Source organism: Cajanus cajan, chromosome 4 (assembly GCF_000230855.2).
Source record: "Cajanus cajan strain Asha chromosome 4, NIPB_CcT2T_4, whole genome shotgun sequence".
Lineage (NCBI taxonomy): Eukaryota > Viridiplantae > Streptophyta > Magnoliopsida > Fabales > Fabaceae > Cajanus > Cajanus cajan.
In genome coordinates, this window is record NC_138520.1 from 74,294,532 (window position 1) to 74,438,710 (window position 144,179).

General features: G+C 34.1%; 8 protein-coding genes and 3 long non-coding RNA genes across 14 annotated transcripts; 5 read left to right on the top strand and 6 right to left on the bottom strand.

Moving 5' to 3' along the window:
* Positions 1-7,667: 7,667 nt before the first annotated feature.
* On the bottom strand, positions 7,668-8,096 carry LOC145957522 (uncharacterized). The gene has a single exon (XM_083073795.1). It carries the CDS (start codon positions 8,094-8,096, stop codon positions 7,668-7,670), a length of 429 nt encoding a protein of 142 aa, XP_082929921.1.
* An 8,655-nt stretch (positions 8,097-16,751) lies between these two features.
* LOC145957523 (uncharacterized) lies at positions 16,752-17,861 on the top strand. Its single transcript, XM_083073796.1, has one exon. The coding sequence runs from the start codon at positions 16,752-16,754 to the stop codon at positions 17,859-17,861; it is 1,110 nt and encodes a 369-aa protein (XP_082929922.1).
* Positions 17,862-31,326: 13,465 nt separating this feature from the next.
* On the top strand, positions 31,327-32,094 carry LOC109789287 (mini zinc finger protein 2). Of its 2 annotated transcripts, none has more exons than XM_020348202.2 (2): positions 31,327-31,428; positions 31,563-32,094. In XM_020348202.2, exon 2 carries the CDS (start codon positions 31,598-31,600, stop codon positions 31,898-31,900), a length of 303 nt encoding a protein of 100 aa, XP_020203791.1. In that variant the 5' UTR covers positions 31,327-31,428; positions 31,563-31,597; the 3' UTR covers positions 31,901-32,094. The 2 variants fall into 2 exon arrangements, with proteins under 2 accessions (XP_020203791.1, XP_020203792.1); XM_020348203.1 differs by having other exon boundaries at positions 31,416-31,432.
* A 2,210-nt stretch (positions 32,095-34,304) lies between these two features.
* LOC145956963 (uncharacterized) lies at positions 34,305-35,709 on the bottom strand. Its single transcript, XR_014433394.1, has 2 exons — positions 35,515-35,709; positions 34,305-34,537 (listed from the first exon to the last, which is right to left on the bottom strand). It is a non-coding gene; the product is annotated as an uncharacterized LOC145956963 (long non-coding RNA).
* A 28,070-nt stretch (positions 35,710-63,779) lies between these two features.
* LOC145956964 (uncharacterized) lies at positions 63,780-65,886 on the bottom strand. Its single transcript, XR_014433395.1, has 2 exons — positions 65,390-65,886; positions 63,780-63,983 (listed from the first exon to the last, which is right to left on the bottom strand). It is a non-coding gene; the product is annotated as an uncharacterized LOC145956964 (long non-coding RNA).
* Positions 65,887-72,541: 6,655 nt separating this feature from the next.
* On the bottom strand, positions 72,542-74,075 carry LOC109789283 (zinc-finger homeodomain protein 8). The gene has a single exon (XM_083073051.1). It carries the CDS (start codon positions 73,721-73,723, stop codon positions 72,737-72,739), a length of 987 nt encoding a protein of 328 aa, XP_082929177.1. The 5' UTR covers positions 73,724-74,075; the 3' UTR covers positions 72,542-72,736.
* Positions 74,076-89,027: 14,952 nt separating this feature from the next.
* Positions 89,028-95,978, top strand: LOC145956965 (uncharacterized). Of its 2 annotated transcripts, XM_083073053.1 has the most exons (5): positions 89,028-93,331; positions 93,413-93,650; positions 93,733-94,374; positions 94,447-95,450; positions 95,537-95,978. In XM_083073053.1, exon 1 carries the CDS (start codon positions 89,493-89,495, stop codon positions 92,661-92,663), a length of 3,171 nt encoding a protein of 1,056 aa, XP_082929179.1. In that variant the 5' UTR covers positions 89,028-89,492; the 3' UTR covers positions 92,664-93,331; positions 93,413-93,650; positions 93,733-94,374; positions 94,447-95,450; positions 95,537-95,978. The 2 variants fall into 2 exon arrangements, with proteins under 2 accessions (XP_082929179.1, XP_082929178.1); XM_083073052.1 differs by having other exon boundaries at positions 93,413-94,374.
* A 9,903-nt stretch (positions 95,979-105,881) lies between these two features.
* Positions 105,882-106,391, top strand: LOC145957524 (uncharacterized). The gene has a single exon (XM_083073797.1). It carries the CDS (start codon positions 105,882-105,884, stop codon positions 106,389-106,391), a length of 510 nt encoding a protein of 169 aa, XP_082929923.1.
* A 3,509-nt stretch (positions 106,392-109,900) lies between these two features.
* Positions 109,901-111,367, top strand: LOC109789286 (gibberellin-regulated protein 4). Of its 2 annotated transcripts, none has more exons than XM_020348200.3 (4): positions 109,901-110,072; positions 110,209-110,247; positions 110,372-110,420; positions 110,913-111,367. In XM_020348200.3, exons 1-4 carry the CDS (start codon positions 110,004-110,006, stop codon positions 111,092-111,094), a joined length of 339 nt encoding a protein of 112 aa, XP_020203789.1. In that variant the 5' UTR covers positions 109,901-110,003; the 3' UTR covers positions 111,095-111,367. The 2 variants fall into 2 exon arrangements, with proteins under 2 accessions (XP_020203789.1, XP_020203790.1); XM_020348201.3 differs by having other exon boundaries at positions 109,902-110,072; positions 110,387-110,420.
* A 2,716-nt stretch (positions 111,368-114,083) lies between these two features.
* Positions 114,084-116,087, bottom strand: LOC145957107 (uncharacterized). The gene is made up of 3 exons (XR_014433526.1): positions 115,525-116,087; positions 114,549-114,604; positions 114,084-114,462 (listed from the first exon to the last, which is right to left on the bottom strand). It is a non-coding gene; the product is annotated as an uncharacterized LOC145957107 (long non-coding RNA).
* Positions 116,088-116,401: 314 nt separating this feature from the next.
* Positions 116,402-117,659, bottom strand: LOC114915152 (uncharacterized). Its single transcript, XM_029269415.2, has 2 exons — positions 117,321-117,659; positions 116,402-116,552 (listed from the first exon to the last, which is right to left on the bottom strand). The coding sequence occupies exons 1-2, from the start codon at positions 117,576-117,578 to the stop codon at positions 116,442-116,444; spliced, it is 369 nt and encodes a 122-aa protein (XP_029125248.2). The 5' UTR covers positions 117,579-117,659; the 3' UTR covers positions 116,402-116,441.
* Positions 117,660-144,179: the final 26,520 nt, after the last annotated feature.

Consider the following 144,179-nt stretch of genomic DNA (forward strand, 5'->3'; position numbering starts at 1 on the left):
AATAATAAATCATTTAACATTCCAACTCAATTTTATGTGGCTACCACAACTCTAAATTAAGAGTTAGTTTCTCAAATTAAAAGAGGAAAACCCTAATAACACAATGAAATACATATCATAAGTAATAAAAACCTTAGAGAGTGTAAATTGCTCGACAATGGATTGCCAAGATGATCCTTTCATGATTCTAGGTGTTCATCACTCAACTTGAGTCAAACATATGCTCATTTTAGGCTCAAAGAAAAGTCTATGGCTAAAATTGAACATGAAGAAGACATGGTGAAAAAAAAAAAAAACTTGGCAAAGTAACAATTCCTTTATTTATAACTTTAGGTGTGAGCTGCCATCAAATAACCTTGCTTAAGTTAAGCATGGTTGTAAGAGAAGAGAGTTTGATTTTCTCTATCTATTTTAATGTCTTTTTAGTAAAATGTTTTATGACAATATTATTGCATTTTTGTTTGGTTTTCTTATATTATTTTGTCTATCAACTTTTTATTTCATATAATAAAATATAATTTTACATTATGGAAGTATATTAGTATGATTAGTTAATTTAAAACTTGTTGATTAAACTTTTTACACTAAAATTAAATAGATTCTAAAAAAATTAAAATATACATTTTTAGAAGTAAGGTAGTTAGAGGTATATGAATCTAGGTTTGATCTCATTGTAACTACCTTGCTAATATTTCCAAACCTTAACAAAAAGAATATCAAAATCGTATTATTAATGGTTTGAATTTAGTGTAAGGTGTCATTTTGGTTCCATTAAAAAAAACTTATTTGGACCTATAGCTAGGGATCGTAATGGGGCCCCATGGGGCGGGTAATAGTAAACTCATTCCGATCCTGCTAGATGAAAATTAATCCCATACCCACTCTATATTCGTGCGGGTATCCATAAATTTCTTGAATACCCACGGATATCCATATATATTTATAAATTTTTTAAGAAATTAAAAAAATTATATTACAAATAATTTTAAGTTTATATTTAATGTCATTGAAATACTAAAAATAAAAATTTAATGTTAATTTTAAAATTGTATTTAACGTTAATATTGTTGAAATAATAATAAAAATGCAACATAATCAATAACTTAAAATATATCTATCTCACAAGTAAGTTAAAGTCTCATAAAAAAGTTACCATAATTCAATTTCATAATTCCAAATGAAAGTAAACAACTTAAAATACATAAATCTTATTGGTCCAATCAAAACTAGAAAATTAATCAAATTACATCCAATATAATTCTTTAACATGCTTAACACATGTTAGCAACTTCATCGACCTCACTTTTGTAAGAAAATAAGATGAGAGTGTAGTTTTAAGGTTATGTGGTACAAGGATAATTAAGATATTTAAGAAATAATATTAAACAGGTATCCACGGGTATGGATATCATCATACCCGCCCCCGCCCATTTATAAACGGGTAAAAAATTATCCGTTCCCATTATTCGCGGGTACCCAATTAGTCTATCATTTATTATCCGTAGCGAATTTTATCCGCAGATACCCGCGGGTGCGGGTATTTTTGCTATCCCTACCTATAGCTTATGCTCTTGATGGAACTTATGAAAGTATCTTATGATTAGTACATAAAATATTTTTTTATTGAAAGAACATTTACTTATCTTAAAAATAAACATATTTAGACTTATTTCACTTAATAACTCGTATTTTATATCAAATTTTAACGATCTAATTATTAAATTAAAATATTTTAATACATAAATAAAATTTACAAATTTTAAAGAAATTTGAAAACAACTTAAAAGTGAATCCCTCTTTTTTTAGTTAGCTAATTTTCTCTCTAATATATATAACTTAGAATATATGAATACTAAAGAGTGTAATGTTTCCAATGTAATAAATTAACAAATTAAGAAAAATATGAATTTTTTATAAAATACATGCTTTAAAATTTTGTCTTTCAAGTACCATAATTATGTAATTATGATCTCAATACATACATCAAGTCTACAAATATTTGAAAGAAATAAAAAACTATTTGATACTTCATTTCATTGATTCAAATTAATTGACAGATAATCATATATAAAAGTATTTTATATATTAATTTAAATCTATACACTAAAGTATCATATGATTTTAAACTTTGTGAAAAAATTATTAGACTTGATTTATATATTAAGAACTTCTAATTTAACAGTTGAAACGTTAAAATTTAATATAGAACATGAGTTATGGAGTGGAGCGAATTGGTTCTTGTTAGAAAATATTAGTAGAAAATGAAAGAAAAATAATAGTCACTGCCTTGAAAGCAAATTTTGGCAGACTTTTGATGCAACTCAAAATTTGGTTTATTTCCCAAGGTTTACATAACATTTTGTCTAAACTTGTGCGTTCAAGGCCAATTTAACAAGTATGAAGGAAACTATAGAAAATAGAAATTATCTCTATGTCCTAAAACTCACTTTGTCACTTCTTATATAATGTATAAATTAAAAATCAATCTGTTGGCAAATAATTAATAAAAATATCAATGGTAACAAATAAGTGAGAGAGAGAGAGAAAAAAACTTAAAAATTCTTTAATTTTGATCAAATTACACGTGCAAGGAACATTATAGGTCAGTTATTTTTTATATTCTGTGTCAACTTTGGATGCGACATACACCCTAACGACATAGAATGTCCATACATTTTATGATGGTTTAACACATGACATAAAATGTTTACTTTCTGTTCCTGTGTTAGGATACACACTTCAATTATCCTTGTTGTAGCGGGTCTGGTCTTGGATCTAGGTCTTCTCGTCCTGCTCCGAGTAGTCCGAAGTGAGGGGGGGTGCCTGCAAAGACACTCCAACGCTCAAGTAAGTGCTCGGCGTAATAAATGCGGTAGTTGAGTTAGTTCGTACATACCTCGTTAGGGTCCTATTTATAGTGGTTCTTATTAGGCCGTGATTCGGGGTTGGGCCCCGGAAAATTAGGGAGCTAATCCGATGCATTATGTTAATTAATCTCTGTAATTATCCTGATGTAGGTGCGGAGTTCGACCGAGCATACCGACGTATTACGCTCGAGTTATGAGTGGTCGGAGGTTTCGGAACAAGGCCTAAGCGTCCGCGGGTTCGGGTGTCTGGTGTCGGTCTCGAGTGTTCAGACTGTTCAGACTGGTCAGCCACCATACGGTATACAACCCCTGCAGCGTCGAGGATTCAAAAGACGAGAACGTTTACAAATATAAAGCGTCGTGGTTTTTTGTGGGGGAGTAAGGGTCGGTCTCGGCCGCTGGTGGTGCTCGTTTGTCGCTGGGTGTGCCGAGGTTTTCAAATAATGAAGCTTTTACCGAGACCTTAATTGGAGAACCGAGAGCGACTGGGGGAGGTATTTTCCGAGACCTCAACTGGAGGAGGTCTATGCCTAGACCTCAATTGGAGGAGGTCTATGCCGAGAGCACGACTGGGGGAGGTCTTTTCCGAGACCTCAACTGGAGGAGGTCTATGCCGAGACCTCAATTGGAGGAGGTCTATGCCGAGACCTCAATTGGAGGAGGTCTAAACCGAGACCTCAATTGGAGGAGCCGAGAGCACGACTGGGGGAGGTCTTTTCCAAGACCTCAACTGGAGGAGGTCTATGCCGAGACCTCAATTAGGGGAGGTCTAAATCGAGACCTCAATTGGAGGAGGTCTATGCCGAGACCTCAATTGGAGGAGGTCTAAACCGAGACCTCAATTGGAGGAGCTGAGAGCACGACTGGGGGAGGTCTTTTCCAAGACCTCAACTGGAGGAGGTCTAAACTGAGACCTCAATTGGAGGAGCCGAGAGCACGACTGGGGGAGGTCTTTTCCAAGACCTCAACTAGAGGAGGTCTATGTCGAGACCTCAATTAGGGGAGCTCTAAACCGAGACCTCAATTGGAGGAGGTCTATGCCGAGACCTCAATTGGAGGAGGTCTATACCGAGACCTCAATTGGAGGAGCCTAGAGCACGACTGGAGGAGGTCTTTTCCAAGACCTCAACTGGAGGAGCCGAGAGCACGACTGGGGGAGGTCTTTTCCGAGACCTCAATAGGAGGAGGTCTATGCCGAGACCTCAAACATTGAGAGCCAGTGCGGAGAACTCTATGGGTGTGGTGTGCCACGTTGGCCCTAGCGATTACGGGTCCAACGGTTACAAAATCTGGACCGTTGGATGGTCCAGATCAAACGGTTGTGGTTGCGGGGCGTCTTTTAACCTCCCCCTTTTACCTTGCCTATAAATAGGGGGGTTTTGGAGCATTTACTTGCTATAAACTCTTCGAGGTCTCTGAGTTAAAGAGTTTATCCGAGCTCACCGATCAAGGTACAATTTTGTATTTTTTAATTTGTGGTAATAAATGGATAAGGGTTACTCTTCGACAAGGAGTTGGACGTCGTCGGAGGTGTCGGGCGCTGCATCAGATGGGGAGGGGTCGGATTTGAGCGAGATATCGAGGCTGCCACCGTTACAATGTGAAGTGGTGTTCCCTTCTGACCATCCAGAACAGGAAGACAGTGGGGATGACGTGGCCGAGGTATCGCCTCCCGTGACCTTGGTCGTGGCTTTGGCTCGGGCGACCGAGGTAGACGATAAAGGCTTAGGTCGGGTCGGTTAGTCGGACCCATGTGCTGGAGCCATTCATGCCAAAATAAGCGGGGATGAGTTGGAGGTGCTTGACGATGCACGAGGCAAGGGTGTGGTCGGCCCGAGTGGTCGGTCGAAACCAAAGATTCAATACGGCATGGTGGAAATGCCGGGGTATGAATGGGTAGACGGAGAGGTCGGCATCCACTTCTCCAAGTTATCCGACCAAGGGTTGTTAGACACATTCGTGTCTTTAGAAAAGTGCTTCGGGAGCGGGGAGGATGAATTTCCGTTACTCGCCGAGGCGTGCACAGATGATGGGCCGGACACTGACTTTGTGTTTTTGGAGCCGGGACCCGATGAGGACGACTACTTTTACGCTTATATGTGTTGGTTCGAGGATCTTGGCATACAGTTGCCCTTCGACGATTTTCAAATGGGAGTGCTCTGAATACTCAATGTGGCCCCGACCCAATTGCATCCGAACGCCTGGGCCGCTATGCAGGCGTTTCGGAACCTGTGTCTATGCTTGGGTCTCATTCCCCGACCGTTGGCCTTCCTTTATTATTATATCTGTCGTCCGAGCAAGCCGGTGAAATGGGTGTCACTGGCTCGAGTGCCGAAGCGAGGATTCCTCCGGGCTTTCACCTCCTCTTACAAGGGGTTTAAGGATGGCTTCTTCAAGGTCCGTTGGGGGTCGGAATTGAAGAATTGCTTTTATGACCGAGACGGGTCTTCTCTGTTTCCCTTTTATTGGACGAGGCGCCCAACACGCTTCGAGGCCATACCCGAATCCAAACTCCCTGCCGAGGACAAAGAAATCGTGGAGCTTATTGACAAGTTACCGAAAGCCCTACCTGTCCAAGGCCTTTTGGACATTTTTGAGACGTCTCACTTCGAGATGACCTTGCTAGGTATGTGTTTTAGGCTTCGGCAATTTTTCAGTGGTTTGAATTGATGTTAAGGTTTATTTTGTTGTAGGTTTAATGGCCGGAAGCAAGCTAGATGTTACTGCTATTCTTGCTCACAGGGCGAAGGAGGTGAAGGCTAGCGGGAAGGTCATGCCGGCGAGATCGGCTTTGAAGAATCTGCGGGAGAAGCCGACCAACGTGATCATTCCTCTGGCAAATGCCAGGAAGAAGGGTAGCACTTCTCGGGTGAGGGCTGCCGAGCACAATATAGGGCCAGAGCGTCCGAGCTCTTCTAGCAAACGCCTAAAACAGTTATCCTTGGAGCAATCGGGCTGCGGTCCTTTCACCATTCCTGCTGTCGTCGCCAGGTCGAACTTCCTCGCTCCTAATGTACAAACGAGAACCTGGTCGGCCTGGACCTTGCTACTGGGGCCGGGCTGCAATATTTGGAGGGTATGTCTGCCGAGGCCTCGTATAAGCTTTTCTGTTAGCTTGATACTCAGACCTCCCTTGTTGCCAAACACGTAATGAACAGGCATGCCATTTCCGAAGAGAGGATCTATGGCTGACTCAGGGAAGCTGAGTCCACAGTGAAGGAGGCGTTGGCTACGAACGCCAAGTTAACTAAGTCGGCTGAAGAACTGAAGAGGGTTGCCGACGCCTATAGAAGGGAGGCCGATGACTTGAAGTTGGCTGTGCAAAAAATGAAGGTCGATGTCGCTGCATCGGCGAACGAGGTCGCTCGGTTGAAGGAGGCTGCCGCCAAGTTTGAGGTCGAAGCAACCGAGCAGATCCTTTCCCAACACGACGTCGGCTTCCAACATCCAGTCAGGCAAGCTTACCACTTCTGCGAGGTCCCGGCTGACTTTCAGTTTGATGTTAGCCGAGACTTCTTGGGTGGTAAGTTTATAAGCTACGCTGAGTTCCCTCAAGGGGCCGAGCCCGATGCCGAGGCCCCTCGTTAGGGCATTTTCACCCAAGTTCCTGTTCAATCGACCGAGGAGGAAGATCCGATCTTTGATGTGGTCGGCGATGGCGATGGGGGTAATCCCGGCGGCTCGGCAGCTAACTAGGGGATCGGCTTGTCGATAGTGTAGGATTTTTTGCTTCTCTTGTAACCGGGCCGTAAGTGCCTTTTTTTATTTTGGCCATTGGTGCTGGTGGGAAGACAATTTTTTGTAATTAGCCGTTTTGATCGGCCAAACTCAATGAAATTATTTTGCAATTTGTTTATCTAAGCATATTTATGTTTCTGCATCGGCCTGTGGCCGAACTGTATACCCAGCTGAGGAAATAATTCCAAGGTTATCGATGTTTGTTCTCAACTTGAAAGTGTCCGGTCTAAACGTGCTTGGTAGCGGACGTGTTGAGTACAAGGGTTAACGGTTGAGGGGTGATCAATTTGAACGTGTACGTTGTGGGTAGTGTCGGGCTTCAGTACATCCTTGGCCGAAGGGGTTACTCGGGAGGGGAAACTGTAGGGCACAATTGTATTTTCGAGTGGTCGGTCGAGGATTGCTCGGTTCGGTTCTCGTACGTAGTGCCTGGCCTAGGTTTCTCAGTCGAGGAGGTAGCTCGAGAGGGGAACCTTGTAGGAATCGAGTGTACTGAGGCGGTAGGCCGAGGACTGCTCGGTTTAAGTGTGCGTTATGCGTAGTTCTTGGTGTAGGTGTATCCTTAACCGAGGAAGTTGCTCGGGAGGGAAACTTATAGGGCTCGAGTGCCTTTTGGGGCAGTAGGCCGAGGATTGCTCGGTTTAAGTGCGCGTTATGCGTAGTGCTCGGCCTAGGTGCATCCTTAGCCAAGGAGGTTGCTCGGGAGGGAAACCTATAGGGCTCGAGTGCATTTTGGAGTGGTAGGCAAAGGATTGCTCGGTTTAAGTGCGCGTTATGCGTAGTGCTCATCCTAGGTGCATCCTTAGCCGAGGAGGTTGCTCGGGAGGGAAACCTATAGGGCTCGAGTGCATTTTGGAGCGGTAGGCCAAGGATTGCTCGGTTTAAGTGCGCGTTATGCGTAGTGCTCGGCCTAGGGGCGACCTAAACAACAATAAAAAATAGGAAACAACATGATGAAATTTGTAGTTCTTATTAATGAAGTGCCTCGTTAAAAAACCTTGCCGACCCAAAACCCTCCTTAGGGAAAAAAGAGTCGGTCAAGGAAAAAAGTGCACTGATACATCAACTGTAATACACTTTTAAATGTGAGGAGTTCCATGTTCTCGGAATTGGTTCTCCTAATAGGTACTCCAACTTGTATGCCCCGTTGTTTAGGTTGTGTCGTATTCGGAAAGGTCCGTCCCAATTTGGGGAAAATTTTCCTTGTTTCGGCTCCTTTCTCGCCTCGCCTGTTGCTCTCCAAACGAGGTCTCCTTCTCGGAAGTCTCTAGGCTTCACCTTGCTGTCGAATCTTCTCTTGTAGCGTTGCTTGGTTGCCTCGGCCTCCACTAGTGCTCGGTCTCGAATTTCTTCAACCACGTCTAGGTTTGTACGAAGCTCGGCCTCGTTGCTTGCTTCATCGAACTGGGCTCGGCGGAATGATTGTTCTCCGATCTCGACCAGAATCATCGCATCGGACCCATAGACTAGACGGAAAGGGGTTTCTTGCATGGTCGACTAGGGTGTGCACCTATAGGCCCATAACACCTCGGGCAACTGCTCGGCCCACGCTCCTTTGGCTTCCCCCAAACGTTTCTTCAATTCTGCTAGGATGACTTTATTGGCCGATTCAGCCTGTCCATTCGTTTGTGGGTGCTCGACCGACGTGACCTTGTGCTGTATTCCCAAGCCGGCCAGGAACTCGTTGAGTTTTTGGTCAGTAAATTGAAGATCGTTGTTGGTCACTAGGGTGTGTAGCTAGGATACCGAATCGGGTGATGATATTCTTCCAAAATAATTTTTGGACTTGATGAGCCGAGATGCACGCCAAGGGCTCGGCCTCAATCCATTTGGTAAATAGTGTCGTAGGCGTCGGGAGGTGTGCACTAATCCGAGCGCAACCTTTTCTATCAGTTGGTACTGGGTCTCGGAATCCTGCAAGAGTCGGCTGACAAAGTATATGGGAGCTTGGGTGCCCTCCTTTTCTTGCACCAAGACCGAGATGATCGCCTCGTCGGATACGGCCAAGTATACCAAGAGTGGGCTCGAGGGATCAGGTCTCGTTAGGATCAGCTACGTCGCCAAGGTTGCTTTCAATGTCATGAAGGCTTCTTCGCATGGTTCATTCCACGAGAAGGCCGAGGGCTTCCGCAAGAGTTTCATCATCGGGCTAATCTTGTCGCCTAGACGCGGGAGGAATTGGGATAAGGCGACTAATCTTCCTGAAAGACGTTGCAATTCCTTGAGGTTGCTCGGGCTTCGCATGTCCAACACGGCCTGGCATTTGTCTCGGTTTGCTTCTAAGCCTCTGGCTGATAGCATAAAACCTAGGAATTTGCCTCCCTTGACCCCGAAGGTGCACTTCTCGGGGTTGAGTCTCGTGTTGAGCTTGCGAAGTTCGCCGAAGATTTCGGCTAGGTCTGTTACATGTTCGGCGAGAGAATTGGACTTGACCACCATATCCTCCACATAAATCTCGATGTTCCGGCCGATTTGCTCCCGGAGCACTTTGTCCATTAACCTCTGATAGGTCGCCCCGGCGTTCTTCAGTCCAAATGGCATGACTCGGTAACAAAATTTGGCGTTCTCAGTGATGAACGTCGTCTTCTCCTCGTCAGACGGGTGCATCCTCATCTGGTTGTAGTCGAAATAGGCATCGAGAAACCTGAAGATAGAGTGCCCGGATGCTCCGTCGACAAGTCGGTCGATGCAAGGGAGTGGATAGGCGTCCTTGGGGCAGGCTTTATTGAGGTCGGTGTAGTCGGTGCACATTCTCCACTTTCCGTTCGGCTTCTTGACTAGAACTACGTTAGCTAGCCAAGTCGTGTACGTGACTTCCCTTATAAATTTGGCCTGTAACAACTTTTTCACCTCGGCATTCGCGGCCTTTCGCTTCTCATCCTCCATCTTTCTTTTCTTTTGCGCGACTGGTCATGCATCTCGGCATACGGCTAGTCGGTGGCATAAGAACTTGGGATCTATTCCTGGCATGTCTGATGCCGTCCACGCGATGAGGTCTCGGTTATCCCTGACTACACACTTGACTCATCTTGAGTCGGTCTTGTTTAACTAAGATCCCATGTTTGTGACTTGCTCGGGTGTTCTGCCCAGTTGAAAAGGCATGAGGTCCTCGGCTGGCTCGATTCGTTCTTCTTCACCCAACCGGGGATCAAGGTCGATGTCCTCCGTCGTCTGCTGCCTTACTACATTCACACCCTTCATCTTCGGGGAGTCGATGAGTGGTTGTACCTTAAGGATGGAGAGATAGCATTCTCTTGCCATTTTTTGGTCTGCATGCACGGTTATCACTTGTCCATCTCTCGGCGGAAACTTCATGCACAGGTGGGGGATCGAGACAATAGCCCCAAGGGCATTAATGGAGGGTCGGCCCAGCAGGATGTTGTATGATGTGTTTGCATGCACTACCAAAGCGAGTGTACAAGTCACTGCATCCTCTGGTCATTACCCTTTCGCCGGAGAATCCCACTAGCGGCTCGTGATATGGCTCTAGGCTTTCCTCTAGGATTTCGAGCTACTTGAATGTGTTCCAGTACAAAATGTCGGCGGAGCTTCCCTGGTCGACCAAAGTCTTCTTCACAATGCAATTATGCATCTCCACAAAAATCACCATGGGGTCGTCCTGGATGGGATTGACGCCTCGAAAATCTCGGTCGGAGAAGGTGATTGGTGGCATCTTCGGCGTTCTTGGCTGATTCACGCTATTTACTGATCGTACCGCTCGGAGATGTCTTTTCTGAGCGGAAGATGTGGAACCTCCCCCAGCAAAGCCTCCGGCTATTGTATTTATTATCTTCCTCGGTCGATTGTTGTCTTCTCGGGAACTTCGTGAGTGAATTCCCCTTTCAGTTGATCGAGACCTGTGGCGTCGGTCTCTCGGCAGTGGCGCTTCTCGACGGTGTTGGTCTCTCCCTCTTGCTCGGTGCTCTTGTGGTGTCACGTAGTTTCTAAGGTGACCTTGCTTGATGAGGTCCTCAAGTTTGTCCTTTAATGTCGAGCATTCTTTTGTCGAATGGCCCCGGTTTCGGTGGAATCGGCACGTCTTAGCCTTGTCGGCCCTCGGAGGTGTCCGCCCTCTTGGGCATCACCAGTATTTCGTATGCGAGGGCTTGCTCCAATACCTTAGCCCTGCTCGCATTGAGGGGAGTACACGCTGTGTAGCGCGGTCCTCTCGACGGGCAAGCGTTCGAGGGCTCGACATTCGTCTTGTTCATCGGCTCCCGGCCTGGTTCCTTCCTGCTATAAGTCTCCTCGGCTCTAGCCTGGCTTCGGGTCTCTGCAAGCTCTTCCATTTGCATATACTTCTCGGCTCGGCGCCAAAGATCGTTCATGTCAACTGGTGGTTTCTTACATAAGCTATTCACGAATGGCCCCGACTTCAGAGCGATGATCAGCCGGTCCAAGGCCACGGCCGGGTTAAGATCGCCTATCTCCATGGCGATCTTGTTGAATCGGTCCATGAAGCTCCTCAAATTTTCCTTCTTCTCCTGACGAATCCCCGCCAGAGCTAGCAAGGTCATCCTGTACGGCTTACTCGTCGCGAATTGCAGGGTGAATTGGGATGATAACTCGCTTTGAGTGAAGAGGGTCGCTTGAGTCAAGAAAACATTCAAGTGTTCCTCGGGGTCGGTTGACCCATCGTACTTCTCGATCGGTATACTCTTCCAATGGTCTAGTAGGGTTGCCTCCATTATTCTTCGAGAGAAAGGGTGCCTTAGGGAGCGAGTAGTGGTTTCGGCCTTGTTGGCTATCAAAGAGGTGACTGGTGTTCAAGTTACGTGGTCGGTCGAGGCATGATACGCTGACTCCTTTTAGAGAGTAGGGGTTGACGGCACGTATGTCTGATTAAGGGTTCGAAGCTCGGCGTTCTGACGGCGCAGTTCAGCCAACTCCCTAGCGTCGGCCTCTCTCTGTCTTCAGATATCGGCCATTTCTTTGCGCAATGCGCGCAAGTCATCGTGGAGGTCGGGTTGGGCACGGTCGGTGTTCGGCCGAACCTCTTGTATCACGGGTTCAGGTTGTGTTTGGGGAATTCCATACGGGTATTGTTCTTGACCGGTCATGATGGGATTATTCTCGGGGTTAAGGATCGGTTGAGTCGATGTCGATTGTCCTTTGCGCGTTACTACCATGTCTCGGTCTCAGATGTAGAGTTAAAAGGGGCTGAAACGTCTCTTCGGCCCCACGGTGGGCGCCAAATGTTCCTGTGTTAGGATACACACTTCAATTATCCTTGTTGTAGCGGGTCTGGTCTTGGATCTAGGTCTTCTCGTCCTGCTCTGAGTAGTCTGAAGTGAGGGGGGTGCCTGCAAAGACACTCCAACGCTCTAGTAAGTGCTCGGCGTAATAAATGCGGTAGTTGAGTTAGTTCGTACATACCTCGTTAGGGTCCTATTTATAGTGGTTCTTATTGGGCCGTGATTAGGGATTGGGCCCCGAAAAATTAGGGGGTTAATCCGATGCATTATGTTAATTAATCTTTGCAATTATCCTGACGTAGGTGCGGAGTTCGACCGAGCATACCGACCTATTACGCTCGAGTTAAGAGTGGTCGGCGGTTTCGGAACAAGGCCTAAGCGTCCGCGGGTTCGGGTGTCTGGCGTAGGTCTCGGGTGTTCAGACTGTTCGGACTGGTCGGCCACCATACGGTATACTTTCTATGTTGGATGGTCAATGTTCGTTATAGTATAGGTACTAAATGCGATGATTAATCACATTGATAGCCATATTCTATAATAGGTGTTAGCACTCCCGATATAGAAAGTGAATATTCTATGTCGAGGTTGGTCACATCCTCCTTAATTAGAATGTGCATTTTTTAATATTTTGTTCATTTTTTAAATTTTTCAAAATTGTATAGTAGAAATACATCCAGACAGTTCAATACAAGATATTGTTGTCCATTTCAACACAAACACATAATAGTAAAGTTAAAGCTAACAATATATGGTGATATGATATCACAACTACAACCAATCATTTTTACATACACATAACAATCAAGAATTTTAATTTATTGAACTTCTTGTACCATTGCTTACGAGTTTGTTTTAAACCATGCAATTTAAGTTTACATTCCTTATGTTATTGTCTTGATATAATATAATCTCTTAATTCTTCATTTTTTTATTTTTTTTTATTAAAAGAAATCAAATTAGGAAAAGAATTTATATCCATTTAGTGTAACCAAGTTATTTATTGTTACTACACGTTTTCTCGAAGTAAAGCCTTACATAACTAATCCAACCTTTTTATTATTATTATTATTGATCCGTCAATTCCTATATTTTCTTTTAACAAATAATTTTATCAAATAATCATTTTTTATTCTATTTTATACGTAATAACAGAATTGGTTTAGCGGTAGGGGTTGATCCACGCTTAAGCAAGGTCAGGGGTTCGAATCCTGCCTTATGTATGTAGCCGCGTTAAATCTTGGGGTCAGCTATCCCACCCTTTGAGGTGCCACCAACGTATATATGTAACTAATTAAAACAACAACATTACAAAGTAACAAATAATTTTTTTTAAAATAAGCTTATAATTGTATATTATATTTTTTTACCAAATTTTTTCTTCATTTTTTTTTCATAAACATCTTGTAAATAGTTTTACACATAAATAAAAGAAATATTTGGCATACAATTAAAGTTAATATTATGACATAATTGTATTTTTAGTAGTTTTCAATTAATTTGATCACGGTTTCCACTACCTTATTGGTTTCTCAAACAAATTGTTGGCCCATCCTTAAAATATGGTCAATCTCAAGTTATTTGGATAATATCAACAATCTTTGTGTTCTTCCTTTGATGTTGGTTTCATCAAGGAGTTTGTGTTACAATATATTAACCAAATCAATTCCCATAAATAAAAAAAACTCATTAAAAAAATACAATCAAAAGAGATAAATAATTTGCTTTTAAATTATTAGAAAATATTAGTAAAAAATGAAAGAAAAATAATATGGTGTTGTGGCACTTGCCACTTCCCTAAAAACAAATTTTGGATCATTCAACCCATAATCCAATTTTTCTCTACCAAGTTTACATAATATCATATCTGAGTCTATACATTCAAGGCCAAAATACATTTAAGTGTCATGAATATTACCTACAAGAATAATGAGTATGAAGGAAAGTATAAGAAATAGGAATTGTCTAGTCCCAACTCACTCTATTACTTTTTACATAGTATATAAATAATTGGTCCATTGGCAAGTAATTATAAAAACAATTAAAAGCAACCGTATCAAAATAAAGTTACTACGTAATGTTATTATCGTAGTTACATTTATCATTATTATTATCACTCTCATCATCTAAACTATTGTCACCATTATTATTGTGACCACCATAAATTATTAATATTCTTTTATATAAATAAAAATATATTAAAAATATATGGTATAATCTTTTTGAATACATTTGGTAAAATTAAAAATAAAATATATAACGGAAATATAAATTTTTATAATTAAAATAGACAAAATACAATCAATTCTTATATATCCCATTTTATATTTATACTTATCAAATTATTAGATTACCTATAAATATTCTAATAATATTAATTCATTAATAATATTTTTAATACTAATAATATATTAAAAATTTATTTAATAATAATAAATATATTTTCTTTGTTATGTGAAAGAAAATTATTATTTATATAATCAAAATGGGCCAATAATTATATAATTTTAAAGTATATAAAAATAATAATATCATTACTCAAAAAAAAATATCAATAAACTAATAATATTATATTGGTATTAATTTATAAGTAGTAGTTTACTGAATGAATAACATTATTAATACTACCAATATAAAATTATTAGAGTTGAGGGAGTAGAGTTGAATTCTCATTTGCTATATTTTAATAATGTTTTAATTTTACTTTTATATGACACATTATGGTGTTATGTTATGTCGTCCATCGTATTCAACATATGTTACCCATAAATGTGAGCTTCAGCATAAAAAAAATCTCAGATTTTTATGAAAGATTAATCAAATAGCTCTAATTTGTGCGATTAAAACTTGAATTATAAGATCACAATTGTTATAATTGAAAAATCAAAAGTGTATTTAAGTCTTAATAAATTCTAACTATTCATCATTAATATATATATATATATATTCTTTCTTTTTAGCCAAAAATAAAAATTAATTATATAAATTATGTACAGGTAGAGGGGTTCGGCCACCACCCCATCGGCCGCCGAATGGCAGAACCAGGAAGCCGAATGCTAATCGGCCACACCAGGATCAGCCTACCATCATTTGGTACTCTTAATCAAAGATTAGAGGTTAATTAGTCGATTAAGGTGTATTACCTAATACGGTAAATATGTCGCAGGGCCCATGGGGCCCAAGGCCCATAAATGTCAGTATAAATAGCTTAGGACAAAAGGTAACGTCACTGTTCATTAATTATCCTAGATATTCGTGCTTGTCCTGACTTGAGCATTGGAGTGCCTTTTGCAGGTACCAACCCCTTCACCAGCGTATTGGATCAGAGCCTTCGTTCGGCCTTTGGACTACGAGAAGACTTAGTGTGCCCTTTAGACAGGTACATTTGGCGCCCAACGTGGGGCCGAACGACGATAGCTGGAAGATTAACTAAATTGAGTTATGGCGATGACTAGGAGAACCAACACACAGGACCACCAACATGAAGAGGAAGGACACGTTGAGGTTGTTGACGAAACGGATCTTTCTGAAGCCGTTCGGTTGTTGAAGCAGGAAATGGAGGCCATGAAACAACAACGAGAAAAAGATGCAAGGGAGCTTTCGGCTTTGAGAGCTGAAAACGAGGCGTTAAAAAATCAAGATACCTCATGGAGACCTACTCAGGCCACCAACACACAAACTCAAGAGTCGTATCAATCCCAAGCGATTCATACCTCGGCCCCCCATGCCTCGGCGGTAGCACCTGGAAAACTCCCTTCGGCCTTACCCACCGTTGGTCGTCCTGCAGATTTGACAACTATCGGATCACATCGGCACCCTTTCACCCCCTCCATTATGCAACTTCCCCTAATGGATAATTGGAAATCTTTACCTATAGATAAATATGATGGTACAACAGATCCTGATGAACACTTGGATGTTTTTCTGACGCAGGTAACTCTAAGCACCACGGATGATGCAGCGCTGTGTCGGATATTTCCAACATCCATTAAAGGCCGAGCCCAGAGCTGGTTCACTCGGCTCCCTCCCAACTCTATCGACTCATTCAACACTCTGTCGGCACAATTCACCATCCAGTTTGCAACAAGTCGTCCTCACAGTTTGACATCTCTATCTTTGGTTGGTCTTCGACAGGACAAGAAGGAGTCGCTTCGGACTTTCATGGATCGGTTTAATAAGGCGGCATTGGAGATCCGAGACCTCAATCCAGCCGTATCACTCCATCATCTCACAACGGCCTTAAAACCAGGACCGTTTGTCAATAGCCTCTGCAAGAAGCCTCCTTCGGATAAGAATTACCTAAGGAGGAGGGCAGACAAATATATGCAAATGGAAGAATTGGCTGAGTACCGCAATCAGGCCCGAGCTGAACCATTGGGCAAACCCGAAAAGCAAGTAGAACAACCATACAGGGGGCGAGCCAAAGAGCTAACTCTTCAGGATCGCCCGGCGCGAGGTCCGAAGTACTCTCATTATACTCCCTTAAATGCGAGCCGAGCTGCGGTTCTTGAGCAAGCACTGGCATCAGAAGTGTTGGCGGTTCCAAAAAGAGCAGCAACCCCTCCCAGGGCTGAAACCAACAAGTCTTGTAGGTATCATCACAATCGGGGACATTCTACTGAAGAGTGTGCCGCCTTGAAGGATAGAATTGAAGACCTCATCAAGCAAGGGCAACTCCAAAATTTTATCGATCGGCCAAATACATCTCAGCATCGCTCATCCTATCGGTATCAGCAGTGAGACCGACCTGAGCGCTCAGATAAACAGCGGCGTGAGCGCAGTCGATCGCGAGATCGGAAAGGTGAGCAGCAAGCATCGCAAAGGCGTGTGATCAATACCATCGCAGGGGGCTTTTGCCGGAGGAGGATCAACATCGTCGGCTCAAAAGAGACATCTATGAGTGGTTCGGTCGGTCAGTCATGTCGAACAACGTCCAAATCGGCGAATGCCCGCTATGACATTCACTGACAAGGACTTTGAAGGAATTGATCCAGTGCAAGATGACCCTATGGTCATCAGTGTTGAGATCCATAATTGTATTGTGAAGAAAACTCTCATAGATCAAGGCAGTTCGGCCGATATTTTGTACTGGAATACCTTCAAACAACTCGGCATCCCTGAGGAAGAGATAACCCCTTACAATGAACCGCTTGTAGGATTTGCAGGTGAGAGGGTCAACACCAGAGGGTTCATCAAGCTCTCCACTCGTTTTTGTTTCGACGAAAAGGAACATCGGGACATTCAGGTGAAGTATATTGTTGTTCAAGACAACACATCATACAATATACTGTTAGGTCGACCGTCATTAAATGCCTTAGGGCCCATTGTCTCTACCCCCCATCTTGCCATGAAGTTCCCCTCCGACAGGGGGAACATCCTCACCATACATGCCGATCAGAAAGCAGCCCGAGAATGCTACTTTGCAAGTCTCCGCCTACCTCCAGTTGAAGAAAGACAAACAAAGGCAAGGCGTGTTCACGCGGTAACTCCTCAGCCCTCAGAATCAGCTTCAGAATGGGACCTTGATCCGAGGTTAAACGACGAGCGGGTGGAACCGATAGAAGAAAAGGTCCCTCTACAAGTCGGCTCGAACCCTTCCCAGGTTACTTACATCGGAATTGGTTTTTCAGAAACCGAAAGAACTGCGTTGTGCAGGGTCATCATCTCTAACAAAGATTTGTTTGCTTGGACGCCTTCAGACATGCCGGGCATAGATCCAGCGTTCATGTGTCACAAGTTGTCGATTTGTCGAGCAGCCAAACCGATCGCTCAGCGAAAAAGGAAAATGGGAACAAAAAGGAAAGTTGTTGTTGAGTTAGAAGTTGCCAAGTTGTTACAGGCTCGGTTCATTCGGAAAGTGCAGTACACTACTTGGCTGGCAAACGTAGTGATGGTTAAAAAACCGAATGGAAAATGGCGCATGTGCACGGATTACACTAATCTGAACAAGCCCTGTCCCAAGGATGCCTACCCACTGCCTAATATCGACCGACTGGTCGATGGGGCATCCGGACATAAGTTACTAACTTTCCTAGATGCTTATTCGGGGTACAATCAAATCTGAATGCACCCGCAGGACGAGGTCAACACAGCTTTCATCACGGACTCGGCCAACTACTGTTATAGGGTAATGCCATTCGGACTAAAAAACGCGGGGGCAACCTATCAGCGGTTAATGGACAAGGTATTCAAGGGTCAAATCGGCAAAAATATCGAGGTCTACGTTGATGACATGGTGGTTAAGTCGAACGATCTATGTGCACACAAGGGTGACCTTATGGAAGTTTTCCACCAACTTCGGAAACACGACATGAGGTTGAACCCTGAGAAATGTGTTTTTGGCATTGCAGGAGGAAAATTCCTTGGCTTCATGTTGTCAACCAGGGGTATTGAGGCAAACCCAGATAAATGTCAGGCAGTAATCGGCATGAGAAGTTTGCGTAACATCAAGGAAGTTCAGCAGTTGTCAGTTTGCCTAACGTAACTCTCTCGGTTCCTACCCTGCTTAGCCGAGACGGCAAAGCCCATCATCAAACTGCTGAAGAAAGTAAACAAGTTCACATGGCCGGAAGAATGTCAAACAGCTTTTCAAGCTTTAAAGCAGCGCCTCGGAACTCCTCCAATCCTTTCAAAGCTCGACCCTACTCTGGACATCATCGTTTATATGTGCGTTTCGAACGAGGCTATCATCTCGGTATTAATACAAGAAAAGGAGACCCAAATGCCTATTTACTTTGTCAGCCGGATGTTACAAGAGTCGGAAGGGAGGTATCAGCTACTTGAAAAGGTCGCACTTGGACTTGTTCACACGGCTCGTAGACTTCGGCAGTACTTTCAGGGGCATAAAGTCATGGTACGTATTGACTGCCCTATCGCTAAGGTGTTGAGAAAACCTGAGTTGGCAGGTCGCATGATGGCATGGTCTATTGAGTTGTCCGAGTTTGACATCACATTCGAACCAAGGGGATCGATAAAATCACAATGCTTAGTAGACTTTGTCAACGAATTGCAGCCGACAGGACTTTTCCAAAGTGATCAGTGGATGATCCGGGTCGACAGGTCGTCTAATAGCCAATGCAGCGGGGCCGGTGTCATTCTTGAAGCACCGACAGGCATGGCACTTGAATAGTCACTGCGATTTGCGTTCAAAGCCTCTAATAACCAGGCCGAGTATGAGGCATTGTTGGCAGGTTTGAGACTAGCCCGAGAAGTGGGCATCAGAAAATTAATCTGTTGGACCGATTCAAAGATTGTCTCCTTACAAGTAAATGAAAATTTTCAAGTCAAAGACGCCCACTTGTTGAAGTACTATCATACGTTCCGGAATATGTGCCAATTTTTTGATGAAGTAATTGTAAAATACACGTCCCGTGAAAACAATGAACGAGCCGATCAATTAGCCCGGTTGGCTACGAGCAGTGGTAAACCTGGACAGCTCCGAACTACTCTTCACCTCGAGCTCGCCGTGCCGAGTATCGACAATAGTGATTGTTTATCGGTCTCTAAGCCATCACCAACATGGATGACTGATATCACCTGTTTCATTACGGAAGGCGTTGAGCCTACATGTCCTTCGGCCGCCAAAAAGCTTCGTACTCAAGCCGCAAGGTACTCAGTTGTGGGGGGGGGGGGAACTTTATCGAAGAGGCTTTTCATCTCCCCTACTCAAATGCCTTCACCCCGAATAGGCCCCTTATGTACTGAGGGAAGTTCATGAAGGAATTTGTGGTTCTCACACCAGAGGGCGAACTTTAGCTGCTAAAGTGCTTCGGACTGGCTATTACTGGCCCACACTCAAGACCGATTGCATGGAATTCGTCAAAAAATGTGTCCAGTGCCAAAAACATGGCAATTTGATACATGCCTCAGTCGAACAACTACACAGCATCAATTCACCTTGGTCGTTTGCCCTGTGGGGAATGGATATACTCGGACCATTCCTAATGGCTAAAGGGCAATGCAAGTTTTTGTTAGTTGCGGTGGATTATTTCACCAAATGGATTGAGGTCGAGCCTCTCGCCACTATCACGGCACATAATGTCCAGAAATTCCTTTGGAAAAATACCATCACACGCTTCGGGATTCCTCATGCCATCGTCACTGACAACGGGCTTCAATTCACAGATCAAAAGCTCAACAAATTTCTTCAAGACTTAGGAGTCAAACACCGATTCACGTCAGTCGAACACCCCCAATCAAACGGCCAGGCTGAGGCTGCTAACAAAGTTATCCTCTCAAAATTGAAGAAACGCTTGGGGGCAGCAAAGGGCGCATGGGCCGAGGAGCTCTCAGAAGTACTATGGGCGTATCGGTGTACACCTCAATCCACAACTCAAGAGACCCCTTTCTGACTGACATATGGCACCGACGCAATGATACCAGTTGAAGTCGGAGAACCTTCCTTTCGTCGAACACATTTTGACGAAGATTCCAATGAGGTATCTTTACGAGTGGAAATTGACCTAGTAGATGAAGTACGCGCTCGAGCTCAAATTGTAGCTGAAGCATGCAAGCAGAGGATGACAAGGAGGTTCAACTCTAACCTCAGTAAAAGAAGCTTCAAGACAGGGGATTTAGTATGGAGGGTCCAAGGTTCGGCAAGACGAAATCCGAGAGAAGGCAAGTTGGCAGCTAATTGGGATGGCCCGTTTCGGGTCCGACACAGCCTCGACAATGGCGCTTATAAATTGGAATAACTCTCAGGCAAGGTCATTCCAAGAACTTGGAACTCTTCTCACTTGAAGACATATTATAGTTAGTTACTTTTGAAAAGTTGTTATTATGTAAACACATGGTGCACTCTTTTCCTTGTCGGCCTTTTCTCCCCTTATAAAAAAGTGAAAAGGGGTTTTGGCCGACAAGGTTTTTAACGAGACACCCATAAATGAAATATCAGTTCTATTCTTCCATTTGGTTTACTCATCTTTTGCTAACTTCCGCACAATACGCCAAAGGCTTCCCTCCCGAGTTGATGAACTCGGCCAAGGATGTGCCTCAGAAATTCACGCAAAAGGCTTCCCTCCCGAGTTGATCAACTCGGCCAAGGTTGTGCCTCGGAAATTCACGCAAAAGGCTTCCCTCCCAAGTTGATCAACTCGGCCAAGGATGTGCCTCGGAAATTCACGCAAAAGGCTTCCCTCCCGAGTTGATCAACTCGGCCAAGGATATGTGCCTCGAAAATTTACGCAAAAGGCTTCCCTCCCGAGTTGATCAACTCTGCCAAGGATGTGTCTCAGAAATTCACGCAAAAGACTTCCCTCCCGATTTGATCAACTCGGCCAAGGATGTGCCTTCAATCGAAAACAACGCAATTCCGAGTGAGTCCTCATTCGGTCTTGCTTGGAAAGCAACGCAAATCCGAATGAGTTCCACTCGGTCTCGCTCAGAAAATAACGCAATTCCGAATGAGTCCTCATTCGGTCTTGCTTGATAAGCAACGCAATTCCGAGTGAGTTCCACTCAGTCTTGCTCAGAAAACAACACAAATCCGAGTGAGTCCTCATTCGGTCTTTCTTGATAAGCAACGCATTTCCGAGTGAGTTCCACTCAGTCTTGCTCAGAAAACAACACAATTCCGAGTGAGTCCTCATTCGGTCTTGCTTGATAAGCAACGCAATTCCGAGTGAGTTCCACTCGGTCTTGCTCAGAAAATAACGCAATTCCGAGTGAGTCCTCATTCGGCCTTGCTTGATAAGCAACGCAATTCCGAGTGAGTTCCACTCGGTCTTGCTCAGAAAACAACGCAATTCCGAGTGAGTCCTCATTCGGTCTTGCTTGATAAGCAACGCAATTCCGAGTGAGTTTCACTCGGTCTTGCTCAGAAAACAACGCAATGTCGAGTGAGTTCCACTCGGTATTGCTCAGAAAACACGCAATTCCCGGGTGAGTCCTCATCCAGTTTTGCTTAGAAACCGAAGTATTTCCGGGTAGCCCTCACTCAGTTTCACTTAGAAAGCAAAGCATTTCCGAAGAGATTTCCACTCGGTTAGGCTAAGAACGAGTCTACTTGATTTTTTTTGCGGTCTTCAAGTATTATTGGCATAATATCGCTAAGTCTTAAGTTGACAGAGATAATTCAAGTCCATATTCATTCAAAAATACACATAATGGTTCGAAAGAGAAAACATCATTTCATTAAAACAGTGGAGGCTCTATCGGCCCCCTGTCTACAAAAAGCTCCTATAACTAATCCTCTAGGTTGCCGACTTGGTCATCCCGCGCATGAGTCTCGGTTTCCCCCTCTGGTTCGGCATCGACATTCTCTTGGCCTTCATCTTCACCAGACGAAGCATCGGCATCCTCATCTGGCTGAGGGACAGCTATCGGTTCCGAATCATCAGGATTCGCCCCCTCGGGCATCTCAGCAAAGGACATAAATGACCCTTGATAAAAAACCTGGGTCATCTCGAATTCAAAGTCCTCATGGAATTGGCCGAAGTGCTTGGCCTGCCGAACAGCATGTTTGAATCCAGCCTCGTGCTGAGCAACGATCTTCTCCTTAGCCTGCTCTTTCAGGCGATTGTATTTGGCTTGGGCGATCTCTATTCGGCGGTGCTCTTCATTGACTGCCTTTTGTAGATCCAGGCGAAGAGTGTCATTCTCCCGCCTAACAGAATCCAGCACGGCAGCCAACTCGCGATTTCTGGCCGCTGCTTGTTCGGTGATCGAAATAGCTTCGGCTGTGGCCTTCTCAGCCTCCTCAAGACTTTGTTTCAGATGCATCACCTCTCCGACAGGCTCCATGGCTAGGTGATAAGCCAAGGCCAACGAACGCGCTTGCATCTCGCAGAAAAGTCTCCACTTGGTTCTCGTCTCTAGGCCGGCCAAGAACTCCTGCCCGAACGGCGACACAGCATCGGACTGAATCAGGGTATCGGCCGATACATCATCACTCAGAAAAGCCCGAGACACTAGTTGAGGCGGCACCACAATCACGGTCCGATTGGGTGATGCCTCGGGCACCGATTTAGCCTTCTTCGGGTTCCCTGATTGTTCCTCATAACCCTTCCTCTTCGTTCGCTCCCGATCAACCTCTTTCCCCTTCCTCCCCTTTTTTTTTCCGTTCGGGCGAAGGAAGCTCTCGGTTATCTTGCTCACGTTGGGGAGTGCGTGCAACAATCAAAGTACCAACACCCCCGACTTGCTTAACCTGCTTCACTCGAGCGGCCAACAGGTTACGGATGTTAAGTTCGTCAACTCCACTGGACACCATAATTCCTGCAAAAAGATAAAGTAAACATCAATAGGAATTTAGCCGATAGCCGAAATAGGATGGATAACGTACCTATCAGGTCGTTCTCCCATAGGGGAGACTCAACCAAGTTAATTAGAGATTGGGTCGACAAGCGCCGAGGAAGGCGGAGTAACAGTTTCAAATCTTTCCGTTCTTCAGCCGAAAGCAGACTTTTCGGTACTACATTGTATGGCCGAGGGGCACGCGTCCAGTATAGAGGAAACAAGCTTCTGTTATCGTCACCAAAAAAGAAACGCCTCCCATTCGGACGAATGGTCACTCGAAAAAATCCCGCCTTGAAATTCTTATAGGAGGATGTAAAGCTATCCAACAATTTTCGTTCCCCTACTCGGCTCAATGACAACCACTTGGCCAATATGGAGGGTCTGGACGAGTAGAAATAAAGAAAGAGGAGTGGGGATGGCCTAATGTGAATACATCGGCACAAGTGCTTGAAACCCTGCAGTTGAGCCCAGCTGTTCGGATGTAATTGGGTTGCGGCAACATTGAGAACCCTCAACACTCCCATAGTAAACTCATCAAAAGGTAGTTTTACTTTGAGATCCCAAAGGAGACAGTCATATATGTAGAATGATTCCATTTTCGCTCCACTTTGATCAAGACAAATTGTATCAGGGTTCGGAAAGGCATTGTTCCGGCACGACCGAATACCGATCAGATACAGATCCTCCTTAGCATTAAAAGTTAAACAATTTGTATAATCTAGAAGGTTGGTGATCATGCTTGTGTCTTGGTAGCGCGAATAGTAGGAGGTCACCTCCCCGTTCACCCACTCGTAGCCAGATACCTCGGACGGGCCATACCATTGCCGATTCGACACGCGTTTCGACTTCCCCTGTACCTCGGCAACCCCGCTAGTAGAAGTTTCCTCCGAAGTAGTCTCATTCGGCCTTTCAGCATGATCTGAAGACCGAACCACGCTAGAACAGCTCGAACTACCGGACGATGCCCCCTCGGATGACGATGACCGAGAGCTACTGGCCGAAGAACTTTCAGAAGTATTAACCATGGCGATAAAAACTTACCAATTTCTTCACAGAACCACAATCGTTAGTCGGATCAGCTTCAGACCTTCTGCTACCACAATTTGGTTGAGAGCAGTACGTGTGAATGGCCCTACCAATCAGCTATTTATAAGCTCAAAAAACGGGCGGGAAAAATTAAAGTTTTGAAAAAATGTAACCGTTCGATCCCAGAAATCCAACGGTTAGAGGTATGCAACCGTTCACCTTACCCTAGCAACTGTCTCCATTTTACCCTTAAAGAAAGCTTCACCTTTCCTCAAGGCTGGGGGGCAGTGTACAGGTAGGGGGTTCGGCCACCACCCCATCGGCCGTCGAATGGCAGAACTAGGAAGCCGAATGCCAATCGGCCACCAGGATCGGCCTACCATCATTTGGTACTCTTAATCAAAGATTAGAGGTTAATTAGTCGATTAAGGTGTATTACCTAATACGGTAAATATGTCGCAGGGCCCATGGGGCCCAGGGCCCATATATGTCAGTATAAATAGCTCAGGACAAAAGGTAACGTCACTTCATTAATTATCCTAGATATTCGTGCTTGTCCTGACTGGAGCGTTGGAGTGCCTTTTGCAGGTACCAACCCCTTCACCAGCGTATTGGATCAGAGCCTTCGTTCGGCCTTTGGACTACGAGAAGACTTAGTGTGCCCTTCAGACAGGTACAAATTATATTTTGTATATTATAGTTTTTAATTATTTTATTTTGGCATACTGTGGTACCATGAATGATGAATATATATATTTTAATTTTATATCACAATTTCATGATATAAATAATTTTAATTTTGATACTTTAATTTATATTTTAATCATGTCTTTTTATATATTAAACATTTTAATTTTTAAATTATTGATATGTTTATGGAGAAATTTTTTATGGAACTAATTTAATTTTTTTTAAAATTATTATTGATGGGTGTATGGTTAATTTCTTTCACGAAACGGAATTAAATTTTTTAAACATATTAATTTGATATATTTTAAAAAAAATCTATGACACTTATTTTTAAAATACTAAAACTGGTAAATGATGAATGGTGATATTTTGTTTTAATATTTCTTGTGATATATAAAATATTAATTTTAAATTTTACTTTAAAATGGTTAGAATTTTTTAAAATTTGGATATAAAATTAAAAAAAAATAAACAGTCAAGATTTTTTAAATACGTAAAAAACGAAGATTTTTATTTTTAAAAAAATATCTAGATTTAAATTTTACTTGTTTTATACAAACTTTAAAGTATATTTTGGACATCGTATTATATTAGGATTTTAAAATATTTTTTATTAATAATTAATGTTTTTAATATAAAAATCACGATATTTAATAAAAATAATTAAGATTTTTTAAGAGTATATCAAGTCTGTAGATAAAAATATCATAGATATTTTAATGAATTGTTTATTTAATTATAATTTACTCATTCAATAATTTTACTAAAATAAGTGGTTTTACATTACTTTTATTTCTTGCTTATTTTCTTCTTTTTCATTTTCTCTCTCAACTTTTTTTTGCTTAATTCTTTCTCTCTTTTTCTCCCTCTCACATGTTATTTCCTCTCTCTTTTTCTCCTTTATCTTTTCCTTATTTCAATTTTTTTTCTCTATCTTCACAAGTCTTCTTTTTTTCATTCTCTTTTTAATTTTTTTTGTTTATTTCTCATTTATTATTTCTTCTTCTTTTCTTTATGTTTTTTTTTCTTCTATTTTTTTCTATTAATATTTTTCGCTCACATTTTTATCTATCAATATTAATGTATAATTTATTAATATTTTATTTTTAATTATTAAATATTATATATTTTTTAAAATTTTAAAATATTAAAATTTAACAAATTTTTATTTTGAACAAAATTTTATACTGAAATATCAATTTTTTAAACATATATTAAAAATATATTTTGAAAATTCTACCGGTTAATGAATATTATATATTTGAACATATCGTTCAAATTCAATAGTTTGAATGATAAAATATATAGAGGATTATATGTAGATAAATATTACTTAAGAGGGCATAAAACTAGAATTAATTATTTAACAAAATATAGAAAATTTTATTTATTTTATTTTATTTATTCAAACCTCATCATTTGTGTTATTTTTTTATTAATTGCATTATTTTAAAAATTCACATTCTCATTTGAAATCTAATAAAATTCTTTTAAATCTTATAAGATACAAATTCATTAAAATTCATATTACAAAATCTTGATTAAAAAAGATTTTAATTCATTTTAAATTAATGTTAATTTTTTGAGTTGATAATAATATAACAAATTAATAAATTTATTTTAGAATTTAATCTGTATCATTGTTTATTTTATAGGTTGATAACATTGAATTTGTAACAATATATCAAATGATTTACATATATTTTAAAATATTTAAATTTTTACTAAAAATAAATAAATATAATTATGTTAACTCGATTTATCCAACCCAACTCTTTCGTGATTAAGTTGAGTTGGGTTAGATTGGGTTTCTAAAAAAAATTCACAAATCCAATCCAACCCAATTCATTAAATTTTGATTGGATCGGATAACAGATATATCTAAACTCAGCCCAATTCAACCTGCTTACATACCTACTTAAGAGAACATAAAACTAAAATAAATTATTTAACAAAAAATTGAAAACTTTTATTGATTTTATTTTATTTATTCCACCCTTGACATTTGAGTTATTTTTTTATTAATTGTACATTATCATTTAAAATATAATAAAATTCTTTCAAATCTTATAAGATACAAATTCATTAATATTTATATTACAAAATCTTAATTAAAAAAGTCTTTTAAAAAAATCTTAAATGTCATTGCATTACTAAAAAAAAAATTAAAATTCACAACACTTTTTTATACTAAAAAAATCTTATAAAATTTCAATTTAATACACCTCTTAAATTATTTTAACATAAAAATTTTATCTCTTCCTATTTAAAAATGTAAATTTAAAAAGTTCCGGGTGATCGGCAATATTTTTAGATTTTTTGGTAATAAAAGTTTCGGGTGTTTGAGAAAAAGTTTGAAAAAGGCAAACAGCTTTAAAAAAAATGTTAAAATGAAAAATCAAAAAGTGCGAACCGTTTTTTTTTTTTTTTTTTTTTTTAAGTTAAAATTAAAAAAGTAGAAAATGTGAGAGTTTATAAGTTAGCTGGTTCATTATGCAAGATGCCAACTAAGAAATGTGGGAAAGTGCGAAAAGGTTACATTGTTTTGGCTAAAGAAGTCTCCATGCCAGTTTCCCGCAAGTCTTTGACCGTTTTACTGACAATCCTTAGTGGACCCTTAACTGCCTTTTACTTTTCCCATAAATTTCGTGGGTCCACACACTTTCCTGAGATATCTAATTAATTCCTTCATTTCTTAAGTCACAAGAAATACCTTTTTAATTTCATTTATTATTCTTCAAAGAGAATTTTCAAAAAGTTGTCCGTTTTATTATAAAGAGAGTTAAAAGATTAAAATAACTTTTTTTATTTAACTTATTATTACAGAAAGAGTATTTTAAAAGTATCTATTATATTATAAAGAAAATGTTCAAAAAATATTGATTTAACTTTTTAATTTAATTTATTATTGTAAAAAAGAAAGTGTTTAAAAATATATCAGATATATTATAAAAAGAATGTTAAAAGAAGTATCAATGTAAATTTTTTTAATTTAACTTATTATTGTAGAAAAAAAAGCTTTAAAAAAGATGTATAATATACCATGTTATAAATAGAACATTAAAAAAAAGAGAAAGAAACATATATAGGGTATAATTTAATTCATTATTCTAAAAAGAATGTATTTAAAAGGTGTCTATGTTATAAAAATAGTGTTAAAATAAATATTGATATAACTTTTCTTTTTTAATTTAGCTCATTATTGTAAAAAGAGCGTTAAAAAAGATGAATACAATGTTATAAAGAGAGTATTAAAAGAAATATCAATATAACTTTTTTAATTTAATTTATTATTATTAAAAAGAGTGTTAAAAAAAATGTCGATTATGTTATAAAGAGAGCATTAAAAGAAATATCAATATAAATTTTTTAATTTAACTCATTATTGTAGAAAGAGAGTGTTAAAAAAGGTGTAGACTATGTTATAAAGAAAATATTTAAAGAATTATAGATATAACTTTTTGATTTAATTCATTATAATAAAAAAGAGTTGAAAAAAAAGGGTGCCAGCTATGTTATAAAGAGAACGTTAAATTTTTTATAATATTTGTAGTTTTCACATATAGAAAATGTTCTAAAATTAATGATATTTCAATATAGTACTAATTAATTTATTTTAATATACATTCTCATAAATTATTCAATCATCATAATAAAAATATTAGTTATTTTGATAAATTTGTATTAAAAGGTGATACATTTATTGTTATTTTTAATTTTTATGTAAAAATATTAAATTATAGTCATTGTAAGATAAATGAAGTAATATTTTATTTAGTAATTTTAATTTATAATACTCAAATGTTTAATGTAATGACTAATATATGTTTGAGATTACTTAGTGAAGTGAATATACAAAGTATATATTTCTTTACTTAAATCCTAAACAATTTAATTAAAAAAATAAGTTATTACTATTTGTTCCAAATGTTGATTTCATTACATAAATTTTTTCATAACAATAATTTAATATAATCATTGTCGATATAACTTGTATTTACCATAAATTATTAAAATAATGATAATAAATGTAAAATAAATTTTAATTTCTATTATTATTTATTACACTAGTATTTATGATAACAAAAAAAATTATTATCATTACAATACTTATTTTGTATAATTTATTTTATAATAATAAATAATAATAATAATAATAATAATAATAAATATTAAACATTACCATAAAATCCATTCTTATTAATTTTATTATTTAGGATAAAATAACCATTTATTGGCATCATAACATAATACACATCTACGATAAATTATTATGTATACTAATATACAAACCAAAAATATTATCACAATTGTAAAAAAAATTCATATAATTTGATAAATTGATTATCATTTTTTTCATTCACAAAATTTGAATGATATATGATGTAAATTTCGTTCAAATTAATGACATGTATTTATTAATTATCATATTAAATATAATAATTTTTATTTATGATTTAACTGATTAATTTAATGATAATAAATTTTTGTAATCACCTTAATTTTAATAATTATTATAATTATGTTTTATGAACTAAAAAAATAGTAAAACTTTAACAGAAAAAGAAGCAATGTGTATGGTGCCGCATGACTTCTACTTTTAATGTAATTTTTTTAATAATAATATAATTAAAAACTAACTTGAATCAATAATTCTCTTTCATTTACTGATTTACTCCATGGAATGTTGAAAAAATCTCCTGTTTGATTTCACCGTTTTCTATTTTTATTTTCAAAGAAAATAAAAAATAAGCATGAAAATATGTTTACTTTTATCTTTAGAAAATATTTTCAAAAGAAGTCCAAATTGTAAATAAAAAAAGTCATTTTCACTATTTTCTACACTTTTAAAAACACGGGAACATGTAATACTAATTATTAAATTTTTTTATGAACTTGCTTTTAAGCTTGCAGTTGCACACATAATCTAATAGACTTAAAATTTTTTATACATGTAATTCAATTCATGTGTCTTATATCTTTTTTGTGCGAAAAACAATTTAGTTTGATTGCTTGGATATATATTATATATTAATATTATAAGATTTATCATATATAACTATTTTATAGAATTACATATATTGTTTATATTATTTAATAATTTTAATTAAATATTATTTATAAAATATGACTAATATTTAAGTTTTGGTTGATATATTTTAAGATAAGTAATATTATATATATATATATATATATATATATATATATATTATTTTGATATATAATTACTAGTTGATAAATAATAAATTGTTCATTTGATTGAAAAAATAGACATTTGCACATTTTCAGAATGAAATTCAACTATTATGAGCGGAAAGTATTCAAATGAGAATAAATATAAGATAGAGTGAAAATAATAAAATATTTATAAAATAAAATATTATCCTAATTCATATATAGAAAGACTAATTTAATAGTAGATTTTATTATAAAAAAAAACCGTTTCATGAAATTTTATTGAAAATAATTAAAACCAAACATGTTTTCTAAATTTTAAAACTAGAAAATAAAAATTATTTTCTGAAAATGAAAATAGAAAATGTTATTTTGAAACCAAACACAACCTTATATTTTCATTAAATGTATTTGATTTTTCAACTTTTAAAAAATTTCACACCAATTTAAAATATATGAACGCAATATGATTATTATAATTATTAATTTTTTTTTACCATTTATTAAATTGTGTGGATCTAAATGAAACAAATTCAATTTTTTTAAATCAAGAGACTTTTCATTTTAACACTTAATAATGTTTCGGGAGATAATTAGTCATCTATTAAAAGAGTTAATTAATATTAAAAAAATTCACGAGTCTTCTAACATTATTAGAAAATACTCTAAGAAAAAAAATTAATATATTTTTCTTTCTTAAAGTAAATCAAATGTCTCTGGTCGTAGTTAAAGATTAATTTATTGATAAAATTTATTTAAAGAGTTAACCTCTTTTGACATATATAATTTTTTTAATAGAAGTCATATATGAATTGATCCTCTAATAGATCCATATTCTAAATAAAATTTAAGGTTTAATTGTATTTTTTATATCTCTAGTTTTATAATTAAGTAATTTTGGTTCTTAAAATTTTAATTAAATAGTTTTAGTATCTTAAATATAATAATTGTATAATTTTTGGATTCCAAATTTTAATTAACAATTTTACTCAAGTATCACAATTGTAAGATTTTAGCCTCTCAAGTATCACAATTTAACAAATTTTGACTTTTTAAAGTTACATATATTATAATTTTCATTCATGTATTAAATGATATATATTTATTATACTAAAATTAATAATATATGCAATTTAAATGATAAAATTTTGTATAATTCTAATGCTTTAAAGACTAAAATTGTAATATTTTAAGGATTAAAACTGATTAGATAAAATTTGAGAGATTAAAATTGCATATTTATTATACTTAGAGGGAAAAAAACACATTTATGTAAAAAAAAATGCATTTAAGCCAAACTTTAAAGAAAATTCAATTTAACCATTTCTATGTGCAAATAAAGAAAAAGTGGGGAATGGAGCAAAAAATGTGATCCTGAGTTAATCTAATATCAATTAAAAACAATTCAAAATTATACGTTGTTTTGTGAATCCAGATCAGATTTTTCATTTATAAATACACCCTCTAGGGTTAGGGCTCCTCATACCCGTGGCCATCACTGAGTAAGTTGTGTCCTCTCTTTCTCACCCCGATCTCTCCCAACCCTTTCTTTTTCTTTTCTCTCTCTCTCTGATTTCTTTTTTGCTGAGGCTACAATTTTCATTCTGTACTGACAAATTTGACATCATCTTTGCAGGGTTTGCAGGTAGAGAATTTGAAGAGTAATGTGCAATGAAGAAGCGTCAAGTGGCTGTGAAAAGAGAAGAGCCAGCGAGAAGCTCAAACAATTCAACTCTGAGAACTGTGACGACTGTGACATATGGTGAATGCCAGAAGAATCTAGCCCTTCATATCGGAGGATATGCTCTGGATGGTTGTGGGGAATTCATGGCTAATGGGGCTGAAGGAACTGCTGCTGCTATGACTTGTGCTGCCTGTGGTTGCCACAAGAACTTTCATAGGAGGGCGGTTCACATACAGATTGTCTGTAACTGTTCTTCCCTTCCCACCACCAGTGGATCTTCGAGAGTATGATTTGTTCTATAGTTGAACAATCATATATCCAAACCCTTATCATATATATGTATTTTATGTCTGCATTTGCTTTTGCTGGTTTAGTTGTTGTCATGAACATGTAACCATGAAATCTATAGTAGTATGTGGTTTCGTGAGTGCTGTTTACAAGGGACAAAAGCAAAATTAATAAAAAGTTGTTCATTTTCTTTTCATTAGAAGAGCAAAGTCGATTCATGAAGACTTCTTAATTGTTCTCTTAATATATATGGTATATATTAAAATAGTTAGTATGAGTAGATCTCCCCTCCCCCCTCCTCCTTCTTTCATAATCAAAAAATTTATTTAAAAAGAAGTACAAAAGAAAAGAACATTCAATACTCTTCCTTTTTATTTATCAATAATTATAAGTTTTTCATGAATTTACTCATTTGATACTGGCTAAATAATTTTCAGTAAAGAAAATGATAACAAAGTTGGTTCTGGTTTAACATTTTCTCATTTTTATGTCTTCTTCTGGGATGCGAACTATTAAATCCACTCTAGATCCTTCAAGGCTTTGAAACTAAACTAAACTAAACCCCATTTTCTTTTCATTCCCTGTCTAGTTTTTTTCTTCTTTTTTTTTTTTCATATTTTTCTATCATCCTTAAAAATAATCTTTTACCATTGGCATGAGGTTGTTAAGTAATTCATTATTATTTTTTTCTATTTATCACCATTCACACATCCTAGTTTCGCGAGCGTGAAATATCTGTATTAATTGTGTAAGAATAATCGCAAACTGGTTTAAGTAAGTTCCACTCTCACTTCCTTTATTGAGAGGCACTTAACTGGCTTGAGTAAGATTCCACAAAAAATTTCCAAGCCATTAACTGGTGCCAATTGAGATCACTTTGAATGCATCATCGCTCCACATATCTAATCATATTGGTTGTTAAAATAATGAAATTTCATTAGCTACGAATAAAAGTTTATTTAATATATTTATGAACTTAATTATTAGTATTTAACATTTAATTTACTAATATTATTAGCATATTAATCAACTAATATGATTAAATATAGATTAAAATATTAATAAATATAAATTTAATTATTCATAGCATAAATAATTATTTTAGTTATAAATATATGTTCTATTTTGATCTTTCAATTGTGATATATTAGAAAAAGGTTTAAATATATATTATTAGTCTGTCAAATTAATTTAGGATAAATTTACTTTTAATCTTTTAAATTTAAAATTAAAATTTTCAGTTTCTAATTTTTTTAAATAGCAAAGACAAAATATATTAAATAGAGGCATAAGGGGTTCCTAAACTCATATACAAAATACATATCTCTACAATTGGATTTGTTCACCATTCATAAAAAGAAAATGAAAAACCTCCACCTTAGCACATAGTCATAACCAAGATCTGGATTTTATGAAGTGTATCACATTCACAACATCCACAGACTCGTTTTTTAAGATAACATTGTTTCTTTGCAGTCATATATTTCAAATTATTGCAAACCACACAACTGGCGAAGCATTTTGAACTTTTTCTTGGCAAACCATACACATGTACGTTGTTCATTCTCTCTTTGGCCATATTGAAACAATGTTACAAATTGGGTGGGAGCTCAAGTAGTCATGCCTCAAAATTGATATAGTCATGCTTCAATTAGTCCATGTAATTTCAAGAAAAGTTGTTTTAATCCCTTGGGAGCAACCTGCAATATATAATATATAGCGAAAAATTAAATAATTATACAGTATTAACTGAGTTTTATATAATATTTTTACTAACAAAAACACTGGTAAATAATTCCTTTGTGAAATATTTAGTAACAAAAATTTGATTTGACATATTTACTAACCACATTTAAGTATAAAGAGACTAAAATGAAATTTTTTTTCTTCAAATTATAGTGACTAAAAATATTCATTTTAAACTTAAGAGACTAAAAAAAAGTTTACTACATATTTAAGAGATTTGAAACATATTTAAGTCCAATAAAAAATATACTAATACTTGACCCTAGTGGTAATGGTAGAATGTTCCCAGAGTATATATAAAAAGGTTGAAATCCCGCCATAAAATATTGAGAATTAATATAAATACAAAAATTGCACGATTATGATATTTGAAGATCAAATTCATGAAATTAGAACTCAGAAAATAAAAGTATATTATTCATTAAATAATAATAATGTAACTTAACTTATATTATTAGAAAACTAACACTAACAAAAATACCCCCGGAAAAAGGTAATTAAAAAATGAAGAGTTGAACACATTGTTTTTGTGACACCCTCTACCCCAAAATCATTAATAAACATAAACTATATTTATAAAAGATTTTCATAGAATGATATAAAACAATAAGTATCATAAGGTAGAAGATGCACATTCATAAATTCATACACATAAATATCAAACTTAAGAAGTTATTATAAAACAAAGATTATAAATTAATCCCAGTAAAGGTGGCAGTGCCTCCTAGTTAGGAATCAACTTATAATTTATTAAATTACACAAGAAAAGAAAATGTTTTTAGAACAAGAAAGACATCAGAGAAATCCTAGCTAAACCCGATGTCACATCCTATCAGAGCATGCCCCAAGAAGCCTTTAGGCCTCATCACCAACATCCTCATGATGATGATTACCTGCAACATAAATTTAAACATATACAAAAAAAAATAACAAGGGAGTGAGAAACATCTCACTCAGTTGTAGATGAAGAAATAAAAGTTAAATAGCACACACACATATAATCATTATCATATATAATTATTTATCATGCAATGATGTCATAGACTCAACTCATAAATATATGCATGTGGCGCCATACGGAAGTTCACATATCATCATTGGTGACCCTAAGGCACACCTAGTTAGCATATCGTGGGTGACCCAAAGGAACACCTGGTTACATCATTGGTGACCCAAAGGCACACCTTGTTAGCATATCATGGGTGACCCAAAGGTACACCTTGTTAGTCGTGGGTATGCGGCCTCAGCGGCACACCTGGAGTATATATGCATATGATGCATGTCATACAATCATAAACTTAACATTTAACATGTTACAGAATTTCCTATAATATACCATATCATAAGCATAATTCATACTTATATTATATTTTATTAATCCAATAGTCCAAAGGTCCAATAATTCAATAGTCCCATAGTCCAAAGGTTCAATAGTCCAATAGTCCATTGTCCAACAGTCCAACAGTTCAATAGTCCAAGGTCATTAAGTCAAGGGTCCAATAGTTCAAAGGTCTTTAGGGATCATATAATTTATATTTCCTGGTATAATTATATCCTTAAGTAAAATAGGAAGCTTAATGAAAATAAGGAGGCTCGGCCTTCCATTTAGATAATAAGTCTTAATTTATAAGTTAATAGGAGGCTTAGTCTTCCATTCAATGAATATTTTAGAATAGTAAAAGTGAAGTTATCCATTAATTATAATTATTAATTACCGCAACAAGAAAATCAAGTAGTACAAACAAAACACAGTAATAATATATATTCAAATAATCAAACAACAGACAAGGGATCGGGAGCCAATCCAACAAACAGACTATTTAACAATTATTTCTACACCCCCAAGCAAGGTTTCCCACTCCCCCCTTACCTGGATAAATAGGAATTTGGGCAGAATCTCCTCTCTTTCTCCTTAAACCGGAACCGGAACTAGAGCAGAACCTTCTCTATTCTCCTCCTCTTTTCACAACCTAGGCAGAACCTTCTCTCTTATTTTCTCTTTCTATCTCTCTAGAATTCCTTCTCTCTAAACTTTTCTTCTCTCTAGTTATGAATTTTCAAAATCCTTAGGTCCCTACGTATATGTAAATAGTAAAATACATATACATGAATAGTAAAATACGGGAATAAAATACTTATTCACATAATAAATAACTCTTTTCATTTGAATAAAATTTTGGGATATTACAGTTTTCTCATTAATGATGAACACTCAACCAAAACACATACCATTTATTTTTCACTTCAAAAGGAGAAAAATTTGAGCATGTCAGATTTTTGTTTTCAAAAACTGCTTTAATTCTTAAAAACGCGAAGAAAAACGCTCATGTCTTACCACATACAACACGACTCCAACTCACATCCTTCAACTAGAACCACTAAATAGAAAAAAGATGATGAGAAAATACCTGTTATTAGTTGTATTTTTTTTAACACTATTTATTTGGAAATGATTTTAAACCTTAATAGATTTTGAGAGAGAAAAAATGATTGTTGAATAAGAATACATTATTTTAGAAAGCAACTTTTAAAACCAAAAATCGAGAGAAAATCATATAGACTCCTTACTATGACGAAGAAACTCTTAGAACATATAGATTCTTTATTATAAAGAAGAAACTTTTCGTGAATTTGAACTTAACTTAATCTTATAAAATCAATTTGTAAGGTGAGAGTTGTCTTCTTACTTATATTATCTTTAATTATCTTATCTTTAATTGATATGAAAGTTGGATTTTTTTCTAATACATCATGTCTAACATTATTAGGATTAGTATGTGAATAAATAGTGAATGACCATTTTTAATGATCTAAGATAAGTGGGACTTGAATTTTTCTAATACACCTCCTCACATCCAATACTATTAGGCTTGGTGCGTATATTAATGGTGGGTAGTCTATTTAGAGTGAATTTAGATAATTTTATTATCATCTTTGAAAGTGAATTTGAGTCTAATTCAACCCTACAAAATTAGAGGTAATATAAATGGATGCATCAAATAATTTTTTTAGGCAAATCATAATGAATCAGATAAAAATAATCCATTAATCCATTTAGATTCATTAACAATTCAAATAAAAATCCAATTCATTTAAAGAAAAGAAAATTCATTCAATCCATCCATTAACAATTTTTTTCATAGATGGAAGAATCTAATCCATACATCAAAGTAATATTTTTAAAATTAAATAATTTTTATTTTTGAGATATTTTATTTTTCTCTTTTTTCTTTACAATTCATTGTATTCTTATATAATCTTTTATAATTTGCAAGACCTTTTTTATGTCAAAATAATCTTTTAAAATCACAATTCAATAAACATCTCATATTGTAATCTAATGAATTTTGAAAAAAAAAAATGAATGAATCACTAACCATCTATAAAATTAAATGGATGAATTGGATCCGATTCATTATTTATTTTTATTGTAATGGATAGATTGAGTGAATTTACTTATAGATTGATCAGATAGATGATACATAAATGAATTAATTTGTCACTCCTATATAAAATTAACTTGTAAGATAAAGATTGACCTTCACTTATATAATTTTTAATAACTTTATTTCTATTTAATGTAAAATTTAGATTTTTTTTCAATAAAGACCGACCAAATAATTCAAGTATAATATGTTGAAAGTTTTTGTTTGATAAAAAAAACGACTATTGAAAGCAAGAAATTATTTTAGATATCTAAATACTTAATTATTTTTAATTAATAAACACACGCGCACACTTGCATATAGTAAAATTGTCATTCAAAGAAAGTTATTGTAACTCTAGAATTGTGCAACTAGCACATCTACCGACTAACCACCCATTAGTTGATTCATATTAACACTTCATGGTTACTACTAGATTTTAATCTTTTAGCAACATTTTCTTGTTTACATTTGTTAAAATGTTACTATATATTAAATAAATGTTATTTTGTAACACTTTTTTTTTTTTAAAATATCATTATAGATAGAGTAATATTTTTTATTTCAATATTATTCTTTCTAATTGTTTTCAAAATCAAAGTCTCATATCGAGTAAAAAAATTTACATAAGTTATTTTGCAACATTTTTTTGAAAAATATTACTATAATTGCTTCTAAAATCAAAGTCCCACATCGAGTCAAAAAAAATATATTTCTCTTATATCTAATTGTAACTCATAATTAAAGTCCCACATCGGATAGATTAATGACTTATAAAGGATATATATACTCATATAGTTATATTTAAAATAAATGAAATTTGATATTTTATATATAATTAGTGGTGACTAACTAAAAATGTCTTTCCCTAAAAACTTAAGGAACTCTTAGAAGTTTAGGAGACATAAAAATATAATAATTGATAGTAATATTTAAATTAAAATTAATTTTTATTTTATAAGATTAACAAAATATTGGCAACATCATTAAAATGTTACAAAAAATTATTAAAATGTTACAAAAATACTACTTTGGTAACATTTAAAAAATGTTACCTAATTATGCAAAAATGTTATTAAAAGTCTTTAGTAACATGGACTATATACAACATTTGATAATATGTTGCTAAAACAAATTAGCAACATTTATACAGAATTAAGTAACATTTTTCAAATGTTACTAAATACCATTTGTGTTGTAGTGGCAACTTTTACAAATCTTATCTTCTTTCTCATGCGTGTGCCTTGTATGTTTCTTCATGCATACAAATTTTGAGTTAATGCAACCCATTTCCCCCAACTTAGGCATGATAGACACTTACCATATTCAACTTGGAACGGTGGGTTAAGAAATTAACTAAGATCGGGGAAACTTAGTTAAAATATCAACAATTTGTCTCTGTTTGGAAAGAGGAATTAACTTAGTTAAATCTATTAGTTGGGTGCCTTTTCTGTTACCAAGTTTGACAAAAATATTATAATTGGTGGAGTTGTCATCAATCTTTGTTTTATGACTTTAAACCACATTTATTTTAATCATTTGGAAATTGCTAAAAGTTTTAAAGGTAATGCACATATAGTAACCTGGATCTCAACTCTCTGGTGATTATAATTGTGTCGGAATGAGAAGATATTCAAAAAGATTAACCCATAAGTGGTTAAAGTGTATGAACTGATCAAAATCAAGGCATGGAGATAAGTTAAAGCAAAATATAAGGATGTGCTATTCTCCTTTTACCAATGTCCAATGCCAGGCACAACTAATCCTTTGCTTAAAGGATATTTCCTGATATATGTTTTCTGTAATCTGATGGTGTAATAACTTAGTTGTATTTTACATACTTGTTTTTCTGTTGGACCATGTTGCTGCTATTATGCAATAATGATTTTTGTTTTATTTTCGAATCTTGTAATCACTTTTGGTGATTATAAATTTTTTTCTGATGTATGAATTAATAAAATTACACCTTTGCCTTAAAAAAAACATTAAATCATTGTGTTATTAGAAATTTTATTTCTAATAATTATTGTAGGCTACATATATTATTTGTAGTATTTATATTAGTTATTTACATTTAGTTGGTCTCAATAAAAGTGATTTAATTTTAGTGAGTCTTTATACTGCCAACAAGAAAAAACTGATATGGACCCAAATAAGTAGAAATTAGATTTGGCCCGTTAGGGGTTAATGGGAACCTTAATAGGTTTAAAATCGTAAAGATGGTCATGGTCCCCAATATGTCAAATCAGAAACACACGTTTCTCTGTCTCTCCATCAGAAGAGTAACATCAAGTCCCGTTAAGGAATCCAGTAATTTGGCTGAAGAAGATCATTGCATCAAAAAACTATTCTGCTGCAACCTTTTGATGAACGTCAATGGATACAAATACATGTTATTAACATTAACTCTGTAATCTGAGACAACAGTTATATTAATATTGATTAATAGATAATTTCTATTTGGCTTAAGAAATTTATCTTAACATGTGTGAGTTCCAAACTTTGGGATAACATTGTCCAAGTATTTGGTCTTCTCACTAAATACTTGGTTTGCAACAAAGTGAAAGGCGCATTCATTTTAATTTGTAGTGGGGAAAATGATGCACGTAGGATATATTGATGTATATTTTCAAGTATGTTAGCCATTCGAGTTCATAAGTTGCAAAAGCATGAGCATAATATTCAAGTTTCAATAAAAAGTTTGATATGCACGATGCATTATTTTTCAAAGTACCATGATATGAAAAATTAAACCAACAAAAGAGAATATAGCTAGACTAATTAGTGAGTGTTGAGCATCCTCCACAATTTATGCCATGGAAGTAAAGGATTTAAATTTATAAGTTTTGAGGAACGCATGAACTTGAGCGAACCTATAAGTTAGAAATGTAGCGGTGGGATTTTCATACTTTTTTCAATTAGCTTGGTTAATCATGTAAAAAGATTGTTAAACTTTTACACTAATTATATTATGAAAATTGAACAAAGTGAGGAATGTCAAATCGAAGGTACAAATGTTGAATTGATACGAATTGTAGTGTAACGAAAATAATAGGAAGTTCCACGAGATAAAATGTTTCAAAGTAACTAATTTAAAATCTTTTATTTGATTTCACCTCTTACAACATGACACGCCTTATATTTTTTTGTTGGAGTGAACATCTAAATTGATCTTTAAATTTGAAAAATGCTAATATATTAATATATATTTCAAATTATGAAATTATTAACTACATCATTGAAAGTACAAATTTACAATTATAATAGTCTAAAATTTTAAAAAAAAATATATGTTACTAGAATAATAATATTAATATATAATCAAGAACCAAAAATGATAGTAATTAAATATTTAATTTATGATTTATTTAATATTTTAGAGACTTATTTGATAATTTCTTAATTTCAAAGATCAATATGATAGCATCTTCCAAATTTAAAGACTAAAGTAAATGTTTACTCCTTCTTACCGGATCTCTTCTACATTTTTTGATTAAATCTGCTTACTATCGCTTGGAATAAATCTATGTGATACTAAGGTAAACATTTTTTTTTTTGGATAAACCAATTTCATTGTGTTTATAGCCTCTTGCCAACATAAAAGATTACTAGCTTTTGCAAATAATATAAGCTTAGTGACAAAATAAATAGAAAATACAAAGTTTCAATGATTTTTAGAGAGGTTTTGATAGTCAATGAAAATAAATAGAAAATACAAAGTTTCAATGATTTTTAGAGAGGTTTTGATAGTCAATGAAGGAATTAAGTGACTACAAGTGTCCAACGATGCTTTTCATATTTGTTATAAGTTATTGATTGTACACTAATCTTATAGTTATGATGCTAGTTGTATGATTCCAAAACTGATGTAAAAAGCCTAAAGAAACAGATGTAACATGTACTCTCTGAAGTAGTAATTTCAAGTTTATGTGGATTTTTTTATGAGCTTACGGCAGTATAAATGGGTTGGTGAATTAAGTCGTGGAAAACTAAGAATTTAACTAGTTGAGGATAAAGTAAATGTTTTTTTTTTTTTTTTTATATATAAGCAAAGAAAAATATTATTAAAAAAGAGGATAAAGGGTAAAGGGATACCAACACTTGCAAGAAGCTATATATAAGCCCGATCCCAACCTGATTTTGTTATATATCCTTTCCCCTACTTAGCATTCCTTCCGAATTCCGAATATAAAACCAGATAGCAAGATAGCAACGTGTAAGGAACAAATACAAAAGAAAGAACTGCTGCAACCATGTGTGTATTCAGCTCCCTCTCCAAATTATAATTTCCTGCAACTTACTACATTCCTCGTGAACCTGCATCTATACAGTAACAGAAAGCTTCAATTGCATATGCATCTATTCCATTACAGCAGAATTCACTATACACCAGCATCTGTTAACCACGCCCCTGGATCAGCTAACCATTGCTCGAAGCTGTTAGTAAAATTGGAGTCAATCCTAAGCCATGACTAGGACGTGAAGATAACATCCCGTTTAAGCTTATATATATAGTCTCTAAAAAAGCAGTTACCTTTTATAAATATATATACCTTCTAGGGTTAGGGCTCCTCATAGACATCAAAGTAATTAATGTTCATATCTATAGTAATATATGGTTACATTAAAGTGGCGTTTTTTGATGGAGACAGGAAAAAGTTTAATAAGAAATTTTTAACAATAAGTTGATCAATAATAACTAGAAATGATAATAGAGTTAGACAAATACGGTTTCGGTATCTCTTTTTCTTTTCATATTTTTATATCTTATATTTATATCCGTTAAGTATAAAATTTGTATTTTCATTTTCATTTTTGTGAAGTATTGAGTATACCTATATTTATTTTTTATATATGCTTAAAAATTAATATTTTATTAAAAAAATTAATATAGAATAATAATTAAAAAAATATGTTAATTAAATTTTAATTAAAATAGAATAAAAATTACATAAATGTCAAATAATTTTTTTAAAAAATAAGTTAAGTTTCTGAAAATTTAAAACATATGCGGGATGAGTATATATATATATTCATCCCTGTTTTCGTATCCAATTCAATAAATTGAATATTAATCATCTCATACTTATAATTAGTCAAATTAAATATTCTCCGTCAATATTAAAATAAATTTAAATATTATTGACGAATACAAATTTATTTATCATCTCTAACAATAAGTTCTGGTTGTCTTAATAAATACTTTGTATATTAAAAATTAATGTTTGGTACATCTCTCCCAATTTTTTCTCTCTTTTTTATTTATCATCAAAGGAATAAATAAAGAGAAACTAAAATTCGACACACAGAAAAGATCTTTCATTTTTATTTGTCAATGATAAATTGGATTTTGACTTTGCTGATTGGCTACTAGTTGTAATATCGAAATAGGCTATTGCTAGCATACATTTATACATTCGAAACGTGTAAATTTTAAAATAAACGATTTGTATCTATTTTATTAAAAGAAACAATGTAACAAATAACAATCAAAAAGGTAAACAAACTCTTTATAAAACATCTACCCAAAAAAAAAATAACAATCTACCAAAACAAAACTCTATAAAACTTCACTGGCAACTCCATTTTCAACAAACTTTCATGGAAGGTAACCATGTTGCAGACCATATTGCAAAAGAAGGCACAAGACAGAATGTTTCCTTCTCAGTTTTGGAAACTTGTCCTCTTTTTAATTATCAAACATAAGTTATAAGCTGATGCCTTATATTAGGTGTCCTGTTTGAGAGGCATAGCTAGCTTTTCTTTGTGTTTCCTTTTCTGTATTTCTGAAGCATAAAAAAACATAAACAAAATATTTTTATTCTTACGCAAGATGTTTAAAATTTAAATAAATATCCTAAACTAGTTAGCTAAAAAGAAAAAAAGTTTTGTGTATTCTTTCAATCTGCCATATTTAAATTACACTAATAAGAATTTTGTTTTAGTAAGTGTCCCGGGAACATGCAATATGTCAATAAAACACAATATATATATATATATATATATATATATATATATATAATTTAACAAATAATTAAAGAAAAGTATTTATAAAATGTTAAGGAATTAAAATTAATTAAATATTATAAAGCTTCTTTTAAACTTGTCGTTTTTGCTTCAATGACTATATTAATTTGTGCTCACAATCTTAATGAACATTCCTTTATATTGTCATAAACCCTCCTTTATTAGAAGCTAGCTAACACCACCGTTTGCGGATCCAAAAAGATAGATATCCTTCCCTTATCAAATAGAGAATATTGTGTTTTAAATTTTTCTCTATATATTTAACTTTGGTCATCCTTTACTTTGAGGATTATAGAAGTTACTACTCTTCCATTGCCAAATAGGATTTTTGCTCATTCTCTCTCACACACACCATTACCTTCTTGGCCATTAAATTAATGGCTGTGGTCTTTTGATTTGCTTCTTTATAGGCTTATTAACGAGTGTCAAGCCACAGTACTTAAATGGGCTAACTATTACCACGCCCACATAATTGAACAGGCTGGAAAGGCCCACCAACAGCTTTGATTTATTTTATCTGATTTTGTTTTATTTTTAGTTAAACATATTACATATTCAAGCAAGTTATATTATCAGCTAATATACTTGTTTGCTTTAAATTATTTTAAAACTGAGATTCTAAAATAAATAATCATTTCTTAGATAAAAAAATAGTTTTCTAAACATGGGCTTACTTACCATGCAGTATAATTAACGGTTGTTATAATTTGAGATTACATAACCTCGCTCACACAAAAAAAAAAAAATATATATTGTTAATTTTTTTAATTAATTATTTTTAGTTATAACATTTGCTTATAAATGTTTTATTGAGAATTTGAGATATATAAGTAGCTTTTAGGTTTGAGATTAATCACTGATACGTTTATGCCATCTTCATACATATGTCCTGATTATGTTTTTATAAAAAATATTTTTGAAAAGTTTTTGAGAAATATAATTTATCTCCCAATGTTTCCTTAATCCTTAATCTGATACCTCCTAGTCTTCTACAATTAAGTTAATAAATAAAAGAATTTTAACAACTTAAATTAAATAAAAACAGCGAAGTTTTCATAATATTTTATAACTATTTCGCAAAGTGAAAAAGTTCACATTCTAATACCAGTCAAAAAAATTAAGTTAAAATATAATTAATAATAATAATAATAAATGTTCACTTGTCACTATAATGATCATACAACCCTCGAAGAAACTTGATTACTTGATCCTAAGTTTTATATTTACCAATGTTAACAGAAACATTACAAAAGAACCTAATGGTACATGTACATATAGGCAATGGATGAAAAACCTCTTGTTCATCCCAAAGAGTTTTCAGTTTAGTGAAATAATTGGTGACACTTGTCGCCACCCGGCCCGAAACGGGCTTTCGGCATTCGCGAAGGATGGTTGGACTCGTTTATTTGTTTAAAAATGTGGATTGCTAGAATGACTTATTCTCAAACTGAGACCTCGTCAAACGAGCAATTTTATTAAAAGGCTCACCAATCCATGTTAATCCCAAGCGGGACCCTCCATGGATTAGTGGTTTTCGCAAAAGGATGGTTCATGGAGTCGCCACCAATGTTTTACTCAAAACATTGGAAAAAGAAGTTTAAGGCAATCGATTTAAAAATCGACTTCGGCCATTACAACCAGAGTCGGGTAAGGGAGTCGGTTACGCGTGGGGAAGGTGTTAGCACCCCACAGCGCCCCTTTCGGGTTCCCTATGACAGATTATTTTATAAATAACAATGTAAAATTACTAAATTACCCCTATTTATTATAAACGATTATGAACAAGATATCTACATGGCGAATAAATTAGATATGCGATGCAACAAACAAAAAGCAGTAAAAGGAAGGATTTTGAAGAAGAAACCTCTTGAAGCGTGCTTTTATATATTTCGTAAAACTGGGAAGCTTTTTGGCGTTCCCTCGCTCTACAAGCCCGCTCGCTCCCTCCTATAAAATTTGGACTACGGAAATCCGGAGGATTTCCCTTCGACTAGGTTCGATCCTCAAGCAAAATGGCTCGGGGCTCAAGAACTTCGTCGGATCGACTCCCAGAGAGATTTCTAGGGCAGAACACTGCTCAAAAACCCCAGAATACTCAAGGAGGGAGTCAAAACTCAGTCGAAAAGTCCAATGACGTCAAAATGACGCCATATTTATAGGGAACAGGCGCAATACGGGCTATGGAATCAATACGGCCGTATTGAAATTTTTGAACTTCAATACGGCCGTATTGAATTCAATACGGTCGTATTGAAATTCAGAAATTTCAATACGCCCGTATTGAGTTCACTGCGGCTGTATTGAAGCTTCAATACGGCCGTATTGATTTCAGTACGGCCGTATTGAAGTTTCAGAAACTTCAATACGCCGTATTGAGTTCACTGCGGCCGTATTGAAGCTTCAATACGGCCGTATTAAGTTTAGTACGGCCGTATTGGGCTTCATTCCCTCCACTTCCTTATTTTAAGCTACTCTAAGACCTCTAAACCTACAGATAGCCATCCTATGGTCTTCTAGGAGTCCTTCTGGCTGACTTTCCTTCGATCTTTGAGGGTCTTCGAGTTTTATTTCCGACCCGGACAATTTTAGGGGTCTACAGCTGCCCCCCCTTTACTTAGTCAAACGGCCTTTTGGTGTACCGTTTGATAAGTAAAGGAGTTGACCCAATTGTCCGGGGAATAAGCCATCCTTCCGACTTGTAGTGTCTTCAGGTGGGAAAATTGTTGAGTAGCCTCTCCAGGTTGGTGCATACCTCCGCGCTTCTAGTCACTTTGGTAGCGTGAGTCTTGCCCTCTCCAGGGTTGCATACCTCTGTGCTTCTGATCACTTTGGTAGCGTGAGTTTGCCCTCTCCAGGGTCTGCGGTTTGCCCTCCCCAGGGTCTGCGTACCTCCGTGCTTCTGATCACTTTGGTAGCGTGAGTTTGCCCTCTCCAGGGTCTGCGGTTTGCCCTCCCCAGGGTCTGCGTACCTCCGTGCTTCTGATCACTTTGGTAGCGTGAGTTTGCCCTCTCCAGGGTCTGCGGTTTGCCCTCCCCAGGGTCTGCGTACCTCCGTGCTTCTGATCACTTTGGTAGCGTGAGTTTGCCCTCTCCAGGGTGGCTAAGTTTGCCCTCTCCAGGGTGGCTGAGTTTGCCCTCTCCAGGGTGAGTTTGCCCTCTCCAGGGTGGTGCATACCTCCGCGCTTCTAGTCACTTTGGTAGCATGAGTCTTGCCCTCTCTAGGGTGAGTTTGCCCTCTCCAGGGTGAGTTTGCCCTCTCCAGGGTGGCTGAGTTTGCCCTCTCCAGGGTGGCTGAGTTTGCCCTCTCCAGGGTGAGTTTGCCCTCTCCAGGGTGGTGCATACCTCCGCGCTTCTAGTCACTTTGGTAGCATGAGTCTTGCCCTCTCTAGGGTGAGTTTGCCCTCTCCAGGGTGGCTGAGTTTGCCCTCTCCAGGGTGGCTGAGTTTGCCCTCTCCAGGGTGAGTTCGCCCTCTCCAGGGTTTTGAGATAAGTTTGTCTCCACAGTCCACGATGCTGCTTCGACGATTTGTTTTTGATTTTGGTGCCGCTGAGGGCTGGATAACGCAGGGATCCGTCTAGGGGATGTGCAGTTACTCATAGGTTCTTGTGTCCCAACTTTCCATTGCGTAGTTGGTACCCATTGAGGAATTTCTGTTTCCTTGGGGTGTAGACACGAAGATGCTCTTTCTGATGTGAGCGATGCCTTATGATTTGGCTGACGTCCTTTCGACGATGGTGGAGTATCCCGGTTATCCTTATTCGGGTGACTCTTTTTATTTTTCTGATTTTGTTGCCTCTGTGTAGGCTATTATCCGCTGGGGGATTTTGTCATTGATTGTGATTAGACTCTTCTGTTAGGCCGATCATCTTGACGCTTGATGTTTGGCTAAGAGCCGGATTCCACTTGGGGAATGATTATTGATCTTTTGGATTTTTGCTTTTTGTAGGAATGCCTCTGTGTAGGCGACTGGGGATTTGAAGTTCTTATGTATCCCAGAGTATTATTTAGAAAGCCTCTTCAGGCTTAGCTTCACTCTTCGTTTGAGTTGGAAAGCTATCTTCCACTGAGGAAGTCTAAGTCCTTTGACTTGGATATTTTGTTTGGATCATGCTTCCGTTGGGGAATTTTGCTGATCTCACTTTGATAGCTTTCACTGGGGAATTTGGCCTGTGAGTGGAAGCTGAGATATCTCTGGGGAGTATTATTTCGGCGAGCCTCTCCAGGCTCAATTATTCTGATAGAGTATTATTTCGGCGAGCCTCTCCAGGCTCATTTATTCTGTACAGTTGGGGAGTATTATTTCAGCAAGCCTCTCCAGGCTCAATTATTTTAAGAGGGAGTATTGTTTCGGCAAGCCTCTCCAGGCTCAATTATTCTGAGAGAGTATTATTTCGGCGAGCCTCTCCAGGCTCAATTATTCTGAAGGAGTATTATTTCGACAAGGCTCTCCAGGCTTAATTATTTTGTGGGAGTATTATTTCAGCAAGCCTCTCCAGGCTCAGTTATTCTGTGGGAGTATTATTTCGGCAAGCCTCTCCAGGCTCAATTATTCTGTACGTTTTATTGATTTTCTGAATTTCTGCATTTTGTTTGCTGCTGTCATACACAAGCAATTTTTCTATTTTTTCTATTTTATGCGACTGCCTCATGATGAGGTCTTTGAATGTGCAATTAATGTGCGTGATGCACAAAATGCAAGTTTAATTATTTTATTAATTTGTTTTTTTTAGAAATGAATGGCTCCCCCTATCCTCTTCTTCTTGGAGGAATTTTTGTCATCGACGTGAGGGAGGATTTCTGTTATTGCCAATACGGCCGTTATTCATTTCAGTATGCCCGTATTGAATTGAAAATTTGTTCATAACCCTAATTTTGGTACGGGCGTACTGAACATGATACGGGCGTATTGTTTTTCTGAAGTTTATATTTTTTTGTTTTTTTCAATAAACAGAGAATAAGTGATCTTCCATTACACCTATCATCTGTATGCATGTATGCAGTATGATGCACCTAATTCTATTTGATTCACTTTTCAAAAGAATTAACCGATGCGTTTCTCTGTTTGGATTTTTGCCATTCCTCTAGACGGGCTGTGTGCTGCCGATTTCTGTAACCGAGGAATGATGCATGTTATATTGAGATTTGGTGTCATCAACCAAATGATTTTCCTTTCCTTTAGAAGATGTGTCAACCCTCCTATTGACTACTATATCTCCATGTTTCCACTAGATTATTCAAAAATCGTTTGGGACAAGAGAGAAAAGAAAGGAAAGGTATATTTTTTTTCGAAAGTTTGTGTTTTAGAGGGGATTATTTATTTTTTGAAAAATGGATTTTGTAAGAATGGCTTGGCCAATGGTAGGCTTAAGTGTTTAGGCTTGTTTGATTAAACACTTATGAAGTTAAGCACGTCGTGGTTATTATCATTTGTGATTTGACAACTTGGATAGCTTTTCTTGAGCCCCTTTGTTGAATTCAGTTGGTGGTACCATCATGGATTTATTCTGTTTTTCGATTGCCCTAACTTTTGCCTAAAACACCCATTTGTGGAGTTTTAGCGGGCTTTTGTTTTTGTTCATTATTTTGCAACCCTAATTTTTGCCTAGGTCACCCTTTTGTGGGATTCCTAGCGGGTCTTTTGCTCTTATTTTTGCGCAGTCCCCTTTTTGGGTTTCCTGCCGAGCTTCTTTTATTTTAAAGGATTTCTTTTTATCCATGATGGCACTTGTCGAGGCCAAGGGAAGGTGCTCCAAGTTGTCGTGCACACTTCCACACAAAATGATGTGGGTTTATTGATTATTAAGACGATTTTAACCTCACTTATGTTCATTCAAACAGGGTTAAATAATGCGGTCTAGAATTTTATTGCAAGCAAGAAAAGAAGCAATAAAGAATTAATAAAGAATGATTTTATTATAATCATAATGGAAACATGTGCCCTATCGAGGCTCGGGGGTCGGGCTGTCCCCGAGGAGTAATCTCTAATAGTCATCAGGTCTATACATCCCTATCGGAAGGAGAAAAACACTTGACGACGACGACCGGCCTTGATGCTTGTGAACCGGCCTTCCTAAAGATCTGGCTTAAAGAACGTCGAGAAGGATCTTGATTCCTCTTCGTTCTTTGATCTTTAACAGGGTTGTATCCTAACCCTTGTTTCCCCGGATTATCCTTGATGATGGGTAGCTCCGGAATTCCTTGGGAGTCCTTGCCAAGTCCTTGTCCCGGCAAGTATCCATTCTTGGTGAGCATATGGGCTACCTTCTTCATTTCTCGGGGAAATGTCTCAACATTGGCGATCTCCAATGTTTGGAAGGCGGTTTCTAAAGCTTCCTCTGTTGTATCCACATAAGGTATGTTGGATGGCTTGCTGATGAGTATGTCATCTTCAGCTTGTACAGTCACCAGTTTGTCACCCATTATGAACTTGACTTTCTGGTGGAGCGTAGAGGGTACAGCTTTCGCATCATGAATCCAAGGTTGGCCAAGGAGACAGCTGTATGCCGGAGTAATGTCCATCACTTGAAATTCGACGTTGAAGATGGTGGGTCCAATTTGGATTGGAAGATTGACTTCTCCCACCACTTCTCTTTTAGAACCGTCGAAAGCTCGGACGATCATGTTGCTCGGGCGCATTTGGATTCCCTTGATTGCCACTTGCTCGAGCGTTCTTTTTGGCATTACGTTCAAGGAAGATCCATTATCTACCAAGACTTTAGCGATGTGGTACTCCTTGCACTTTACAGAGATGTGCAAGGGCTTGTTGTGGTTCGGTCCCTCAGCGGGGATCTCTTCATTGGTGAAAGAGAGGTGATCATTAGCCGTGATGTGACTAACAATCCCCTCAAATTTGTCTTGGGAGATAGTGTGCGACACGTATGCCTCGTTCAAGACTTTCAACAGAGCTTGTCGATGCGGTTCGGAGCATAGGATCAACGACAACAGAGTGATCTTTGCTGGCGTCTTATGAAGTTGATCCACGATGGAGTACTCGCTCTGTCGGATATATTTTAACAGCTTATCTGTCTCCTCCTCGGATTCTTTGTTTTCCTCGGTTTTCTTTTCTTCTTTTTCTTTATTCTTGGGGGCTTTATCATGAAGATCTTCGGGAGTGTAGATCCTGCCACTCCTAGTCATGCCCCCAAGTCCAGCGATGTTGGAAATATCGCTGTCGGCAGAAGAATGGATGTCGTATATCCATGGCACAGCCTTATTTGATTCGTAGGGAAAAGGCCTTGGAGCGATGATCCTTAACGGCATTGGACCTTCCCCTTTGTTTGTCTTGATTACCAACAACGGAGTTGACGTGTGTTCGCTTGGCGCGGTTGTTGGCTTACACTTAATAACAAATGGCGTGCGATCCATCTTGAACATACGCATCGATTTAATCCTTTCTTTTTATTTACGTTTATTAATGAATTACTAGGAGGGATGTATGAAATGCAAACCTAGATCCCTCCATAATCTTTGATAAGAATGCATGATATGAGATGATGACGTTGAATATGCATGCATTGTGTTTATTCAACTAAGCATTATCATGTTTTTAGGATGTCCCTAAGATGATGCATGATATTGCTTGGTTTGGATAAATAACCCTTTTTTCCTTTTTTTGGGTATTTTGTTTTTTGTATTTTTTTTGGGTGAAAAGGGAAACTACCTATATGAATGTGATGAAGGTAGATGTTAACACCATGCAATGGAAGATTCTTATTCCTATTTATTCTTATTTTAAAAAGGAATGTTGTATGTTTAAAAGGTGCAATGTATGCTCAAACAATTTCACATAATCAATGCACAAGCAATTCACTCATCCACGAACAGTCACGAGCGAATCACGAGGTAGGGGTATCCTGCAGAAAAGTGCATATTCAAGGTGGATCTAACTGTTCTCACCGGTCTGAGGCCCCCAAGGTGCCCCCATTATAGGGACCCAATTCCTCTCGTCGTAAGTCGATGGAAAGCTCCAACGCACTGTCGGACTTGAGTTCATGGTTATCACCTTGAGTGATGTTTTCCGACAACGGTCTACGGGCACCTATAGACCCATTCGACAACCGGCCGTACTAACATCCACTCCCTATGGCTTACCACTCATGCCCCCGGGTATAAAGGGAACTGTTGTGTGCAAAGGTTTGTGTGCAGTTTGTATTTCAAACAATTGCGGAAAATTAAACATACAACAGTTATTAAAAGCCAAATAAATAAAGCATGTTATCATACAAGTGAGGGGTAATAAAGTAATTTTAAACTATTATTTATTAAAAATAATCTGTCACTAAATGGGACTGACTCTCGAGGCTTCCCCAGTGGAGTCGCCATCTGTCGCCACCGGCCCGAAACGGGCTTTCGGCATTCGCGAAGGATGGTTGGACTCGTTTATTTGTTTAAAAATGTGGATTGCTAGAATGACTTATTCTCAAACTGAGACCTCGTCAAACGAGCAATTTTATTAAAAGGCTCACCAATCCATGTTAATCCCAAGCGGGACCCTCCATGGATTAGTGGTTTTCGCAAAAGGAGGGTTCATGGAGTCGCCACCAATGTTTTACTCAAAATATTGGAAAAAGAAGTTTAAGGCAATCGATCTAAAAATCGACTTCGGCCATTACAACCAGAGTCGGGTAAGGGAGTCGGTTACGCGTGGGGAAGGTGTTAGCACCCCACAGCGCCCCTTTCGGGTTCCCTATGACAGATTATTTTATAAATAACAATGTAAAATTACTAAATTACCCCTATTTATTATAAACGATTATGAACAAGATATCTACAAGGCGAATAAATTAGATATGCGATGCAACAAACAGAAAGCAGTAAAAGGAAGGATTTTGAAGAAGAAACCTCTTGAAGCGTGCTTTTATATATTTCGTAAAACTGGGAAGCTTTTTGGCGTTCCCTCGCTCTACAAGCCCGCTCGCTCCCTCCTATAAAATTTGGACTACGGAAATCCGGAGGATTTCCCTTCGACTAGGTTCGATCCTCAAGCAAAATGGCTCGGGGCTCAAGAACTTCGTCGGATCGACTCCCAGAGAGATTTCTAGGGCAGAACACTGCTCAAAAACCCCAGAATACTCAAGGAGGGAGTCAAAACTCAGTCGAAAAGTCCAATGACGTCAAAATGACGCCATATTTATAGGGAACAGGCGCAATACGGGCTATGGAATCAATACGGCCGTATTGAAATTTTTGAACTTCAATACGGCCGTATTGAATTCAATACGGCCGTATTGAAATTCAGAAATTTCAATACGCCCGTATTGAGTTCACTGTGGCTGTATTGAAGCTTCAATACGGCCGTATTGATTTCAGTACGGCCGTATTGAAGTTTCAGAAACTTCAATACGCCGTATTGAGTTCACTGCGGCCGTATTGAAGCTTCAATACGGCCGTATTAAGTTTAGTACGGCCGTATTGGGCTTCATTCCCTCCACTTCCTTATTTTAAGCTACTCTAAGACCTCTAAACCTACAGATAGCCATCCTATGGTCTTCTAGGAGTCCTTCTGGCTGACTTTCCTTCGATCTTTGAGGGTCTTCGAGTTTTATTTCCGACCCGGACAATTTTAGGGGTCTACAACACTAAGCTCCCCTTGTTTTAGAAATGTGATTGTGTCTTGAAGATCTGTACAATGTGAAATAAATCTCCTTAAGAAAACCTCTCTTCAAGATCAGACCAGATGCTTGAAGTAGTGTCTCTCCATATAACACTGTGAGCTATAAATGGTAAAAGGGATTGTCGAAGCCATGACACAACCATCATATTTGCTTTCTACCAGGCTGGATATATAACACTTGTGTGAGCTAGAGCTGAAATGGTTCCATCAACGAAACCAGGCTAATTTTTGGAGACCAAACTCATGCGAAATGATCGTGACCATGATGGTAGTTTGGGCCATTAAGAATAGCAAAAACAAGAGGGATCTTGATATGGATCAATATTCATGATAAACGAGAGCTCTGATACCATAATACAAAAACACAGCAAAAATGAGAGGAAAATGATATTTGAATAAATGTTTCTTAATTTCTTGTCTCTGAAAGTAGAGCTATAGGGCCAGTATATACACACAAAAGTACTAAATGAAGAAATATACAAAAGAAGAAGGAAAAAAAGGGACACTTATGTTAACAAAATTAGTACAAAAAAGGTATAGAAGAGCATTGTTATGACAAGGCTCACTAGAGCACTACCATTGCAAAGATACAGCACTTTCAGAATTTGTATTGGCTCAGTTTCCTTCTAGGTGGCGAGTGTCCGTTTCCTTTGATATTCTCACTAGCACACTTATTAAGAAACTTCTCAAATGGTCATCCATTCATAAATCACTACAAGTAAAGCACACTTAATTGTAGATTTATTATTAATTGATGAGTTGCTAACAAGTAGATGCATCTTGTTGGTATATGTAGTATTAATTTATTTATTTACACATCCTCAAATATACAGTCTCACACCTTTACAAATCTTTGGACTTCTCTCATTTTGATGTATTTAAGTTGTTGCAAACTCTCAGCTTTCACTTTGTTTGTCCACAAACCACACCATAAGTAGGGATGGGAATAGTTCAAGTTAGACCAAACTTTAAACAGGTCAGGTCATAGGCTCATGTTTAAAGCATGAATTATTCACATCCCTAGTAACACCTCTCAAATTTGATGTATCAATGATTACATATCACATGATTAAACATCACAGAACTTCTCATGGTCAGAATTCTTCAAAATTTAGAACCCTTCGTGGTTAGTTTTTTCTAACATGTCTAGCTTGTTTTCGAATCAATGATTGTCCTCACAAACTAATACAAGACTTTTCGACATATTTTGTCATCATTAGTAAGATTTTTTAGAAACTTCCAAAATTAAAGGTTACCCATCCCAAAATCGCTCCAAGTCAAACACACTTAACTATAGAGTTCTTAAGTAATGAACTACTAAAAAAAATAGACGCATCTTGTCGATATAGGTAGTACTAATTATCTCCTCAAATTCATTCTCAACTATACAATCTTACACCTATAGAAATATCTAGATCCTCTCATTTTGGTGTGTTCAAACTATTACACCATGTGTAACAAAGATCACCGTTCAAGGTAAGAGGAAGAGTGAGATTATCTCACATGTGGCTGCCTATTAAGATTGAGGGTAGTAAGACGATTTCAAAGTGTTTTTAGCTCTCTTGTATGCATTCAATGAATTTATGTGTTTTTTGGATTGAGTATTGTTGTATGATCATATAGTTTTATGATTTTTGTGATTGGTTGGGATGATTTGAAATATGTCAAGGGTTTACTTCTTTTGGGTGTTAGGGTTTATGTAAGTGAATTAGGGTTCTTATATGATTTGATTGTTTAATATAAGCATAAATTTCATATATATAATTGTTCTATAAATGAATTAGGAGTATTCTACCGAAGAAATTGGGACTAAAAATGTTAAGCATAGTTTGGGTGAGCTTTATAACATTAAAACTTTTTCTGTAAGTGCAGACATCGCAATCACATTAAACGCGGATTCATAGTATTGGGTAGTAGAGAGCTCTTTGTACCCTTAGTGTCAAGCACAAAATAGCCCACACCATGTGCCATTTGATGTTGTTTTATGTAAGTTTCGCATCAAGTGTTTCCTCAACCACATTGGCCACAAGATCCCTAGAGAGGTTATTGACCTCTCCATGATGAGCACAAAAAATGCCTCATCAGGCACGATAATTAGGACATTTGATCTTCATAAGAATTGTAGCCCAAGATGTTATAACTTTTCAATCATATTGAAATCACCTAGAAAAGAGGTACAGAAAATATATGGTCAAATTAATGAACAACAATCAAGTTGTCAAATTTACGTTTAAATGTTGCGATTTTGTAACTTAAGTATAGTAGATAGTAAAACCAACACTTGAGATCAACACAAAAGTTTTAGACAATTGTCTTAATTTTTTGATAAAGTTAAGATCAATTTAATAGAATGTGTAGCTCTAGATATCCCATTTAAACAACAAGAGGTCTTCAAAATTTAGGAAATGAAAAAAATAACAACTTGTGAGTGGTAATAGCAAATTATTTTCTCCTTTAAATGATTAAGCTAAGCAATAGTTTGAGATACATATATTAATAATTAAGAAAGAAAAAATGTGAGAGGAAACATTTGTGAATGAGTTATAAATAGGATATGATGAAGGTGTGAAACTATGTTTATGAGATCTAGTGTTTGAGACTTTGTGCCTGTATAGGATATAAGATGCTTATGCGTGTTATGTGTGATATGAAAACTTTATGCATGATACGAGCAAGTCTAAGTAGTGGTTTAGTAGTGTGAAATCCAAGTTTTCTTAGTCATTTTTGAAGTCTAAACGAAAAAGGCTTGCACAGGGAATTCTATGCTTGATCTAACAACGTTATATATGTGAAAGACACATTATTCATTTCTTATGTATCATGTGTTTTGTTTAAATACCATGTACTCATGTGTATTTCGTTTGGAGGTAGATGCAAGTCTATGATAGGTTCTCCATGGTCTTTTACCTTGGTCTCATGGGTATTACGGTGGAAAACCTCTAATATGGAATGGTAGGATGACCATACATAGTTGTGATACGCTAAATAGCTCCAAATAGTTTTTGTTATAATGGGAGTGGACCATGTGTTAAGTGATCGGTGTGTGGTGACCATTTTTCTTATTCATGTCTCGTAGGCTACTTCATACGTGTGAGCCTTGTGCGAAGTGTGATCGGTATACCACATGCATAAAAAGATTAAGAAAATGAGTCTTATCTCTTGTGAAGTGATTGTGTATGAGCTTGACTTGTTGTTATATGCCTTTAGTTACTACATGTTATCTTCATATGTGCCTCTTTCATGTGAGAGACATATTCCTACTCTTCTGTCCTATGTTGTGTTCTCTTGTTTGGGTTGAATGCCAATTTTAGGTACAAATTAAGTAGATGATTAGTGTTAAGCCTAGAGGAAACCAAGTTTAGGCCTTAACTTTACTTTTTTTTAGGACAATTCTAATTAGTGTGACATTGAGGTTTAGAGGATGAGTTTTTTTTCTTTCTCTCTTATATTTGTTTTAAGTGAATCTTGTTTTGAATTTGAAGCTTTTTTTATTATATTTAGCTTTTTTGACTTCTTCTAATAACTTGTAAAGACAATTTTATATTCATTTATATATTTTTTCATAACATTTTGTTTTGTTGTTAAACATTAGAGTTTTATCCATTATGGTGTACGGTGCGATTTTTTGCTTATGAGAAAATTCTTTTATTAAGAATGATATTTTATTTATTATATTATTATATTAAAATGTCTTGGAGTAAAAGGGTGCCAAGGGATATTTATATTAACTCTATTTACTTCATATCTATGAATACATTTACTTGATTGTCAAAATTCTTATCAGTGAAATACACTAAAGTTTGGCTTGTGAAAAACTATCACAGATTCCAAGTGTTGCTTTGACTATTCCATACCTTGGATTTGTGTTGAGCGAGTTTTATGAAAGTTTTTTTTATTAATCATATTTAAAATAAAATGAGAGAATCAGAATGTATTTACAATTAATTAAAATTAATTTATATTTAAAAGATGTTTTAAGTTCTTTTTATGTTTTATTTTGTTTTTGGACTTGGTTAACAAAAGATTCTATTAGTTCTATTTAGAATTAGGCGTTGTTAAATCATAATTATAATTTTGGTTCATAAATTGAATAATTATATTTCTCTCACCACAGTTATCTTTTATTAGTGAGATTAAAATGCTTCGTATTTCTATTAAAAATAAAATAAAAATTGAGATTAAATAATAAAAATGTGTTGATCTAACTAGTGTTGCAATTGATCCTTCAATCTTAAAATTTTAAATTTGAATCTCAGTGTTTGATAAAAATATTAATTTTTTAAAAAATTTGAATAATAAAAGAATATAATAGTATATTAAATATGAAAATTATATAATAATTACTTAAAAAGATATCCCTTAATATATTAATATGGATTAGTATGAATAAAATTTAACAAAATAAGACTTTTTTTTTATTAAATACTATATCATCCGCATAGTAATTAGAAAGTTAAAAATAGTTTTAACTGTCTCATATATATATATATATATATATATATATATATATATATATATATATATATATATATATATATATATATATATTAATTTTAGTAAATAAATTCGCAATATATATAATCATAATTCTAGGAAATAGGTTAATGGAATCTTTTTTTTACTAATTCGAAATCTAAAGGGCATAACTAATTAACAACAACAGGTTCTTTTTTTCTATAAGATGTGAACGGTTAAATCGACATTCCATCAAAATCAAAATTTTGATAATGACCATTAAACCGAGGCCAGTGCTTTTTTAACGGTGTTGTCGAGTGTTTGGTTTTTTTCCAATGTTCTTTACCTTTTTTATCAGGCTTTATTCCATTTTCTTAGCTTTTTCTCCATATATCGTGCAATAAAGAAGTTGAATGTAAGGGGGGAAAAATAGCCTGTACGTTAACTGGAGATTTAGTTAAGTGCGTGCGATCGAAGCCAAAGGTTTAGGAGGTGAAAAGAAGCTGATGTATACGCAAGAATACTAAAGATGTTAGATGGAGATTGTTAAAGATAAGGCCTCAAAAATATAATGGACCACCATAATATTGACTCCCCTAATCTTTATGTTAGCTGTAAATAATTGTGTGGTCCATTATTGGCTTTGCAATAACTGGTCCTATGTTTTCCTGTGTTCATTTGTTTAGAAAAACAAACAAACGTTTAATGGAGGTATCTACTCTTCTTATTTTACAAACAGATATTAATTTCACCATCATATATGAATTTATCGTGAAATTACAAATATATATGGAATTGGTACATATTTCACATTTTTACTTTTACGTACAATTTTAAGAACGTAGTACTCAAATATGCTTATGTACTTAATTACGTGGATAAGTTATCCTTTCAAATTCTCCTTAATTAGGATGAAGTCATCAATGTTTCCTTTAGACAGACATGTTGAGAGATAAGGGTCTTTTGTAGAGAATTATGCTTGTTAAGACATATGGTTCCAAATTTTAAAACTTTTACCTTTCATCTAACATATACGGAGACAGAAATATTATTAAGAACAAGTTATACCAAAAGTAATTTTGGAAAGAGTTTTTTTTTTTTTTTTTTTCATGTTCAACCTTTATTTTATCTCAATTTAACGGTTTTAATAAGTTATTTATTTTCAATATTAGATGTAACTCTTCAAAATTATTCTTGACGTAATTTGATTCTCTTATATTTATATAATAAATGAATCTTGATGAGTTGAATCAAACGACTCTTTGCGATATTGATTTTTTTTTTTTCACTTTACTCTTCTTTTTTTTTTTAAACTCTTCATAGACAAAGGGGAGAAAAAGAAATGCGAATTAAATTCTACGAAATCCAGAGGTAATTGCACTCTAGTGAAATTAATCAACAAGCTAATCATTCGAACCCATTATTTTAGAGCGACTCCCCCTGGCTAGGTAACATGTTAGCTTCAAAGTGATTGCGAATTTGATTAAAAGATTCAGTTGGACTCATGATGAAAAATTTAATAAATTATGCGATGTTGGTGCCTTGATCTTTTATTCTGCGGTGTCTTTTCTCATCAACCAAATGGAACGTTTGGTAAAACATGAATAGGGCGATCTTCAACTTCCATTCCATATTCGGGGGACACATGCATGTTAAACACTACATATATAGAATTGCAATATCAACCACCACAAATTAATTTCAAAGGATTGCTTCATTCGTAGGATTTCAGGATTGGTTGTTATATTAGTAAACAAAATCTCAAGTTATAATCAATGATGAATATAGATTAAGTGAATCTAGCAGTCAACAATAAACTAAAGATAACGGCACCACTAATAAAACTCCTATACGTAGTGATTGCTTTCTTGAAAATGACTCATATTTCACCTAACATCAAGCATGGGGTTAAAGAGAATCTAAGCCACTGGAATTTAATTAGGGCCCAGAAGGCCACAAAGTTGCATACTTTTTTTATTCCGTGAATATGATTATCATAATGATTCAAAATTGATGATTAAAGATTAATATATGTTTACAAAACGTGTTTTTTTATTAATTAAACATTATTTTAACACAAGTAAAAATCAAATTTAAAATTATTAAGTTGATCTCCTATATCTCAAGACAGACTTTATAATCACTAAACCAAGAGACTTGGTTACAAAACTATATACTAATCAATAAAAAAAAAAGTGAGAATTCTAAGAAAATAGTCCAGCCTTGTACGTAACTTAATCCATGCACATTGACATTTTAAGCCACCAAAAAGTTGAGATTAGAAGCACACAAATCATTTGTCTGAAATGTGATTTTCTCTAGTAAACTATTATGCTAGTCTTTTTTTCTGTGAACAAGCTTTCACGGGCAAATTGCAATGGTTCTTGAGGAAAGTTGCCCACTGCTCTTGAATAGTTGCACATGGGGCACGTTCTATTGCTAATTCCATTCATGGCACAGCCAAAGTACAGGGTCATAATCTCAACCAGATGCGACCCAACTTAAGGAAAATCACGTTATAAGCAAATCGCACGTTAGGCTGTGTTACACATGCATTTGTAACTTTATCATTTTAAGGAGAGTTGAAATGTATTTAGGAGGCAAGTACATCAAATAGGAAACTATAGTACTTAGAGTTGTTTTGCAAAAGATTCTACATGGGCTGTTTTTTAGATATACTGTATATGGACTATGGTGTATCAGGTTTGACAAAACATTTTCTTAATGCACTAACGTCCATATTTTCAGCAATTTGGAGAGAAGCTTCAATGAAAACAAGGTAATTATACACTATATTTGACAGGTAAGAAACCAATGATCGGAGAGGTCTCGTGTTATTATCATCTAGTATGGTCACTTTGTGATGCACAAATAAATTATTATGTTTAAAAGTTTTTAAGTTTTCATTTTAATATTTATTACATACTGTTTTAAGTTTTAGAAAATTTCTTTATACACGATATTTACAATAAAAAATTAACAAAAACAATACATGACTTAAGTTGCTTAATCACAAACATTAACACAATATTTAAACTTCATAAAATATATAATCATAAACAAAATAAGAATACATGAAGAAAGTGATAATGAATAATGTTAATATTCATCAAATTTTGGATTTTTTTATTGTCAGTTTTCTAATGGGTTTAGTAGTGAGTTTGTGACCCTCATGTCTCAGTTTTAGATGTTATATATTTCAATGTTATCTTGATAAACTTTTTCTATATTTTTAAAATATACATAATATAACCGTAAAGTGTCACCATATTAGACTATTAGTATATTAATATATCAAGACCGTGTAAAGAATTCTCATTACTAAACGAAGAAAGAAAATAAAAGCAAAGGAAGTAAAAATATTTTTTGTCACTATTTAGATTTAAATTGTATATAGGCATGCGCAACCATCGGTTTCAAATGGATTTCGATTCGAATTTTTGTCATTAAATTGTATATGAAGAAGTAGTAGAGCGACGAAGAAGAACAAGCGAAAGAGAGAAGAAGATAAAAATAAAACTAAGAAGCAGAGAAAGATGGAACAAAGAAGTGAGGAGAAAAAAGTACTTTTAAGGAAAAAAGAAAGATGAAGAGGTGTGGTCAATTTTAAATACCAATATGTTTATCTTTTTTCTAACTCGAAATTGACCCATTTAAGTGTATTCATCACTTCTTTTTTTTTTTTTTTAAGGCAACAATTTTATTAAATAAAGTCAATTGCGCACAAGAAGTGCCAATTGAGATAAGTACAATAGTATCATTGAATCTACATTTCAATACTGTAATGTCAAAGAATAGTAAATACATAGATCCACTCACAGCAAAATGCAGTATTGTAACAAACATATAGATTAGCTCTGTTGCTCTGTTAGCTTCTACCTTGAACTTGAACTGTTCTCCTTCCTTTTTGATTTCGCCATTTTGTTGTAATCTTTCACCATCTTACTGAATTTGAATACAGGTTTGAATGTTGTTTACCCATTGACTCAAGTTAAATTTTGTCCCCTTGTTTACCTTATATAATCAAACTTACTAATTTCAATTTCGTAATCCTTAAAATCAAAAGATAAAACATAACTTAGGTAATTTTTCATATAAACATTCATACTTATGAAAATGTAATGTTTTCTAAAAAGAAATCAATTAAATTTATACACATATTCTACATAACGCGAAAGAAATTTAAATCTTGTTTCAATATAGTCATTTCAAGAACAACTGTTCCTCTTTTTATTCATTACGACAGACATAAAATGTATAAAACAATGTCATGAAAAAACATAGCACCTAAGAAATACAAAAACAAATACGTTGCTTAAACAAGATTGTGTTAATCACATTCCTTATATACCAATTGAAGATATAAACACGTAAAACTAACATTGTTTTAAGAATACAATCAAAAGAGAAAAATATTGTTGCACTCTCTATTTACTGCATCGCATCATGTTGTTAATTTATTTTCTATTGATCATATTTATTAGTAAATTTCACTTTTTTTAATTAAATGTGAAAAGATAGAAGAAGAAAAATCTAAAAGAGAGAAACCACATAAATAAAGGCTAAAAAGATCAATAACATAATTGAAACATTATTTACAATTATGCTTACTTAAGCTTGGAAGCACGATCATGCTTGATTATAACATGTCTAGAACTAAAACATGCATGTTAGTGCTTGTGTGATGCATGCTCAAGATTAAAGATGCACGTCCATGCTTTAGAAGCACAGTTGTATTTTCTGACAAGCATCACCATATTTATATGCTAATGAAAGGAATATCTAGTTTGAGTTTTTAGAGCACATTGTCATTTGGTATTTAGTTTTAGTTTCATATTTCCTCTTTTTCTTTCTTTTTCTCTCCTCTATTTTTTGTTGGGGTTTTGTAAGAGGTTAAAAGTCAAATCCTTAAAAGAGGATTCTTCCCCTTTTGATTAATATTCTTCCTTTGTTTTATGTATTATTCACCTATGAAGCTAATTAGCTAGTCTCCATGTTCTTTGATTGTGATGTAATATATAGCCCATGAACCTTTAATGATAAATTGAATGAATAATTATTTTTCGTAATTGTGATGTTATTTTAGTACTTTATATTTGTATCACAGTTAATTAAAAACGTGTGATCAAACTTTACAAAATCTTAAAATAATTGAATTCTCCAAATTTGTATGATCAAGCTTTTTTTTTTAATTTTTAATTAAATTAATTTATTAATTTTGTTTAAACATTTTTGTTTTGTTTTATGAATAAATCACTTATAATCATTTAAAGATTTTCCTAAGATAAAGACTATTGGCTTCCTGAATTAAGAGTTGAATACAATTTCAAAAATAAATTGACGGTAAAGTTTTATTATTTGTGAAATTCAACTTTGAGAGATTAGTGAAAAGAATTTACAACTCTAAAGTTTTTAACTTTGAATCTTAATAACACTTTCCTATTTTTAGCTTTAATTCTTGAATTATTATTTTATATCATATTCTGTCGAATCAAATTTTTATCTCCAAACGATTAAAAATTAATTGAACTTAATTCCGTAAGTTTAATATATAGACTTTATCTATTATTATTATTGGACTAAATTTAGTATATTTGTCTTTTAAAGTACATTTTAGACACAACAAATATCACTTAAAATATTGAGAAGAAAACACAAAAGTAAGAGAGAAAAAATGAAGAAAATAAAACATTAATTATTTTTGTTCTTCTTTTTTATTGCTAATAAAAATAGGTATTAAACACAAAGAACGGAAGATTTCCTGAGACACTTAAATTTTAAAAAGAATTAATAATAAAATTTTAAAACTAAGATAGAGATTTCCACAAAAGTTTAAAATAAACCAAAAAAAAATAGTACAGTAGAATAAACTTATTAGATACTTTTCATTCTCATCAAAAACATATTATAAACATAAATTAAATTGTTTGATAAATCAAATAAAATGACTGAGTAATAGAAACATTAGAAACATCAATCCATAGGGTCAATGCATTGAGAGTCTGTCCTTTTGGATGTTACGATATATTATCTAAACACATTATAAGAAAAAATTAAAAAATTAAAATAATAAAAAAAGATAAATATAAGAGAGGAGCAAGTCTTGTATACAAGATATAAAAAATAAACCTTTTAAAATCAAAACAGAAAGAAACCTCAATATATTTTGTGTTCATCTTTATTAATACAAATTTAAATACATAATAATTGTAATTTGATAATTTATTATAATTATATATTTTATGAATTAAAAATTTGAATAAAGATGTGTATTACTATTCTACACATTGTCATTAGTATTTGGTGTAATATAATAATTTATTATAATTAATTAATTTAATTACTATATATAATAATATATTTTTATGATTTAACAATGGAAGATAAACTTTATGAAATTTTGGTGGGGATTCATGAGTAAGTATAAGCCAAATTTACAAAACTTCATGAGTAATTTTACACCAAAAATGAGTAATTAAACCTTTTTAAATAACTTAAAGAGCTTTGTTTAATTAAAATATAGAATAATTATAATAATACCAATTTAATTAATATTATAATTAACAATGTAACAACCTGACAGGTCTTACACATACCACTGTACACCAAAAACATCAGGCAGAAAGAACAAGTATATAAATATAGGATCTAGAATATAAATATATACAAGGTTTCAATACAACTAGAGTTAGAGTGTGCAAAAACAAAATACATCATCAAATGCTACACCAAGTAGCTGAAACCACAGAACATCTACTAGAATCAACTCCGCCTGCCAGTTGCAGACTCACCACAAGCCACACACACCTATCTCTGCTCTGCTCCCGTACATAGTACGATCATGGCGGTCCAACCACAAGGAAACAACAAGGTAAGCTAGTATAAAAAGGACAACGTATAGCAAGATTTAAGTAAATCAGAAACAACTTCAACTATCAACACATCGTCAGTCTACATCTCATCGATTGTACAACGAAATCAGCAAATAACATATAATGCGTCGTCACGCATATCACCTCGGAGATCTCTTACAACAACTCAACCGTTATGGCCTACAACAACTCAGCCCTTATGGCCTACATCAACTCAGCCCTTATGGCCTACAACAACTCAGCCCTTATGGCCTACAACAACCCAGCCCTTAAGGCCTACAACAACTCAGCCCTTAAGGCCTACAACAACTCATATCAACATACAACACAACACAACTTTTACAACTCAACATATCAACTTACAACACAACTCAACTTTACAACTCAACATATCAACTTACAACACAACACAACTTTACAGCTCAACATCAATCAACCAACATTATCTACTAGTCATCACATCATATTTCATCCATTTCAACTCAACTCAGCATAGAACAACATAAATCAGTACATAGTAAAGTCTCAACTCCGCGCCCGGCGCACTCATGGTTGCGCCCAGCGCAGTGCAACCAAAGAGCACCAGGGGGCCAACGCGCTCCGCGCAAGCATGCCCGTGCCCGGCGGGACCCAGCCAGAGAGCCCAAGGCTCACACGCGCCTGGCGCAATACCAATTGCGCTCAGCGCCTGCCAGGCAGAGACTCTAAGGAGTCTCACGCGCCCGGCGTGCCCAAACCCGCGCTCAGCGCGGGGAAAGCAGAGACCTCCCTTGGTCTCGCGCCCAGCGCAAATCAAATTGCGCCCAGCGCCCACAAGACAGAGACTCCCAAGGAATCTCACGCCCAGCGCGACAAGGGTCGCGCTCAGCGTAGAACCAAAAAAACCCCAAAACATGTTTCAACTGGTATCGCGCCCAGCGCGGTCCAAGTCACGCCCACCCACATTCTCAAGCGCGCCCAGCACACTCACCATTGCACCTGGCGAGCTTGGTCAAATGGAGTCCCCTGGTGGTCACGCGCCCAGCGCGAAGAACAGCGCTCAGCGCGAAGCTCAGCAGCAACACTCCATTTTCAAAAACTTAACCAAATCCTGCAAAAATCTACAATTTCAACACATGCAAACCATTCAAGATACCACATTTTCAACCAACAGCTAAAAAATACCAACCTTTTTCACATGCAACCATAAAACAATCAAAAGATCCAAAATTTGTCAAACTCACAAAAAACCCCAAAACTTTCAATTTCAGCGATTCAACAAAAATCCTCAAACATCAACAAACATCAACAGCTAATGAGCTTACAACAATTCATTCTCAACCAAAATTAACAACAAAACTAACTTCCCTTACCTCGGTTCAAGAATCCAAGCTCCGGGAAATGGAAGACGAAGAACGAAAGAGAAGAGAGTCGGAGAAGAAGATGAAGGAAGAAGCTTCGCACGTTTTCAACCAGAAATCCAACCTTCAATCAGCACCTTAACCAATGGTCACCACAAGAATCAGCAAAATGAAAAGGAATGGGAAAGGAGTAGAAAGAAAGAGAGTATGAGTAGAGAGTGTGTGAGGATCCGGGAAAAAGAAAAGGGAAGAAAAGAAGGGTCTCACAAACAATACGAAGAACAAAATCAATATTATATACATAAAAAAAATTATAATATACTTATGCAAGTTACAAAACTAGTAATCTATTATACGAATTTGATATTGAAAAACAAGACACGACATTAGAAATGATGGTTGGGTTGAACTTGTACGAAATTACTTACCAAAGTCGCGTCCAATTGAAATACTGACGAAGTAGCCTGCAGAGGTACAGAAGCCCAATTACGTGAAAAAAATAAAAAATAAAAAAAAATAATAGTAAAAGATAATTAAAGTAGGAGAATGATTGATGACGAAAAACTATTAAAAAATATATATAATTAATGTCTATAATGTTTTAAAAAAATTATTAAAATTTCATATTGAAAATTACAATTAAATATTTAATTTTATAATTTTGTAATTAAAATTTAAAATTAGTAAAATCACTATAAATACTTATTTTTATCACAACTTTAAATCATTATAAACTAATGTTAATAACTCAATTATAAAAATGTAGAAAATTAATAATTTAATTACATTTTTTTTAGTTTAGATACTTAATTAAACATTACCTGAAAGCTCATGATGGTAATAATTTATTAAGCCTATAAAAATATAATTTTAAGGGATAGCTATTGTTACTTTTATTTAAATATGTTTTATTATCTAAAATATTTTGTTGTTAATTAAATTAATAATAAAAATAATTTTTAAAAAAATAAGAACTCCAAAATTAGAGTGTTAATAAATACATGATGAGAGTCGACGCCAGCTATTTATGGTGTATTTAAAAATAAGTTAAGTTGAATTTAATTAGAATTAAAATAAGTTATACTTACAAATTTTTATATTTCTATATTAAAACATATATTTTTTGTTAAACATAATTTTAAATAAATATTTAAACATACACGTTAAAACTTTATATTGATATTTATTTTCATAAATTGATTATTTATTAATAAAGTGATTATTAAAACAAAATTAGTCACACCAGTAGTAAAATTCAATTAATAAAAAGAAATAATGAATATCATGACTAATACTATGTATGCTAGTTCTTTTCCTGGAAATTTATTCTAAAATTTAAAATCGATAAGAATTAAATCTTGATTCTTTAAATATGAAAAGCATAAAAGTGATGATATATCATAATTTTCTAAATACTATACATCAATTTCTGCTTGACTTTTTCTGTATTGTTTTGTCGTTAGCACTGTTTGTATGACAAACGTCACATCCTGATATAAACCGTCTGATTAAAAAATATTTTAATTAGTTGTAAATGCAAGAATTAAGCTACTCCAATTCCACATCTGAATTGATTTGCGTACTCAACATGTTCGTGCCTAACTAAGCCTATTTGGCTAATTCATAAATGTGAATTGTACCTTAGGCCACACTCGTAATTTTCGGGTAAGTGGGGGGGTCGAATAAGAGTTTTAGGTGGATATTTTAGAGGGGAGAGGTACTTGTAAAAAGTATTTTAATGTCCAAGTTAAGATAAGCATGATTCTCAAGAGTAATAAATGAACAGTAACATATCTCGTTTCATGTGACCTATTTATACTACCTGTCATGGACCCTGAACATGGTAAGCCTCTTCTGACACTTACTAAATTAGATAATACGGTGCTAATCGCTTGATTATGCCTTAATCGCACGTTTTCTCTTATTAATCATGATCATCGTCCTAACTGCTCTGGCTCTGTCGGCCCTTGGCCGAGCTGATAGGAAAAGGTCGAGACAACCTCTTCGTTCTCGACCTTTGGCTGAGTCGATAAGAAAAGGGTTGGGTTGTCCCTAGGTTTCGGCCCTAGCCGAGCCAAGGTCGTTTCTGAGAGGTGCGTCAATGCATGATAGGACATCACATGTCGGTCCATGTGGCCGATAGGATCTTTGTGTCGATGTTCGATAGGACATCACATGTCAGTCCACGTGGCCGATAGGACCCTTCCGGTACATGAATGTTTCAAATTTGAAAGGTTAAAACCCTTATTTAGTCTCTTATAATATTTTTTTGTTTCAATTTAGTCTCACTTTAATTTTTTATTTCAATTTGGTCCCCAATAATTTAAATTATTGTAATTTGGAACTTCCGTCCAAATGATTTAAACGAAGTTAACTATTGGCCAGGTGGATGCCAGGTGGATGCCACGTAGATGCATAGGTGGATGTCAAACTTCATGAATACACCTGGAACTAGAACGGCCCGTTCTGAAACCAGAACGGCCCGTTCTGCTTGCACATGTTATGCGTTAATTTTTCAACTGGAACGGACCGTTCCAAATGCAACTTTAACACACCATGGGTGCATAAGAACGGGTCGTTCTATAACCAGAACGGCCTGTTCCAGGTACAAAATTAACACACCAAGAGTACAACTAGAACGAGCCGTTCTGGTTCCAAGTGTATTCAAGAAATTTAACATCCACCTACGCATCTACGTGGCATTCACCTGGCATCCAAATGGTCAACAGTTAACTCCATTTAAATCATTTGGACGAAAGTCTTAAATTACAATAATTTAAATTATTAGAAACCAAAATGAAACTAAAAATTAAAGTGAGACTAAATAATAAAAAAATATTATAAAAAACTAAATAAGGATTTTAACCGGTTTGAAAATATATACGTGTGTATCATGAACACGTGGAAGGTGGAATATATATAACATGACCATAAAGCGGAGTATTTTATTGGTGAGGATTAGAATTAAAATAATGATAAAGTTTAGGTGTTATAAGAACTAAGTTCATCTATCTAATCATGTAATTGAGGAATTAGAGGGTCACATCATCTTGGCACAGTGTAATTTTTTTAGGTAGGGACAGAAAGTTGCCTATCAACTCACTGTGCATGGAGTTAACCTAAGCTACATATATATTATTTTATTGACTCCAAAGTCCAAAACAAGTTAACTCCCATATTAAGTAACACTGCATGATTAAGATAAGTGCACTGCACCATACTCTATATAATATATGCATTATCTTTTTAATCCTCAACCAAGAGCAAAAAAGTGACAATTATCTTATGATAAGGATGGCTCAATATGGGGGTTTTGGACAAATCAAACTCCACTATCGTAAGGAAAAATGTGCTCCCAAATGACACTTATCAAATTTAGTTCAGAGAGAATGTTAATAGTCTTGTTGACCCTGGTGAAACGACAACGTTACACTATAATATGGATAAAGACAAGGAGCGTAAGGAACGGACTTTCATATCATTAATCTTATCATTCATCGTATTCTTTTAGGTTAAATATTAATCAAGTAGGGGAATTATATATAACAGGATTTTTTCAAGTTTTCATCTAATCGTCTATGTTACATACAACATATATAGAAGGCATATTAATCCAAGAAAATTGACAATAATTAACGAGTTTAATTAAAATGTATAATAACATATAAAAAAAACTAAACTAAACTACCATCTAAATTTTTATTTTGATATTCACTCATGATATACATATAAATAAAATTAATATTATTCAATTTTATTAAAAGAATAAATATATATTTAAGATTATTTTTCATTAGTAGATAATGTAAAAATTATTTTAATTAACAATATATTTAAGTTAATATCATAATTATTTATTTTTTTCATGAAATGCAATAATTAACTACATTTGTAATAAACTAATACAACCACCCACTAAATCTCGTATGTACATTTTACATTTCACAGTACGTAATTTAAGTTATAAAGTTTATTCTAAAATGGTGAGAATAATTTTTATTTTAGAAAATAAGAAATATAAATTTTAGTCTTATACCGATGATTAAGATTAAAAATATTTACCAATTAAATTATCCTTGACATATACTTTTACCTTTAAAATATTGTCCATTTAATTATAAATTTTTTATTTAGATAAATAAATATATATATATATATAAGAAGAAGAAAAAAAGTGATGTACTCACAATTTAGAATAATTTTATATTGTTATCTCCACTCACAGAACACTATTTATTGTAAGTTGGTACTTTTATAATAAATAAATAAAAGATCATATTAACGATGTGAAATTGATTTATTTGAATGACTATATAATTATTATTTTTTAAACTCCAAATACTAATTTGAGTTGGCAGTGCGAGTGAAAAAGAACTCTCACATTGTTCAATTAAGTTATAAAGAATTAAATTCTAATTTGGGTTGACAGTGTAAAAAAGAACTCTCACGTTTGTTTAATTAAATCTTCAGAAATTAAGTCGTAACTCTCATAAATATTTAAAATTTAAGTTGTGAGAAGATGTTGATCTATTTGGTTTTTATCATTTGTATTCTAAAGGTAGTATGTCAGCTAACAAAATGATATAAATTATAATCACCCATCCATCCCGTTGTATTCTTGGCAAATACTTCTTGGGAAGATCTCTTCATTAATTATAATACTAAAACTCAATTATAATTCTTAGTATAACTTGCATAAAAGAATTTCCAAGTCATATGGTCATCTCTCCTATAGACAACAAACTCATTAATTGTCAACATCTTCGTGACATTGAAGTGCTCAATCTCTTGAAGAACATATGTTTGCGTGCTGATATAAAAATTGCATAATATTTTTATACATGTTAATACCAGGAAGGATTAGGCTTTTATATAATGAATAATAAAATATTTTAAGAAATAAGAACAAAGAATTACAAACTAAATAATGATAGTTTTCTAAGAGACTTAAATGATTTATTATGAGGAACATATGAATAACTGTTACTTTAAATAATTTTACAAATAGGATTTTCTTAGTTAAAGAGATTCTTTTTTATAAAAAAAAATAATTGTTCATCTCAATTACGGATAAGTATTTATTTATATTGTCTAAGAAAATAACTTATATTTTAAAATTATTAACAAAATTATATAAATTAAAATAAAATAAAATCTTCACAAATTTTCATAAGATATTCTTTCGCATTCAACTCAAGAAATTTCGGACAAAATTCATTGTCCAACCAATCCGAACAAATATCGTGTCTTGGAGTGCTCTTAAAGAGACCCAATTAGGTCAAGTTAACGTAGATGCAAAAATCTCTATCACTGCAAATTAACAGGAGATACAGTTATGTTTGTTTATAGTTTAACGGAACATTAATTCATCTTTTATTTTTTACTCTCACCAATTTAAATAATTATGATTACATGATTTAATATTTTATAAAATTGTGAGACTTGTCGATTTTTTTTTTCTTTTCCTTTAACAATACTTCTTTCAAGAAAAATAAAAAGAAACAATTTTCATCACTAAAAACTATGATAAAACTGTAATGAATTGTATTATTACCTCACGAGTTACAAGTGAGATATGTGAGATTATTTGTAAAATAAAATAAAAATGTTACAATCAAATAAAAATGATTCCTGGTTCACTGAATCTTCATTATCTGTAGTGAGTTGAGAAAGTAGATCAAGTTAGTTTGTTTAAGTGATAGGATGTGCAGACATATACATAAAATGTGCAAGTATGTATAAAAGATGCAAGTAATTTTTTTATCGGGAAAAATTATAATGACATTGATATGTTTTAACTTAAAATTTTGTATATATTTAAAATTTTATACATATTATTTCAACTCCTAAGTCCTAACACTATATTCACTTGAGATTTGAATGCAAGTAGTTTAACAACTTTGAATTTTGCTACAGGTGTGAAAGGTTATAAACAAAGTGAGTTATATAAACGAATTATATTGATGAGTGGGAAAGAAACCAAATTGGCACAGTAGAAAACTGGTGTTTAGTCGAAAAATTTGACAAAATTCCTCATACTTTGCACCAGGCTCCCTATTTTTAAGGGGCAATTAAGGGGTTCAGAACCAGCCCATGACTTGCTGGTTAGCAACACCAAGTAATGCAGCCCCTCATGGGTCCCACCCCCAACCAAAACAACATTACTCACTTCATCACAAAACAAACCACGTAGTGGACCCCACAAACACAAATCAATTAATTAATACCATGGTCAGTGATGGAAAACAGATACACCCATGGCGTGAAAGTGAGCAAGACAAGACACAGTATTTCACCTCTCTATCCCTCTCTCCTCACTAGTCAGCTTCTTTATTATTACTAAATATTGTTATTTAATAATAAACAGATCTATTTACTTTAAAAAGAAAGTAACTCCAAATACTTGTCCAAACAACCCAATCTTTGTTACACAAAACTATAGTTAATAGACAGTTAGATTACACTATCACACGAGATTATCTTAAAAAAATTAGTAACATTCAAGTCTTGCACGAGGAACCCATGTTTCATTATAGATAACAATTAAAAATCATATTAAGGCTCCATTATTATATATATTACTTTTCCTTGAACTAATAAACTATACATGATCTAGATTACCAAAAGCTAACAGTTCTAGTACACCCCTAATAGGATATGATTTGTTTTCAAATCTCTTATCAGATAAAATTTTATCCCGAATAAAGTGCATGCAGCACAGGATCACAGGAATAGAACAGAAACTGCGTTTGAGCAGCAGCTCCTATAATTCAATAAATAAACCCCATAAGCAGCAACACTTTCTGCCTCTTTCTCCCGAACACAAAGATATAAAGAAAAATAATTATTAATTACTCCATGTCTTACGGGGGAGGTAGAACTGTAGAAAGAAAGAAATCACAGATACAGCTTTAGCTTAATTCTCATCTTCATTCTCAAATTCAGAACCAAAATATCACCCAAAAAATATATGTAAATAACAGTACACTGCATGCCAAGTCCACTGTTCAAACAAACTGAACCAGGAGCATAGAAAGAAAAAATCACGCAAAAGATTATATAGTCATACATTCAGACGTGAAAGGTATAAGTGAACACTGAAACTAACATTACACTTAATTACAACTAACACTAATTAATTTCAAAAAATGCACTTAAAGCAGGAAAGCAAAATAAATTCCCTTCCGGATATATATATCATTCTCTCCCATTAAGGTAATCATGGTCTCATTAACAAAATAGAAACTAAACAATTAAAGCCAAAAAGAAACGAAATAAAAGCACTAATTAATTATCCAAGAGCATCATTATCATTAACCTATCTAACACATTATTCTTCTCTCTCCAATCTAGGAAGGATCAAGAAGAAGACGAGGACCCATTGGCACCAACGTTGGCTCCACCATAGCGATGATTCCGAGTGGGATCCTGAGAGCGATCTTCAGGAACGGCAACAGCATCGTTGTTGGTGGGAACTTCAAAGCTCTTGTCAGAGCCATTGGCATTATCGTTATTACTAATACTAACAGTATTAATAGGATTAATATTAGTATCTTTTTTGGCGAGGGAGTTTTTGTTGTTATGCATCCAAACCTTGAGAACGCTTCTATCGACGCCAACCTCGTTGCAAAAATCGTGAATCAAATCTTCGTCACGCTTCTGCATCTTCCACCCAACTTTCTCCGCGAACTTGTGCATCTTCTCTTTCTGCTCCTGGCTGAACTTGGTTCGGAACCTCTTGCGGCTGTGGGAGGCAAGGGGGGAGGGGGCGGCGGTGCTCTCGGGCGGAGCGGCAAGGCCGGCGGAGAGGGCCAGGAGCATGTGCGGCGCCGAGGGGTAGTAGGAGGAGGAGATCGGCGGCGGGGAGGCCGAATTCGGGCTGCGGGTGGCCGCATGAAAAGGCGGCGGAGGGTGGTGCCGGTGGTGGGGCTGGTACTCGATGACGTGGGTCGTGGTGGAGGCGATGGGGGGTTCCTCCGGCTCGCGGCGGTGGAAGTTCCGGTGGCAGCCGCAGGCGGCGCATTTTATGGAGGTGGGGTCGGCGGCGGTAGCGGCGGGGGACTGCATGAACTCGCCGCAGCCATCGAGGGCGTGGCCGCCTAGGTTGGCTGCGTGGTTTTTGAGGCATTCTTTGTAGGTGACGGCGGCGGGAATGGAGGGGTGGTGGTGGTGGTGGCGCTTGAGGACCCCGTTGGAGAAAGACAAGGTTTTTGTTGTTGCTGTGCGTGGGGGTGTGGGTGTGGGTGTGGGCGTGTTGATCCTGCTGGGTGTTTCAGTCTCATGATTTTCTGGGGATTTTGTTGCACTCGGAGTGTTGCTGATCGTTGTTGTTGGGGTTATGTCCATGGCTCAAACATCTAGGGTAAGTAAATTAAGAAAATTAAAAAGAAACAAGAAAAAACAAATAAAAAAGGTTAGCTTTTTAGGGTTAGGTTTTTTGTGGAGATGAAGATAGAGAGATATCAGAGTTGCATGAATTGAAGTTAGGAGCTGGTGGTGTGGTGCTGGGTGGCACTGTTTTATAATATAAAAGAAGTTTAATTTGGGAAAGGGAGATAAAAGAAGGAGGTGGAGGGAGGGAAAGAAGAAAAATGTGTTGTTGTTGTTGAATGTTGATGATGGTGTTGAGAGTGATGAATGATGAGTGATGATAATAAAAATCTGGGTTTGGGTTTGGGTTTGGGATTGGGTTATGTGGTTGAGGTTCTTAACTTAACCAGTTGTATTTTAACCCTGGTTCTAATCGATGGTTAAGATATTGACCCCACTGGAGGTTAGATGTGAGTAATAAATATGCGTTTGGGGTATGACCCTACAGTTTATTACCAGTATTATTAGTTATTACGACACTAGTGTAGGAGGGTAATGGGTTGATTTAATTTTGGGAATTTGATTTTGACTCGGTAGGGACTAGGGAGTGGAGAAGGAAATGAATAATGATAATGATGAGTGAGTGAGTGGCGAGTTGACTCGGGGGAGTTCTTAACATGAAAATGGTATGGCCTGCAATTCTGAGCCCATTGACTGTAACCCATCTTAATTTGTCAAGTTGGCAGTGAAGGAGGGGACGGGACAGCTTTCACAGTAAAATCATTGAGGTTTTTCATTTTAGGGATGCAACCCACTCCCCTTTTCTTTTCCTCTCACCTTTTTCTCTTTTCCTATAACCTTAACCCCTTTCCTTAATCCATCTTCCAAATATAACATTAGGTACAGAAGAATTACTTTTGTAGAAAAAAATTAAAATTGCTCAGAATATAAATTTTAAAGAAGTAATATATATATATATATATATATAATTAATACATATTGAATTTTGTATATATTTTTATGGGTTGAGAGTATGGCCTAATGCCCTTTTCATTTTTTATATACCGTTGCTTAGTTGGTAATTTTAGTAATCTCTACTATATAAAATGGATACATTAATTCTTTTAGTTTTAATAATTTTTTAAGGATATTTATATTTATATTACTTATCATTTATTTCACTATTATATCTTATTAAGAATAAAATGAAAAATAATATATATATATATATATATAATTAATTAATTATTATCTACTTTATTAATAATAACTATCATATTTTATAATGACTTGTTTATTTTATTATTTTTAAGAAAATATATAAAAGCATAACTAGTAATAAATAGTAATAATAATAATAATAATAATAATAATAAAAGTTATCTTCTTAACTTGATCTATACACAAAACTAAAAAACTAAATAGAATTAATTGAATTCTACGTCTCCTGGAGTTGCTGGGAAGGGAGTTAGAAGGATCTTTGTCGGCATTACGGACATTGAAACGGTATCATGGGAAAGGAAACGGCGTCGCATTAGGCAACTGCTCGATTGGCCCCGACAAGAGAAACATGTCCTGAAACCGTACCGGGGAACTAGGTGGTACACTTTTCTATTACGACCAAAATGCCCTTCACACTTCTAACATATTATATTACTACCATTTTCATTTTAAGGATTTTCGATACCCAATTACCCATCCAATCACGTGCCAAACACGTGTGACTCTGCCTTTGGTTTCCTCACCTTCAAAAATTGTTTTAAACATCTTCAATATTAAACTTAAACGTATATTTATTTACCGTGAAATATCATAGAAGAGAGATACTTATTTATTATTATTTTTTGTGGTTTTGATGAGAAGCAGATTGATTAATTATTAAAATTAAGAAAGGGGAATGATATGATGCTTTACGGAACACAGTAAAGAAGAAAAGATGTTAAAGGGCACTGAATAAAGAGAGAATATATTTTATATTTAGGGGTGACGTAAGCAGACTAAAGACAGAGGAGCTAAAGTTTAACATGGAATGGCGTGTAGGCAAACGTTGAAATGATGCATTGAAACTCACAAATCACAAAATAGTGATACTATTAAATATTTAATTTTTTATCGTCAAACGACAAGGAAAATAGGATTTTGGAGAGGGAGACCTTGCACAGGCAAAGGCAAGTGAAAAAAGTTACGTCATCTGTCAGATTTTACTATACAGTAAAAATTTTAAATTATTCTGACCAAAACAACGTCTGGTTTCTTGTAATATAATCTCTCAGCACCAAAATATACATGTATCATGTATTCTTTAGCTTATTGTTTTATTTTATATTTATATTTAATATAAAGATGTAACTTTTATACTTATTATTCTATCATAATTGTCCACAACAAAATTTACTTGCTTAATTTTCTTTATTTATTCATGAATCCAATTTTTTATACTTAATATTTTTGCATGTTGATTTGTGTTAAGAATGGGATAGATAATTAGAAATTTTATTAGAAATGGTTTTAAAAAAATGCTAATTAACTTTATTCTGGCATGAGTTATATTTTGTTTTAATTTAATTTTTTTTTGTAAATAAAAGATTATGGCTTTTTAGAAAATCATAAATTATTGTGTAATAAAATTATTGACTTTTTAAAAACAATTACTTTAATGGTCATTACATTGTTTAATTAAAATAATATTTGATTATTTAATCATGAAATAATTATATTGATAAAAAAATAAAGAAATGTATTGGATAGATATCTCAAAAGATTTGTAAAAACTTTTATTATAAAAAATCATGTGATATTTAATAAAACAAGTTAACATAAAAAATTCATATGATACTTAATTAAGATAATCAAGATTTTAAGAATATATCAAAATTTGATGGTATCTAATTAAGACAAAAAGGATTTATTTTGAAAGTATGTTAAGATTTGGCGGTATTTAATTAAGATTTTTTTTCTCAAAAAAGGTCTATTATTATTTTAAAACATAAAAATTTCAATAAATTATTTTGATCAATTTTGCAAGAATTTTAATAAAATTACATATAATTTATTAATCCAATAATCTTATCCAAATCATTGACAATTCATATGACTTTTTTTCTTATTTATTTTTTTTCCTCACCTTTTTTGCTTTTTTTTTTTTTTTCTGCTTCTCTCAATCTCTTTCTCTTTCCATTACTCCTCCTCTTTTCCTATATTTTTTTTATCTATTAATATTTTCTGTTCACATTTTTATCTATCAATGTTGACGTATAATTTATCAATATTTGTTTTGTAACTATATAATATTTTTAATTATTTTTGAATTATTAAATATTATATATTGTTAAAAAAAATTAATTATTGAAATTTAACAAATGTTTATAAGAGTGTTCTTTGTGGATGTTAAGAGAGAATTTCAATTGCTTCGAGCTAGCTCTTAGACGCTCCAAACAAATTCCAGCTATTTTGAGCTAGTTATTGGGTGCTTTAAGTGAATTCTAATCACTCCAAGCTAGCTATTAGAACACTTTGAACCATTTTTTGTCGCTCCAAGCGAGCTCTAAGGCACTTGAAGCGTTTGTTTCCCTTTTTAACTTATCATTTCTCAACTTATCATACTAAACTGGTTGTTTGCATGATGTATGATTAAGATTGAATGTAGTTCATTGTATATTAATCTGTGATGATGTATGATGATGATTTAAGTTGCCTAATGTTGTAAGCTTCCTACTATTATAAGTTGTTTACAGTTGTAAGTTGCTTAAGTTGTATGATGTTTTAAATTGTTAAAGTTGAAAGATGTTTATAACTATAAGTTCATTAAGCTGAAAGTTGTCTATTGTTGAGGTTGTGTGAAGTAAATATGAGTGTTGATAAGTTGATTAGACATGAGATGAATATCTAAGTTAAGATACATAACAACTAGAGAAGAGTAAATTAAGTTGTTTCGAAATTAAAATATTCTATTATGAGGATATAAATTGTGGTACTTTATCAACCCAAAGTTAAAAACCCTTCCTAAATTGGAAGTTGTTTTTAAGTTATCTCCTTTAAGTTTTATGTGGAAATAATATGAGAATCAAGTCAAGTCATACTAATTATAAAGCAATCAAATGTTGATTCATATTGGGACAAGGTTAAGTCATATATGTATAAAGTTACCAATTGAGTAAAGTATGAAATTGAGAGATAAAATCATTAATTGCTTGTTGGAAAGGTGCATAGTGTTTGAAGGGTAATCGACAGACTAATCTAATATGAGACTTAAATATGTATGTTAAGGTCGAGTAGGTTCATACCCAATTTGTTCTATCCTAACTATAGTACTAGACTTTTCTAATTTAAGTGACGAAACTTAAGGAATCAATTTAAGTTGTATATCTAACACTCTAAGAGACCTAACGTTGCCTATATTTGACCTGATTGTGATAAGTCATACGTTGTTGTTTGATAGAGTCTAGTCGCTTAAACTGTTTACCTCTGTTGTAGGAGATCTTCATAAGTTCATATACATGACGACGCATAAGTTGTTTATGTTGTGATTGAAGTTGTTTATGTTGAGAATGATATACATGTTGTAAGTTGTACTAGTTGTTGTGAGTTTTACTAGCTATTGAAAGTTGTGATTTAAGTTGCTTAGTTATTTTCAATTGATACATTGTTGGAATGTTGTTCCCATGGATGTTTTGTTTTAAAGTTGTAAAGCTAACATGATGGTAAGTTATTTATATTGCTTTGATATTTTTAAGTTGATATGTTGCTAAGTTGTGTTGTATCGTAAGTTGTCACGTTGCCATTATACTATGTTGATATGTTATTCATTTGAAACGATTATATTGCTATATTGTCATGTTGTGGTGTTGTTTAAATTGTTGTGTTGTTGAGTGTTGATAATCTCTAATATCTATATGTTAAGTTGTATGTTGAAAAAGTTGATAAGTTGTAAATTCATGGTGTAGGTTGTAATGTGTTGTTAAACTAGGCATTGGATCATAGTTGTGTTAATTCATTGATATATCATTTTTTCACAAGTTTACTCTTACATTTTTCTTGTTGTTAGATTGCAATAATCATGTTTGTTATGGGAGTAAAACATGATTAGATTGGAAGGCATGCTAGGTGGATGGCCATGTTGGAGATGGTTCTATTTTGTTGTGTTGTTTTGATACAATAATTGCGTTGAGACACTTGATTAACGCTAAGATTTTATGTTTTCAATATGCTTTACTAGATATATACTTGTATATATGTACATGATTTTATTTTAACCCCATAAAAAATCAAAATTAACAAGAACTATTTAATGTTTTTTGCACATGATACATATATATGTTATATGAATATCCAAATATTATTGTATAATAACTCTGAAATAGTAAATTCTAAGTTTTCTGCGTTGTTACTATATTAATTATAGTGACTTGATGGCTCATTATATATTAGAAAAAAAAGTTATACATAATACATCTCTAAATTGTATAAATTTTAATATACATAATTATTAAAATAATTAATGCCACATAATCAAATAGCTTTTTTAATACCAAGATAATCAAATAGTTAGATCGATAAATTTTATTGTTATTCTTCCAAGTTATTAAATCCGTTCACGTTAATTTAATAATTACTTTATATAATATTTGGAGAATTAGTTGGGTAATATAGTAGAAAAAACATACTCCTTTCGTTTCTTTATATCTTTAATTTAATATTATTGCACATAAATTAAAGGAAATTAATGAATTTCCTCATTTTATTAAAATCGTCTGTATTATATGTTCTTATATCTCGTTCATATATCGTTATTTTTCTCTCTTTATATAAAGATAACTTATAAAAATTAATAAAATATATGAACCAAAACATTTTTCTAACGTCTTTTAAACCAAGCGCGTTATTATTTGATTCTTTCATGCGAACATCATCAACAACATTTAGAGGGCAGCGAGATGTTGACAACCAAAATTTTTTTTAAAAAATTAAGTATGTTATTTTTTTTTTAAAAAAATTAAGTTTTTTTTGGTCATTATAGTCATAATAAATATGTTAAGCTAAGCATGACAAAAAAATAATTAATTACTTACTAATCTTTGTTATATATAACATATTTTATTTCATGTTTATAATTATCAACAAAATTGATAAATACTCCACACTAATAATATATTACTTAAAAAATACATCATCCATACTAATAATATAGTTACTAATATTAATTCTTTTTATTAAATGAACACATTAGGTCTTTATCATATTTATTTGCCTTTCTCTGTTTACCATCCGGGGTAATTTTTTTCCAAACACTTCCAAAATGGGAAAATTCTTAATTATAAAAATAAAGTCCAGATTTAAAGTAAATCGAGTTTGTGAAACACTATATTTACTTTTATCCTTTTTAATTAAAAAAACTAAAGTCGTACTATTTAAAAATCATGCTTTTCTTTTTTATTTTAATTTTGCGTAAAAAAATTATTTTATATACATTAAAAGCAAACTAAAACAAAACAAATGACGTTCTCAAGCACGACTTTGTCGTGTTTATAAACACAACCTTAATAATAATAAAAAAGTTAAAACTCTAATTTAATCCCTTATAATATTTTTTATTTGTTTTAATTTAGTTCCACTTTAATTTTTTGTTTCAATTTGGTCTCTAATAATTTAAATTAGTAAAATATCGAACTTCCGTCCAAATTATTTAAATGAAGTTAACTGTTGGTTACGTGGATGTCACGTAGATGCATAGGTGGATGCAGAATTTCTTTAATGCATCTAGAACCAAAACGGCCTATTCTAGTTGCACTATTGGTATGTTAATTTTGCACCTGGAACGGGCTGTTCCAGATGTAAAATTAACACACCAATAGTGTAACTAGAACGGGTCATTCTGGTTTCAGAACGGGCCGTTTTGGTTCCAGAATGTCAAACACAAACAGTTGATGATTATAGTTCACGTCCGTGATTCTAAATCACGGTTGTGAATCGTGCAAGGAAAAAAATTTAAGGTACAAAATATTTCAAACACTGGATTTGGTAATATTGTCAATGGGATTGATAACTTCAATTGCAAAATATTTGGGCTATACAATGTATCATTAAGGACAATGCAGTGTATCACTAAGGACAATGGTAGCAGATTTTATTTCATTGTTAGTCAAACTGGAGTGAACCACTTATTACCAAATCGACACTATACAGTCAAGGATGAAACGACATGGTGTTTTCCCTTGAAGTCATTGACCGATGTACCCCAACAACAACAACTTGTTCTTGAGGAGGTACAACCTAAATTAGAGGAAGAGAACACATAAGACCAACATTTCACGATAGAATCACATGTACAGGTAGATAATGTTGATATCATATCAGCCATTCAGTGTTATATGGTGGATAAGAAGTATTATTCGCACCTTCAACGTTATCCAGATGATTTCCCTTCTCTGTAATTTCTCTGAACTTTATTAGTATATGACATGCTATGAATTTTTGTTTTCAGCCTCTGAACCATATTTCTATCTTTGAATTTATGTTATGTTATGAATTTTTATTTTCGATTTTTGAACCACAGTGTGACATTCTATTGAACGTACGTATGTGGTTGGCGTTCTGGAACGGCCCGTTCTGAATCCAGAATGGCCCGTTCTAAAACTAGAACAGTCCGTTCTGCTGCACTCGTGGAGTGTTAATTTTGCATCTGGAACGGCCCGTTCCAGATGTAAAATTAACACCCAACATGTGCAACTAGAATGGGTCGTTCTGATTTCAGAACGGGCCGTTCTGGTTTTAGGTGCATTAAAGAAATTTGGCATCCATTTATGCATCTACGTGCATCCACCTGGCATCCACGTGACATTCACGTGACCAACAGTTAACTCCGTTTAAATAATTTAGACGGAAGTTCGACATTGCACTAATTTAAATTATTAGGAACTAAATTGAAACAAAAAATTAAAGTGGGACTAAATTGAAACAAAAAAATATTATAAGGGACTAAATTAGAGTTTTAATCTAAAAAAAATAAAATAATAAAAGTCATATTTATAAACACAATTTCCAACTTTTATAAATAAATATAAAAAAATCATATTTGCCAAATACAAATTCTATTTTCACAATTTTTTTTGAAAACTAACTTGTTTGAAAGAAAAAAAAAAAAAAACCCTACTCCTCTAACGAAAAAAGAGAGTCTATATTATTGTGTCATTTTCCGTACGATGATCATTCCATGCCGTGTGCAACAATATCGACTTTGACTTAGGGCAAGAATAGCAATTTCAGCATGTTTATTGGTTCATATTTTGGACTCTTAAGACCTATGATTTTAGAAGACTACTGAAATTGAATTTAGGTAACAAGTAGGAAGCCATGCGAGGCAATTTCTCTTATTCAAAACGAGAGGGAAGTATCCATCATAGTATTTGGGATATGATGATGTTTGAAAAACAATTTTTCATGGCTTTGAGTATATTTTGGATTAAGATGAATAAGTTCCATCTAATTGCTACGGGTGACCCTTTGAGAGCAAGGTTACATCTGTTTTAATCGATTTCATTTGGAAACACCCAAAACAACGTAACTGTTTTTCCTTTTTTTTTCTTCGTATAAATCTTTAAAAACGGATAACAAGTTATAAATAAGGTCACAAATTTGTAATTAAAAAATAAAAATGAAAAAATCTTATCTAAAAAGTTCTATAGGTACCTCGTGAAAACAAAAGATATGAGATGAATCAATATTTAAATTTCATTATATATCTGTATATTGATGACGATATTAATTTTACTTGAATTCAATATCAACATTACAATTGATGTATTATTGTATGCTTAAAATTAACTTATTTTACACTCAACCTTAAGATGCGTTAATTTGGGCAAAAGGGGTTTGAATCTTATATTAATTAGATAGTCTCTTAAATGTATGATGATGAGAGTTAGATTTCATATGATTTACATATGAACATAATTATAATCGAGTTCACACCTTCACACTTAATTAATTAAACGCATTTTAAAATGTTAGGTTCTCATTTATAGAGTATGATAAAGTAAAAAAATGATCCCCTGCAGCCCTAATTTTAAGGTTAAATGCAAGGCATTAAACTTGTTTTGTCCATGCTCCAACATTTTGTTACCCTCTTGAATGAAGCAAGGGCAATTTGTAGAATTGATTGGGAATTGAAAAGAGAAAATGGAAAGTTGAATTTGGCCAACATAGAGAAAAGAAAGAAAGAAAGAAAGTGCAGTATCTGATGTTAATGATAGTAGTTATGCATATTGGGGAATTGGGGTATCTGTTTGGCAGTGGTATGCAGCAATAGAGTAACAGGATAATGACCCTTTGAATAGGACATTGGGTATATTATAGCACTTTTGGTCTCCTTCAAGAGTAATTGTCAAGCAACAACCAACATATATAATGTTAATATGTAGACCAGTTTTTGTGTGATCTCTCCTCCACGTTACCGTGCCCTACTAGTACCAGTACCACCCTATCTTGGGCTCTTTAACTAGCACAATCTCAAACTCTATCTCAATTCAATTTCAATTGTGGGTCACCTTTTCAAGATACAATGATTTTCAACCTTGTATGGCCCAAACACCACTAGTGCTATGCCCTTTCCTTGGACAAAAAATTCCCAAAGGAAGTCTCTTCTCAATTTAATATTTTGTCCATTTCCGTTTACTACTTTCTATATAATAATGCTAATCCACTCACTATGACCCTTTCTTTCTTAAAATGTGATATTCACGTAAGAAATTTCATTGAATCAATGACTTGAAAATCTCATTAATGTCTGTGGATTATATGATCCGAGATTGTTCTCATTTTATTTAATAAATAATTTTCAATTTTAATTTTAGTATTTTTAATAATCGTTTGACTTTGCCAATAACCAGTTTTTGTATCGAAATTTGAGTAACCATCTTTAATAAAAAAATCTGTTTTTTTTCGTCGCATTCTTCTTGTATCCACAACATTCAAATTCATGATTTTTTAAAGAGATCAAATTTATCACCTTACAAATTAATAACTTATATTAGTATTTGAGTCTTAATTTAATAGTACATAATTGTGTTAAATACTTAACAAAATTTTGAAGAATCACCCAATAAAAATTGCTAACTATGTACTTTCATTTTTATATAAAAATGAAAATTAGACTTGATCTTAAAATTTAAATTTTTATGTATACTATTTTACTTCTCACCACTGAATTGATGCTAATATTTTAGTTCTCACCACAAGGTGTATCTAATGATTTGCGGCTAATGTATAATAAACTCACTACATATCGCAAAGAGTATAAAGAAATATCTCTGAGATGGTTCAGGGGCTACTTGTGTTTTATTTTAAAAAATAAAATTATATATATATATATATATATATATATATATAATTCTTATAATTTCACTTAATTTATCTTTAAATAATGTAATTTACAATATATTTTTTTAGGTTTATACTTTTTTTTATTATAGTAGTTTAAGATATATCTTTTGAGTTTCTATATTTGTAATTTTTTAATCTTTTTAATTTTTTTTATAATTTTTTTATAACGTTGAATCTTTTGTGATAAAGTGAGAGAGATATTAATTCAACTTTGTATATTTAATATTTAATTTATTTTATTAAAATTACTTTAAGTTAAGTCTTTCAATATTTTATGTTTCTTTTATATCCTCACCTGCAATGTGTATATTGAGATACTTTTTTAATCATCATAGAATTAAAGACATCTATTACATCAACATAAAACAACCAACCTTATAAAAAAAATTAACAATTGAGACTAAAAGGATTAAAAAACCTACAAGTATAAATATTAAAAAAGTTTATCTTAAATTATAAAAATTAAAAAATTGAAAGATATAAGTATAAAAATTTAAAATGTATATTTTTAATTATAGAAATTAAAAGATAAAATAAGTAAAATTGTCAATATTAAAAAAGCATTTTAACTTAAAAATTATGAAAAAAGATTATTAATAAGAAATTAATGACCCAACAACACTAGCAATATAACTCGGTGGAGAAAGTTTTATTCGAACAGAAGAATTTTTATCCTCTTCTTGCTCAAGTAATTGAGACTGAAATCTGTGTCACTCGTTACAAGTAAACGTTGTTATTGTGACACACTCCGTGAATAACTGAATATTCAACAAAATCTCAATTCTTTTTCGAAACTCGCATGAAACCAGTATTCTTGCAGCTGCAACCAAATCTGTTTGATGATTTTTTTGTCAGCTGTCCATTTGTAATAAATTTTTTAATTCAGGTATATAAGTTGTACGATCTTCTTCTAGTTAAATTGAATTCCATGATCCAAACTAAATTAAATAATTTGGTTTGGATTAGATTGGTTAATTGTTTTTCTAACTTCAAATTTGTATGAAATTAATTATAATTATTTCAGCTATCAAAATATCCCGATCAATTTTTTTAAAATTATATATACATTAATGTATTTTAGATTGTAGCATTTAAATTTTCTTCTAATTTTATCTCTCTTTTTTTATTTTCCTCTTAATATAATGTTCTTATAATCTTATCTAATATTTTCTTGCAAGTCTCTTGATATCTATATATAAGATATATAAAGTGAGAAGTATAGAAAACTTTAAATACTATAAATAACCAGTCATTAAATAAAAAGTAATATTTTTTTCTTGCATAAATATAAAATTAGAAGATTATAATATATATATAAGCTTAAAAAAATAGAAGGATTAATGGTTTCAATCATAATTCGATAACTCAAACTAAACTATCTCTACCTACCAAAAAAAAAAACTAAACTATCTCTATTTTGATTGGATTAATTGATTTATATAAGCCAAATATTTTTTTAAAACCTAATCTAAGTAAATATAATTGGTTTGAATTTAATTCAATGTACAAACATACTTGATATTTATATTTCCTAATTCAATGAAGTTTGTATATAACAAGATAAATTGTCTAAAATGCCTCAAGTATTTTCTTCCAAGATGGATAATTTCTCTATACATTTTTTTACAACATGAATGGGATTTCAGGTTTAAAACTCGAAGATAGTAAGCAAAAATACGATAAAGCCCCCTTTTCGACTAAGCAACAATCAAAAAAACAAAACAAAAAACTATGATACACAAGGATCAATATTATCTAGATACATATGAGAACTAAAATCTTGCCTTCCTTAATATATATATATATATATATATATATATATATATATATATATATATATACTCGGTTTAAGTCCTATAATCCAAACCGAAGATGTTTTCAAATGTACTACTAGGAACATCAAACAAAGTGTGAATGTGTCCCCTTATCCAAGTGATAAAATTTTGTGTTTCTCATTCACAAACAGTTTTAAAAGGGAGCTAATTAAACCTTCATATTTGGAAGGAAAAGAATTGGTCCTTGTTATATTAATTACACAAAATGACAAAATAATAATAATCTCTTATTTTGCGTTCACTCTAAGTGATTTTACTACTTTTATACTTTTAGGAGGACAAAGTTGAAGTATGAAGCAAAAAGCCAGCGAATATAAATGAATGGATGTCTGTGCTAAATATGATAGGTGAAAGCAAATGGCCTTGGAAAGCGAAGTATCACGCCAAGTTTCATAAAAGCCAGCTTTGCAACTTAAAAACCAAAAACTATTTATTACCCTTTACAAGATAAGTTTTATGTGGCCTATTTTAATTGCTGTGCATAGCAAGATCATTCCAATTATCATCATGACTGCATTTTTATGGGTTTCAATTACGGAAAAGTTTGTCATCACAAGTGCTTCACATTCATAATTGTGCACAATCCATCCACATGGGATAACCCTCTCAATCGGGTTTCCCACGCATTTGCTTTCTTCCTTAGGATGTTGAACAATACACAATGTCTTTAAATTAATTTCTTTTGGTTTTTAATTCTTTCATCGTTGTAAATTTGTTATTTTTATCTTTTTTTATATATCACAAGTATTTTTCATTATAAACAATTTAAGTTGAGATCACAATGGGTGGAAAAATTTTGATTTTAACTATTTAGTACAATTATATACTTTAATTTTGAATTCAAAACATTGATTAAATGAGAACAATCCATACAAGTTAATTCACGTGTTCATTTGTGTTGTAAATTTGTTGTAACGTTATATTATATATAAAAAAAAATATAGGTCATGCACCATCAATATAAAACAATATTACTCTATAATTTAATTAAAAAACAATTATGTATGATTTGTTCTCTGACTTGTAATAACTATTTTAAAATTTATATCAATGATTATTTCTAATTGATTTTTAATGTCAAAAATTTTAATGAATGATTATTAAACCCTAACGGTATTCTTGCATGTGGTAAAATTATTGACACTATGTTTGGTTTGATAGAAACATAGTCAAAATACAAGGGAGAGTGAAGAAATGTGTGTGAACAAATAAGTTATGTGGTTTCTTTCATTCGGAATGTGTTAGAGGAGAAATAGTAAATAAATATTGATACACGTTTATTTTTACACTTTTGTCTCTCATGTTCTCGTTTCTACGGAGCATTTTATTCAAATTCATGCTTTCTTATTTAAATGAAACCACTTTATGAGTAAAAAACCTTCTACTATTCGAATGGGAGAACATTTATTTAAATACATGATTTTTTATTCAAATGAACCCACGTTATTTAAATACATGACATTTTCATCAATAAGTTCTATAGTATTCAAATAAGGGGTTATTTTATTTAAATAAAGTGTTTTGTTATTCAAATATTAATTAACTTAAGACTCAAAATGCTCTTTCATCTACACGTCTTGCCTCTTCTAATTATTTTTCTTCTCTTGTTTATAATCATTATAGCTAAAAATCAAGATCAGCTAGATAAATATTTGAACCTACCTCTCACTCATTCACGTGTCATTGCATTTTCTTCAATTTAATGTAATTCCTTTTATCAAAGTATAGAGATTTCGTAATTACATGAGTTGGAATCATTCACATTTAAAATTATAATGCAATAATTCGTATATTTGAATAGAAATAAAAAAAAAAAAGTGTACTTAAATAGAAGGGTAAAACTATATATTTTTTTTAATTATAATTTATTTTCCCTCCATCGATTCAAACCAAACAATTTTATAACATTATTTCTGTTCTATTTTTTACTTATTTCTCTCATACCAAACCAAATACAAGCCGAGAAAGATTACATCATTTTACACTGCGAGACTTTAATTGCTTGGCTAAGAGAAGGGGTGAGAAAGATGAAATTGAATCATAACCTTGAATTGAATCTTGCATGCATAGTGGACAATAAACAGTACCCACTAGAGCCCATTTAATTATGGTCAGTGAAAGGTCATTCTCTCTGCGAAGTAATAGATTAGGAGAAACCATGAAGGAAATAGACAACAGTAATGGTAAAAGAATCCCAAGTAAAGGGTAATTTCTTTATTAGAGGTGGAAAGCTCAATAAATTATGAAAAGAAAGTAGTTGTCTCACTTTACTTGAAATAATAGGGGTGAAGCTTCTCCTTCTTATCCTTTTATTCTCGCATGGATTAGAATGCAAGTTTAGGTTCATTATCATCATGTGCAATGTCCCACTCTCTTACAAGCTCATTAACCAGTATCCCATATTCCTCATCCATGCCTACCCTACTACCCTATTTCTGTGTAGGCATTTTCTAGTTCTTAGAACTAGCTAGTATGTGAACTTTGCTCACGTTAACCCAACCAACACCAACATTCTAATTTCTAGTCATAATTATTGTCGTTACGCGCTAACGTTAGCTTTTGATGCCTTCACACAACAATCCAAGATTAATCTCGGTTTTCTACAAAATTCAAAACAATATTAGATAGTTATTATTATGTTTTTTTTTTTCTTCCCCTTAATATGTTATTTGTAAAAAGTATCAACTAGTCTTATTGATTTTTATCAAGAAATTTGACTGTTCATTTTTAAGTAAGATATCTCTTTTAACTTTATTTTTTCATCATAAGATTCAAATTTAAAACCTTATTTTAGTAAACAAAGTCTAATTCCACTTAGATAAACTATTTGCTAACACTAGTGCAAAAAAGGGTATTTACGTCACCCAATTTACGTCGCAAACCACAAACACCGACGTTGTAAAAACGCGGTGGCAGTTTCGTAAATAAGTGGAGACTAATTTACGTCGGACCTCTCTTAGACCGACGTAAATTAGGTAATTTACGTCGGTTACCTCCAATCCGACGTTAATTTACGTCGGGTACCGCTAGTCCGACGTAAATTTACGTCGGTTCCCTGTAGTCCGACGTAAATTTACGTCGGTCCCACCCAAATCCGACGTAAATTTACGTCGGCGACGCCTTATCCGACGTAATAGTTCTCCTATATTGCCCCCAAAGTCCCATTTTCATTCCCGCGCTCACAGTTTATACGAAATCCTCTGAATTACTTGAGTCTCCCTCTGCGTTTACGGCTACATTCAACGTATCCAAGTTTGTAAGTGTTAGCACGTTGGTCGTTTGAGGTTAGTTTGTTGTCCCCGTAATTTATTTGTTTTTTTTTTGCTATTTGTTCCTCTGGAACGGGCCGTTCTGCAAGCAGTACGGGTCGTACCGCATGGAGAACGGCCCGTTCTGCTGGAATTTTTTTTGTTGTAATTTGTTGATCTGGAACGTCCCGTTCTAGTTTCAGTACGGCCGTTCCAGATGCATTAAAGAAGAGACTTTTTTAGGCATTGACCTTTAGTTTACCATCGATTTTTTAGGGTTGTAGTTTAGGTTTAAAAAATTATGAATAACTGAGTCAATAGTTAATTTGTGTTAATATATAGATAATGAATCGAAGTTGGATGAATGCAAGTCGCATTAGTCAAGAGTACAGAAATGGAGTTGAAGAGTTCTTACAATTTGCAAGAGAAAATGGGAAACCCATCAAAGGGGCATATTATTGTCCATGTGTTCGATGTTTGAATCAGATACGTCAAGAGGTTGGAGAAATACGTGATCACCTGTTTATATATGGTATTGTGAAGAGTTATACAGTATGGACATGGCACGGAGAAATATTAGACATTCCAACAATGTCAACAACTGAAAATTTTGAAGGGATGAACGATAACTTAGAAGAGATGATACGTGATGTTGGTGAAGAAAATTTTGAAAGAGCACATGTGTATGATACCTTAAAGTCTGATTTTGAGCAACCATTATACCCAGGATGCAGTATGTTTACAAGATTATCAGCAACTTTAAAATTGTTTAGTTTAAAAGCAAGAAATGGTTGGACTGATAAAAGTTTCACAGAATTGTTGGAGTTATTGAAGGAGATGCTTCCAGAAGATAACACGTTACCTAATCGCAACTATGAGGCAAAAAAGATACTATGTCCAATGGGTTTGGAGTATAAGAAGATACACGCGTGCCCTAATGATTGCACATTATATACAAATGATTTTGCTACACTGAAAGTGTGTCCCACATGTGGATTGTCGCGGTTCAAAAAGAAAACTGATGGAAGTAATGGTGAGGAAGAAATAGAGGGTCCCCCTGCTAAGGTCTTATGGTATTTGCCAATAATATCTAGGTTTAAAAGATTGTTTGCCATTAAAGAAGATGCAAAAAACCTCACATGGCATGAAAATGGTAGAAAATGTGACAACTTTCTTCGACATCCAGCTGATTCTCCGCAATGGAAGAGGATTGATGAAACATTTCCAGAATTTGGTGCAGAGTCAAGAAACTTGAGAATTGGTTTAGCTACAGATGGCATGAATCCTTATGGGAACTTAAGTAGTAAACACAGTTCATGGCCAGTTTTGTTGGTCATTTATAATTTGCCTCCTTGGCTATGCATGAAGAGAAAATATATTATGTTGTCTATGATGATATCAGGTCCCCGACAACCAGGAAATGACATAGATGTGTATCTTAGTCCATTGATTGATGACTTGAAAATGTTATGGGACACAGGAGTGGAGGTGTTTGATGCATATCGTGAAGAAAAATTTACCATGCGTGCAATGTTATTTTGCACAATAAATGATTTTCCAGCATATGGTAACCTGAGTGGGTATAGTGTGAAGGGTCATTATGCATGTCCTATATGTGAAGAAAACACAAGTTATACCCAATTGAAACATGGGCAAAAGACTGCGTACACTAGGCATCGTAAGTTTCTTGTTCGTAGTCATCCATACCGTAGATTGAAGAAAGCATTCAATGGAAGTCAAGAGGATGAAATTGCCTCGACACCGCGCAATGATGAAGAAGTATATCAACGGGTGAAGAACATTAACATTGTGTTCGGAAAGACGCAAAAGAAGTCAACTGAGAGAAATATCTGGAAGAAACGATCAATATTCTTTAATCTTCCTTACTGGTGCAAGTTAGATGTTAGACACTGCATAGATGTGATGCATGTGGAGAAAAATGTTTGTGATAGTGTAATTGGGACATTGCTAAACATCAAAGGAAAGACTAAAGATGGAGTGAAAGCACGACAAGATTTGGTGGACATGGGTATACGTTATGAGTTGCATCCTCAGTCTATTGGAAGACGCACTTACTTGCCTCCAGCTTGTCATACTCTATCAAAGAAAGAAAAAAAAAGCTTTTGTGAGTGCTTAAGCAGTGTGAAAGTTCCACAAGGGTACTCCTCAAATGTTAAGAGTCTGGTGTCTATGCAAGATTTGAAGTTAATTGGTTTAAAGTCTCACGATTGTCATGTGTTAATGCAACAACTTTTGCCTGTGGCTATTCGTAACATTTTACCATCTTCTGTTAGAGTTGCTATTACTCGATTGTGTTTATTCTTCAATGCCATTTGCAACAAAGTAATTGACCCTATAAAGTTAGATGAGTTAGAAAATGAAGCAATCACAATCTTGTGTCAATTGAAAATGTATTTTCCACCTTCATTTTTTGATATCATGGTGCATTTGATAGTTCATTTGGTTAGGGAGATTCGATTGTGTGGCCCGGTTTATCTTAGATGGATGTACCCTGTTGAGAGATATATGAAGATCTTAAAAGGATATGTCAAGAATCAATACCGCCCAGAAGCCTCTATTATGGAGAGGTACATTGCAGAAGAAGCCATTGAGTTTTGTTCTGGGTACATGTCGAAATCAGAACCAATAGGAATTCCCAAGACTCGACATGATGGGAAACAATTTGGTAAGGGTAGTCGAAGTTTAAAGATTAGAACTGTGAGTCGAACAGAAGTTGACCAAGCACATTTGTACATATTGAACAACACTGATGAAGTAATTCCTTACATATCAGAACACATAGATGAAATCAAGATAGCACACCCTCGGATGACTGAGAAATGGGTATTGAATGAACATAACAAGAGTTTTTTAGCTTGGTTTAAGAAAAAGGTTTATGGTGAGGTTAATGCTTCTGATACACTTTTGAGACTCGCGCGTGGGCCTAACAATGATGTCATTACATTTGGTGGGTATGACATTAACAAATATTGTTTCTATACAAAAACAGAAGATGACAAAAGTAGAGTACAAAATAGTGGGGTTACAATTCAGGCTGAGGCTGTGCACTTTGCTAGTTCAAAAGATAAAAATCTCATTACAGCATCCATGAGTTATTTCGGAGTCATAGAAGACATATGGGAAATTGATTATGTTACGTTTAGAGTGCCTGTGTTCAAGTGTAAATGGGTTGATGGCAATACAGGTGTGCGGACAGATGATTTAGGGTTTACTTTGGTTGATTTGAATAAGGTCGGCTATAAGGATGAACCTTTTATTATGGCATATCAAGCAAGACAAATTTTTTATGTAAATGATCCATGTAATGAGAAATGGTCAGTGGTCCTCGAAGGAAGAACCATGCATGGAACTCACGAAGATGAGTCTCTAGATATGCATGACACACCGTCTTTTTCAAGCAGATCATTTGGTCCTATTGTGGACAATGAAGTGGACGAAATACATGCTATTCGAAGTGATCATGCTGAAGGAATATGGGAAAACATTCCAACCTAATAGGTTTCTGTTTATGTATTATTTGTTTTTTTATTAGTTATTTTGTTGCTATATTGTTATTATCTTTTTTACTTTATTTGTCTATTCAATTAATTCATTGTTTTAATAATGACAGTTTAATTTTTTCAGGATTATGGAGGATTCTGGGTCTGGCAGTGGAAGGAGGGAAGGTAGATCTGTCACTCGATTGTCTGGGTTGACAGCTGGGCGCATTGCCAAGGAGAGGACATCGGTTGAGGTGGATCCTCGTTCTGGCAAGGCATCAGGCCCAAATGCTGCCAAGTTTAAGAGCTATTTGGGAGTCCTAGCTCGACGACATGTTTCTATTATCATTCCATCATGGGATGACGTTCAGGAGGTTGACAAGAACCTCATGTGGCAGGATATTCAGGTATATACTTTCACATCCTTTCAATATTATATAACTTAAATACATTATTTATTATTTGTTGTTATTTTCATAGCAAAATTTTGACATTTCCAACACTGAGAGCATGAGGAGGAAGATGTTATCTGCCCTTGCCAGCAGGTGGAGAGACTTCAAGACTTTCTTGACACGGGAGTATGTATTTGGAGAGCGCCAAAATGAGACTCCCTGTCTAAAGTACCAGATCACTGATGAGGAGTGGATGCAATTTTGTGCCACTCGATTGGACCCTTCGTGGCAGGTTAGTTATCGATAACTTTTACATTGACACAAATACTTAAGGTATATTTTAATTTATCTCATTTTTTTTGTATTATTGCAGGCTAAAAGAATAGCTGCCCAAGAACGACAAGCCAAGAATGATGCACCCCATCTATTGTCAAGAGGGGGATATGAAAGAAAAAAAAAAGCAAATGAAGAAGGCTAGGGCACAGGCAGCAGGGGTTGAGGATGCTGACCGTGTGGAGTCACCTCCCCGCCATGAGATGTGGATAGCAGCCCGGACAAAACCAGATGGGCAAATGACTTCTGAGTCTGCAAGGGTCGTTGCTAATAAAATAGTAAGTAAAAATATACAAATTAAGACTCTTCATTTCAACTCATTTAATTCATAAGATTTTTTAATCTTCCTTATTGTTGCAGGAGGATTTAGTTGAGCAGAGCACCCAAGGCTCATTTGTTTCCGATGGTCGGAATGATATCCTCACAACGGCCATAGGAAAGCCAGAGCACGGAGGTCGTGTGCGTGGTGTTGGTGGTTCTTGGAGCCACCGAGATTTCTTTGGTGGCCGATCATCGAGGAGCACTGTCGACTCTTGCAGTCAAGAGGTTATACAGAAATTGGAGCAGAGATTGGAGATGCAGTTTGAAGAGAAACTGAAGAATATTGAAAAATAGTTTGAAGAGAAGTTTGAACTTTTGGCTCGTTCTCAGCAACAGACTGCAGTTGCTCATGATGGTGTTCGAGTCAGCACTAAAGGGAGTTGTGCTGCTCCAAATTTCTCAGGGGAACATGCTCACACTGATGTACCAAACCAGTGCGAGTTATATGTTGAGGATGACCCCCCACGGTTAGTGGCTATTGGCCGAGTATTTGAGGGTGGCTCAACCATCCATGGTGTCCCTCTACAGCCAGACTGGACACGGGTTGTGGTTGACCAAGTTCAAGATGCTGCTGCTCCAGTGCCTTTGCCCAATACAGAGGTTCAACTAGTGGGGCAGGCAACCGGCACATTCTTAGCTTGGCCAAAATGTTTGGTCATGCCGCTTTCAGCACGGGCAAAGGTAATTATATTATTGCTCTTTTAGATTCTTATAATTCTATTATTGTTTAACTAATTTTCATTATTTCTTTAGGATTTTATCGATCGTGGTAAGGAGGTCATGAGAGAACCTCATGTTCATGATGCTAATATCGCAGAAGCTGAGGATGATCCCATATCTAAGCTTCTAATCAAATTACCACGATTAAAGAAGCAACCAATTCAATTGCAGTGGGACATTAGAGTTTTTGGAGTTGATAGCTCTGATGTTCCACTATACATATCTCTGCCTGATGCATTAGAGATTGTTGGGGGAACCTCCATGTTAAATATATCTATCATACAGTTGTGGGCCATGTAAGTCATATTTTCTTTTATGAGTCTAAATTTACAATAATTACATTTAACTTATAATAATTATTTGTGTTAGGTACATGGACAAATTGAGTGTGGAGCAAGTACAAGCAGAAGTATATGGATTTATTGAGCCTCAATCCATCCAAAAATCAGGAAACACTCAGGTCCAGATCCAACAATATATGCAAACATGGATGAGTGACTCAAGAAGACATATATACATGGCTCCATACATTGACGGGTTAGTTTTTTAATTGATTTTTTAATCATGGTAATTTTTTAACTGATTTGTTTGTCATACAATGTAGGTCTCATTGGCAGTTAATGGTAATCATTCCTAAGGAATATACCGTGGTGTGGTTTTGTTCACTTCATCGAAAACCAAGCCAGGAAATTAAAAGCCAATTACATGGGTAACTAAATTTTTTCATTATGTTTTAACACTGTAATTATATATATTGGCTAACATTTATTTTTATTTCAATTAATTAGAATCGTGTCTGGAGCTAATATATTAAGTGGAAGAGCCAGATCATCAAAGTCATTGCATTTCATATACCCTAAGGTTAGCAAATTAATTCATACAGTCAATAATATTTAAATTTATTGACTTTGGAATTAATAGTTATTTGTTTCTCATTTTAGTGTAATAAGCAACAAAACTCGTTTGAATGTGGCTATTACATCATGTATTGGATGAAAGCCATAGTTTCTGCGGGTATTATTGATTCTTGGGCGCAGGTAATTCATATCAAAATTTATTTAACTATATTTACCTTTAGAATAATTAACATTGCATATTAATGACACTTAAATTACCCTTTCAGGTCTTTCAAGATCCATCTCCATTGCCCGAAGATGAGATGCTCAAGATAAGAGAACAATGGGCAACTTTTTTTCTAAGTTTAGTTAGTTAGATATTATGTTTATAGTTTGATAGTTAGTTATTTAGATAGCATTGACAAACATGTTTTATAGCTTTTTTAGGATAATAGGATTTACATTGTCATAATTTATGTTTTTTAAGATTTATATATTATTTTCTTTTTGTCATTCAATTTTGAAATACAATTTGAATTTCTATTCTGGACTGCCTGGTTTAGATTTGGTATTCTGGATTATATTTATATGCAGGTGTTGGGTATATCAATTTACAAACGTTTTTAAAAAAAAAACTGCCACAATTTACGTCGGACATGGCGTTGTCCGACGTAAATTTACGTCGGGCCTTGCAATGACCGACGTAAATTTACGTCGGACAAGGCCACGTCCGATGTAAATTTGTGGCACGATTTTGACCCTTTTTACGTCGGTCTGAAAAATTTCCCGACGTAAATTTACGTCGTCTTCCAGTGGCGACGTAAATTTACGACTCCCGTATTAACGTCGGACCCTTTTCCGACGTAAAAGGGTCAAAATACACGACGTAAAACACCCTTTGTGTACTAGTGTAAATCTGATAATTTTTCTATTATGGTGTGATATTTATTCTTAAAAAATAGTCAAATATATTTTTTAATAAAATAATAAATAGAAAACATTAATATCATAAAAGAAATAACTCCTTCCGTCTTTTTAACAAGATCCAGTTATCTAATTTACTATAATTAAAAAATTTAGTTAATTTGGTTGATAGCATTAATGTTGTCCCATTTTTTTTTCTCAAAACTATTCATAACATTAATGAGACCTTACTCCACAAACTACTTGTTGAATTAAGAGAAATGACTTTAATGAAGGATATTTCTCATAAAAATATAATTAATACAAGAGATATTTTGAATTGATTCTTATATATATATAAAAAAAAAACTCTAAAGTTGGTCTTATATAAAAGACATAAGAGAATATTAAATAAATAACATAAAATAAATAATAAAACAACATATTATATGAACTCAATAACATTACCTCTTTTCATTCAATTATGTACTTGGGGATACTGTGAACAGATAAAGATTGCAGAACAAATTAAAGAAAAGAAAGGAACAAAAGCATGCACTTGCCGAATTGAATTAGGTTTAAGTGTAATTAGTTATGTAGTAAAATTTCCCATTCCGAAAGGCGACAAGACGAAAATTAGTGATGGGTTGGTTAAAAGAGAGGGAGTTAAAACGCAAGGGAAGATGGAATAGGTGGCCCATGATTTGTAAGTGGTCTATTCAAAGAGGTCCAGGATGAGGTAAATTGAGTTGTAACAGTCCACATATCCTTATTATGCCCTCTGACATATCTACCTAATAGTCACTTTCAACTGCACAAGTTTCAGAAAGTTAAGTTGGACTCAAACCAGCTCAATATAACATTTCATTTCATCACATATTTGTCAAAACCGCTTCCCCCTCTAAACCAACCTCATCAGAGTTTCAATCTTCTTCTCATTCATAAAATAAATTATGTTTCAGAGATAATACTTATTTTATATGTATGTACCAATGTTTTTTTAATATAAAAATTAACCATTTTTTTTATGAGAATATTTTTTTAATCTATTTTATAATTATTTAATATATATAAAGAAATATTTACTTATTATTTAATATTTTATTTTATTAATGTAAATTGATTGATAATTATATAATACGTTGATTTAAATTAATGAAATAGAGTATTAAAGAATTTTAAAATTTTTTTTAGAATTTTAAATTTTGATTTATTCATTAAAAATATTCAATTTAATGAGTTATTTAGTGAAATAAGTCTAGTTATATAGATTTACTCTTGAAACAAATAGATGTTATATGCACTTACTTCAAGAGTATGTATTAGTAGACTCACTATATTCAATACTTCATGTTTTACATCAAATTTTAATGATTTAATCGTGAAATTGAAGTTCTTAAGACATGATCATGTTTATAAACTTTTAAAAAAAAATTGAAAACTATTAATCCAACTCTCAATTTGAATTTATGAAATGAAATATCATGTAATTTTTAATTTTTTGAAAAAATTTATAACTTAAACCTATATATTAAAAATTTTAATTTAATTATTAAATCATTAAAATTTAATCTTAAACATAAATTATTAAATAAAATAAATTTACTCTTAAAATATTAGTATATGTAGAGCTGTATGTGTGTGAAGTGTGAGTGAGAAGCAAGGTCTAAGAAGTGCTGGTATGGTCCTACTTGCCTCTTTGGGGCAATGCAGAGGATAGTAAAAACAAATGGCACAGGATGGGAGTTTAGAGAAAGGTTTTCCGTCAACCAAGTACACAAAATTAATCAATGAATGTTAGTGATAATAAATCAGCGAGCGTAACATATGCCATAATTGATAATGTAATGTCACTTCCACAACTGGCAATTTTGTTCTCCTGCTTCCAATCAATAATACACTGGATGCATTGCTTATTAAAAGATGCTACAATAATTATGATTGTAAATTATCAATCAAGCTCGTACTGAAAGAGAATATACAACCAAGAAAAAAACATTTTATCTTCAAATTGTACCATCAACCAAATCTTTTCACTTGTACTCCCTCTTTATCCTCTCCACATTATGCGTGTCCTTTTATAGATCATGGTTAGAGCACTAAGCTTGGAAGACTCTCATTGCACTTCTAATTCTGCTTTTCAAAAGCACAGAATCTAAGACCACACTATCAACACATTTCATAGGATTTTGATCAAACTAGTAGAACCACCGCGACTGTGAGATACCACTTCTTACTATATATTTTCACACCAAGTTTGAACTTCAGATCATTAATAAGAATCATTCATGTTACTTATCGCCAATACCCATCATTAATAACAAACACTCATTAGTAATTATTAACTCATGATAACCCAAATCCCATAAAAAATAAACGCCTTGGAAAACGAAATTCTAACAAAATGAAGTTATTGGAGTGAAACGTTAATTTAGTCTACGAAATTATAAGTATAATGATCGTTTTGACAAAAAAAAACAGAGAGTATACTGTTGTCATTACTTTGATTTTGTCTGCGTGTAGGTCTATTGTTTTAAAAATATATTTTAATAATTGATTGTATTTATAATCAATACCCTGTTGTAATCAGTTATATAAATAAATCGTATGTTTAGATATTTAGGTAAGTGAATTTAAAATAATATGTTTCATTTATTCTATCTAAATTTTTTTAACAAAATTACAAAATAAAAAATGAATTTATTTGGAATAATTAATTTTACAATATATATTTCATTCTTTAAAAAAAGGTTTTTATTCTCTAAATTAATCTTTACCCAAAATACGCTTCGCTCTATTTTTCACACGTCAAACAATTACCTATATAAGTATTTATAATTATAATCTATATACAAGGCAGGCAACCTCCTAATAAGGACCTTGCTAATAGTTTCCTATTAAAATAACCCCACCAATTTTAATGACAATACTTACTATTTGAGAAAAGGGTGCTGCAAACATAAATAAAAATGCATATAATAATAATAATAATAATAATAATAATAATAATAATAATAATAATAATAATAATAATAAGATTTTAGTCTCTATAAAATCAAAATGTTTTAAAAGGAATAAAAATAATGTTTAGAAATTTTAAAAGGATGAAAAATAATTTTCTTTTATAAGAATGTTAGACTTTTAGAAAGTACTTTTCATAACACTAATTTTAGTATTCTTGAAAGCACTTTAAAAAAGTATGTTATTTTATATAATTATGAAAAGTTATTTCTAGAACAATAAATTTAATCTTTCATAAAGTACTTTTAGAATGTATGTAAAAAATACAATTATGAAAAATACTTTTTAGAATATCAATTTTATTATTTTAGAAAGTATTTTTGGTAACACTAAAATTAATATTTTTGAAAAATATTTTCTGAAATACTAAATATAATGTTGTGTTTTCTAGAAGTGTGAAAGGGAAAGGAGTGCTCAAAGAAAAAATGTGTGTTTGACTTAGCATCTTAAACACAATTAGGAAGTCGCACGTGCTTACAACGTTGTTTAATTTTACGTATCTGATGCATGTGAAAACTAAAAGGGAAGGAGGGAAAAGAGTGGTTTAAAAACCAAAAGAATTAAAATTACCTACTGAAATAAGTGAAAAATGTGATGAAGAAAAAAGAAAGAAAGAGATACATGTGAAAACTAAAAGGGAGACAAAAAAAAGGTGTGTGAAAAAAAAAAGAGGAGAAAGTAAAAATTGAATGTTAAAAGTGTATAGTTAAAAAATAATAATAAAAAAATATAAAATGTTATAGATTTTTTTTTTTTTTTTAAGAAAAGAGATTGTACTTAAAAAAAAAAGAATGTATGTACCATGAGCCAAATTTTATGCGTTCTTACTTACAAGGAGTTCTGAAGGAAAGGCCGTTAGGATGAGGACCAGTTATGGAGCCCAAATGTAAAAGTGCAAATCATGAAGGTCTTAGAATTGCGTGGTCTCTTTCCAATGCAAAGATAAAACTAATATAGTGGACCAAATAGTGAAAGCCTGATCCATTGTTGTAGATGGGTTGACCTTCAATTTCTTATTTAGAGATATTCAACCCATAGTAAATGGAACAAAAGATAACGTCTTATATATCATTCATTATTATCATTAATAATGAAGAAATACCTTCATTTCTTATATATAAAAAGAGATGACTTAATCATTAAATATACATAAAATTCTCATTAATCTTACATGAGCAGTAGAGTGTCATTACGAATATTCCACTCTACCTAAAGGACTTTAATTTTACTAATATAAGTTTGGATAACTAGTTTTATTTACTAAAATCTCTTTTGATTAATCCATCACTAATCAACATAATTTCACTTGTAAAAAAAAAAAAAAACACAACTTCACACCGACACACGTCGCCGCCAATCATCAACATTTAAAATTTAGTACTTAAATATAATAAAAATGAAAATATCAAATACTTGTTATTAAAAAAAATGCAACTTGTAATAGAAACAGAAAATAAATTGTAAAATAATTCTTATACAAAACCGGGTATTTCAATTAATATATGATTTTCTTAACATTATACTAAGTCTTTGTTCTGATAACACAAAATGTTTATAATTATTTAAATATTTACAAAACCCTCTAATTTATAGGGATAATCGATACTATGAGTATACCTGAATGATTGCTCTCAGATGCAATAGTCGTAAGAAAGTAATGTGGTATTTTGAAATAAATTGGGTTCCATGTGGATATTTGGGCAAACCACATGCCAGAACATGAGTACTGCGATTCGATTGCAACTACCTTTAATGCATCGAGTACATTGAATATGGTAGCACTAGCACACTTGCCTAATTTAAAAAAAAAAAAAAAAAAATTAAAGCAAATTTTTAATGACTAAAAGAAAACTTGAAAATTTAAATTCAACCAACTTCTACTTTTAGAAAAAGGAAAACATAAAATTAGACCCTACACTACCATAATTCTAAAAGTTGTAAAATCACAATTGTTTGTCATTATAAAAAGTAATTTGATCACATACGTACTTGTTAGGAACCCTTCCAATTAATGAGGATACTCATTCCACATACCAAAAAAAAAAGTTCTTAGAAGACTAAAATGAAACAAAATTCAGTGCAACAATTTTTTAATTTGAGTATTGTAAAATGTATATTTTTATATTTTATTGTTTTAAATATTTAAGTTTATATATAGTCCAATATCTCTATATAAAATTATTAAGCGGTGTAACACTTAGTAAAAGTTATACCGGTGTCATTTGAACCTTCCTTATATATATTTATTTATTTATATTTATAGACATGGTTATTAAAATGGCATCAGTTTGAATCAAACTAAATTTGATTTTTTAAAATAAATTATTGGAATTAAGCCTTAAATAAATAAAAATACAATAAAAATCATCAATCAAATTCTCCAACCAACATAGATTAATCATAAGGAAAATAAATTGACAGATATATCATACCTTTAAAAGAAAGCCATTATATATACTGGTTTTATTAAGTGTGATCCTGAATTCGTGTTAACAATAAGATTTCAAAATGACTGCTTGAAGCAGAATCATTTGCAATTGAATTGAAACATTTTGTGGTGTGAAGTTGCTATAATTCATGAAGCAGTTATGAGATGGAAGAGGGTGGCAGCCACCTACGTTTGTATGATCATTTGCATGTGGATTGCACATGTCTTTGCTAATTATTGCTACTGATGTTGATCCTGATAATTCATGTCTTGGAATTATGCATCAACTCGATACTTATTCTACATATTTTGTTCTTCAACTGGCCCACATACGTTAACTTTATGTGCGTCACCTCACCATCTAAAGAAATTTTGCTAGCTGGATGAAGGAAAAAATGTCCTAACTGCGTTCACATACGAGCCTCAAATAAAAGTTTTAAATATACACGTTCATGTTTTAAGCATTGCATCAATTTTATGCTTATTTTTAAGTCTAAACACATAGTTAAACAAAAAAAGATTATAAATTCACATAGTTAAAAGATTATAAATTCACATGATAACTAAAATAAGGACACATTTAAAATAATATTAAAATATTGAATTTTGGATATGTAGTTGTGTTATTTATATGATAATTCTACTTAGGTCAAACGGGATTGTTTATGGTGAAGGATAAGTCTAGTATATATATAAAAATAAATAATATTGTTATTTTTTGTTCTGTTCCTGGAATTTCAGTGTTAGTTTGAAAAGAAAAAAGAAAGTAATTACCAAAAGACAATAGTAGGCTTCATATCCTTAAAAAATGGTTCCATTGGAAATTTGTACCGCACAAACTTTTCAGCAGTTACAGCCCAATTCTGATTCACTTACAGCCCAACACCAACAAATGGATCATAAACCCAGCTAGCAAATTAACCAATTAAAATATTATAAAATAAAATAAAATGAACTTATCTAGGGGTGTGCAAAATAACGTAATTGAACCAAACCGAACTCAATTATAAAAATCAGATTGCTTTCAAAAAGAAAAGAAAAAAAACTGAACCATTTTTAATTTTAATTAATTATTGAAATATTATAATACAATGTTGTTAACTTCTTTTTAATAATGCAATATGTGTGTTAATTTTACAATGATGTTAATATTGCACATGTGAAGAGCATATGAATGGATCATCTCATGTGAAAATAACTTGTTATATAATTACTTGTTTAAAAAAAACAATTTTTTTCTCACAAAAATAACTCCCTAGACATCAATATAACAAAAACTACATCCAATATAAGAAAGAGTTCGTCTAAAATCAAATTTGCAATAATAAAGTTTCAAAATGTTAGTAATGTTACACGGGTCAATCTATTTTGCTCTGTCTCATTTTTGGTTAACGAATGACAAAATGAGACAAAATGTGTCGGATTGATCTATATATATGGTTTGGTCACTTACTGTTTGTCAATTACAATTATTTTCTTGATAATCAATAAATCTTCCCTTGTGAAACTTTAGCTCTATATAACCTAATTGGGTCAATTACATTTGTAAGTGTTTCTCCATGAAAGTATCTTGTAAAGCAGGATAACATGCAACGGGAAAAGTTGCCCTACAGCACTAGTGATAAAGGTTTAGTACTATTTGGGAAAAATCTCAATCCCTTTGTTTATTTTTTGGTACATAACGCCATTGTTTGTTTACTTTTTCTTTTGGCATGCTATCGAGTTGTATATCTAACCCTACCTCGTTGTCAATGCAACTTTATCCCCTCTCTAGTGTTATAGGGCCTTAAGAATTTCAGCCATAGCACAACTTTTTCTAGTTTTAATTAAACGTTTTCTTGTGTTTATTTTATATTAGTCCTAAACCACGTAAATTATAGTCTTTTGGCAAACTTGTCTTGGAAATTTGCTTCTCTTAACTCTAGTTTACATCACGAAATTACATGATAGTATATTAACAAAACACTTATATCAATAATGAGTTAAAGGTTTTACAAATTTCATAAATTTAAATTGTTCAATGGAAAGATTGTAATCAAGTTTGCGGTCAATCCTTTTAAAGGTCAATAAAATAATAAAGACGTGTACAAATAATGTGCACATGTACTTAATTAGAATAATCAGAGGGAGAAAAACAGAATAAGGACTAAAGTACTAAAGTACCATTACTAACATGTATAAGAAAGTGGATACAATAAATTAATGTTTGGAGACATTGATGGAAATAAATTTCTGTTGTAGGGATACAACTTAAGAGGAAAAATATACACGATAATTACAGGGATTTTGACTAGCTAGTATTACACAGGTGCTTAAAAATATACATCAAAGATAAAATAATTTAACTTCAAAATATTATTTAAAATTTTAATTTATTGAGAAGAAGTGTATGAAATAAAGCCAAATTTAAACATAAACTAATTAAAGAAATATTATTTTTATGATGACTTGTGTCGAGAAAATAATTCAAATTTCAAATAAACTGAGTGAGTGAATATTTAAGGAGATATTTTAGAAAATTGTAATTTTTAGGATATTATTCAGATTTACAAATTTTTATTTGTTTTTAGATATCTTTTAGGGATTTGTTTCCTATTTTTTTATTTAGGAGAATTTAGGGATGACAAAAATACCCGCACCCGCGGGTATCTGTGGTAAAATCCGCTACGGATAACAAATGGATAGGCTAATTGGATACTCACAGATAATGGGGACGGATAATTTTTTACCCGTTTATAAATGGGGCGGGGGTGGGTATGATGATATCCTTACCCGCGGGTACCCGTTTAATAATATTTCTTAAATATTCTAATTATCCTTGTACCACATAACCCTAAAACTACACTCTCTCGTCTTATTTTCTTACAAAAGTGAGGTTGATGAAGTTACCAACGTGTGTTAAACATGTTATAGAATTATGTTGGATATAATTTGATTAATTTTCTAGCTTTGATTTGACCAATAAAATTTATGTATTTTAAGTTGTTTACTTTTGTTTAGAATTATGAGATTGAATTATTGTAGCTTTGTGATGAGACTTTAACTTACTTGTGAGATTGATGTATTTTAAGTCATTGATTATCTTACATTTTTATTATTATTTCAACAAAATTAACGTTAAATACAAGTTCAAAATTAACATTGAATTTTTATTTTTAATATTTCAATGACATTAAATATAGACTTAAAATTATTTGAATATAATTTTTTAAATTTTTTAAAAATTTATAAATATCCATGGATATTTGTGGGTATTCAAGAAATTCATGGATACCCGCTCAATAGATACCCGCGCAGATATGGGGTGGGTATGGGGACAATTTTCATCTAGCAGGGCGGGGGCAGATTTACTATTACCCGCCCCCATGGGCCCCATTGCCATCCCTAGGAGAATTATATGGTTCAAATTTTGTATTATAATTCTGCTCTATATATAGAGAACCAAGAAATAAAATATATGTGTGTTCCGTTTAAGATCCTTGGACGTGTAGGTGATCTTATTGTGTGAGGAGGAGTTTTTCATATCAGTGGTATCAAAGCTATAGCAGGGAACACACAAAAATTTGAGATACCTTTATTTGATGGTAAGACAAATTTTATGATTTGGCAATGTACCATTCAAGATATTTTAGTGCAACAAGGTCTTGATCAAGCTTTAGAAGATGAAAAGCCAAATAATATCAATGAAAGAGAATGGAGTCAAATCCAAAAGAAGGCTGTGAGCACGATTTGGTTAGCTCTTACTCCTGAGATCAAGTGCAACGTGTTAAAGGAGACAACACCAAAAGCCTTGTGGAAGAAGCTTGAGAGCATTTATGCGTCTAAGTCGTTAACCAATCGCCTATGTTTGAAAATGGAGTTGTATCAACTCAAAATGGAGATGGGGGAAAATCTTCATGATCACATCAATCATTTCAATCAACTGGTATGTCAATTGTTAAATGTTAACGAAATTTTTTTTTGATGAAGAGCAAGCAATGTTATTGTTGGCTTCACTACCAATGTCCTATAAATCTTTAGTTCAGATGTTACTTGTAGGAAAAACATCATTGAAGTTAGATGAAGTGACATCCGCCCTAAGAGAAAATGAGAGAATGATGAAAAATGAGAATATTAATACTGAAAGTCATGTACTAGTCGCGCAACATTATGAGCAAGGGAGAAATAATTCATAGAGATAAGATGGACATAGAGGAAGATCAAATTTCCAATCACGTTTAGAACGGGATATGAGTAACGTGCAATGTTATTATTGTGGAAAGAAAGGTCACGTGCAATCAATGTGTAAAGAAATGAGAGAAGATCTTCAAAAATTGAGAATTATGAGAAAAGATGATGACAACTCCCAAGCTAATGTAATCCAAAACCTTCATGATGATGACGATCTCTATTTGGCAACTACTGGGGAAGTTGCTAAATCAAAATGGATAATGGATTCAGCTGCCTCAAAACACATTTGTAGAGATCAAACAATGTTTTATACTCTAAAAACTAATGGTGAGTTTGGTTGTCAATTTAAGTTAAGAAATGGTAGAAAAATGGAGGTTAAAAGCATTGGGACTGTGAGAATGAAACTTCATAATGGTGCCATCCAAACTTTTGAAAATGTGAGATATGTACCTTCTGCTGCATCTAATATAATTTCATTGGGAGAGTTGACATCACAAGACTACAGGTATGTTAGTTCAAAATGGGGATGCAAAGTGTACAAGGAGAAACGCTTGATATTGCAAGGACAAAAGAATGAAAAGAATATTTACTACTTGGAAAGACAAGTTTTGAGAAGATAAGTTATTTAGGAGTTTTAATTAAGGGAGGATTTATTGGGAAAATAATTCAAATTTCAAATAAATTGAGTGAGTGAATATTTAAGGAGATATTTTAGAAAATTGTAATCTTTAGGATATTATTCAGATTTACAAATTTTTATTTGTTTTGATATCTTTTAGGGATTTGTTTCCTATTTTTTATTTAGAAGAATTATATAGTTCAAATTTTGTATTATAATTCTGTTCTATATATAAAGAGCCAAAAAATAAAATATGTGTGTGTTTTGTTTAAAATCCTTGGACGTGTGAGTGATCTTATTGTGTGAGGAGGAGTTTTTCATATCAACTTGTACACATTTTATTATATATAATATTGGAAAATAAATTTAAGTATCGATTAAAAAAATTAAAAGAAACTAAAAAATAAAAATATACTGAAATCAGATAACTAATCAAGCAGAAATAAAAACTACTAATTTGTTACGATATACAAAACATGTGTCACAAAACGAAAAAACACATAATTTAATAAGAAGGAAAATACGTATAGAGGTTATTTTATTTTATTTTAAAAATTAAAGATTTAAAATTATAATATAAGAGATATAGTTTAAGAAAAGAAAAATGTTTTAACTCCTATCGACAATGTAATAGTTGGATTTATGTTTTGTTTTTTATGAAAGAATTTGGAACTGTGTTCAAGTATGGACGATAATTTTTAGGGGTGAGCATTAAACCGATACCCAAACAAAACCCGAAAAACTTGATAAAAAATATTGTTTTTGGGTGGGTTCGGGTGGGTTTTATGGGTAAATCGGGTTAAAATTTTGATTTTATACGGGTTATATTGGGCGGGTTCGGTTTTGAATTTTTAAACCCGCCAAAAACCGAACCCAACCGAAAATGAGATAAGTTTAAATTTTTATTACTTTTGTATAACTAAACAACAATGGTCCAAACTTAAAAATCTTTATTTCAAGTATAATATAGCCATCAATTTGTAACTTATTTTTTTCCTTTTTCTCATAACTTAGATATTTATTTTGTCTTCTCCTTCCTCATTCAACTTCTCAACACGCTAGTCCATTTTTAGAGTTATGTTTTTGCTTCTTTCTTTGTCTTTCTTTTCCATCTTCTTATCTCCATTTTGAGTACATTTTGTGTGACTGTGATTTCTTATGATTTTGTAATCTAACTTTATATTTCTTTTCCATGTAACAACTATGAATTTTGTTATCTTTTATTTTTGCTTCTTTAGTTTGTAAATGTTTCAACTACGAATCTACTTACACCATCTATTATCACCTTCATTCTATTTTTATACACTATTTTAAAAATATTTTTTATCGTTTTAAGCTTCATCTTCCTTAAGATAAATTGGTTTACAAAAAAATTCAAACCCGATTATACCCACCCGCTTAAATCCGAATCCGTTTCAACCCGAACCGCCTCAAATCGAAAGCTCAGTCGGTCGGATATGGGTCACATTTTTTCAAAGTCGGTTTACAATGGGTTAGACATTTTTCACCCGAACCCGACCAAACCCACCCGTTCCTCACCCCTAATAATTTTATTGAAAAAATATGGAAAAGTTGGTAACTCTAAAATACAATGGCGGTGTACATAGAACTTAGAAGGTGATAAAATTACATACAATACAGTGCATCATTGGCACGATAGTTAATCCGGCGCAGGTGGTATCACGTGGTGGCACATGCAGAACTGACAGACTGGGAAAGAGCAGATTTCATTTATTAATAAAGCCGAATGATTTGATTTCTTTTTACCACAAAAAATAATAAATAAAAAAAATTGATTTTTTGACATTTGATGAAGCTTGACTTTTCTCTATCTCTGTGGGTCCCTTATCCACTTTTCCATGCCCAATTCCTCTTCTCCATTATCAACTTTATAATTCACTCTTTTTTAAATACATTCAAATTTATTAAAAACCATCAATTCAGGACAACTATTCTAAATACAATATAACATCCACTAAGTTTAGTAAAATAAATTACAATTAATTAAAAATATATATTTAAAAGAACGTATTATTAGTATCATTTTTCTTCTCACCATTCCATTCTTCAATGTTCCCTCTTTGTTTTTTATTTTATTTTATTTTATGCATTCGACTGTCCCAACAGATAGGATTTTTTTTTTCTTTTTTTAATACAACAATTACTTTTTTTTAGATACTAGACACTGGACAATACGCGGATAAATTAAATGCAAGGATATATAAATAAAATTTTGACACATAGAGTTACATTTTACATTATTTGAATATTAGCTAGATATCATTATCTAGTTGAGAGTAAAAGGTTACTCAATTACACCGAATTAAAAATAACCGTAAAATACATTATTAAAATAAATCAAATATTTTTCCATATATCATGACTGTCTATTTATTTTAACAATGGATCTAACAATCACTTTTCATCCTACAGGAGTTAAAGATTCTTTTTTATCATTTGCCTTAAAATTCACATCATTAAATTTTATAACAGAATTAAAATGCTACAACAAAGTATTGAGAAGTGAAAAATATTAAAATAACATTCTTTTATAGAAGTGTTTCCACGAATAAAACTAATCTTAATTACAACTGATGAAGTAGAGAGATATTTTTAAAATCTAAGATGAATGATGTTCAACATTATTATATTTTATGATTCAACAAGTTATTGCATAAGTTGGTAAACATCAGGAAAATAATTAAAAGTTGAACAAAAAATTCATTATATATCAATAATTTTTGCACCCTTTGCCGTTTGTACCCGTTAACTGTACACTTTGAAGCATAATAAATGTCTCAAGACCTACCAAACATGTAAAATCTACATGCAATATAAGTTAGGAATGTGTGAGATTTGATGAGTAATTATTTCTTAAAGAACGATCATATCTTTTAAATTTCTTTATAAAACCACATTTTTGAAATAAATTACTGACTTAAACACAAAATGTACCCTTATTTTATTGTTTAATTGGTTGGGTTAAAATAAATTTAAAAAAATGAGAAAACTATAATAATATTCACTGGTTGATTAAAAATAGAGAAGAAAATAATCACGAGATTTAAGAAAAAATGGAGAGTGACAAAAACATTAAATATAGACTTATTTATATCATTATATTAGAAAGAAAATATTTAAACTAATTACATTTCATTTTCATTTATTTCTCTTAATTAAATTGTCTTCTCTTTTTTAACTTTCTCTATGTGTGCAAACAAAAGAATGCAAGTGTTTGTAAGAGTGGTCCAAGTAGTTTTTAGGAGCAGCAAACATGCTGCTATGTTTCAATTTGATTATCATTTCCTAATTAAATTTAATGCGTTTTATAGACCGTGCGATCAGATCTCATGTGTAGTAATTTGCATCACCGCCATGATATCTGTGCCGACACACGTGTCAGATCTTGGTTCTCCACAGTGAAGACAACTTTCTACTCCCACACACACCCAATAAATGTTGCATCTAATCCCCACCCTTCATTCTAATATAAATACCCACACATCACTTATGTTTTGATCCCAGCATCTCCTCGAACATCCCTCTTGATTTGTAGTGTTGTTTTGTGATCAAGACGAGGGGTTGCGGGATCATAGTGTGTGAGTGTGCAACAATGGCTGTGGCTAAGTTCTTTGCTGCTATGATCCTGGCGCTTATTGCCATGTCCATGCTTCAAACAGTGGTTGGTCTTTAATGTCCAAGAACCACACACATTTATACACAAGACATTGTCTTTTTTTATTTTTCTGGGTATCACTATGTACAGTGGCTAGAATTAGAAAGGCTCTTACAATTGAATGGTTTGTTTGATTTTTCAGGTCATGGCTGCTAATGGGCAAGACCTGTATGAAAACAAGGTATGTATTTGATACTCATATTCCAACCTCTTCTTCTTCTTCTTCGTGGGGTGTAATGTAAAGAATCAAAAATGGGGTCTTGGGGTTTTGGTTTCTGAGGCGTGGATTAACTAATGCTGCTTAGTTTGTGTTTCTTCAGAGCAAGTTTGGAAGTGGAAGTCTCAAGAGTTACCGTAAGTAAAGTTGCTTTCTCCGTATTGTCTTTTTATGGTATGAAGCAATGTAAGTGTTGTGAGATCATTTCTCCAAGATTTGGACATCAAAATGGTGGCAACACTGATAATGGAAGAAGGAAGTTTTTTAAGAACATTCCCAAAAAGCTCGTGGAGCAGATCTTGGATTGTTGTTTTCTTAATTATGACAAATTATACTCGCATTATTTTGTACCTCTTTTGTCAAAGGTCTGAACTAACTAAAATATAAGTATTGCTAGTATTTGTGAGTTGTGACCCCAGTCTTCACAGTCAATTTTAGTTTGATTGTAGTCAAATTTTTTGTTTTGGGTAAAAGCCTACAAGATGTTTGTTTTGGAGTGTTTTGACTGTGGTATGTGAAAAGAGGCTAGTCAAATGACCATGATTATTTACATTGACAATAGTGCTTGTTTGTTTATTACCAATGTTCATGATATGTTTCTTTTTTGGAATGTGATGTGATATGACCAGAATGCCCTTCACAATGCTCGAGGAGATGCAGCAAGACCCAATACCACAAGCCCTGCATGTTTTTCTGTCAGAAGTGCTGCAGGAAATGCCTGTGTGTGCCTCCGGGGTATTATGGTAATAAAGCTGTGTGCCCTTGCTACAACAACTGGAAGACCAAGGAGGGAGGACCCAAGTGCCCTTAAGCTTCAACTTCATCAATCAATTGTTGCTTTCTTATATATTTATAATTTCCTTCCTTGTGCCCAATTAATGCACTAGCTTACTTCCCTAGCTACTATATATCTGCTCCAAGTCCTAACTATATGGTAGCCCCCTTTTGGGTCTGTGATATTCATATATGCTTTTATGTATTTTGGGATGTCCTTTTGAAGGCCACATCTGCTGTATCACTCCTTAGGGCTTGTTTGCCTTTAATGAGAGTGGCTTATTAATGTTATCTGCCAAAGTTACTGCTACCTTATTACATTGTCTTGGTCAATTATTTTTTCCTACAACGTTAATTTCTGGTCTATTAACTAATTTTACTCACGGTATTATAATTATTATTAATCTCTACTAATTAATTTGACTCATGATATTATGATTAGCATTAGTCTAATAAATTTTTTGTACACGGCAAAATTTAAATACAACTTTTTATTAAATAGGTTGTCCTTACAACATGTTTCACCACGATGCTTGCAAATTAACCGATTATAAGAATATTACATGCTTTTGCAATGGAAAGAATGAATGGTGTTAATTTGTAATAATGAAATTGGGTTACTGAAAATGACCTAGTTACTTACTTTACCGTTATCACGAAGAAGAGTATTTTTCTGTTAGTGTAATTCATAATTATGAGACCCCTATTCTCTAGTAGAAGCCCAACATCTATAATGGATCTGAGGATTTCCTTAAAGAGGCCTATATGTGATAAGGCAAAGTGGTGCTCTCAGGGTGTGACGCACCTTTCTCTCAAAGTTTATGGGCCATATATTCAAGACGTGTACTTTTGTTTTATTTTTCTTCATAAAGCAAAAGGTGCCGAAAAAGTAAAAATCAGTGACGGTGACCATGTAACTAGACGAAAATCTCAATCCCACCTTTGTTGTTGATGACATGAGGAGATTAATGTAAAGTTCTATAAATTGTTATAAGAGTGATCCAACTGTTTTGGCCGAAAAGAAGAAAATGGAGTCAAAATAAGAAAAGTATAGAAACTTTGTTAGCATTTCTCTTGATTGGAAATGCATGCATACGTTGGATATGTCTTTGTCAATTGTCATGAAGATTTATCATAATTACGGAAAATTCTGTGTTTGACTGAGAATTTATTTAAAATTAATTTCGAAATAAAGTGATTTATATTTAATTTTTATTTTAAAAGTAAATTAATAATAAAACTCAATTTTTTAATCTAATGCAAAATTAATCAAATGGGTCAGTTGTGACTTGGACTCCTGGCGGCTAACTTGGGCCCAAAAAGATATGTACAGTCCAACATCTTTAAGTTCTTTTATTACAAAAACTTAATTAGTTTATAAAAATATAAAAAATTGTTATCAAAGCTTATTAGTTTGTGCTTATTAATTAGTAGCACTTTTTGGATGTATATAAGTAGAAATTGTATGTAAGATGAATGAGCATCGATAATAATAGATAGTCTTCACAACAAGTTAATATAGATCATGTTGTTATCAAGAATTGATTTTTCTTTATTTTGCTTTTTGTCTAGGTTGACATTTACGATTCTCTTATGTAATTCATATCTTGTTCTCTCTAAGATATACTAAAAGAGAGTGCGTATACATAAAAAGGATCATGAAGATCTAGTTAGTTAATGATTTGTTAGAGTTTGAGATTATGAATCGAAGTTCTCCCATACCTATCTTGTCCCTCTTTATTAATAGAGTTAATCACCTATACACTACCAGTGTAAAGTTTTTTTTACACTAGCATCCAATTATATCTTTTAATTGTGCCATGTCACAGTAAACACATTTACTTTTAATAGTGACATGACACAATTAAAAGATATAATTGGTTGCTAGTATAAAAAAACTTTACACTAGTAGTGTACATGTGATTAACTCTTATTAATAATAGTCTTATTTTATGTTAGTGAGATAGGTGATTACCTATTGAAAAGACAGTTAGCCGATTACCTTATCTTCTTGAACAATATAAATTACATATCCGTCACGATAATGAATTGAATCAAAGATTGATTTTGGGGAATGATGCGCATTACTGTGAACAATGACAAACTCAAATTGGTGGTGGTTAGGGTAATAGGTTGAAGCATAACATGGATGTTGGGAATGATGTGATCAATATGATTGATAAGTATTAGGATGGTATGTTGGATCATAAGAATGATGTCGAGAATAATGCATATTGTCATGGGTAGCAACATGTTTAGATCTCTAAGTAGGAATATGGTGTTCTTTGCTATCATCTGTGTTGACATAATTAGAAGAATTATGAAGTTGTCGGAATTGGGCTATCACGTTATCATTTTCTACTCTTAGTTCTTGAAGATTAGCATCATGTTGATGGTGCATTGCTTTAAAGGCTTCTTGATTTTGTTGTCTTAGCAATTCAATTTGCTCAACTAGTTGCCAAACAAATGCACTATCTTCCATGGTTGAACTTCCTTGTCCTTCTAACTCTAAAATTTAGCAATTTCACATACTTGACTTCTAGTAGAGACCCATAAGTGGTCGAACAAAAGTTTACTTCAACCTCACAGTGGGTGCTAAAATGTTCTTACCAAGATGTAGCAAGATCCAAGTATGTGAATCTCCAATCTTCTTCTAAGATGACGTTTTTGAGATCTACCTTTTTTTTCGATCTCCTTTGATTTCAATCATATTTTCTTACCAAAATGTAGTAAGATTTGAGTATGTAAATATCTAATCTTTGTCGTTCCGATATACCTAAAAATTTTACAACATTCAAGAATCGAGACTAATGATAATTTATAAATATATTTTCTTTTTGAATTTATCAAAGAAAGATTTTAAGGACAAAATTGTAATAGTCTAATAAACGTCAAAGCAAACAATATTTGAAATGTATTACTCTTAATAATGACAATAGACTTATAATCAGAATATCAATATCAACAATAATATTTAATAGAAACATAATGGGAGGGAAGGGTTATAAAATAGTTAAAAGCGACAATATTTTAGACACATTAATCCCAACTTATGGTGAAATTAAATCACACTATTAAGCATAATATTTATATCTCATAGATAATCGAAGCATATCCGGAGGAAAGGGCTATAAAACAGTTGAAAGGTTTGTTTCTATACGGAGTCCATGTTTTGGTTTTTTACTTACTAAACCAAACTAAAAGTAAGTTTAATTAAAAGCTGAAGAAACATGAATTAGTAGTTAAAGATGCTAGCCTTCCACTCCTCTTTCCAGGATCGCTGCTGCTTCAAGTTTTGGTGATCGAAGCTATGGTTAAGATTCAGAATAAGACACTCTATTCACCCAAATATGGATCTATACGCTGCGATCTCTTTCCCTCTCTCTCTCTTCTTTCCTATGGGCTCTACATTGTCCAAAATTACAAAGTAACCATCAGATAATTAACATAATACTGAAAAATGAAAATTATTATGACCGTAATTTACTTACTGGCATTGCAAAAACCACGAGAAAATATACACCGGCAAAGACATCATCATCACGGCCTGTGTGACCAATATTTTCCTCATAAATTATTATCACAAAATGCAAATAATACTACTAACAAGAAAGTTTAATGGATTAAATTAAAATAATTGTCAATTATAACGTAAGACAGAGGATGCTAGTGTTGGTCTCATACACACTTACACAGTACAAGAAACGGGAAAAATTTTCCTCCTCGGGTGGTATACAGTTAATGGCATCCTTTACAATTAGCACCGCGATCAACTGCCATCAATTCATTAATAACAAATATTTTTTTTTTGTTTTCATAAAAATAATAATATTACCTAACATTTAAGAATAAAGAGATTCACACAGATTAAAAAAAATAAAAATAAAGATGTCCTAACATTTAGTGAAGGCAATTTGTCATAGCAATTAATAAAGATAGAGAGGAATGTAAAATAATTAAACTTTTCAATATAAGGGTCCGTTTCTTATCCTCTTTTTTTTTTTCATAAAAAATTACCTTTATATATATATATATAAAAGAATGACTTTTAAAAAATTTCTGTGTTTGTTTCAATTTTAAAAAAATAGAAACCGCAAAGAATATAAAATCTGATTATAATTAGAAATCATTTTAAATAGTTTCTCATAGAAATATTTTATTTTTAAAATACTTTTTATAATTATAAACAAACATAAATTACTTTTTAAAACAAATATATAAAATAATAATTAATCACCAAATTAATTTTATTCCAGAACAACTTTTTTCTTAATATGTAACGAATGGGCCCAAAAACTCCTAATTGATTTTCTATAAAAGTTCGTGAAAGAAATTAATAATCATGTATATATGAAGATTGATTTAATTAAAAATAAGTCTTAAACATGAATGTAAGATTAATAGTCATGATGAACTGAGACAGTGACAACGTATAGAATTGATGAGTGTGAATTAAAGTAATCTTACGAAGAGGAGTGACATTCCAAGCATCATGCCTCCAGTGGGTTTTCTCCAGTTGAAGTCTTTATTCATTGATGCGATGACGCTGTTGATGCCACGCTCTAACAGCACCAAAGGACGCCGAAATTGAGTGTTTGTTCCCGGAATCCTCCAATATTCCTCACTTCATAGAAACAAGTTGTATTTTCAGATTAATATTAATTCATAATAAATTTTATAATTAAGTACTTTTAACAACATGTTTGAATATAAGTTTATAAATATTTTAAAAAGAAAAATTCTACTAAAAAATATTTTTGTATTTTTAACACTTATAAATTGTATCCGGATAAATTCTATGTTAATTATTAATTAATACAATTTGAGAACAATTAATGCACACTCGAAGACAGATAGCTATATTATAATTAACTTGCCTCATCTCTGTGTGATATCGATCATCATCATCAGAAAGAAGTGCCTCAATCGGAAAATCTGGATTGTAAGGCTGCATATCCGAACCATGAAGAAGAGAAGCACTATAACTTTTTCCCTTTGATACATTCATTGCAGTCTAAAATAGAACTCTATTGAAATGAAATTACAAGTACTCTCTAGCCCTAAAATTAACAAAACAAAGAAAAGGGCAATAAATAAACCCTATTGAAATGAAACAAGTAGTCTCTAGCCCTAAAATTAACAAAACAAGAAAAAGGCAATAAATAAACCCGTCTTTTTGTAGTACATGTATATGGAATTTACTAATTTTGTTCAACAGGCAATGAATATTGCAGCAAAGTTTTTTTTGTTTTTTTTTTTTAATGATAACTTAATAAGCAATATGAAGCAATAGATGAATAGGCAATATAAGAACACTTTGCCATATATGAATGCAGTATCTATATTATTTCCAAAAGTAAGCATAAACATGAAAGATCTCAGATTCAACTATACACATAATTATTCAGGTGGATCCATACCTTCCTGCAAATCTCACACAATATGACGCAGCCTTTGGAATTGCACCATTGGTCAATGCAGCTCCTGTGAACATACTAAGACACGAGGAGGAATGAGAAGGAGATTCACATTTAATTTAGCAGTCAAACCATTATAAACTTGTAACATGAAAGCAACGGTAGAAAAATTATAGATCATATTTATATTAACACTACTATTTAATATTTGCAAAGAGCTAGCTGACATTATTAAATCTAGTCAAGAAACAGCACTTTATGTCAAAATATTTAATTATATGATTTAGGCTTACCCAAATCGTGGATAAAGCTAATCAACATTGGTGGAGCTATTTTGGCTCTTGAGAACCAAAAATTGACTATTACTATTTTCATAACATTTTGTCGCAATACTTTTTACAACAAGAGGTATATAAGATTGAGACAAGATGAATGATGTAATGTAATGTCCATACATTAAATATCGTGGGCCGTGGCAATAGAAGAACAAAAAATAATGTTATAATGGAATGAGATTTTCATGTTAAACTCTCTGCGTAATAACACATTCATAGACTATTCAGCAGAAAAGCACACTCAGACTCAATTTGGTACGTTTTATACGTTTAAATTTAAATACAAATTATGATATTTATATATATGTAATGACTTTTGGTCGTAATTACATACCGCATTAGCTAGTAACGGCTGCAGCGTAAATGTCAATTTTAAAACCTTCCTTATAACGTGAATAGAGTCAATAGTAAGTCATCCAAAACCAAAAGGGAAAAAAAGTGAAACCCACACACACAAATATTAGCCACGTATATTTAATAATTAGGGTAAAATTTTACTACATATATATACCTTCAAGCTGCCAGTGCAATTGCAAGGTGATTCCAGTTTAGAAACAAAGTCCTCCTCCCTACAGTAGCGGCATTCTCCCTTCTCTTCAGTTTTTTGATTCTTGGCTTCACTCTTCTCTTCAGGTTTTGGGATATTTTCCACATAGTCATCGGTTACAGGCTTTTCTTCCTTTTCAGCTTCAAGTGATGCACTCAATTCTGCTATGGGAATTGAAATGTGGTGTTGAGTGGTTGAGGATCCCATGTTATCAACCTGCATCTATGAGGGAAATTAGATATAGGCATATAGCTAAAGAAAAATAATAGTGTGTTTATTTTGGTTTATGATATCATAAAGGATAGAATGGTTTATAAGGTTGGCACGGATACAAAGAAACGTATATGTTTCTTTGATGCCAAACTAAAAATAGGGAAAGTAGAAAAAGAAAACTGCTTTTCAATCGTATGGAACGAAACAAATTTATCTATTATTTCTTTGCTTCCCAAAGTTGGTGATATCATCTAATTCTAGTATATATTTTTTCAATAACTTGTAACCCCAACTTGAATTCAGGAAGAAAATGACAGAGTTCTATTAACGCCTTCAAAACACAAAACGTATATTGACCATGTTCATGTATGAACCAACTAAAATCATGAATAATAAGAAAATAAGACAAACGAAGCCTGTCTAATTAAGCCAATTGATCATGTACATGCAACAATGATCCATAGATCGCAAAAAGAGAGAAATGAAAAGGGTAAAAAAAGGAGAGTTTTGTACAAAGGTTATTTCAAAAACTCAGTTCAAAATCTTATGTTTCATGCAAAAAGAAAGGCCTAGTTCATTAAAAAAAATGCTTCATGAAGAAAACTAACAAAAGACACCGCCTCATAAATTATAAGTATAGATAATACTGCAAAAAAAAAAAAAATTAAAGAATCAGTAAAAAAATTTAGTGATAAAAAATACTTTTAGTTTGTTACAAGCACAAAAATTTTAATACATATAAACGATTTGGTCACTATAATTATAATTTTTCTTGTAATATACAGTTTTAAAGATGACCAGATGCATGTACCACAATGGTAACAATAACATTTGCTTATAAATTAATTAACCCCCCAAAAAACATCATACAGTAACTAATTAAGAGCATCAGCAAAGGCCACACGTACTCATTTCTGAAACAAAAATAAAACTTTGTAGCCAACTAAGATGAGAATGGAGAGAGTGTGAACCAATATAGAGAAAGTGATGACCAATTAAATTTGACTCCCCTATTGCCAGAATCAAAACCTTAGAAGAAGAGAGAAAAATATTTTACCCTGTCTCTGCGATATATCTCCCTAGCTACCAATCTCTTGCTTAGTTGAATTCAGTGTGTGCTGAGCACAGCAGCAGCAAGTATCTATTTATACTACTTGTAACGGGTGAGTTAGCTCTCACTATTCACTATCATAACCTGATCCATGTAGACCCCTAAAATTGTCCGGGTCGGAAATAAAACTCGAAGACCCTCAAAGATCGAAGGAAAGTCAGCCAGAAGGACTCCTAGAAGACCATAGGATGGCTATCTGTAGGTTTAGAGGTCTTAGAGTAGCTTAAAATAAGGAAGTGGAGGGAATGAAGCCCAATACGGCCGTACTAAACTTAATACGGCCGTATTGAAGCTTCAATACGGCCGCAGTGAACTCAATACGGCGTATTGAAGTTTCTGAAACTTCAATACGGCCGTACTGAAATCAATACGGCCGTATTGAAGCTTCAATACAGCCGCAGTGAACTCAATACGGGCGTATTGAAATTTCTGAATTTCAATACGGCCGTATTGAACTCAATACGGCCGTATTGAAGTTCAAAAATTTCAATACGGCCGTATTGATTCCATAGCCCGTATTGCGCCTGTTCCCTATAAATATGGCGTCATTTTGACGTCATAGGACACTTTTTCACTGAGTTTTAACCCTCTTCTTGAGGATTCTGGGTTTTTTTGAGCAGTGCTCTGCCTGGAAATCACTCGGAGAGTTGATCCGACGAAGTTTTTGAGTTCTGAGCATTTTGCTTGAGTCTCGAACTAAGTCGAAGGGAAATCCATCGGATTTCCAAAGTCAAAAATTTTATAGGAGGGAGCGAGCGGTCTTGTAGAGGGAGGGAACGCCAAAACGCTTCCCAATTTCTGTCAAGATATATAAGAAAGCACGCTTCAAAGGTTTATCTCTTTAAAGTCCCTTCTTTTACCGCTTTCTGTGTGTACATATTTAAACTGTCATCATGTAGATAGTTAATTTGTAATTGCTTAGAATAAATAGGGGTAATTTAGTAATTTCACACTATTATTTTTAGAAATAATCTGTCATAGGGAACCCGAAAGGGGCGCTGTGGGGTGCTAACACCTTCCCCACGCGTAACCGACTCCCTTACCCGACTCTGGTTGTAATGGCCGAAGTCGATTTTTGAATCGATTGCCTTAAACCTCTTTTTCCAATGTTTTGAGTAAAACATTGGTGGCGACTCCATGAACCCTTTTACTACGAAAACCACTAATCCATGGAGGGTCCCGCTTGGGATTAACATGGATTGGTGAGACATTTAATAAATAAATTGGATAAGATCGACAAGGTCTCAGTTTGAGAACAAGTCGTTCTAATAATCCAATACATTTTCAAAACTAAAATAAAAGCGAGCTCGACCGTCTTCGCGACCGCCGAGGCCTGTTTGGGCCGGTGGCGACAGATGGCGACTCCACTGGGGAAGCCTCGAGAGTCAGTCCCATTTAGTGACAGATTATTTTTAACAAATAATAGTTAAAATTACTTTATTACCCCTCACTTGTATGATAACATGTTTATCTATTTGGCTTTAATAACTGTTGTATTTTTAAATTTACGCAATTGTTTGAAATAAAAACTGCACACAAACCTTTGCACACAACAGTTCCCTCTATACCCGGGGGCATGAGTGATTAACCATAGGGAGTGGATGTTAGTACGGCCGGTTGTCGAATGGGTCTATAGGTGCCCGTAGACCGTTGTCGGAAAACATCACTCAAGGTGATAACCATGAACTTGAGTCCGACGGTGCGTTGGAGCTTTCCATCGACCTACGATGAGAGGAATTGGGTCCCTATAATGGGAGCACCTTGGGGGCCTTGGACTGGTGAGAACAGTTAGAACCACCTTGAATATGCACCATTTCTGCAGGATACCCCTACCTCGTGATTCGCTCGTGACTGTTCGTGGATGAGTGAATTGTTTGTGTAAATGCTTATGTGCAATTGTTTGTGCATTAATAATAAACCTCGTGATAAGGTCTAAAGAATAATCCCCATGCATGAAAATACCATGACATGAGAGGAAAGACCATGTGTGGAAATATAATAAAAGTGAGGAGCATGTACATCATTACCAATAAGACCTCATGCATCCTCATCAATTATTCATTTTAGGATCACCAATACCCTCTCGATGTGAGTAAAAGGGACCCATGACTATTGAGATCCTCCGTTGGGGAGAGATCATAGGCTAGGGAGGGTGATAAACCTTCATCTTAAAAAGGCAGCGCCTTAAAGATGGAGGGTTATCAAGCTCATGTCAAGAGTGTATTCATACCATAATTAAACTAATTAGATTAAAACATTCATGTTAGAAAGTGGCTGGTCATCTCTCTGTCCTCACACGCGCGCAGAAAATCAAGAAAATGGAAGCGCTAGAGGAACAAAACAAGAAGCTCACGACCGAGCTTTCACAGCTCAAAGAGCAGATGGCACAAATGTTGGAACTCATGCGTCACCATAACATTCATGGATCTCATCACAGTGACCATGGGTCCCATCATGAGGGAGAGGAGGAAGAGCATGAAGAAGATCCTCCACATGCCATACCTATTGGGGCTGGAATCATGATTAAAGAGCCCGAAGTTTCTAAAGAACAATTCCACGCCCTCGAGGATCGGCTAAGGGCTATGGAGGGGCATGATTTTGACATCAAGGATGCCGCCGACATGTGTTTAGTGAGGGACATCCAATTCCCTCCTAAATTTAAAGTGCCGGATTTCCCAAAATACGTGGGATCGACTTGCCCCAAGAGTCATCTCACCATGTACTGCCGAAAGATGGCTGCATATGCCACAAACGAAAAGCTCTTGATCCACTGCTTCCAAGAGAGCTTGGCTGATACCGCGCTCAACTGGTATATGCAGCTAGATGGAAATCTAGTACACACATGGAGGCAACTGGCCGACGCCTTTCTCAAGCGCTACAAATACAACATCGACCTAACACCCGATAGGTCAGATCTTCAAGCCTTGAGTAAAAAGAACGATGAATCCTTCAAGGCGTACGCCCAACGTTGGAGGGAGTTGGCGGCACAGATAGAGCCCCCGCTGTCGGATAAGGAGACGGTGTCCTTATTCATCAACTCGTTGACTGGTCCCTATTACGATAAAATGATAGGGAACACAACGACACTCTTCTCAGACATTATCACCATTGGGGAGAGAGTGGAACAAGGACTTAAAAGTGGGAAGCTGGCTAAGCCTTCCCAACCATATGAAGCCAAGAAGGCCTTTGGGAAGAAGAAGGAAGGAGGAGTCAACGCCATAACCATCTCTTCGTCTTCTTCCACTTCGAAGTCGGGAAGATCGCAATCTACCCCTGTGAAGAAGTTTGATAAACTTCCGACCACTTATAGCGATCTCTTGCCGAAGCTAGTAGAAGCCAAACTTCTAGCTTATGTTCCACCAAGAAAGATCGACCCACCTTACCCCGATTGGTACAAGCCTCAAGACAAATGTCTATACCATTCGGGAGCACCAGGGCATTCAACAGAGAACTGTCTAGCTCTCAAACACAAGGTCCAAGGCCTTATTGATGCTGGGTGGGTCACTTTCGATTCGACAGCGCCCGACGTGAGCAAGAACCCTCTGCCGAAGCAGGAGTAGAGAGAAGGGCAAGCCACAATAGGGCCTCTCCTTAATTTTCTTAATTTTCTTTTAGGGACTCATGATCAGTACCCGAGATCATGAGGACCTTTCATGTAAATAAGGGTTTTGTACATCATACATATATCAATAAAGAGGCATTTTTCACACATTATTCTCTCATTTTGTTCTATTCTCTCTCTCTCATTAATATTAATAAACTCTAAACCTAAACAGAACCAATAAATAATTATGTCTGTGATTGCTCGCTCTGACCGGGATCCGAAAGCCGAGGATGAATGGGTTGAGTTGGACAGTGATGAGGAGACCATCTCTCCGGATCTGCAAAGACTGCTAGATCAAGAAGCTTGTCTACTCCAACCATATCAAGAGAAATTGGAGACCGTAAATTTGGGGCAGGGTCAAGAGTTGCAAGAGGTCAACATTGGGACCCATATCAGTGATGAAATAAAGGCACAATTGATCCAACTATTGAGGGAATACAAGGACGTATTTGCATGGTCGTACCATGATATGCCCGGATTGGACTCTAATATCGTCGAGCATAAGTTGCCATTGAAAGAAGGGTTTCGACCTATCAAACAAAAGCTTCGACGAATCAAGCCCGAATGGTCTTTAAAGATCAAGGAGGAGGTAGAAAAGCAATTAGATGCGGGATTCTTGGTCGTATCCCAATATCCTGAATGGCTGGCTAACATTGTGCCAGTCATCAAAAAGAATGGGAAGGTTAGAGTGTGTGTTGATTATAGGGATTTGAATCGTGCCAGTCCAAAGGACGATTTTCCCTTGCCACACATCGATACACTTGTGGATCACACTGCCACAAACACACTCTATTCCTTTATGGATGGATACTCGGGGTATAATCAAATCAAGATGAATGAAGAAGACCGCGAGAAAACTTCTTTCATTACACCCTGGGGAACTTTCTGCTACAGGGTAATGCCTTTTGGACTGAAAAATGCGGGTGCCACCTACCAACGAGCGATGGTGACGTTATTCCACGACATGATCCACAAAGAAATTGAAGTATACGTGGATGACATGATCGCAAAGTCAAAAGACGAGATGGACCACATCCAATATTTGAGAAAATTATTCAATCGGCTTCGTAAGTATCAGCTTAAGCTAAACCCGGCTAAGTGTACTTTCGGAGTTCGGTCGGGTAAGCTTCTCGGGTTCATCGTCAGTGAAAAAGGCATAGAGGTGGACCCCGATAAAGTAAAGGCAATAATGGAAATGCCTCCTCCTAGAACCGAGAAAGAAATAAGAGGATTCCTCGGCAGGGTGAACTACGTTGCAAGGTTCATTGCACAGTTGACCGACACGTGCAAACCGATATTCAAGATGTTGCGCAAAAATCATTCCGAATCTTGGGATGAAAATTGTCAACAAGCTTTTGATAAGATCAAACAATGCTTGGCCAATCCACCAGTACTGGTGCCACCTGTCGAGGGAAGACCATTAATCCTCTATTTAACGGTGCTTGATGAGTCCATGGGAGCTGTGCTAGGTCAACAGGACGAAACAGGGAAGAAAGAACAAGCCATTTACTACCTGAGCAAGAAATTTCTTGATTATGAAACCCGCTACACACCGCTAGAAAAGACATGTTGCGCGTTAGCGTGGGCAACACAACGGCTCAGGCAGTATATGATTAGGCATACTACTTGGTTGGTCTCCAAAATGGATCCAATTAAGTATGTGTTCGGCAAACCAATAATCACTGGGAAAATTGCCCGATGGCAAGTGCAACTATCAGAATTTGACATCATACATGTCACACAAAAGGCCATCAAGGGTAGTACCCTAGCTGATTACCTAGCACATGGGCCGACCAATGACTATCAATCCCTTCAGGATGATTTCCCCGATGAGGATATAATGAACCTACAACACGAGGAACCCAAGGATGATGCGTGGATCATGTATTTTGATGGAGCCTCCAACATGCTTGGACAGGGGATTGGAACAGTATTAATCTCCCCACAAGGAAAGCATATCCCCTTAACGGCAAGACTTAACTTCGACTGTACAAATAACATGGCCGAATACGAGGCTTGCGCGTTAGGAATCCAAGCAGCAATCAACAATGGTATCCTAAAGCTCAAAGTATTTGGAGATTCGGCTTTAGTCATCCACCAACTGCGAGGTGAATGGGAAGTCCGAAATCCTAAGCTGATACCATATGTTGAGCATATCAAAGACCTGATACAATTCTTTCAAAATGTCGTCTTTGAATATATCCCAAGGGAGGAAAATCAGTTCGCTGACGCCCTTGCTACACTATCATCGATGTTCGCCTTGGATAAGGAGCATGAAATGCCCATCATCAATATCCGGCGGCACGATAAGCAAGCGTTCTGCCTACTGATAGATGAAGCTGTTGACGATTATCCATGGTTCCATGACATCAAACAATATCTGTCAAAAGGGGAATATCCTGATATGGCTAGCGATAATGATAAAAAGCATATCCGAAGAAGGGCCATGGGATTTCTGTTGATTGGAGAAACCCTCTACAAAAAGAATTATGACTCGGTCTTGTTGAGGTGCATAGACCAAGTCGAAGCTCAAAATGTAATCAAAGAAATACATGAGGGGGTTTTCGGTACCCATATTCCCGGGCCTGCAATGGCTAAGAAAATCCTCAGAGCAGGATATTATTGGTCGACCATTGAAAGGGATTGTTACCAATACGTCCGGAAATGCCACAAGTGTCAAGCATACGCCGACAACATTCATGTCCCACCAACGCCACTCAATGTGTTGGCTTCACCATGGCCATTCGCAATGTGGGGCATGGATGTTATTGGACCCATCGAGCCAAAGGCATCCAATGGACATAGGTTCATCCTTGTAGTCATTGACTATTTCACCAAATGGGTAGAAGCGTGACGAGAGGTTGTCGAAGCCTCTATCAAACACAAATGTAAAATGAGTTTAAACTTGTAGCACAGTAGTGCCCCAAAGTCGTCTCTCGAGGATCAAAGGAAATTCTTTTTATTATATTAGCAGTTTTTGGAAAAAAAGGGGGGGGGTTTGGAGTTTGATATAATTTTTAGAACAAGAAGTTGAATAATAAACTTAGATGATAAAAACTTCAACTTGTGGATTTTCGTTCTTTGGATTTATCCTTGGTTCAAAATCTCAATCTCAAATAATAATTAAATTCTTGCATTTAAGTTCAATTAGTTAAGCACCAACAAAACTTAAATAGATTCTTTCCAAAGTTCAAGCGAACATTATTTGAGTCCATTAGGTTAGGATCAAGCGTCCAATTTTAATCCCTATTTGGTCTCTAAGTCCAAGAATCCAACAAGCCATCCATTGGAGAACTTAATTAATCAATTCTTGCTTGTCCCAAAGTTAACCAATCAAGCGTCAATTAATTTAGGAGATTCTTCAAATGTTTAAGCAAACATGATTCGAGTTAACAAGGTTAGAATTATTCATTCACATTTAATCCCTAGTTAAACTCTAAGTCCTTGAATCGGCAAACAATTAATGAGTCAATCAATTAAGTCCATGAATATTCCTTTGTCTTTCTCAAAATTAATGTAAACAAGCGTCACATAATTCTTGGTCTTGCATTCCTTCTTAAGTCCAATGTAAGTAAGCATCACATAGGTCTTAGTTCAAGGAGTTAATGAGAACGTCTTATGTAATGAATTTAAGTGATCAATTCAAATTCAATTATATAAGCATAAACAAGATAGAAAGATAAAGATAAATTCAATTATTAAGAGTTGAGGATACACAAAATTTTCTTCAAACCTCAAAATCCATTAGAACTTATTACCACAAGCTGAATTAGAAACTTAGCTATCCATAAAATTAAAAGACATTATAACATTAAATAACAAGAAAGACTAAGAAGAAATTGAGAAGAAGAAGAAGAAAGGGAGGTAGAAGAACACCCAAGAGTAACTTATTTGAAGGTGTTTGGGACATCTTGCAATGGAGAAGTGAAGGCCTATTTATAGCCTTCATACAACACAAAAAAATTGTAAAATAATGGGGAAAAGAGTAGACAAAACGAAATGGGAGAGTTGGTGGGATGAGTTGGTGTTGTTGGTGGGATGAGTTGGATTCCATTTCCGCACCGATTTTTGACCACCGAATTGGACCTTCTAGATGGACGAATTTGCCAACGGCTCCTTCTGTAAATATTTAGGTCTTTGTCTTAGCTTTCCAGGGCCAACGAGTTTGCTCCATTTGGATCACCACAGCCCAAGTTATGGCCTGAAAACCGAGACATGTTCATCAGCCCAAAAACAGCGAAAATTTTGAATAATAATTCCCAACTATCCAATTAGGCCTAACAACACACATATCTATCTAAATCCTATAATTAGCCATGACTGGAATGTAAAATAGCTAAATTAAAGGAAAAGATACATATCAAATTATGATTTATCAAATACCCCCACACTTAGCTTTTTGCACTCCTGGGCAAAATCATGAAAGCAAAGCAAAGAACAATATCAAAGAAAATGACGAAACAGGAAGAAACAGAGAAAACAATACACACAAGAAAACAAATAGATTTGCACAATCCTAAATGAATCCTGGAAAAAAAAAAGAGTAGACAACGTTCAACACAAAAAGAGTCAGAGAAACTAGACACTTATGGAAATTATCCAAGCATTTCAAGGCATGGCAAGATAATTAATCAGCTCAAGAGGTGAATCAAAAGTAACAGAACCTCACAAGATGCACTGTATCACTGTATCTCTCAAGTGTCTAGGCAACTGTATACTCTCAAAGCACTCATGAAAAAAAACAAGCAACAGATAGACTTGGCAAGCCTCTAAAATCAATGCCCAATAAACATGCACAAAAGGATCATAAGGTCTTTTCAGGGTTGTAATGTGGTCAAGGACAAGGTGGGATAAAATTTAGGATAAGTAGCTATAAACCAGAGGAACTATAGGAGCAATGGGGAATAAGTATGAAATAAGCATAAGAGCAAACCCAAAAATTGCTAATACACCTCCAACACCAATTATTTTCCTTTTCCTCAAAACAACTAATTTTTTTTTTTTTTTTTTTTTGTGTTTTGTTTTTTTTTGTTTTTTTTTTTTTGTTTTTTTTTTTTGTTTTTTTTTTGTTTTTTTTTTGTTTTTTTTTTGTTTTTTTTTTTTCACACATCATGAAACACTAAGACATATACAACAGGAAGAATTAACTAGCCAAAATTTAATAACCAATGATACATCCCTTACTTATTCAAGAATTTATTCCCAAAACTATTCCAAAGCTCCAAAATTCCCTAAGGTTAAGGTGATCTTGGTTTTTCACTTAAGGCTTGTAATGAGCTTCAAATAAAGAAGGGTAAATAGGCTTAGCAGGGGTTATCAAAGGAGTTAATTCAAGGTAGGCTTATTTGGCTATAGGCTTATAGGAACAAAAATGCCTTAATCATATCCAAACATGCATGTGAATCAAGAAGTATCAAATAGAGTCAAGACAAGGCAACTGTGCAAGCAATCAAGAGGCATATCACACAAGAAAGAATAGAGAATGGTTTAATTCCTCACACAGGGTATATCTGTCACCTTCAATTCAACCTCTCAAACCTCATAATCAACTTTACAAGCAGAGAAAGACAGGGATTTCAATCCATGTAACATCAAGTAACTCATATCTTAGAGTGAAGCAAGTGCCTAAAAACTATCAAAACCCAGAAATCAAAGAGAAACATGCAAAATTTTACATAACAACCAAACATAAAACCCAAAATAACAAAAACATCTAACGAATAATCCCCCCCACACTTAAATCTCACATTGTCCTCAATGTTATGCAATGTAAATTACGACAAGTGAAATAAAAGGAGAGGATAAAGAAACTCCCTCATTTATGGAGGTTGGAATGGATCATGCAAGCTGAGTTCCTCAACAGTTTGCTCTTGGTATCCTTCACTTGTATGAAAAATTTTTAGTCTGTGGCCATTGACCTTAAATTTATTTTGTGATAATTCACTCTTGATCTCTACTGCTCCATGAGGGAACACATCAGTAACTACAAAAGGTCCTATCCATCTGGAACGAAGCTTTCCGGGCATGAGCTTGAGGCGAGAATTGTAAAGAAGAACTTTTTGTCCAACAGAGAATTCCTTTCTTGATATCATTTTGTCATGGATAATTTTGGTCTTCTCTTTGTACATTTTTGAGTTCTCATAAGCCTCTAAGCGAATCTCTTCAAGTTCTTGTAATTGCAACTTTCTTTCCATGCCAGCTTTGTCATAAGCTAAGTTGCATTGTTTTACTGCCCAATATGACTTATGCTCAATTTCCACTGGAAGGTGACATGCTTTACCAAAGACCAATCGAAAAGGTGACATCCCAATTGGTGTTTTGTATGCAGTTCTATAAGCCCACAGAGCATCTTCAAGTCTCTTGCTCCAATCCTTTCTGTTTGGTTTGACTGTTTTCTCCAAAATTTGTTTTATCTCTCGATTTGACACCTCAGCTTGTCCATTTGATTGAGGATGATACGGTGTAGCAGTTTTATGTACAACACCATATTTTCTCAAGAGGCTTTCCAAATTGCGGTTGCAAAAATGCGTCCCTTGATCACTGATGATGGCTCTTGGAATGCCAAATCTGCAGAAAATGTTAGACCTAACAAAATCCACAACAACTTTTGAATCATCAGTTCGAGTGGCTTTAGCTTCCACCCACTTGGATACATAATCAACAGCAAGTAAAATGTAAACAAAACCAAAGGATGTGGGAAATGGACCCATGAAGTCTATACCCCAAACATCAAAAATTTCACAAAATAACATAGGTTGTTGGGGCATCTCATTCCTTCGAGTTATATTACCAGTCCTTTGACATTGTTCACAAGTTTTACAAAATTGATATGCATCATGGAAAATAGTAGGCCAATAAAATCCTGATTCCAAAATTTTCCTAGCTGTTCGTTGGGGACCAAAATGACCACCACATGCATGATTATGACAAAAGCTAAGAATAGAGTGAATTTCATGATCAGGTATGCATCTCCTAATTATTTGGTCACTACCATATTTCCAAAGATAAGGATCATCCCATACAAAATATTTTGCATCACTCTTTAATTTAGCAATGTAAGATTTAGATGCTTTTTTAGGCAGAACATTAGCAACAAGAAAGTTTACCAAATCGGCGAACCATGGAATGATTGTCTGAACTTTCAACAATTGCTCATCAGGAAAAGTATCATGTATGGGTATCGGATCAAGTGGTTGTTCAATTCTGCTCAAGTGATCAGCAACCAAGTTTTCAGCTCCACTTTTATCTCTTATTTCCAAATCAAATTCTTGGAGTAAAAGCATCCACCGTAGTAACCTAGGTTTTGCATCTGGTTTTTTTAGTAGGAACTTCAAAGCAGCATGATCAGAGAACACTATCACCTTGGAACCTAGCAAATAAGATCGAAATTTGTCTAATGCAAAAACAATAGCCAAAAGTTCCTTTTCTGTAGTAGTGTAATTGGCTTGTGCAGCATCCAAAGTTCTAGAAGCATAATATATGACATGAGGTGCCTTGCCCATTCTTTGGGCCAAAACTGCTCCCAGAGCATAGTTGGATGCATCACACATCAGTTCAAAAGGGAGTGTCCAGTATGGTGGTTGTATTATAGGCGTGCTTGTCAAAGCTTTCTTCAGTGTATGGAATGCCTCCTTGCACTTTTGGTCAAAATTGAATTCAACATCCTTTTGTAGCAAGCGAGACAGTGGCAATGCTATCTTGCTGAAGTCTTTGATAAAGCGCCTATAAAATCCTGCATGACCAAGAAAGGAACGCACTTCCCGCACGCATGCGGGGTAAGATAAACTAGAAATAACTTCTACTTTAGCAGGATCTACCTCAATACCTCTTTCAGAAATGACATGACCTAGAACTATGCCTTGTTTTACCATGAAATGACATTTTTCAAAATTCAAGACAAGATTAGAGTCAATGCATTTGTGTAGCACCTTGGATAAATTATCTAGACATGTTTTAAAACAAGACCCATAGACAGTGAAATCATCCATAAAAACTTCCATACAATCTTCTAGAAATTCAGAGAAAATACTTACCATACATCTCTGAAAAGTACCAGGAGCATTGCATAGGCCGAATGGCATCCTTCTGTATGCAAAAGTTCCAAAAGGACAAGTGAATGTGGTCTTATGTTGGTCTTCAGGTGCTATGTGGATTTGGAAGTATCCTGAGTATCCATCCAAGAAGCAGTAATGGGATTTCCCAGCCAATCGTTCAAGCATTTGATCAATGAATGGCAAAGGAAAGTGATCTTTTCTTGTGGCTTGGTTCAATTTTCTATAGTCAATGCAAACTCTCCAACTATTTTGCACTCTCGTTGGAATTAGTTCATTGTCTTTGTTTGCTACTACAGTCACTCCAGATTTTTTTGGAACAACTTGAACAGGACTTACCCATTTGCTATCAGAGATAGGATATATGATACCTGCTTGGAGCAACTTAGATATCTCTTTCTTTACTACTTCCAAAATTTGAGGATTAAGTCTCCTTTGAGGTTGCCTTACTGGTTTAGCATCTTCTTCAAGGAGAATCCGATGCATACAGGTAGAAGGACTGATTCCAGGGAGATCTGCAAGTGTCCACCCTATTGCCTTTTTGTTGTCCTTCAAAACTTGTAACAACATCCTTTCTTGTTCAGCATCTAAGTCTTTTGCAACAATGACCGGAAGTTTACAACCTTCTTCAAGGTAAGCATACTTCAAATGATCAGGAAGAGGTTTTAGCTCTAATGCTGGTGGTTGCACAATGGAGGGCAACATTCTGTTTGTTGTTATCAATTCTGCAGCTAAAATTTCTGCATATTTTTCTTTTTTATATTCCTCAGCAAAATTGTTAGTGCTTAAAAATTCTTCTATTTCAGTACAAGCAGCACATTCTGATTTATTGTTTATGCATGAATGACAATTTATGGTATCATCAAGATCATGTATGTCAGGAAATTCAATGCATAAATGGTCATGTGCATAACAATCAACCAAGTCATCCAACAAATCAATGTGAAATACAGAGTGTTCTTCCCTAGGGTGTTTCATGGCATCTAGAATGTTGAACTTGACTATATTATCACCAAACTCTAAGGAAAGAGTTCCAGCATGCACATCTATTTTTGTTTTTGCAGTTTTAAGAAAAGGTCTACCTAAAATGATTGGTACCTTAGTTGTAGTTTCACCCTCCATCTCTAGGATATAAAAGTCAGCAGGAAAAATTAGTTCTCCTACTCTAACTAAGACATCTTCAATTAATCCTGAAGGGTAAGTACTACTTCTATTTGCAAGTTGAATCACCACACCAGTTGGAATTAAAGGACCAAGCCCCAAAGATTTAAAGATAGACATAGGCATGACATTGATAGATGCACCTAAGTCTAACATGGCATTTTCAAATATGCAATTACCTATTGTACAAGGGATAGTGAACGTACCTGGATCCTTGCATTTCTGAGGCATTGGTTGAATGATAGCAGAAACATTCTCTCCCAGACTTATTTTTTCATTCCCTTTCAGCCTTCTTTTATGGGTGCACATTTCCTTCAAGAATTTGGCATATCTAGGGATTTGTTTGATTGCATCTAGCAGAGGAATGTTTACTTCTACCTTTCTGAAAGTCTCAAGCAATTCTTTATCTTTTTCAGCTTCAGCTTTCCTAGTTTGTAAAACTCTTTGTGGAAAGGGTAGTGGAATGCTTGGCTCTTCATCCTTTGACTGGAAAGATTGCTTCTCCTTGTTTTCAGATTTCTCAGATGTAGTGGCAGGTTTCACATCATTTTTAACTTCCACAATCTTTCCAGATCTAAGCGTGATGGCACTAACATTTCCTGTAGGATTAGGAATAGTTTGAGAAGGCAACTTACTTGATCCTTGTGCTTGAAGTTGGCTTATGGAAGATGCCATTTGTCCTACTTGCTTTTCCAAGTTTTGAATGCTAGCATCAGTTCTTTGTTGGAATTGCAAGTTTTGCATAGCCATTTGTTTTACAAGGTCCTCCAAGGAAGGGTTATTTTGTTGTTGTTGTGGTTGTTGCATTGACTGCCTTGGAGCTTGTTGGAAAGGTTGCCTATTTGGAAATGGTTGTTGTTGTGATGTGTTGTTGTTGCTCCATCTGAAACCAGGGTGATCATTGTATCTGGGATTGAAGTTATTTCTGGCTTGGTCATTTCTTGGTTGTGAGGAATTTGGGAAGTTATTTACAGCAGCTACTTCTTCAGGATTATCTTCTTGTAGCTGAGGGCATGCATCAGTTGGATGAGAGGGACAAGCACAAATGCCACAGAGTTTAGCAGGCGCTTGTTTCATCATGGCCAATCCTCGCACCAAAGAGGTCAATTCATCTAATCTATTCTCTAGTCTTTGATGTTCAGTACTAGATAATTGTACCTCATTTACTGACCTTGAACTAGTTCCTCTTGTTGCACCAAATTGTTGTGTGTTGGCTGCCATATTTGCAATCAAGTCTTTGGCAGCAGCAGGAGTTTTATCCATTAGAGCACCACCACTAGCAGCATCGATCATGCTTCTATCCATTGGTAGGAGACCTTCATAAAAGTATTGAATTAGAAGTTGCTCACTGATTTGATGTTGTGGACAACTTGCACATAGCCTCTTGAATCTCTCCCAATAGTCATGTAGTGTTTCATCATTCATTTGCTTGATGCCACATATGCTCTTTCTTATGGCTGCAGTTCTAGAAGCAGGAAAGTATTTTTCTAGAAACAGTCTCTTCATTTCATCCCATGTGACTCTTTTAGGAGGGAGATAATACAACCACTCCTTGGCTGCATCAACTAGTGAAAACTGGAATGCTTTCAACTTTATGCTTTCTTCATTGCTACCAGCGGGTTTCATGGTTGAACATACAACATGAAACTCTTTCAAGTGCTTGTGGGGATCTTCACCTGAAAGTCCATGAAATTTGGGTAACAAATGAACTAAACTTGATTTTAGTTCACAGTCATCCTCATCAGCAGAAAATTGAATGCATAAAGGTGGATTTGAAACATCAGGTGCAGCCAATTGTTTTAGTGTCCTATTATCAGCCATGTTATTGTTTTGATTATTAGAAGTATTTCTAAAAAGTCTTCTTCTAGTTATCCTTAGTGTTCTTTCAATTTCAGGATCCAAATCAAGTAAAGGACTAGTAGAAGATCTTGTCATACACTATACAAAAATACAAAGAGAAAATGAAAATAAAATAAAATGAAAGATATCTAATATAACAAAATGACACCTTTAATCCCCGGCAACGGCGCCAATTTGACGAGAGGTTGTCGAAGCCTCTATCAAACACAAATGTAAAATGAGTTTAAACTTGTAGCACAGTAGTGCCCCAAAGTCGTCTCTCGAGGATCAAAGGAAATTCTTTTTATTATATTAGCAGTTTTTGGAAAAAAAGGGGGGGGGGGTTTGGAGTTTGATATAATTTTTAGAACAAGAAGTTGAATAATAAACTTAGATGATAAAAACTTCAACTTGTGGATTTTCGTTCTTTGGATTTATCCTTGGTTCAAAATCTCAATCTCAAATAATAATTAAATTCTTGCATTTAAGTTCAATTAGTTAAGCACCAACAAAACTTAAATAGATTCTTTCCAAAGTTCAAGCGAACATTATTTGAGTCCATTAGGTTAGGATCAAGCGTCCAATTTTAATCCCTATTTGGTCTCTAAGTCCAAGAATCCAACAAGCCATCCATTGGAGAACTTAATTAATCAATTCTTGCTTGTCCCAAAGTTAACCAATCAAGCGTCAATTAATTTAGGAGATTCTTCAAATGTTTAAGCAAACATGATTCGAGTTAACAAGGTTAGAATTATTCATTCACATTTAATCCCTAGTTAAACTCTAAGTCCTTGAATCGGCAAACAATTAATGAGTCAATCAATTAAGTCCATGAATATTCCTTTGTCTTTCTCAAAATTAATGTAAACAAGCGTCACATAATTCTTGGTCTTGCATTCCTTCTTAAGTCCAATGTAAGTAAGCATCACATAGGTCTTAGTTCAAGGAGTTAATGAGAACGTCTTATGTAATGAATTTAAGTGATCAATTCAAATTCAATTATATAAGCATAAACAAGATAGAAAGATAAAGATAAATTCAATTATTAAGAGTTGAGGATACACAAAATTTTCTTCAAACCTCAAAATCCATTAGAACTTATTACCACAAGCTGAATTAGAAACTTAGCTATCCATAAAATTAAAAGACATTATAACATTAAATAACAAGAAAGACTAAGAAGAAATTGAGAAGAAGAAGAAGAAAGGGAGGTAGAAGAACACCCAAGAGTAACTTATTTGAAGGTGTTTGGGACATCTTGCAATGGAGAAGTGAAGGCCTATTTATAGCCTTCATACAACACAAAAAAATTGTAAAATAATGGGGAAAAGAGTAGACAAAACGAAATGGGAGAGTTGGTGGGATGAGTTGGTGTTGTTGGTGGGATGAGTTGGATTCCATTTCCGCACCGATTTTTGACCACCGAATTGGACCTTCTAGATGGACGAATTTGCCAACGGCTCCTTCTGTAAATATTTAGGTCTTTGTCTTAGCTTTCCAGGGCCAACGAGTTTGCTCCATTTGGATCACCACAGCCCAAGTTATGGCCTGAAAACCGAGACATGTTCATCAGCCCAAAAACAGCGAAAATTTTGAATAATAATTCCCAACTATCCAATTAGGCCTAACAACACACATATCTATCTAAATCCTATAATTAGCCATGACTGGAATGTAAAATAGCTAAATTAAAGGAAAAGATACATATCAAATTATGATTTATCAAAGCGGCATCGTATGCTCATGTGACCCGAAAGGTGGTAACATCCTTCATCAGAAAAAACATTATATGCAGATACGGTATTCCTGATAAGATCATCACTGATAATGGATCCAATCTAAATAACAAGATGGTGGAAGAACTGTGCCAAGAGTTTAAGATTCAACATCACAACTCTTCCCCATATCGACCCAAAATGAATGGGGCAGTCGAGGCAGCCAACAAAAATATCAAGAAGATAGTGCAAAAGATGGTTGTCTCATTCAAAGACTGGCATGAGATGTTACCCTTCGCTCTCCATGGATACAGGACTTCAGTACGTACATCCACAGGAGCTACTCCATTCTCCCTTGTTTATGGAATGGAGGCAGTTCTGCCTGTTGAAGTCGAGATACCTTCTCTGAGAGTAATCATGGAAGCAAAACTTTCCGAGGCAGAATGGGTTCAAAGCCGATACGACCAATTGAACCTTATCGAAGAAAAGCGACTGAATGCCATATGCCATGGTCAAGCCTATCAAAGGAAGATCAAAAAGGCTTTTGACAAAAAGGTCCACCCTCGAGTCTACCATGAGGGAGAGTTGGTAATGAAGAAATTGCTACCAGCTCAAAAGGACAAAATCGGAAAGTGGGCCCCAAATTACGAAGGACCATACGTGGTGAAGCGAGCCTTCTCCGGAGGAGCATTGATTCTCACAGACATGGACGGAGAAGAACTTCGATACCCAGTCAACGCTGACGTGGTAAAGAAGTATTATGCTTGAAGACGTTGCTTGCATCAGCCCGCTAGGATGAAAACCCAAAAAGGGCATCCTAGGCAAAAGTTAGGGCAAAACGAAAAGCCCGCCAGTACAAGGGTACTAGGCAAAACAAAGGCAAAATTATCCCCGCTAGGACATGTCCTAGGCAAAAATTAGGGGCAAAAGAATAAGATGCAAAAAGTAAAGCAAGCAACGATCACTTGAATCGAAAACCGAAAAGGCGTTTCAAGTGATAATCTTCTAGAAGCAAGCGTCTTGCAGCATCTACACTCCTGGCTCAGGCATCTCACCCGAAGCAACTAGGGAACGGGAAGGGCAGCAATCACAGATGTAATTGTTTAAGCCAAAAATGTACAGCCTACCCTGGCCAGCCATTCTTCAGAAAATCCCTTTGTAAATCTTTCTGTATAAACATTTGAATATCAATAAAATATCCATTTGTTTCTTTTCTCTCTTGACCTTGTGATTATGCCTTTAAATTGATGTTTCTAAAAATTGTACGAAACTCTTAATAATCGGTCAATAAAAGAAAACTGGAGGGGTTCCTATAAAATCTTTAAACTCCTGCATTCAAAGGCTCACGAAAATATTCCCTCGCGTCAATGACAGAAGTTCCTCTAAATAGAAGAAGAGGATAGGGAGAGCCATTCATCTTTCTAAAAAAAATATATATATATATATATATATATATATAATAAACAAATGATAAAGCTTGCATTTCGTGCATCACACACATTAGTTGCACATTCAAAGACCTTATCATGAAGCAATCGCATAAAATAGAAAAATAGAAAATTGCTTGTGTATGACAGCAGTCAACAAAAGCCGAAAACGGAAAAAAGGCAAGGATACAAACAATACTCCTCAGTTTGTACAGAATAATTGAGCCTGGAGAGGCTTGCTGAAAAAATACTTCCTCAGAATAATTAAGCCTAGAGAGGCTTGCCGAAATAATACTCTCTCAGAATAATTAAGCCTGGAGAGGCTTGCCGAAAAAATACTTCCTCAGAATAATTAAGCCTGGAGAGGCTTGCCGAAATAATACTCTCTCAGAATAACTGAGCCTGGAGAGGCTTGCTGAAATAATACTCTCTCAGAATAACTGAGCCTGAAGAGGCTTGCCAAAATAATACTCCTCAGAGACATTTCTGTATAGAAAAAGCCAAAACCAACAAAAAAGGCAAAAATACAGAAAAAGCCAAAATCAACAAATACAGAAAAAGCCGAAATTAACAAAAAAGGCAAAAACACAGAAAAAGCCAAAATCAACAAAAAGGAAAAATATAGAAAATCCAACAAAATTATACAGAATAATTGAGCCTGGAGAGGCTTGCCGAAATAATACTCCCACAGAATAATTGAGCCTGGAGAGGCTTGCTGAAATAATACTCTCATCAGAATAATTGAGCTTAGAGAGGCTCGCAGAAATAATACTCCCCAGGGAAACCCCAACTCAAGCTCACGGAACAAATCCCCAGCGAGAGCTATCAAAGCAAGATCGACAAAATTCCCAATGGAAGCACGATCACCCAAGCAGTATATCTAGTCAAAGGACTTAGACTTCCTCAGTGGAAGGTAGCTTTCCAACTCAAGCGATGAGTGAAGCTAAGCCTGAAGAGGCTTTCTAAATAATACTCTGGGATATATAAACTTTAAATCCCCACTCGCCTACTCAGAGGCATTCCTACAAAAAGCAAAAATCCAAAAGATCAATAACAATTCCCCAAGCGGAATCTGGCTTTTCAGCCAAACATCAAGCGTCAAGATGATCTGCCTAACAGAAGAGGCTAATCAAAATCAATGACAAAATCCCCAGCGGATAATAGCCTACACAGAGGCAACAAAACCAGGAAAACAAAAAGAGTCGCCCGAATAAGGACAACCGGGATACTCCACCTACGTCAAAAGGACGTCAGCCAAACATAAGGCATCGCTCAACTCAGAGAGAGAGCATCTGTGTCTACACCCCAAGGAGTCAGAAATTCCCCATGGGTACCAACAATGCAATGCAAGTTGGGGCACAGGAACCTATGAATGACTGCACATCCCCTAGACGGATCCCTGCGTTATCCAGCCCTCAGTGGCACAAAATCAGAAAAACCGTCGAAGCAGCATCGTGGACTGTGGAGACAAAAAAATCATCTCAACTCCCTGGAAAGGGTAAACTTACATTGCCGAAGTGATCAGAAGACACGGACGCAGACCCTGGAGAGGGCAAACTCAACTGCCGAATGTTAAGACGCAGACCCTGGAGAGGGTAAACTCAACTGCCGAATGTTAAGACGCAGACCCTGGAGAGGGTAATCTCAACTGCCGAATGTTAAGACGCAGACCCTGGAGAGGGTAAACTCAACTGCCGAATGTTAAGACGCAGACCCTGGAGAGGGTAAAACTCAACTGCCGAATGTTAAGACGCAGACCCTGGAGAGGGTAAACTCAACTGCCGAATGTTAAGACGCAGACCCTGGAGAGGGTAAACTCAACTGCCGAATGTTAAGACGCAGACCCTGGAGAGGGTAAACTCAACTGCCGAATGTTAAGACGCAGACCCTGGAGAGGGTAAACTCACACTGCCGAATGTTAAGACGCAGACCCTGGAGAGGGTAAACTCAACTGCCGAATGTTAAGACGCAGACCCTGGAGAGGGCAAACTCAGCTGCCTAGGTCGTCAGAAACAACCGAAGCAGAGCCTGGAGAGGCGGGTACTCAATCATCAGTGATGTTAAAACACTGGTGTCTAGCTTCCGGCTCGGGCGTCGAGTGAGGCTAGGCCTGGAGAGGTGGTACTCAACCATCAGCGTCGTCAGAGACACGTCGATGTTCAACTTCCGGCTCGGGCGTCGAGTGAAGTTGACCCTGGAGAGGGTAAAACTCAGCTACCGAGGTTGTCAGAAACACCGAGGTATGCAACAACCTGGAGAGGCTACTCAACAATTTTCCACCGGAAGACGCTACAAGTCAGAAGGTTGGCATATTACCCGGACAATTGGGTCAACTCCTTTACTTGTCAATCGGTACACCAAAAGGCCGTTTGACTAAGTAAAGGGGGGGCAGTTGTAGACCCCTAAAATTGTCCGGGTCGGAAATAAAACTCGAAGACCCTCAAAGATCGAAGGAAAGTCAGCCAGAAGGACTCCTAGAAGACCATAGGATGGCTATCTGTAGGTTTAGAGGTCTTAGAGTAGCTTAAAATAAGGAAGTGGAGGGAAAGAAGCCCAATACGGCCGTACTAAACTTAATACGGCCGTATTGAAGCTTCAATACGGCCGCAGTGAACTCAATACGGCGTATTGAAGTTTCTGAAACTTCAATACGGCCGTACTGAAATCAATACGGCCGTATTGAAGCTTCAATACAGCCGCAGTGAACTCAATACGGGCGTATTGAAATTTCTGAATTTCAATACGGCCGTATTGAACTCAATACGGCCGTATTGAAGTTCAAAAATTTCAATACGGCCGTATTGATTCCATAGCCCGTATTCCGCCTGTTCCCTATAAATATGGCGTCATTTTGACGTCATAGGACACTTTTTCACTGAGTTTTAACCCTCTTCTTGAGGATTCTGGGTTTTTTTGAGCAGTGCTCTGCCTGGAAATCACTCGGAGAGTTGATCCGACGAAGTTTTTGAGTTCTGAGCATTTTGCTTGAGTCTCGAACTAAGTCGAAGGGAAATCCATCGGATTTCCAAAGTCAAAAATTTTATAGGAGGGAGCGAGCGGTCTTGTAGAGGGAGGGAACGCCAAAACGCTTCCCAATTTCTGTCAAGATATATAAGAAAGCACGCTTCAAAGGTTTATCTCTTTAAAGTCCCTTCTTTTACCGCTTTCTGTGTGTACATATTTAAACTGTCATCATGTAGATAGTTAATTTGTAATTGCTTAGAATAAATAGGGGTAATTTAGTAATTTCACACTATTATTTTTAGAAATAATCTGTCATAGGGAACCCGAAAGGGGCGCTGTGGGGTGCTAACACCTTCCCCACGCGTAACCGACTCCCTTACCCGACTCTGGTTGTAATGGCCGAAGTCGATTTTTGAATCGATTGCCTTAAACCTCTTTTTCCAATGTTTTGAGTAAAACATTGGTGGCGACTCCATGAACCCTTTTACTACGAAAACCACTAATCCATGGAGGGTCCCGCTTGGGATTAACATGGATTGGTGAGACATTTAATAAATAAATTGGATAAGATCGACAAGGTCTCAGTTTGAGAACAAGTCGTTCTAATAATCCAATACATTTTCAAAACTAAAATAAAAGCGAGCTCGACCGTCTTCGCGACCGCCGAGGCCCGTTTGGGCCAGTGGCGACAATCCAAAACTGAGATATGTATGAACATGAACCAATAAAGTCCATGTGTGGGGTCCACAAGAAGAAGTTCCAGGTTTTGTGCTTGAAGGAGACGCGTAATGAGGGTTTCTTGCCACATAGATGAAATGAAACCCATTTGGCATTGTTAGGCATAAGCATAAGATCCCCCTTGGTGATTCCTTTTTCTGCTTCAGTTACTAAAAATGTGCCTCGATCAATGATAGGTTTATCTGAATTGAATGTGAGGTTAAACGCCACCGACTTAAAAAGTGCCTCTTTTATGTGGTTATATATGCGAGCTTCTTCCACATGCTCATGCATGTGGCAAACTACCACTGAAATCTGGTTAAACGCTTTAGGGTGTTGGTGGTTTAGTTCGCATGGTGAGTTAAGCATGAATTCAGTTTCTACTCTTTTCTCTTTTCAATGACCACTCACCGATTCAATCAACTTATCTGTGCCTCACTTTAGTGAATGTTGTCGGCTTTGATCTCGACAATTGTGTTATATATCGCAAACAATTTTGTCATCTATAAAAATTTAATGTAAAAATATATTATTTATTACATTCAATTTAAGTTTACTTTAATTAATTTAATTAATTTAATTTTACAATATCAATATTTAATTTTTTGTCTATTTAAATAGTTATCACATATTACATGTGTCATATTATCATATTACCTGACATAACACATGACATGATAGCATGACACATGTTATGATACGTGTCATAATTGTTAATGAGAAAAAACGAAAAATAAACTAGAATTAAATTAATTCAAATAATTAACGTGAAACTAAATTGATATTAATAAATAATATAAAAGACGAAAAATATATTTTTACAAAAAATTATATGATACAGCATAATTCTTTTTAATAGAATTGGATTGAGCTCATACAATAAAAGAAAAAATAAAACGTTAGATTTCAATATCCAAATAGATTAACTCATCACTTTCTATCTGTTATATAATATTTTCAACAAAAAAAAAATGTTCAAACAGGACGAAAAGTTTTCTTTCAATTTCAATATTTAATGCAGTTATAATTAAAGTTTAATCTTAAAACTATTGATCGAACATAAATAATAAATTTCTAGGATCAACTAAAATTGAAATAATATAAATAAAATTTTAAATTTAAATTTTATTATTGTTATTGTGATTCCTATATAATTTTTTTTAAATGTGTCAATTATGTTAATTCATATATTTAGTGATTTTTATATTGCTATGAAATATAATTTATAACCATTCTAATCACTAATCAATGAGAAATTGAGATGATTATATCATAGTTTTTCAAATTAAATTTATTCTGACTTTACATGAGGGAGCATTTCAATTTTTATTTGTTAAATAATTTGTTGATATCTTGAACTACAAATGATGGTATTTATATGAGTTCTAATATAGTTTTGTTAAAATATTTAAAAATATTTTTTATTTTAAAAATTAAATTTATTGACCTAATTAATATTATTATTATAAAATAAGTTTTTAAATAAGTTAATAGATTAAGTCAAACTTTAAAGAAATTAAATTAGACCTATAAAAAATTTATAATAGATAATAGATCAAATTTAAACTTTAATTTTATAAAATAACATTTTTTTTAGTATTCTTCTTTATAATTCATTCAATTTAAATAACTGTCATTCAAAGTTATTGTAAAATTAAAAATCTATCGAACATTTTTTAGTATGGAAAAATGTAATTGTATTTGACAAAGATATGTTTATATATTAAATTTTAAACTATTATTATTACAATAATATTATCTCGTTTAATTTAAAGAAGAGGAAAAATTGTAAACATTTTTTTTATTAATAATATTAACTTCTAGATATTTAACCCATTTTCCTTTATGCTGCTTTTTTTTTTCCATGCAATTGGCACGTAATGATTTTTATTTTTTTTATACTAAAATAATATTTACATTACGATGAAACACATGTTAAAAAGGTAATATATAAAATTTTACTAAAATATAAAAAATATCATATATATGAATTAAAATATGAAAATTTAGGAAAATTAAATAACAATAATTCATATATAAATCTTATACATGATTTTCATTTTAATTAGAATCTATAATGAAATAAAAATAAAAATAAATTAAATTTGAATAAATAGTCAAACTGATTGTTTGTCAGCATCATTTGACTAAATTGACTTATTCTCCATTAACTTTTTGCTCCTTTGATTTTATGTTATGCTGCCTACTTCATAATTTTTTAGTTAATTTGGTCGATCTGAGATCATTATTTTAATCCTTGTGCGCATCACGACGGAAAGAAAATTATGAAATCTCAATAATTTTGTATGAAAGAAAACCAAGTCACAATTGCGACAAAGGTTCATTTTAAAAAAACATCTCAGTCTCATTCTTCAACTCCTAAGAGGATTAATCGGACTAAATCTTTAACTCTCATAACTCTATGGGTATAGAATGAGTGTATGAGGTGAAAGTATGACACCAAAAATGTTAATGTGATACATTTTCAATTTACAAAAATCATTAAAGTTATATATTACTTTTTTTTTTTTTAAGATATACTACTATTAGTTGAAAGTAGGATTCTAAAGCATCTCTCTTATGGCAAGAGAAATGCCAATAATAGTCTCATTTACAACTCACAATATAAAAAATATTTTTTTCCGACAATACCAATAGTTAATGGTATTATTATTTAGATTTCTTATTTATTTATATATCTTTCTATATATATATATATACTAGAAATATTTATTAAGATACTCATAACATTTGGTCATTCATTTGTGATCCTTCATTAATTATGGAGAAATTACAACACTCATTACAGTCTTTTTTAATATTATATTTTATATACAAATTAATAAAATTATTGTATGATTAATTATTATTTAATAAACATATTTGAGAAACAAAGGTGTGTTAACAACACATTTTATATACAAATTTCTTAACACGTGCATATTGTCTAGTTTTTCTAAGCAGTATTCAAGTTTCAAGCTCACGTTATTTTAGCATGTTCAGAGTGGTTTTACTCAGTTAAAAGTGATTACCGATCAATGCAATTGAACTTGAAGGGTAAACAAAATTGTAATAGAACCAACTACCAAAACCTTCTCTCTCTCTCTCTCTCTTTTTTTTTTTTTTTTAATTACAAATGAGGCAAAAATTAAAAGATTGTAGGAAAAGAAACTTGAGCTATATCAGCTCTTACAACATTGACAATAAAATTTGGAACGTGTTCATAAACATGAAATTCTTCTTCAGTCAAAATAGATTGTTTGGCCAATGTGTTAACAAGTTGATTAGCTTATCTGTAAATATGATTTCAAGTCACCTGACGCAAATTAGATTGCACTTCATGGATTGATCTAATAATGTTGTAGAAAGGGTACTGCAAACCATTTGACAGCAAATTCACTTCCAATTTGGAATCAGAATCAACTCTTATGTTCCTAAAACCTCTTGACCAAGCCAATTTGAGACCCAATAAAATTGCTTTCAATTCAGCCTCAAGAACTGAACTGTCACCTAGATTTACACTAAAATCACATAAATTCACCTGTTTGATTGCATAAGATACCACCAGAACCAAATTTTTGACCAAAAATCTAGTTGCATTCAAGTAAGATGGATGTATTGTTAGAAAAACAAATATCACAAAATAAAAATGGCCCAATAGAAACCAGGCTTGAATTAGCAAAAAGCAAAAGCCCAAATAGCCAGCAAATTGATGGACTCAAGAAAGCCAACCAATTCTCCACTTAAAAGTTACTTTCAGAAGTTGTTTGGTGGAAAAACTAAAACATTTAGTTTTACTTATAATTAGATATCTCGTCTAACAAAAAAATATTTATGAAATAAAAAATACTGTATTTGATTAAAATTTAGATAAATTATTTTAATTTTAATATTTTTTAAAAATATAATTATTTAAAACAATAAACTAAAAAATGTAAAAAAAAAAAAACTATATATAACCTATTCTATCCGGTGTTACTAATTTAGTATATAAAATATGAGCAGCTGTCAAGGATAAAAC

Coding starts and splice junctions, on each gene's coding strand:
- LOC145957522 (XM_083073795.1), bottom strand. CDS start 8,096: ATGCAAGAAACCCCTTTCCGTCTAGTCTATGGGTCCGATGCGATGATT.
- LOC145957523 (XM_083073796.1), top strand. CDS start 16,752: ATGACATTCACTGACAAGGACTTTGAAGGAATTGATCCAGTGCAAGAT.
- LOC109789287 (XM_020348202.2), top strand. CDS start 31,598: ATGAAGAAGCGTCAAGTGGCTGTGAAAAGAGAAGAGCCAGCGAGAAGC.
- LOC109789283 (XM_083073051.1), bottom strand. CDS start 73,723: ATGGACATAACCCCAACAACAACGATCAGCAACACTCCGAGTGCAACA.
- LOC145956965 (XM_083073052.1), top strand. CDS start 89,493: ATGAATCGAAGTTGGATGAATGCAAGTCGCATTAGTCAAGAGTACAGA.
- LOC145957524 (XM_083073797.1), top strand. CDS start 105,882: ATGTGTAAAGAAATGAGAGAAGATCTTCAAAAATTGAGAATTATGAGA.
- LOC109789286 (XM_020348200.3), top strand. CDS start 110,004: ATGGCTGTGGCTAAGTTCTTTGCTGCTATGATCCTGGCGCTTATTGCC. Junction 110,073..110,208: donor TGTCCATGCTTCAAACAGTG/GTTGGTCTTTAA, acceptor TTGATTTTTCAG/GTCATGGCTGCTAATGGGCA. Junction 110,248..110,371: donor AAGACCTGTATGAAAACAAG/GTATGTATTTGA, acceptor AATGCTGCTTAG/TTTGTGTTTCTTCAGAGCAA.
- LOC114915152 (XM_029269415.2), bottom strand. CDS start 117,578: ATGCAGGTTGATAACATGGGATCCTCAACCACTCAACACCACATTTCA. Junction 116,553..117,320: donor ATTGCACTGGCAGCTTGAAG/GTATATATATGT, acceptor CTCGTGTCTTAG/TATGTTCACAGGAGCTGCAT.